This window comes from Phodopus roborovskii, unplaced genomic scaffold (assembly GCF_943737965.1).
Source record: "Phodopus roborovskii unplaced genomic scaffold, PHOROB, whole genome shotgun sequence".
In the NCBI taxonomy this organism is placed as follows: domain Eukaryota; kingdom Metazoa; phylum Chordata; class Mammalia; order Rodentia; family Cricetidae; genus Phodopus; species Phodopus roborovskii.
In genome coordinates, this window is record NW_026126558.1 from 16,508,247 (window position 1) to 16,652,425 (window position 144,179).

Here is a 144,179-nt window from a genome sequence, read left to right on the forward strand (position 1 = left end):
CTGTTCATTCTACTGTTTATCTAGCTAGAAGACATTTTCTTCCATTAACACTACATTATGGCTTGGTATTTATTAGCACATAATAATTGCACCAGATAATAGGATTCTTTATAAGAGTCTCATACACATATAAAATGTACTTTGAAGTTAGGTGTGGTGGTGCACACCTTTAAAGCCAGTACTATGGAGTCAGGGGCATAATCTCTGTGAACTCAAGGCCATCCTACTCAACATACTAAATTCCAGGACAGCCAAAACACATAATGACTGTGTCTCAAATAGAAAGAAAGAAAAGGACTTTGATCATATTTAATGTTCCCCACCCTTCTTTTTACCTCTTCCAACTGGCTCCCTTATAGAAGATAATTGTAACAATATTTATAATTAACATGTCTCTTTTTCTTTCTATATTTTCATGGACAGTATTCAAAAATGTGATCCAAATTAGAACAAAGTTCCATGGCTCAGAGGTTAATAGCACTTGCTATTCCAGAGTACAAAAGTTTGTCACTGCTCTAAAGGTGGTGGGACCGGGGAGAAGGAAGCAGACTAAAACCTCCTGCAATAAGCAACTTTATTCAGCACTCAGACAGTTTATATTGAGTGTTAAAAGAGGTCACATGAGTAAAGTTCTTATGAGTTGACACTGTATACAATCACAAGGACAAGCAAGCCACACGTGACAAAAACATGCTTTTCCTCAGTGGAATATAAAGAATAGTTTAAACATTTAACTGAAAGACCGACGGCAAGCAAAAATGAGAAATCCGAAGTAAACTCATTCCTGCCTGCTACACCTGTGAGGAGTGGAATGTGCATTTCAAGAACAACCTCGTGTTTGAAGAAACTGAGGTCACGAATTTGTTAACTCGGAGTTTCCTCACAAGCACTCTGAATTCTCCCTACATGACTCGATCCCGGGACTGTGTTCCAACACAAGTTCAATTCTCAGCACCTACACTGGGAAGCTCACAACTGTCCGTAACCCCAGCTCCAGGAGATCCAACACCCTCTCCTGGCCTCCATGAGCACATGCACACAGGTAGTACACACACTCTTTTTTTCTCTTTGAATGACATGGGCTCATATTAAGTTCCCTACCACCCTCCCTAGGGCATCGGAACATGAGGCTCCCTTTGTCTGGAAATGCTTCTCTCCCATCCTTCACTGAGATTGGCATTTTTTCTTTTTCTGAGTTCTCTATCTAAAGCCTTGATGAATTTATTCATAGCCTTTAAACTTCACAATCATTTTATGTTACATTTACTTTCTGTCTATGACCCAGAATTTAAGAGACATTCAACACGTCCCCCATTCATCTCAGTATCACTCAGAATAATGTATGTTCCTAAAATATGCTGCCTGGATGAGTGAATGAGTGAGTGGGTGGGTGGGTGGGTGAGTGGAGTGGTGATCCTAGGGAGACCTTTCAAGGCAAGCATTTTTCTTCTCCCCAGTGTGTAAACTTAGAGCATACATGTAAATGTCTGCGTTCAAATTAACATTCAGTTCATTTCTTCAGAAATCAGTGACCACATATTGATTTCCACAAAATAAAACTGCAAGCTTGTTCACTCCCCCTGTCGTCATCATTGCCCCCCACCCCCACCCCATCGCATGCCCTCCTCACAAGAATCCTGAACCTGGTTCAGAGAAATGACTTCCTGAGTTTACGGTTGGTGCATTTACATCCACACTTCTTTCCATAGATAAGCCTTTTCATAGACGATCCGTAATAACAGGCTTTGTCTAATGCCCACTATTTGAATCTTGACTCTGACAATGGACTAGATAAGAGTGGGAGGGGAGTTGAGCAAATCAGTCTTTAGTGTGAGCTCCACAAAGGACAGTGTCTCCTTATTGATTGGACAGAGAGCCAAGAATTATCCTACGGCTTGTCAGATCTGTAATTAGAAAATGTATGTAGAAATCAACCATCTGGTCTTTTAAACTTCAAGTGGCATTGTACTTCAGCAAGCCCCCTCATGAAGAGTTTCTATACCCTCAGACCCTCTGGTCTCCCCAGTTCTGGACTAGACACTTTGGGAACATTTACTGAAATAATAAATGCCTAATAAAACAGCTGATTTTAAATAAATTGCACAATATTTAAGTTAAGATGAATAATGATTTATGGAGGACCTTGAGTATATTTACCATAAAGAAATAAAAGTTTGAGGTGATAGAAATGCCAATTGCCCAAAATTAGTTATTACACTCTGATACATAAGCCAAAAGTTTATATTTTGCCTTATACATACATGCAAATGTTATTTGTTAATCAAGAAAACTCGAGTTTTAAACAGACATGAAATGAGGGGGTTTGTTGAGAAGAAGAAGGCATTCAGTGAGAAAGGAGGAAGGGTCAGAGAGTTTGGTGGGGTGTGACTATGGTCAAAGTAATTTATGCATATGTGAGTGTATGTAATTGTCAATGAACCATTTTTAAAGAAAATAAATCACTTCAGTTCTTTCTCATCAACCCTCACTCTCAGACTCAGACCCCTGCCTAGGGACCCACTGTTGTCTGTGATGTCCTTCCTGGACACCCTGCGGCATCTATAAATGAACACGGCAGTCTATGCTAATACTTTTTTTTTTATTTCAATGTGATACTCTATATTTCAGCTTGCTCTTGGCATATCATACTATGTCTTGCAAATTACTCTGTGACAGGGAATCATATCTGTAATTCTTCCAAAAATGACATAAAATTTTCCCTTATTTTCTTGCTCTCCACCACTGATCACAGAGTGACACCTCAAAGGACAGCAGGGTCATAAAGCACACATAACTAAAGCTTACCACATGCCACACTTTTCCTCTCCATAGTACCAGTGACTTAATACCCACCAGAAATCAAGTGTATGGCTATTACCCACACTTACTAACAGCAATTTCTGCAAATAACCATTCTGTTTAATAAAAAGAATTTAATGCAAAAGTTCTTAGGATGAAAATGCATGTGAAGGTTAATCTTCATCACTCTAGTGGGCTCACAGGGTGCCCAGTTAGCTGGTTAAACACCATAAGGGTGTTTTCTAGAAGAGATTAGGTTATAAATTGCTACATGGTGTGATGGCTAATCTTGGGTGTTTGTTTAGCTACATCAGGAATTGACTGAAACCCAAGCAGCTGTGAGGGATACTATTGATTGGATCATTAGAGTGGGGAAGAGCCACCCTAAATGTAGGCCACACCTTCTGATGACTACCCACATAAAAGGACATGGAAAAGGGAAGTTTTTGATTTTTGCCTTCTTGCCCTCATGCTCATTAGCAAGTTCATCTATCCTACTCCTTCACTGATATTGAAACCTACTTCTTCAAAATTTCAGCATAGATCGAAGACAAACAACTCTCTAGGCATCCTCTGGATATATTATATCCATTCTGTTCCTTCAGAGACCCCAGAAGTAAAGCAGATTGCCCTATCCCTCTGTTTTTCTCAATTGTGTGACTATCTTGGGCAGACACCAGGACTTAGACTACTTGTGGTTCTGGCTCAAGGCTTTAACTCAAACTAAAATTGGCATCACCAGCTTTCCTGAGTATAGCAGATTATCAATTCTCAGCCTCTAAACATATTAAATGTTTCCTTATAAGGAATCGTATGCATATACACAATTTATCACTATATATAGTATATATTATATAGCACATATATACATATATATATATATATATATATATATAGAGAGAGAGAGAGAGAGAGAGACAGAGATATAGAAACAGAGTGAGAAACAGAACCAATAGGAGGGGTGCGTGTGTGTGTTTCTGTGTGTGTGTGTGTGTGTGTGTGTGTGTGTGTGTGTGTGTGTGTATGTCCAATTGGTTCTGTTTCTCTGGAGAGCATTGGCTAATGGAATATGCAATTGATGTTAGAATATATGTTTATTGAAATTCAATGTTTCACTTTTGTGTAAATTGTTTTTTCTTCGCCTTTCTCCATTTTTATTGGGTTATTAATATTCTTAAATATTTCAAATGTTTGCTTTGAAAATCCTAGGTATTGCTTCTTTGCCTGGAACACATAGTAAGAAATATTTTTCCTGTGTTGTCACTTATATTTAACTCTGTTGGACTGCTTTCCACATATTGTTTATCTTAATGGAATCAAATTTACCAATGGCTCTTCTTCTGAAGAAACAGCGTGTTGGGGGCTATTTGAAATCCATTAGATTCTTTATTGGAACCACACCAAATTTATACATGAACTCAGAGATGGAATATATTTAAAATATTGAGCTTTCCATGCAGGCAAACAGTATATATTTTATTTTCTTGGTATGTTTTCATGTTCTCAAAATTTTTTAATCACAAAAATATTTTCATGTTTGTAAAATGCACAAAAAAAAGAAATCCATTACATCAATATAGCTAAGTGGGTTGGACACATTTGTTTTCTTGAGGAGGCTGTGATTCTCATTCGCATTAGAACTAGACAAGATCTTCACATACAGAAAAACAAGTTACTCACTAGATTCACATTGCCCCAAATGACCTGTTGTTGCACTTTTCTTTACTCTTACATAAAGTCCACAAGGCCTAAAGTGCTACCCTCCTGTTTCTGTCATGAAAAGCAAATACATGGAGAGACACCTATGACAAGCATCACTTCGAATACAAAGCAGTAGGGAGAACCTTCTGCTTTCTTGCAAGGTTACTACGTGTGGATTACATGTTTGTAGAAATTCAAAGTGATTAAAAAATACTGCTATAGAAAATTTCTAGGTGAATTTTATGCATATAATTTTTTCTTTTAATAAAGGAATAATTTTAGTCAATCAAAGTTTCAAAATAGAGGCAGTGGTTTCAGACAAAATAATGTAACTGTGTGTGCTACTTTAAGTGGGATATTTTAATGTCAATTATCCTATAGAATACAAGACTACATAAAAGTAAAAGTAAAAATGTACCTTGAATCAAAATCCCCAACAGATTCTGTTTTGTAAAAATTATATAAACAGTCAAACGCTAAAATATAAATATGAATGAAAATAAAGTATAATTATGAACAATCAAAGCTGTACTATAAAATAAGGTATTTGCTTAATTAAAAAAAATAAAAAGAAAGCAAAAATAGGAAAGATGTAGAGAGAATTCTTCACCACTTCATAACAATTACAAAATTAACATCACCTTAATTCCTCTAATAACAGTAAGAAAAGTAGTAATTATTCTTCTGGTCCTGCAATTACATCCATCATCATGGATACAATTGCTGCAAATTGGAGAAGCTGACCCTGATGCCCAGGATGGTATGATAGCATTTAACAGATGACAATGGTGGTTGATAATGGCCTTTCAAGATCTCTGGCCCACTACTTTATTATTTTCTTGTGTGGTGAATATTTCTGTTGCCACATACTCAATGCTAAACTTTCCCTTTCCTTCTCTCTCCTCAAAGTCACTTTATTATCCCCAAACTAGTGATGTTCCCTCCCTTACTCTGGTAAATATCCAAACTCTCCTCTATTCATGAGTGCTACTGGAGCTCGGCTCAGAGTCCTGAACTTACCCTCTCTTTTCACATACTGATTCCATTTCCATGCTTATCTCCCTTCTCCCCCGTGCTTCCCTCTTTCTGCTCTCCTTTGACAGAGATTTTAGCAATCCCTTCTGTGTTTTTTCCTCTCATTTCCATTTTATTTTACAGGTGCCAGCTCTCTTGCTAGTACTCTCTACTAATAACACCTTTCAAGTCCTACTTGCATGTGCTCATCAGCAGACATTACAATTATAAAATCACACCATGATTTTCAACCTCAGTGATGCTCTGAGAACACAGTCACTCTACAACAGCTGTTAAATTCATTATATCAACCACGTGTAGGAGGAACATGTCTTTAAAACTATGAGCTGAGGAGAACATGACTACCAGTTGTATGGAAGACCCTTGCACACGCCTCTCCTCCTGTTTTCAGTAGGCTCTTCTTGTTTGGTGCTTTCAGCATGTTGATTTGATAGACTCAGGAGTAGAGCTCTAGTCTTAACGAGATTTAGCCATTTTTTAAAATAAATTTTCTTTCATAGGTGAAGAGAGTGACAGCAAGAAGATGGAACAAAGGAATCCCCAGACTATGTCTATCACAGAAGCAATGACTTACCAACAACATGAATACAAAAAGCCTTTCGTAAGACTTCAGACACCAATCAAGGCATCACACTGACCCAGGCAACCTCGAAGCCAAGAAAGGCTGACCTGAAACAAATCATAAGGACAGTTTCATTTCACACACATGTGTCCTTGCTGGAATCACCTCAGCTCAGCCTAATCAAAAGCAAACAGCTAGCTTACAGCTTCACCTTGAGAAGACGAAGAGAGGTGCAGGGCATTCATCCAACATTACATCCTCTCAGAGAGATGCAGAAGAAACTGGTTCAAACTTGCATGACTCCAAACCCTAGCAGAACTTCTCTGAGTGTCTGAAGGGCACTAAGAATGTAAAGGGTCTGGGTGTCTATTATAATACTAGGGAACATGGAAACCTTTCTAAATGGGGAACTACATACACAAAAATGGAAACCTTTCTAAATGGGGAACTACATACACAAAACATACACACAGTACCAGAAAAGATACGCATTCAGAAGAGATTTGTGTGGTATCCAAAAGCCACAGCTGGCCTTATTGGTGAAGTTGGGACCTTATTGAAAGTAGTTACTTCAACAAACTAAGTCTCTAGAAAACAATAAAACAGAAATAAAGATGAATTGCCTGACAAATAATTTATAGCAATCATCATGAAGAGTCTCTATGAGTTTCAGGAGAACAAAGATAAAGTATGGAAATCAGGGCACCACGAACAAAATGAGAACATCAGCAAAGAGATAGAAACTGCTTTGGAAAACAAGCAGAGGTTCTGGAGATGAAGAATGTAGTAACTGGACTGGAAAATTCATTAGAGAATCTCAACAGCAGACGTCCCCAAGCAGAAGAAAGAACTGGCAAAGTTGAAGGCAGGTCTTCAAATTCATAGAGTGAGACTAATAAAAAAAGAAAAGAATAATGAAGAAAAGTAAAGATGGGCTAAAGTATTTATGAGAAAACATCAAGTAAGACAGAAGAAGAGAGTGGAAAGAAAGCAAAGAGCTCAAAAAATCATGGCTAAGTCAACATGATTCCTACCCCTGCCCAACTGCGGGGTTATTGACAATGTATGCCTTCTGGGGGTGGAGGGAGATTCAGTTTTCTTTATGGGTATAGCCCCTAGTAGGTCAACTATGTTCTGGTATATGACCCCACACCCATGAGTACATGGGCAGCACAAACTGAGCTTTAAAAAGGAGGATATGAAGTTGAGAAGGGGTGGGGGACCCAGGTTCAGTTCTCAGCCTCCACATGGAAGCTTCCAACTATCCAGTTCCAAGAGACCAGAAACTCTGGCCACTGCTGACACCAGGCACACAAGTAGTACACATATATACACATGGACAAAATACTCAAATATATAAAACAAGTAGAATTTTTTTAAAAAAATGGAAAAATCAGGCTGGAGAGATGGCTCAGCAGTTAAGAACACTGATTACTCTTCCAGAGGACCAGGGTTTATTCCCAGCACCCATATGGCAGTTCACAACTGTCTGTAACTCTACTTCAGGGGATCTAACACTCTTACACAGATGTAAATGCAGGCAAAACAACAATGCACATGAAATTTTAAGATTAAATATAAATTTTAAAGAAAAATTTAAGTATAATGATAATATATCTGAAAATAAAATGATGGGAAAAGATGTTACATGCAAAAGATAAACAGAGAGGAAAGGTAATATTTATATCAGACTAATAGACTTCAAGTCAAAAACTACCATAATAGGACAATAAAAGGGTAAATTTACCAGGAGAATATAAGTAGTATAAACTTTTATGTGTCTAACATCACAAGTTCCATATGCGTGGAGCACACGTTGATGGAACTGACAGAAGAGACATCAACATAGTAACAGTAGGACTCATACCCCACTCTCAATAATGGAAAGATCAAACAAAAGACAAGCGGAGCTTGGGAGAGGGTTCAATCAGTAAAGTGTCCACCTTGCAAACCAGGGGCTTACATTATGATCCCAAAACACACATAGAAAATCTGGGCATATCCATAAGTCTGTAACCCAGATCTTTGGAGCTTGCTGGTCAGTCTCGACAATCCGTGACTGAGAGTTCCGTGAGAGACCATGTCTCAAAAGACAGAATGTAGAGTAATTGAGAAAGACACTTATTTTATTTATATTTTATCTCTCTGTTTATTATACGGGTCCTTTACATAGATATTACAGCTTCCAGTTGAGTATTTTTATGGGATTCCTGAGTGTGCATATAAAGAGCTTTCTGGATCTCTGCTTCTTGCGTCTTCTCTTGGGCTCTTTTCCTCCAGTTTATTTGTTTTACACAATTCCACTGTACTAATTTTTGTTTATAGTATTTTATTTTATTATTTTATCTTAATATTAACCCTTAGAAACCAGTTTTTTCCCTAATGGAATGCCGAAAAGGGTGGGGAGTGGATCCAGATGGGAGGGGAGGTAGAGATGAACTGGGAGAAGTAGAGGGATGGGCAACTGTAACTAGGATATACAGGTGAGGGGAAAAATTATTTTAAATTTTTAAAAAGAAAAAGACACTCTGTAACTGGATATTTCTCACCCGCCAATTTCTGAATAATCTCTCAGAGGTTTATATTAATTATAAATATTTTACCAGTGGCTCAGGCTTTTACTAACTAGCTCTTACAACTTAAATAACCACTTCCATTGAGCTGTGTATCGTCACGGGGCTTGTGCCTTATTTCCTCACATTTTGCTTCTGTGGCAGCTGCTGCCATCTCCCAGACTCCGCCTTCTTTTTCCCTGTATCTTTGCTTGGATTTCCAGCCCAGCTCTCTTCTGCCTGGCTATTGGCCAAATCAGCTTCCTTATTAAGCAATGGTAATAAAACATATTCACAGCATACAAAGGGCATCCCACATCAACACTAAACATTACCTCTGGGCTCCACGTGTACCTGCATGTAAGTATGCACATATACATATATACTACACACGTGCACAAACAAACAGGGGGGGAGGGAAGTGAGTAATGAAAGAGCTGCCTGGAATACCACTGCTAGAAGTTGCTAAATTTATGTATAGTTTCTGGGGGATGAAAGTTCTAGAAACGGGATGCAAAACATTATGCTCATAGTTAACAGCACTAATCATATAAATTAGCACCAGGCAGCCACCAGCCAGCCAGCCATGGAAGAAGCAGGAAAGGTGGGACATGCAGAATCAAAGAAAAGTAAAAAGCCCAGAGACAACATGTAGATGAAGAGAAACAAATTAAATTAAGTTATAAGAGCTAATAGGACAAGCATAAGATAAGGCCTAGCATTCATAATTAATATTAAGTCTCCATGTCACGATTTGGGAGCTGGTTGGTGGCCCAAATCATGACATGAAGACTGTTTCTATATGTTTTGTTTTTCCTGTTTCTTCTGTGTCTGGTTGGCTGGCCCCAGGCATCTCCTTCTATTCTTCCCTCATTCTTTCCTCTCTCTCTCTCTCTCTCTCTCTCTCTCTCTCTCTCTCTCTCTCTCTCTCGCCTAGATTCCTCCTTCTACTTATTCTCTCTGTCTGCCAACCCTGCCTATTCTTCTATCCTAGCTATTGGACATGCAGCTTTTTATTAGACCAATCAAGTGCCTTAGGCAGGCAAAGCAACACATCTTTATATCATTAAACAAATGCAGCATAAACAAATGTAATACACCTTTATGTAGTTACCGTAATATTCTGCAACACTGTATGAACTAATACACGAGTCCCCCAAATATGTTCTACACAATGATGCTCTGGACTATAGAAATTCAGTATCTTATCTTTAATTGCCATTATTATAAAAACCTTGTATGGGGGCCTGGAGAGATGGCTCAGTGGTTAAGAGCACACAATGCAGAGAGAGTAATTGCAGTGGGCCTGGCAGCTGGGACCAGAAGAACAAGGCAGGCCAGGCCACCAGGGCTACAGGAACACCACACTGGCAGTCTGGACAACAGCAATGGCCTTTAGAAACTGTCTAATCATTGGAACCTAAGTCTCAGACTCACCTGCACATAGAGGAGCATTCACCAGTCTCTACCCTTCTTGCACCTGAAGGAGAGTTCAATGAAGCCACAGCCCCCAACTGCACCAGTTGGAGGAAGAGGGACCCCATGAAAATAGGCTCCACCTGTAACAATTGGAGGGATAGATGGGTAGACAACAGTGTGAGAACACAACAACACAAAGAGCAATACAGCACCATCAGAAACTAGTAGTTCTACAACAGCAAGACTTAAACATCCCAATGCAGATGAAGCAGAAGAAAATGACCTTAAAATAACTTTATGAAGATGATTAAGGCCCTTAAAAAGGAAGTAAAAAAATCCCCTTAAAGAAGTGAAAGAAAGATGAACAAAAACAAAATGGAAGAAATCAACAAATCCCTTAAAGAGAACGAAGAAAAAGCAATCAAATGGTCAAAGGACACAGTTCAAGACTTGAAAACTGAAATAGAGGCAATAAAGAAAATACAAAGCAAGGGAATTCTGGAACTAGAAATCTGGGTAAAAAATCAGGAACTACAAATGCAAGCATAAACAACAGAATGTAAGAGATGGAAGAGAGAGAATCTCAGACATTGCAGACACATAGAGGAAATAGACTCATTGGTCAAAAAAAATGTTAAATACAACAAATTCTTAACACAAAACATGCAGGAAATCTAGGACACCATGAAAAGACTGGATCTAAGTTTAATAGGGTTAGAAGGACAAAAGCTCCAGCTCAAAGGCACAGAAAATATATTCAACAAAATCATAAAAGAAAACTTTCCCAACCTAAAGAAGGACATGCCTATGAAAGTGCAAGAAGCCTACAGAACACCAAATAGAGTAGACAAAAAGAAATCTACTCACCACATAATAATCAAAACACTAAGTATACAGAATAAAGAAAAATATTAGGAGCTGTAAGAAAAAATATCAAGTAACCTATAAAGCCACACACCTATCAGATTTATACCTGACTTCTCAATGAAAACAATGAAAGCCAGAAGGTCCTGCTCAGGCATTTTTCAGACACTGAGAAACCACAGATGCCAACCCAGACTATATACTCAGCAAAGCTTTCAATCACCATAGATGGAGAAAACAAGATATTGCATAATAAAACCAGAATTAAACAATATCTATCCACAAACCTAACCCTATAGAAATTATTAGAAGGAAAACTCCAACCCAAGGAAGTTAGTTACACCCACAAGAACATAGGCAATAGATAATCCCACACCAGAAAACCCAAAAGAAGGGAAACACACACACAATAAAACCACCAACAACAAAAACAAAAATAACAGGAACTAACAACCACTGATCATTCATATCCCTTAGTAACAATGAACTCAATTCACCTATAAAAAGGCACAAGCTAACAAAATGGATAAAAAAAAACAGGATCCATTTTTCTGCCGCTTATAAGAAACACATCTCAACCTCAAAAATAGAAATTACCTCAGAGTAAAGAATTGGGAAAAGATATTCCAATCAAATGGACCTAAGAAACAAACTGGTGTAGCTATCATGATAACTGACAAATTAGACTTCAAACTAAAATTAGTCAAAAGGGATGAAGAAGGACATTTCATCTTCATCACAGGAAAAAAATACCTCAAGAAGTTCCAGTTCTGAACATCTATACTCCAAATACAAGGGCACCCTCATTTGTAAAAGAAAATCACTAAAGGTTAAATCACACATCAGACCCCCCACAATACTGGGAGACTTCAACACCCCACTCTCACCAATAAACAGATATGTCAGACCAAAAGTTAACAGAGAAATAAAGGAACTAGCAGATGTTATGACTCAAATGGGTTTAACAGACAACTATAGAACATTTCACCCAAACACAAAAGAATATACCTTCTCAGGACCTCATGGATCCTTCTCTAAAATTCGACCACATACTTGGTAACAAAGCAAACCTCAACAGATACCAAAAAAAAAAAAAAAAATGGAATAATTACCTGTATCTTACTGTATCTTACCAGATCATCATGGCTTAAAGTTAAAATTCAACAACACCACTAATTGCAGAAAGCCCATAAACTGGTGTAAATTGAACAATGGTCAACTAAATCACCCCGAGGTCAAGGAAGAAATAAAGAAAGAAAGAAATTCTTTAAATTAAAACAACATACTCAAACTTGTGGGACACAATAAAAACAATGCTAAGAGGAAAGTTCATAGCACTAAATGCCTACATAAAGAAATTGGAAAAAAATCTCACACAGCAAATTAACAGAAAACTAAACACTCTAGAACAAAAAGAAGCAAACTCACCCAGGAGGAGTAGACAGCAGAAAATAACCAACTGAGGGCTGAAATCAACAAAAGAGAAACAAAGAAAACAATGCAAAGAATCAATGAGACAAGGAGCTGGTTCTTCAAGAAAATCAACAAGATAGACAAACCTCTATCAAAACTAACCAAAAGGCAGAGAGAGAGAATATCCAAATTAACAAAATCAGAAATGAAAAAGCCAACACTGAGGAAATCCAGAGAATAATCAGGTCATACTTCAAAAACACAAAATTGAAAAACATAAAGGAAATGAACAATTTTATGGATAAGCACCACATACCAAAATTAAATCAAGATCAGATAAACAAATTAGATAGAGTTATAACACCCTTTGGAAAAAGAAACAGTCATTAAAAGTTTCCCAACCCAAAACAGCCCTGGGTACAATGGTTTCCATGCAGATTCTACCAGAATTTTAGAGACAAGCTATTACCAATACTCCTCAAATTATTTCACACAAAAGAAACAGAAGAACATTGCCAAACTCTCTATATGAGGCTACAATTGCCCTGATACCTAAACCACACAAAGACACAATTAAGATAGAGAATTATAGACCAGTCTCCCTCATGAACATTGATGCTAAAATACTGGCAAAGCAGATCCATGAACACATCAGAAAAAATCATTCACCATGACCAAATAGGCTTCATCCCAGTGATGGTTCAACATAGGAAAATCTGTCAATGTAATCCACCATATAAACAAACTAAAATAAAGAAAAAACACATGATCATCTCATTAGATGCTAATAAAGCCTTCAACGAAATTCAGCACCAACACCCTTTTATGATAAAGGTCTCGGAGAGAACAGGGATACAAGGAACGAACATACCTGAGGCCAGCCCTTGGTGGTGCATGCCTATAATCCCAGCACTCAAGAGGCACTGTGAGTTTGAGCCCAGCCTGGTCTACAGAAAGTTCTAGGACAGGCTCCAAAGAAATACAGAGAAACCCTGCCTCAAAAAAACAAAAAAGAAAAACAAAACAAACAAACAAACAAACAAAAACAAGACACATACCTAAACATAATAAAGGCAATATACAGCAAGTGGACAGCCAACATCAAACTAAATGGAGAGAAACTCAGAGCATTCCCACTGAAATCAGGAACAAGACAAGGCTATCAACTTTCTTCATATCTATTCAATATAGAACTCAAAGTTCCAGCTAGAGCAATAAGATAGCAAAAGAGGACCAAGGGAATACAAATTGGAAAATAAGTCAAACAATTTGCTGATGATATGATATATACATAAGTGACCCCAAAAATTCTACTAGGGAACTCCTACAACTGATAAACACCTTCAGTAATGTAGCACAAGATTAACTCAAAAAAAAAAAATCAGTAGTCCTCATATGTGTGTGTGTGTGTGTGTGTGTGTGTGTGTGTTAAACAGGATGAGAAAGAAATCAGAGAAACATCACCCTTAACAATACCCAAAAATAACATAAAATATCTTGGGGTAGCCCTAACCAAACAAGTGAAAGATTTGCATGGCAAGAGCTCTAAGACTCAAAGAAGGCACATTCACACTACAAGGACATTTACTCAACTATGTTGACAGCATTATTTGTAGTAGCCAGAAGCAGGAAACAAAATAGATGCCCCTCAGCCAAAGAATGCCATGAGGTTATCATATATAACAACCTGTGTCCTCTATTCCACTCAGTGCCACACCCAGTTTGCTATTGATACCAAGCAGAAATAGGCCAGTCAGCATCACCTTTATGATACACCATTAATTGGACCATGGCTCCAACTAATAACACAGAGCTCAGTTTTAAACCTTATCTATTTAGTTTAGAATCTGGTTTTTAGAACCCTGTTAAATAGTACTGAAAACAGGAACGGTGAAGGTGCAGGCTCTATCATGGTATGTGATCTTCCCCATAATCTGTGTGTTTTAATGCTAAATGTTGCTTTGAAGTGATGGAGAAAGTGCTAAGATTGCACACTGTGAGACTTCCAGAGTTATCAAGTACCTGGCATGTGAAAGTAAAGAAAATAGGCTTTCCTTTTTTATTTCTTTATGTGCATGTGTCTGTCTGCATGTGTGTCTGCGTACCACCTGAGTCAGTGTCCATGAAGGCAGAGGAGGGCACCAGAGCTGGTACTGGAATTACAGACAGTTGTGAGCTGTCCTAGGGGTTCTGGGAATTGAAATCACATCCTCTGGAAGAGCATTCAATGCTCTTAGACACTGAGCTATCTCTCTAGTATCCTGAAAATACGTCTTTCTATTCTCAACCAACATGGAGTTCTGTGTTATATGAGCCTTCTTTCCATTAGGTCATGAAAAAATAATATTCACCAACATGTCTTCCTAATGTTTGCTAAATTCAATCATGTTAATAAATACAGAGCAATTCCTATAACATAGGTTGCCTGGTGTCACTTTAATATACATTTAAGTCATTACCATTAGAAATGTTTTATTTTGTCAAAATAACATTTTAAAAAATAACACTCATTTTTTCTGACAACAGGTTCTTTCCCCAAGTTCATAGCAACTAAGGCAGTCAGGATGGTTTTGCTCCAGGAAGAGAATTTACAGACTCACATTGCCAGAACTTGATGGGAAGGGTAGAGAACAAAGCTGGCTTCCTTGATTGTGTTTCTCTGGAGTGCTCTTGGCTGCCTTCTCCATGTGCTGGCTCCTTTCCAACATTGATTTTCTTCATGGTATCCTTTGCAACCTGTGTACCAAGCCATTTAGAAAAATGCCCCTGGACAAGAAGTTCAAAATGAATTCTGAGAGTCACTGGGGTTAGACTGCTTTAGGATACATTTTTATTTCTTTATCAAGGTCTCTGTCCAAAGGATAAAACAGATAGTGAGTTCAGCTTCCCCCCAAAAAAGAGATAAAAGAGGTATTTGATACCCTTGGGGTGGGAGAGATGGCCTTGAGCCAGTCCTCGGGGTTACAGACATTGTGAGTTTTAGGGAAGGCACAATGAAACCACCAAACTGGACCACTCCATGAGTGGAGAGAAGAAAGGTTTGTTGTCAATATGAAAAAGAGGATAGCCAGAGGCATCTAGGGGACAGAGAGGGGAGCAGGCTGGATGGCTGGTGTGCAGAGAGAAGAGAGGTGGCATGGGTTGGGGTAGGAGCTGGGGGGTGGGTAGAGCCAGGTAGGTCTGGGGCAGTATGTGGAGAAGAATCGGGAAGCTGGAGCAAGGGAGGTGAGAAGAGGCAGCAGGCTAGCACGGAGGTGCTTTGGCTTATGTAAGAGGTATATGTTAACAGGGATGAAAAAACCTGGAGGTTTTTGTGGGCTTTGGATGTAACCATGAGTACATGCCAGTAGAGAACCAGATGCCTCATTGCCCAGAGGTAGAGAGAGATAAAGGAAGTAGCTCTTTCCGGCAGACAGAAATCTTACTGGGGAATATTATATGTAAGCTTTTGTCTGTCCTCCACCAATCCTTCTATGATGCAGCCTGAGCTGAGCCTAGACTGTCATTTTGGACAATCTCAATGACACTGCCATTGTGGGGGATTTGGCCTTTGAGACCTAACAATGAAGTAGAGGAGGGAAGGAAAAATATTAAATAATATGTAAAAGACATAGAGCATCAGAGAGACTGCTCAGCAAGTGAAGGTGCTTGCCATGTAAGCCCAAAAACCTGAGATTGATCTCCAGGACTCATTCAAGGAAAGGGGGAAGAAGAGAACTGACTCCACACTGTTGTCCTCTGACCCAGCACACATGTTTTACACACACACACACACACACACACACACACACATTAATAATAGCAATATAATGATAAAGTGAATACATTGTTTAATGGAGGTAGGATCTAGAGAGAAAGACTGAATTCTTGTAGAAAAGGAAGGTGTCCATATGAAACTATAAGCAGCCACACCCAACAGCTCTTGAATAAGCAATGAGAGCAGAGGTTAGGCTGATGCTTACACTGACTCTGAGCCCTGGACTTCGACATGATCGTCTCACTGGAGAGTTGAGTGCAGCAGCTCCAGGAGCTGTGTGCAGAAGGGTGGATGAGTGGGAAGGACAGTCACCTGTATTAAGCAATTCCTTCACATCTGGAGACTTGACGTACACTTTTTAAAACTTAATATTTCTAAAACTCTTTGTGATTTTTAAACTCCACTCAAATTATTACTGATTGAAAAAAAATAATGAGTACTAGCCTAAGGTCACATGATTTGTTGATGGCAACACTAAAATTTAAAATGTAGGCTGTTTGGTACCTGGAGGGTACTGAATTAAAAGATAAGCACAATCTAATGGGTCTTGGCTGCTTTTTATAAACAGAATCTGTGCTAAATATGTACAATTTTTTCTTATGCTATGGCTGAGCAGAAGGCTTGGTCAGTAAAGTGTTTGGTGCACACACATAAAGACTCAAGTTCAGATCCCCAGAACGCACAAAAATAATGTGGCATGGCAGCTCAAACCTGTAATGTTGGCAGTGGTGAGTTAGAGCCAGCAGAGCATCCGGGGCTCCCTGACCAGCTAGTCTTGTGCAATTGGTTAGCTTCACATTGAAGGAGAGACCCTGTCTCAAGAAATAGAGAACTTTGAGGAAAGTATCCAATACCAACCTAGCAACTCCATAGCACTGTGAGCTGTAAATAATCTAGATATTATTAAAGAAGATATTCATAGATTGGTTTGACACCTGCAGCTGGGGGAGGTCAGTCCTTAGCTGAAACTACTTCTCCATGGACAGTGAGGATTAGGCCAAGCCTTCCCGGGCACTATCATCTGTAGCTCTTTCTTTCTCTTTACCTCTTAATGTTGTTACTATTGTTATTCCTAACATAGTCCTGCAGCCCATGTGTCATTCTTTATAATGGAAGACTAGAAGATGAACCGATGAACTGACCAAGCTAGCACATGAGCTGGAACCACAAAGGCCATTCACTAAGAAAGTTTCATTCATTATCTCATTTTGCTCCCAACATCTATATAGCTACATGTCAGCTTTTCCCATTGATATGGGGCCACGGTGGGGGGGAGGGGTTAATAAATTGATGAGAAAATTGACTGTTGGGCTTTTCTCTCCTAGGTTAAGATGAGAGGTTCAAACTTGGTACCCCGGGCTTCCGTTGCAGGAAACACTCACCAGATGTTTACTGGGAGAGTAAAGTGATGATTGACAGGATGAAAAGGATGACCTTCTCCCACCTGTAGGTCTGAAGAGAGAGCTAAATGAGGGCATTCTCAGGCAGACAGTCACAGTCTGCTTCCTCCCTTTTGTGCCCTTCTCTCCCGTTTGTTTTCTCAGTCCTGTCCCTGGCTTCACCGGCTTCTCTGAAAATCACATTCCTTCAGCATCATTCAATTGAAAAAAAAGAAAAGAAAAATCTGCGGCTGGAAGCGCTGGACAGAGGCAGATCTCAGCCCTGAAGGCTCAAGCCTCTACCCTAAGGAGCCCACTTGAAGTCATGCCACACAAGGGAGACCCCTCCTATAATGAGCACTCATTCTAATTGGCAAGGACAGAAAGCTGCCTCCATCATGTTGTTCTAATTCTGTGATCTCTAAAGAGAACTGCACACCCCCCAAGAAAAAAACAACCTTAAAAATTTTTTTTGAATGGGAAAGATGTATACAGCAATTGCTAAAAACCAATCCACTCTCGTAGACCTTAATAAAGACATAAAAATAAAACTGAACATCTCAAACCCCGTATGAGAAGGAAACGCTAAACCTGCCACAAAGGGGCTGTTAAAGTGGGCTCATTATTTTGCCTAGGACAAGCTTTACTATCTGAGCATGTCAGTATTTCAGCTTTTTTCCCACTAGATTATGTCAAGCATCATTTATAGGGAAGTTATGAAGCACCCCAGCATGCGAGTGGGCCAACTCATCACAGCCAAGTTCAGTTCCACAGCGAGCAACCCCACACACTTGCTGAGGACTGCTCCCAAGCAGAGACAGAGGGGAGGGCACACTCACTTCCCAGGTTTAGTGCTTCGGTAGTGTTGGACACATGAGGTTATGAAACAATAATGTGTAAGTATTAAATAATAGGATCTTTCAAGTACAGAGTATTTCTGGGATTTTAGGTCACTCCATAAATACAGGGCAAATCTTTACACAGTAGATACATACTTCCTATAGACAAAAATGAAATTTGTCCAGAAATATGACCTAATTAGTGGAAAGTGTGTGTGGCTTGTATTCTTTTCAGCTGCAACCCGAACTAGCCTTCTGTTCATTCGCTCTCCCATTTTCTCTATGGTTTATTTCAACTTTGTTGTGGTTGGAATGTGAGATGTCCTTCATTGGCTCCTGCCTTTGATCACTTCCCCAGGCCAGCTGGTGCTGTCTGGTTCCCTGGAGGAAGTGAGTCCCTGAAAGTGGGCCTTGATAGTTAACAGCCTAACCCTGTTTCCTGTCCTCTCTCTGATTGCAGCTAAGATGGAAGCAAACACCTCACATGGTGCCCTTCCTTCCCCTCCATGATGGATTGTGCCTTCAACCACAAGTCCAAACAAACCTGCCCTACCTCGGGTTGCATCTTGTCAGTGTTTGGCTCAGCAATAAGAAAAGCAACCAAGACAAATTTCTTCTGGCAAGTATGTTTCGGTATATCACAAATATAACACCAAACTTTGCTTTCAATATTGTGGATACCCTCTGTTTTCAAGAAGATGTGAAGTCCAGTGAAAACCCCTTTTGTCCTGCCCCCCTGTCGTCCCATCACCCTCATCCCAAGCCAATCCATAGCCCTGTTTTGCAGCTTCCTGTAGTTTACAGAAACACTGAGTTGTTTTTCCAATTGCAGATTGTGACATGAGATCAACGCAGTGCATTATATCCAGAATTACATTTATAATGGAAATAACAAGAACAGCACAGAAAATGTCAGAGAACATCACATGTAAAGTTATAGTTTGTGAAGTTTTGTTGCAACTGCATACACAGCCTGACTCTGGGGACTGAGGATACAATAAAATACATTTCTTATGAAATAGTCAAACCAAAATGTTAAACACTGGTATATATACAATGATCTTTGTTTTTCCCTTTAAGGCTTCACTGGGGAAGCAGGGCTTTGTAGTCAATGGTAAGTGGTATCTGCCTTCTACACAGTTTTCATTCTGCATGAACCATGCATGACAGGCACTTTAAATGAGAGTGGGCATAGACAGGAGCTTTAAATTATTGCGGGCCTCCAAGCCTCCAAGTGAGAACCTCCAAGTCTCACTTCTATGGAGAAAAATGATGCTACAGACTGGTCATGTTCAAGTTTGGCTATAGATCTAAATGTGGGGTTTTCCCTAGAGAAATGAGAGGTCACGATTCACCCTCCAAACAAAGGGGACCTTTCTGCTGAAAGCACACAGGACACCACTCTACCGTCACTAAAATACTTGTATTAAAAGTTATCCACCATCATAGAGCCCTCATCTAGTAGCTGATGGAAACAGAAGCAGATACCCACAAGGAAACACTGAGCCAAACTGGAATCCAGATGCAGAGAGGGAGGACAAGACCAGGCTACAGAAACACATAGAGACAGCTGACCTGAATAAGAAGGAGCTAATGGGCCCCAGACTGATAGCTGGAAAACCAGAATTGGACCAACTCAGGCCCCTTGAACATGGATCTCAGTTAGAAGGCCTGGGCAGTCTAAGGGACCTCGGACAGTGAAACCAGGATGTATCCCTCGTACACAAAAGGACTTTGGAGCACATTCCCCATGGAGGGATACTCCCTTAACTTAGAGGCAGGAGAGAAGTCCTAGTCCCTACTCCAAATGACTTGATAGATTTTGTTGATCCGTCCTGGAAGGCATCACCCTACATGTGGAGTGGGGGGTCGTGGCAGGGGAGATGAGAGAGTGGGAAAGAGGGAAAGAGAGAAGGAGGGAGGGAGGAAGGGAGGGAAGGAAAGAGAACTGGGATTGATATGTAAAATAAAAAAAGTTATTTGATAAAGAGAAATCCACTTTCTTTAATGCTCATGACAATTTGGATGACATTTTTCTATTCTCTTGTTCTTGTTTGAATTACTACAAAACCAACTTACCTTAAGTCAATAATGACAATTCATTGGATTGCAATGATAAATATGATGTCTGTTTTTCCTGGCATACTAAGATTTTTATTGTCTTTTTTCCATTTCCATATGTGTGCTGCGCATGTGTCTGGGTATGCTTTCATGTATGTGGGTGCAAATCCAAGTGCAATTCCATGTTTTTGTGCAGGCCTAAGATTGGTGTCTGGAATCAGAGTCTGTCAGTCTCTCTCATACATCATGCACTGAGCCAGGTCTCTCACCAAGAGCTCATCAGCATGGCTAGTCTCACGAGCCAGCTCGCTCTAGAGGTCTCCAGTTTCAACCTTCCAAGGCTGTAATTAAAAGCCCACTGGGCATTCACATGAGTTCTAGGGACCCAAATTCTGTTCCCTGGGGCTTGTGCAGTGAGCACGTTAGTCATCACCCCAACTAAGTTTTTAAAAGAGATGTGAAATGAGAAAGTGTGGTCCCCGAGTCTCCATCTTCAGCGTATTTTCAGGAATAGTGCCAGAAGGAGAATGAGCAATGAAACTCTGAGGAGCTGAAGAGAGAGAAAGAGAGGAATCTGAGGGAGTTTAAAGTGGATGATGTGAAGACACTTTTGCCAACAAGAATAAAGGGAGGTGGAAGAAAAAAAAAACAAATGAGGCAGAAAAGAAAAGACATGAGAAAAGGAAGACGATCTTGGAGGCGTCACAGGAGATGCAGCCCAAGTAAGCAGCGAGACATCCCATGAATTTGTAAGTGTCCCTTCCTTAAGAATTCTAAATCAACCCACACCGAGGAGCTACTCGTGGGTCACACAGCTAATCAGTGGTGAAGAGATTCATAGGCAAGTTTGATTGCAGAGTTCAGATGCATAACCACTGTGGTGCAAGCAATGGGGGAAAGGACATCACTGTCTGACAATAATCTATTCATCCGTGTGTGAGACCTTCCTTTCAGACTTCATTTTAACACTCATCTCACTGTTGCGATTCATTTGTTTAATGTGTGTATTTTCCCTGAATGGCTGTGTGCTTCCTAAGGCAGGGAACACCAGATGGGGGTGTGTGTATCTATTATTTGGTGGAGGAAGAGAGAGAGTAGGAAGGAAGGAAATGAAGGCAATGAGCACACAGATGAATATCCATTCTTGATTCTGCCGTGGACTACATTGTAACCAGGAACATGATAACTACATTGAATGTTTTCTTCTAGATCAACATTTTTTTAAGTTACATTTTCCTTTGGAAACTTTATCTGACTAATATCTTACCAAGACTGCAATAAGCAAATAAATAACTTATATGTGCCATGGTTGGTGAGATATGAGTAGAATCTAGCCATTTCTGTCCTCAGAGTGACCGCAAGGAGCTGAGTGTACCCTCAAATTCCAACCTGAGAATGGAAAGCAGCATGGAGTGAGATGGCTCCCATCTTTGTCTGCTTTGTTCTTTTGAAACAGGGAGTCTCTATGTAGCTGTGGCTGTCCTGAAACTATCTTTGTAGACCAGGCTGTCCTTGAACTCAAAGAGATCTGCCTCCCTAGTTCTGGAGTTAAAGGCATGCCCTATCACTGCCCAGATTCCAGACTTTAAAGAATGATCAATGGCCAGATATGGACTTCACCAAAGCCAGAAACAGGAACAAGGCTGGGAGTCTGATCCTCTACACTCCTGGCTTCTCAGAAATCAACACCACAAACCCTTATCTGAATAACAAATTATGTAGAACTTTGATAAAAAAAAAAAAAGTGTTTGATGTGACTTGAATTTTTCTATTCCACATTAGTAAATACCAAAGATTTCTTTATAGTATCTACAAATTATTATTTCTATCTCTTATCTGACATACTCCCAAGGTATAGTTTGTACAATCATTGACACTGAAAGAATAAGCATGAATAAAACCATTTAAATTGCTTTTTAAAACCCCTGAGCCTAGCCCAGGTAAGTGGTGCACATTTGTAATCCCAGCGCTGTGGAGGTGGAGCCAGGAGTAGTCAAGGTCATCCTTGGTTACATAGGCAGTTCAAGGCCAATGTGGAATACATGAGACCATCTCAAAAAAAATAATAATAATAAAAGCCATAAGCTAAAAGATTAACCTTTTCAGGCCACATAAAACTATATTATGTTTGAATATTATAGTTATTTTTCTTTCCTGTTTATTTATTGTATAGACAGATAACAACAGTAGGAGTAAGTCAATCTTATCACTTTGCACTCTGTGAAATATGAGAAAATTAACGGTGACTGTTCATTATCTTTCCTCTCCTCCGTTATCGGTTTCTGCTCTATTAAGTGTTTTGAGGCTTACCTTCTGGTAAAACAGCAAATCAAGTTAATTACTCAGAGACAGTTTAAAGTTCAAGATGAACAGAACAATTCCAAAGATAAAGAGCAGAGTCACATCCTCTTGAGGAACGTCTGTTGATCAGCTTTGTGCGGGCTGTTAGCAGTAACAAAACAGGGTCTTGAAATAACAACAGGGAAGAGTGCAGATGAGAACACGTCATTCATGGAAGGGTCTCCTCAGAGACCCTGTAAATTTACTTCCAAAGCTCTAGGCAACAATAGCCCTCTCTGTCTCCCTGCCTTTGTTGTAGAGTTAACTCCACCACAATGGGATGGGGTTTGAACTCTAAACTGTTTTCATTAGAAAGCTCCCGTTTAAGGTAGAATGTGCTTGCTGTATATAAGCTTAGTTCTCAGTTCTTTCTTCTACAGAGTCCATTCCAGACTCCAAGAGCTTTTCCTGGATTTGTAGCTATATAGAGACATAATCAGAAAGTATCTCTCTTCATTCCCTCAAGATTTAGGTGGGGCTAGGTTGGTAAAGTGCTTGCCTTACAAATATGAGGACCTGAGTTCAATAACCAGCACTGATGTCAAAAGTTACACCTAGAGATATGCTCTTATAACCTCAGCACTAGAGAGTTAAGAGACAGGAATATTCTTGGGGTTCCTAGCAGCCTCCCTAGCTTGATTGGCAGCTCCCAGACAGTGAACAAATATCTCAAAAAGGGGCAAGGGAGTTTGTCTTGATGCATAAGCACACTCACACACACACACACACACACACACACACACACATACACATACACATACACACACCAACAAAAATACAATTTTAAGCTTAAAGCATGCTAATCAGTACTTCCAGAAGAATCATAAGACCATGGTGGATCCAAAATTGTGCTGAATGGCAAGCTTTGAGCCCAAGGAAATAGGGCATCCTCTCTCTCTCTCTTTTTATTTATTAATTTTATATAACCAAGTTCATTTACATGAAAACAAACATTTATAGACAATATTTGGGAATTTGGTCATCATTCTTCACAAACTACTTCCTGATGGTAAGGGGCGCTGTCATGGGGGATTCGAAGAAGATGCAGAAATCCTGGCTGTAGTCTGTAAGGCTGCTTTGTCCAGCTGTTTTGAATGTAGGTTCACCTTGTACTGTTTCAGGCTGTCTGGCTTGATCAAATCACATTAGTCTGGAAAGAATCCACAGCTTTTCATTTTCTGTGGAAACAAAAATAGAAATCCTTTTCCCCAGTAACTTGTCATTGAACTTAAATTTTGGAGTCAAAGCATTTTTTATTTAATTTATTATTTTACATGTCGATCCCAGTTCCCTCTCCCTCCCTCCCTCCCTTCCCCCAGCCCTCCCTCCTTCCTTCCCTCCCTTTTACCCTCTCTGCCCTCTCACATGCACTCTAAACACCCTCCCCTCCCATTCCCCCACCCCAATTCCATATGTAGGGGAATGCCATCCAGTTGGGGTCATGTAGATCTGACAGGTCATGTGAAGTAGGGACTAGGGCTTCTCACCTGTCTCTAGATTAAGGCAGTTATCCCTACTTGGGGGATGTGTTCGCAAGGTCCTTTTATGCAGCAGGGATACATCCTCGCTCCACTGTCTGAGGTCTCTTAGACTGCTCACTCCTTCTGGCTGAGACCCATATTCAGGGAGGCCTGAGTCAGTCCCATGCTGGCTTCCCAGCTATCAGTCTGGTGGCCTGTTAGCTCCTCCTTATTCAGGTAAGCTGTCTCTATGTGTTTCTGCCTTGGTCTTGTCCTCTCCATCTGCATCTGGGTTCTACTTCAACTCAGTGTTTATGTATGGGTGTTTGCTCTTGTTTCCCACAGGCATTAGTTGAGGGCTCTATGGATAAGTTAGTTGTTGATCTCACTCACTGGGAAGGGCATTTATGGTAGCCTTTCCACGGAAGCTCAAATTGTTAGTTGGCAGCAGTCTTATAGTTCTCTAGACCTTTCTTTGTGTTCAATTTTATCTTCAAACCAATATTGGCTCCCTCTTTTATGTTCTCTCTCTCTCTCTGTCTCTCTCTCTGTCTCTCTCTGTCTCTCTGTCTCTGTCTCTCTCTGTCTCTCTCTGTCTCTCTCTGTCTCTCTCTCTCTCTCTCTCTCTCTCTCTCTCTCTCTCTCTCTCTCTCTCTCTCTCGTCTTCTATTCCTAACCAGGCTAAATCTTCCTGGTCACACGTGTTTTCCTTTCCTCCCCCTCATTTTCTCCTACTTCTCTCTCCATTCGCTGCCCCCCCCCACTTCCCCTGTGCTCTGGGGGACTTGTCCCTTCCCGGTTCTGTGAGGGACTTTATATGAATCTCTTAGAATATACCTTGTATCCTAGTTCCTCTGGTGGTGTGAATTATAGGCTGGTGATCCTTTGATCTAAGCCTAAAATCCATATATGAGTGAGTACATACTATGTTCCTCTTTTTGTGACTGGGTTACCTCATTCAGGATGGTTTCTTCAAGTGCCATCCACTTGCCTGCGAATTTCAAGATACCATTATTTTTTTCTGCATAGTAGTATTCCATTGTGTAGATGTGCCACATCTTCATTAACCATTCTTCAATTGAGGGGTATCTAGGTTCTTGCTTCCAGGTTCTTGCTATTACAAATAGTGCTGCTATGAACATAGTTGAACAGATGTCTTTGTTGCATGGATGTGGATCCTTTGGGCATATGCCTAAGAGGGGGATTGCCGGGTCCTGTGGTAAACTAATTCCCATTTTCCTGAGGAACTGCCATATTGATCTCCAAAATGGCTGTACGAGTTTGCACTCCCACCAGCAGTGGAGGAGTGTTCCCATTTCTCCACATCCTCTCCAACATGAGTCATCATTGGTGTTTCTAATTTTAGCCATTCTGGCAGGAGTAAGATGGTATCTCAAAGTTGTTTTGATTTGCATTTCCCTGATAGCTAAGAATGTGGAGCACTTTCTTAAGTGTCTTTCAGCCTTTTTGATTTCCTCAATTGAGAATTCTTTCTTCAGTTCTGTACCCCATTTTTAAATAGAGTTATTTGGTGTTTTGTTTACTAGTTTCTTGAGTTCTTTGTATATTTTGGAGATCAGCCCTTTGTCTGATATAGTATTGGTGAAAATCTTTTCCCAGTATGTGGGCTGCCGTTTGGTCTTGTCCACTGTGTCCTTTGCCTTACAGAAGCTTCTAAGTTTGAAGAGGTCCCATTTATTAATTGTTTCTCTCAGTGTCTGTGCCCCTGGAGTTATGTTCAGGAAGCGGTCTCCTATACCAGTTTGTTCAAGATTACCTCCTACTTTCTCTTCTAAGAGGTTCTATGTGGCTGGATTGATGTTGAGGTCTTTGATCCATTTGGACTTGAGTTTTGTTAATGACGACAGACATGGGTCTATCTGTAGTCTTCTACACACCCTCATCCAATTGTGCCAGCACCACTTGTTGAAGATGCTGTCCTCGCCCCATTGTACAATTTTAGCTGTTTTGTCGAAAATCAGGTGTTCATAGGTGTGTGGGTTAATATCAGGATTTTCAATTTGATTCCATTGGTCTACCTATCTGTTTTTATGCCAATACCAGGCTGTTTTCAGAACTATAGCTCTGTAGTAGAGCTTAAAGTCAGGAATGGTGATGCCTCCTAAAGTTCTTTTATTGTATAGGGTTGTTTTGGCTATCCTGGGTCTTTTGTTTTTCCTTATAAAGTTGGTTATTATCCTTTCAAGGTCGGTGAAGAATTGTGGTGGGCTTTTAATGGGGATTGCATTGAATATGTAGATTGCTTTTGGCAAGATTGCCATTGTTACTATGTTTATCCTACCTATCCAAGAGCATGGGAGATCTTTCCATTTTCTGGTACCTTCTTTAATTTCTTTCTTTAGAGCCACAAAGTTCTTATTATATAGGTCTTTTACTTGTTTGGTAAGCATTACACCAAGATACTTTATGTTGCTTGTGGCTATTGTAAAGGGTCATGTTTCTCCTCTCTCTACCATCAGACTCCTAGCATAACATTTGAATGTTAAGAAGCCTTGCTTTGAAACCAGTTGAGATGCCTGGAAGAGGTTTAGACCAACTCTGGCACTTGAAAAGGACATTCTCTAACCTGTAGAGATGCCTGCAGGATGTACAGGGTGCTCCTGGTTCCCAGCCCACATTCCTGTGAGTAATCCCAATAAAGCTTACTGGGTCACCAAAAAAAAAAAAAAAAAAAATCCTTGCTTCAGTTGTGGAAGAGGAGGTTAAAAGAACATAGAAGCCATAAAATAGGGAGAAGGGCCATAAAATCTGATATTCACGGCATGACATGACCATTGCCATCATGATCTCACTCAGTTACCATTGCCTGCATGGACCCTGCACAAAATTGGGCCTGTCGCCAGTGAGGAGAAAGAGACTCACCCACCAGCCCACATCCCAACAAGCACCCTTTGCCTGCTGATGGAATCTGGAGGAGAAGTCACTGTTGTCTACACTCCTGTACCTGAAAGTGAGCCAACAGGATCCAGGGGACATTTCAGAACTCATAGGCACGCAGATGGCCCTGGTTAAGCTCAATGGGTCTCAAGACAAAAGTCAAAGCCATGATTGTGAGAAGGGACTGGTAAAGATGGTGGGGATGGACATGGGTATGAAATTGTCAAAGAAGAAGATTAATAAAAATATACTTTAAAAGTTATTGGTTTATTTGGAATATAATCACCAATAAGAGAGAACTGAAACAAACATTTTGAAGCAGCTCTGTATGTAGAGCATGTTGAGGAAATTAAAAAATTTTACACATATGTCTCAGGCTAGAAGCAAACATGCAAAAAATCATCTTCATATCTCACAGTGTTCTCCCAAATATGAGTTTTGATTTCAAAAGCATTCATGCTTCTAAACAGATATGAAATTGTAGACTTCTCTCAGATATATTTTCCCCCTCAGAAAGGCCTTCTCAATCTTATATTGTTAATAGATTCAAATTACTACACCATGGTTTTACTTAAATAACAAAAATTAAACCTTATTCAGTCTCTTTGTTTTTTTTCCTTTGTTTTATCCATGTGAGTCTTTGCCTGAATGTGTGTCTGTGTACCACTTGCTTGCCTATTGCCTGTGAAGGACAGAAGAGGAAGTCAGAGCCTCTGGAACTGGAATTAAAGATGACTGAGTGGCTAGATGGGTGCTGGGAATCAAAGCCAGATCTTCTTGAAGAGCCTCCAGGGATCTCAAGTGCTAAGCCATCTCTTCTGATCCAGATTCTTCTGCTTTAATGGCTATTTTCATGTTAAACATTAAGTGCTTCGTTCTATAATTTCCATTTTAAAGCAGACAGGTTGATTCATAATTCAGCTATGTCTGTGTGGGTATGTGTGTACTCAGGGACCATCCACTGAATCAGGATAACCAGGGCTCTGCACAGGTAGTCCAACAGAAGTTAATGAGTTGCTGCCAAGGTCAGGCAGGAAGAAAGAAGTGCCTAAGGGAAAGACACTACCCATGGGATGCTTGGAACCTGTCGCCAGAGAGACAAATTTTTTTTCTGAGTTTATATACTGAAAGTATAAATATGTAATATTGTGGGAGCTACTGAAAAACATACAAACTGAGGCAAAAGACCCTGTCTAGTTTGTGCATAGTGGCCAATTTCTGAATTGTAACTATAAACAAATCAAACAAAAACTCATGTTTAACTCAAGCTAGCTTTGAACTCACTATGTAACCAAAGCTAAACACATGATCCTCCTGCCTCCACTTCACAAATACTTGAATTACATGTAAGACTCTCTATGCCTATTGTTCAAATAACAGCTACTTACTTTTTTAATGTAATTTATTACATCTGATATAATATAGATAAAGAATATTTTGGAAAAAATATTCAAAACTTTATGTACCTATTTTACAAAATATTTATTCATTTACCCTGAATAAGTGTGACCTTTATCCTATAGATCTACAGTGCAAGACACTTTTTCTTTTTTTTTTCTATGAATTTTTGAACACTGTGTGTGTGTGTGTGTGTGTGTGTGTGTGTGTGTGTGTGTTTTGTTTAGTTTTGTTTTTGGTTATTTTTTATTTAAATTTGAAAAAAGCTTGTTTTACATTTTAATCCTGGTTCCCACACCCTCCCATCCTCCCCTATTCCCCACAACAACCCCCATCCCATCTCCTTTCTGTTCCCCAAGGAGGGTGAGGCCTTCCATGAGGAGTCTTCAAAGTCTGTCATATCATTTAGAGCAGGGCCTAGGCCCGCCCCTGTGTATCTAGGCTGAAGGAGTATCCATCCATGGGGAATGGGCTCCCAAAGTCCATTCATTTACTAGAGATAAATACTGATCCACTACCAGAGGCCCCATAGACTGCCTAGTCCTCCTAACTGACACCCACGTTCAGGGGATCTGGGTTGGTCCTATGCTGGTTTCCCAGCTATCAGACTGGAGTCCATGAACTCCCCTTTGTTCAGGTCAGCAGGTTCTGTGGGTTTTCCCAGCCTGGGCAAGATACTTTTCCTAATGAAACCATGTAGAAGTGCTGCTTACTGGCTTGTTCCCAGGCTAGCTTTCTTATATTGCACAGGCCCAGCTGCCTAGGGGTGGTGCCACCCACAGTGGCATGAGCTCTCCTACATCAACTAGTAATCAAGAAAACATGCCTGCAGACATTCCCACAGGCCAATAAAATAAATACAATTCTTCCATGCAGGATCCTTCTTCTGTGGTGTGTCAAGTTGGCAACCAAGATCAGCTATCAGTGGGTCAATCTGCACAGCCTGAGTTCTATCCCAGAATCCGTGGTCACAGGAGGCAACTGGCTCCTGACATTGTTCTCTGACCTCTAACAGGAGCTCTCTCTCTCCCTCCCTCTCTCTCTCAAACACACCCACACACACACATCATGTACACACAATAATAATAGTAATTAATTTACTTTAATTTTTATTGACATCAGTTCCTTTAAATGCCTCTCTCTGCTTTATGCACAGATCTGATCATTTTTTTCTTGCTTGGCATAGTATCAGTACTAATTTCCTTTCTCAGGTTACATTAGAAAGTTACAGGGGTGGTAAAGAGTAAAAATTAAATTGTAATGAACATACTTAATTTTAGCTTTAACTTGCTACCCTTACTCGGTGTTCAAGACACACAGTGCAAACACAAAATTGTATATGCCCATAGCTACTGACTAAATAAAATGCTAGGACGAAGGAGAAGCAGAAGCAGAGGAGGAGGAAGAGAAAAGAAAAGCCCTTTCACTTTTTAAAATTAAACCAGATTCTTTACTACTTTGTTCATTTGAAAAACAAAATAAAACAAAAATTCTAGTGCTTTGCTTCCTCAAAAGGAACCAAATTATGGTGTTAAATTAAAATTAATGCCAATTTAAGCGTGTTTATGGCACATATAGATACATAGACTCTCTTTAGGCATTGTCTTAGTTTGAGTTCTACAACAAGCAGCATAGATGAGTGTTGCCATAACCACCAGGGATTCATTCTTTCCAACATCTCCATCAGTTCTTATGAGGAACTTGTCCATATTGCAAAGTTCTGCCTCCCTGATACATCCTCACAGAGTAAAGAGAGAACTAGCCAGTTATCTGGCTTCCTTTTAGAAGAGCATTAATTCATCCATGAGGTCTCTGACCTCATATCTAAGGGAAATTTTCTTACATCAATCAAACTTAATAGTGTTTACACAGTCAAAGCAAAATCAAACCAAATGCAATTCACACATCAAGCAGCTTCCAGAACCACAGCAGGGTCTGAGAGCTCCAGCCAACTTGAGCAGTGTTTTCAGACACTTGGAAATAAACTATGGAGATAAGCTAAGCAACCAGTTGGTTAGAGCTTAACTGGATAATTGGTTAGAAGCTCTGTGACAACCAGTCAAAGCTCATCTACTACATTTCATTTCTACATTGGTTTTGTCTGTGGGAGTCAGGGTAGGTGTGCAGTCAAAATCTATGACCTCCTACAAATTGTATCTAATTCTCACACTTGATTGCCCCTGAACAGCTGGTCTCCTAACATCACCACACTGGAGGTCAAGGATTTCAATATATGAACTTGAGAGAGACACAGGCATTCACTATGCTGGTCGTGTTACTCTCTGTGGTATCGATCCTACATGTTGCCATGAATCCTTATGATGCATGCCTTCTGCCCCCATGCTGATAAAAAGTGTTCCAGACTGGAATTCCTTTCCAATTACAGAAACTGAAGCAATGTGCAAGGTTGGAGATAGCTTGTGCAAGTGCATATTTAAAGCCTCTCGGTGGATGTTTGTTCTCAGTACGCAATGGCAGTTCTAAGTGTGTTTTCTAGGAATGTGAGGAAATGGATTTTCTAATAGAATTATCAGAACACAGATTATTACTGAGCACACATTTAGCCCAACTTCCTACAAAGGAGCCAGGGTTCAGTATGGAAAACAGCACTTCTTTTTGCTTACCAAGCACCTAGCTGGACTCGGTGCTTTGCAGCTAAATGGGCAAAGATTGTAGAGAGAGAATGGAACATATTAACCTTGCCCCAATCTGATTCTTAGTTTAGCTTTTCTTGCCAGACTGCCCACATGACCTGCCCTCCCACTCCCTTTCACCCTCCCCTCCTTGCACTGTGATTTTTGAAATGTTTTCCTTGCCTTTTTTTTTTTTTTTTTTTTTTTCCTGAAACACATTCCCTTCTGGAACTTCTTTGCAGCATTCCCTACTGACAGCTGTTACCAAACTCAGCACACCTGTCCAGGGGATGCAGGCATCCTCATGGCTGTCTAAGCCTTTTCCACTCCACACTCCCATTTGCTCTGAGCCCCGGAACGCATTCTTTCTCAGGCTAAACACTCTATTCCCATAATGTCAACTCCATCTCTCTTCTTTGCTAACTCCCTATGAAATCTTCATTAATTAAACTCACAGAACATACCAGAAAGTATGTACCAGCTATCTGAGCACCCCTTAGCCCAGTCAAGTTAGTACATCCAATTAATCATCCCAGCCATAAATACAGTAAGTGGAGGAGGTTTCTGACCACAGGCTCTTCTCAATAGTCATGTTACTTACATAGCCAACTAGAGTTGAAAACAAAATGACAACTAAAGTCCTAAAGAAGTGAAGTTTCAGAGTCAACCCAACAAGCAACAAATGCATTACTGGGAAGCTTCTTGTACTTTAGTCGCCAAGTGAACCACCCATAGTGATCATCCAAAAAAATAACAATCTGATGGGGGATGTCCTTTTGTATGCTGCAAATTTATGTTTCTCTTATTGGTTGATGAATAAAACAGGAAGTATAGGTAGGGCTACTAGACTAGAAGAATCAGGGAAGAGAAATACAGAGAGTGAGTCCTCAAGATATGCCATGTAGCTACCGGGAAAGTAGGATGCCCAAGCATTCTCCAGTAAGTCAAGACCATGTGGAGATACATAGATTAATAAAAATGTGTTAATCATTAAGAGAGAGTTAGCCAATACAAGCCTGAGCCATCAGCCGAACAGTTTATAATCAATATAAACCTCTGTTTGTTTGTTTGTTTGGGACTAAATGGCTGTGGGACTGGGCAGGACAGAAATATTCATCAACAACAGTCTAAGGAAACAAATTAGTAGTTAACCCACAGCAGAGAGAAGACAGAAGGTGCTCTGATCCAGACAAGGTAGCAGGAATATGGAAGTTCAACATGACTGCCAATACAAGACCTGAGCCAAAGGCAGAAGTATATGATGAAGAAGAAACAGAGTGAATCAGAAACAAGCAGGTTTACAATAAGAAAACTAAGTCCAGGGATGGCAAGATGGCTCAGCATGTAAGGGTGCCTGCTGCCAAACCTGATAGCCTGAGGTCTGATGCCTGGGATACACATGGTAGAAAGTGAAATCTAACTCTTTCATGTTGTCCTTTGATCTCCACACGTCTACTATGGCATGCACACACCCACCCCGACACATAGACTAGTAAAAAGAAGCTCAGTCCATTGAGTCATTCTTCAGAATCCAGGGACATAATTAGACACAGACATGGAAGGTCGTTTGCTCTTGGTGACATATTTCTGTATTCACATGTATATACACACATATATATTTAACCTTTTGAAAAGATAAAATCTTTTAACTTGTCAATTCTTTTGTAATGATTACATAACAAGTATACATGTCATATGCTACTTTTATAGCAATGTTTATTTTTCAAGTGTACTCACAAATCAGGCTGTTGTAAATATAGCTGAAAAATTAACTTGGCTGCACCTGTGTGTATCTACATATAAATGGGATGTTTTAGGTAAATAAATACAGTTCTATATACTGCTTTTAAAAATGCAGCCTTCTCTACACTAGCACCATTCTGTTTCGTGTCAAGCCCATCTGTTTCAATTATTCCAATGACTATTTTTATTATTCAATTTCCCAATAGCACATGTCTGCCTCCCTGGTCTGTTACCTCTCTACTCTTTTGTATGCCTCCTATACAACACTCAGCTCTATTCATTACATCCCACCTCTAAAACACATTGTAGGGAAGCCCAGATAAAGGGCAGCCTGAGATAGCCGCTGTGCTTATCGTGGTGTGAGATAAACAACCGTGGTTCATCCTTTAAGTAAGAGTTCCCAGGCAGGATCATCTTTCTATAGCTCTGTAGGACAAGAGGGAGTAAGCTTATCAAAAGTTATCACACCACCAATGAGTTCCATCCCCAGAATCCACATGATGGAAGGAGAATTGATCCTGCAAGTTGTCCTCTGACCTCCACTCACATGCCATGGTGTGAGAACACACAGAGAGACAGAGACAGAGAGGCAGAGAAAGACAGACAGGAAAAGAGACAGAGACCGAAAGGCACAGAGAGAAATACCTGAATTTTAAAAAAGTAACTATGTGAGTTGATAATCTATTAACTAAATTAGTCATCCCACAATGTGCATTGCCTCAGATCAGCAAGATATGCACAACTAATACTGTACATTTTATCCATTAATTTGAAAAAACTAAAACTAAAGAAAAATATTCTTCCATGTTTTTTACTATATCAAGAATATTCATTTTTTTCTTTAATTTATATTAGCTCTAAGGTCAAAGAGTTTACACACAATAGTGTGATTTCACAGAAAGTTTTTTTAACTCATTGTTTTCAAAGTACATGGGAAAGATGCCATAATATCTCTCCTTGCGACCAGCTATCCTCAGGCTAAGATCAGGCCCCCCTTTTCTCCAGTAATGCAGAAACACTTGTACTTAAAATAAATAGTTTACCACCAGCTCAGGCTATGGGTAAGGAAATATTAATAAGCAGACAGAACTAAGATCATGTAGTTTCTCAGTCATCTCCTTCCAAGGCCTGTTCATAAGCCATCTGTTTTGGCTCATTTTCTTGGTTCCAACATCAAAGGTGATCTGATAACCTAAGGAAATAGTTATTCTGTGACACATCTTGGATCTCAGGCCATCTTCTTCTCTTTCATCCCACAATGGCACAGCTAAGAAAAGAAACATAAATGCTGGGTTATAAAGTAAATGTTTGCCTCCAGCCTATCAATGCCTCTCCCCAACCCAAAAAAATTGTATTTTGATGTCACTGCCTCAAGTATTTGCATAATAACTTGGGAATACCAAAATAATTGTCTTTACATTAGCAATCTTCAAAACAAAATAAAAATACCCTAGATTATGATGTTGCAGAGACAAAACAAATTGCACAGCTCCCATTGGGGAGGCAGAACTGATGGCATTTAGAGTAAGTATTTTCTAATACACAAACAAGAATTATTGTAAGGAAAAAATATAAATAAATAGGCAAAAACCTACTATTCATGGGAGGGCATGTAAACATCTGTTACATAGATCTCTCTTTTTCATTTATGTAGAATACTGCATGGGTTGAAAATACCACAACAAATTGTTCTGTCTGCTCCACAGGTAATGAATATGTGGATTGTATCGACTTCAAGTTACTTAAGCAGAATCTACCAGTGAGAGAGTATTAATGTCTGACACATACAGAAACATTTGGCTGGATGTCTATCTAACTACAGTGGAATGTTTAGGTAATTAATTGGCTGTGGTCAAATTTAACAGAAAAGGCTAAATGCTTTTACATAGGTATATGTCTGCCTCTGCCTCTGTGTGTTTGTATGCCTGTGTATCTATGTGCAGGCACTCTTGCCTGTGTATGTTGAAGCCAGATACTGACTTTGGGTATCTTCCTATTCCCTTCCCACCATAGTTTTTGAGTAAGAGCCTCTCACTGAATCTGGAGATTCACTGTTTTTTGCTCTACTAGTAGACCAACAAACCCCCCCTACACTCTACAACTTGACTTCCATTATTTTATAGCATCAATGGCTGCATTCCTTTCCTTTCTGCAACAAAATGCCTGAGAAAAACAACTTAAGGAGCAAAGAGCTTATTCGTTCATTTATTTATTTATTTTCTTATTTTTACATCCTAGCCAAAGCTTCCCCTACCTCCCCTCTTTTCAGTCCCCCTGCCCACCCCACCCCCAAAAAAGAGAGTTTATTTTGACTCATGTAGAAAAGAGGTTTTTGGCTCATGGGTTGACTTAAGAAGGGTTACAGCCCATTTTGGCAGAGATGTCATTGTGTGAAGAGCATGATGATGCTGGAGTCACATTTCATCTGCAGTCAGGAAACAGAGAAAAATGGACACTGGTGTTTGGCGCACTTCCCCATTTTATCTAGTCCAGCATCCCCAGCCCACAGAATGGTACCAACCCTATTGAGAGAGTATTCCCTCCTCATTTGAACCTCTCTGGGCACACTGCCAGAGACATGCCCAGAACTGTTTCCTGGGTGGTTCTAACTCCCTTCAAGTTCACAGTGAAGATTAACCATCACATTGTCTAAACTTCATTCTTTAATTTAGTGGTCAGCAAAATATCACTTGGGTCCTTGGTGGTTGGTGCCTTTGTGTTATCATAAAGAAAATGTTTCCTATAGGCATTCACAGGGACATTTTCTTGTAATCCACCATACAGTTTTTATTGTTTGTGTCTTTATATTAAGATCTGAGATCCACCCAAAAGTGATGAAGAAGGAGCATTATTTTTTTTTTCCACTGGGGCACACAATTGACCCAGCATTATGTCTGAGGAGATTTCCCTTCACCAATGTTAAGTATAAACTGGACTGTTATTTAATGTGCAGGTTCATTTGCAGTCTCTGTACTTGTGATTTAGTGGTCTATGTTAGTATCAGTGCCACACCACAGTAGTTAGAGTTTGTTCAGTATTGTTGCTATTGTATGAGAGTGATTCCTTCCACTTTTCCCTTCTTCAAACTCTCTTGACCATTTATGATAGTTTGTAGTTCTGGCTATCTTTTGAAATCGACCTTTCAAACCCTTCTACTAACTTTAAGAATGAGTTGGCTATATCTGTACATCAATTTTTAGTACCCCTTTAAACCATTGAATCTTTCCATCTCTTGGTGTGATTTGGGCATTCTGAAGTTCCTTTCAAAAACATTTTAAATCTTTTAGTTAGGTGTCAATGATACTTTTGGTTTTCTATTTATTATTACCAATACATTAAATGTATTTTAATTGACTTTTACTCAGGAACATTTCCAAGTTGGCTTTAAAAGTCTAGTAATCTCTATATCATTCCTGTTTCTGCTTTTGGTGAACTGTGTTGGGAATTGTTTATAATGTTTAAACATTCATTACATTCCTAATGAGAGAATTTATTTTTATAACCTTTATTGATTTTCTAATGTTTAGTGATTTCATTTTCTTTTTCTCAAACTGTATTGTCAGGGATTTATCAATTCTATTATTTTTCTGTATCTTTTTGAGGCAGGGCCTTGTTTGTAGCCCAAGCTAGCTGAAAATTTATAGCAATCCTCTTGCCTCAGCCTCTCACCTGCTCATATTACAGGCATGCACCAATGTGACTGGTTTGTTATTATTACTGCCATGTCAAATATTGCTATTGTTTGTTCTCTCCATATTTTGTTTGAATGGTTGTTGGGGAAGAAGTCATAATTTGGGTCACTAGCTTTTTTGGGAGCATTAATTTGTTGTTTTATATTGAATTTTGTGTGGTGTATAATAAAGACTCCCTGCCCAAGACTCCACCCCAGAATAAGTGATTGCCCAAAGATAAATAGCCACCTTCTTATCATCACTCAACTCTGAAGTACTTACCTTTCTCTAGGATTTAATATGTGTTTATACTTTTAACTTAATATTCAATAAAGGATTTTTAAGGGGGATGTGGAAATAGAGTTGGTTGCCAACTCACCTGGTTGTTTTCTTGATAATAAAAAAGGAGAAAAATGTTTCCCAATCCTCTAAATCCTCACCAAAAGTAGCCCTCTACAGTAACATTTTTAAATCTCCCTCCCTGTCTGCCTCCCTCCCTCCCTATCTTTCCATGTGTGTCTGTGAGAGAGAGACAGAAAGACAGAGACACAGAGAGAGAATGGGTTATGTGCACCTGAGTATAGAGCCAGAAGAGAACATCAGATCCCTTAGACCTGGAGTCACAAACAGCTGTGAGTCACCTAATGAGAGCAATGGGAACTGAACTCTGGTCCTCTGTAAGGGTAGAACATACTTTTAACTGCTGAACTATCTCTTCAGCCCCCATGGTAACATTTAATGTAAAACTGGCTTTCCACTGTTTGCTGAAAGTGCAAGTTTGCTTACGTCATTTTGATATTTACAGTTCTGTCCTTTATGTATTCAGGAAAGGGAGATGATAAGTGAGGATAATTAGTATCATTCTCTATGATTTGCTGAAGATAAATATGTCTCGGGGCACTGTACAACTGTCAAGTAATACACAAAAGTGAATAATTACCTCCAGTGATTGATAATATTTTTGCAATAAATGACACTCTGCTATGTTCACAGTCAATTCCAAATGGTTCTGCTAGGTAGTCTTGAGAAAGAATCTCCTGTTTTTGTCTGGCCACACTTTACAAAAAAAAAAAATCACTGGACTCTGAAAACCTTTGAGAGTTCATCCTGCCAGACATCTACCATCTATGATGTCTAAAACTCCAGGTTTTTTTCCTGTATCTCTAGGTATAGAACTTTTTCTATTGCCCCTAAATTTTTAACTTGGTAATAAAGTTTTCCTAATTATATTTTTTCCTGACAATTCTGAGGACTGAACCTAGAACCTTATGCATGGCAGACAGTAACTCTACCACTGAGCTACAGATACAACCTTTAATTACATATTTTTAATCTCTTGCTTCATATTTTATAATATAATTTCCACTTACAAGTCCATATTATACTTGGACAAATGCAGTTGCCTGTCTTAACCTCTTACACCCTAGAGGTTGTAAACAAATTAGCCATACTTCATGTTTAGGAATTATAGTCTATCTACATACATTTTTATTAAAATATATTTTAATTAATTTTAAGTTAGCATACAAAGCATATAAAGTGATGGGTTTCATGATGATATTTTCATACATGTATCATTATATTTTTCCTACTTTGTCCCCTTTACCACCCATCCCTTTCTCCTCTTTCCTGGCCAAAACAGTTCCCCTTCTGTCTCTATGTCACATAAATTAATCCAGTACCCTCCTGGCTTGAACTCTCTCTATTCAAAGTGGGACTGCATGCTGTGGCTGGAAAGATGGTTCAGTGGTTAAGCGTACTCCACCATGGGGGATGTGTTCGCAAGGTCCTTTTGTGCACCAGGGATATGAGTATCAAGCGATCCTACATTCAAAACATCTGGACAAAGCAGCCTTACAGACTACAGCCAGGATTTCTGCATCTTCTTAGAATCCCCCATGACAGCGCCCCTTACCAGCAGGAAGTAGTTTGGAAAGAATGACGCCCAAATTCCCAAATATTGTCTATAAATGTTTGTTTTCATTTAAATGGACTTGGTTATATAAAATAAATATATATATAAAAAAGAGTACTCCACCATAAAATTATTTCATTGCTACTTCATAACTGTAATTTTGCTACTATTATGAATTTTAATGTAAATAACTGATATGAGGGATATGTGATATACCTCAAAGGGGTTACAACCCACAGGTTGAGAACCAGTACTCTAGAGTCTCACTCCACAGTTTTCTGACTAGAACCCATAAACAACCAAGCTATGTGGCCAATGAACTAACCTTTCCCAGCACTAAAATTATGTTCACCCAGAGCAATAAGTTACAGCTGATTCTAAAATCCTTGACCACGATCTATAATTTTTGGAGCTCATTAGACATTTTCACTCTTCACTCTCCTTTTTGAATTGTATAGCAGTTGACCTTGTTACCCACAAAATGATCAGAAAAAAAAAAATCTGTGACACGAGACCGCTGTCAGAGAACCCTTAAGGACAGAAGCACTGCATGGCTTCTCACAGTAGCATCTGACATTCTATATGGCCATTCACCCCTCTTTAGAGCTCTTCTAATCTCACACCTGTATGCCACCCACATACTCTGTTAGACCCTTGATTAGATTTCCCTCCTACTTCACAGATGATCTGGCCTGTGTCAAGCCCTTTGGTGGTTTAGAATTTTTGCAGTTGAGTATGCTACTGATCTAGTTTGGGAATTCAGTAATACGGAACACATGCTCATCAATGCAAGTTCCAATAACAGTATCAATTTGTCAAAAATAAAGATGGAATCATACTGCTGCTTGCAGTCATTTTTCACTTACTTTTGAATCTATTCAGAAATTGAGTAGGAAATACAGTTCCTATTTAAGATCTCTTAACCCCTTCCCCCTCTCTGTCTCTGTCTCTGTATCTCTGTCTCTCTCTCATGAGTGTGGGGGGGGTGCATGTGTACCCATTTGCACTGTGGTAGTTATTTCCAGTATGTAGAGAGCAGAAGTCAACATCAGGTGGGTTCCTCACTGGCTCTAGAACTTACCAACTAAGCTGGACTGGCTGACCAATGAACTCCAGTGATCCATTTCTCACTGCACCTCCCACCCAGTATTGCTAAAGTCCTCACGCTCAGTTAGCTACTGAGCTGACTTCTCAGCCCCAAATTCCTTCTCTAGACCTTCTCTAGTCTGATGTCTACATTTTCAGGGATATCCCTCTACACTAAGAATACCAGTATAAGACTTTGGTTGGCTGCACAAGCTCATTTTCATTCTTATATTGGACATGTGAAGACTTCTGTTTTATCAAGAATTTGAAAGAAAAAAAAAGCTCACAAAAGTTGTAGCAAGGAAGTCATCTTAAAAGTAGCAACCGGTTTTTCCAGCCTGCATTCTGGTGGCCTGCTCGGAGCCTCCTGTGGACTGGGGACCACGTGCTGGAGAGCCCATCCCTGTAGACTGGACTATCCAGACTCTGCCTGGGTTCTAGTCCCAGTCCCACCTCCACTCATGGGAGGAGGTAAGCCTGGGCCTATTTTCTGAGGACTGGGGACTGCTTACATGGGAGCCTGTCCTGTCCAGACTGGCCTATCCAGAGTCTGCCAGCGTCCTGGTTCCACCTCCAACCACAGTAGGAGATAAGCTTGGACCTGTGTCCAGCCTACCTTCCAGGACCCTGTTTGGAGAATCCTGAAGCCTGGGGCCATGCACACTCGGGAAAGCCCACCCAGGTAGATCTGCCTGTCCAGAGTCTGCCAGCTTCTTGGTCCTGACTCCACCCACGGAAGGAGCCTGCCTTCTGGTGACCTGCTTGGAGCCCCCTGAGGACTGGGGAATGTGCACAGGGTAACTTGTCCCAGAGGACCAGCCCTGCCAGAGCCTGCCAGCGCCCGAGTCCCACCTCCACCCAACTGGAAGAAGAGAGCCATCAGAGTATTGGTCCTGCTTGCACCCACCAGAAGAGAACCTTCGTCCAGTACCCACCAGGAAGAGAGACCCCACAGGTACACACTGGAAGAAGGGGTGGATAGATGACAGTGTAAGAACACAGTCAACAACAGAAAGATCAATATGACACTCCCAGAGAATAGGGACTCCACATCAGCAAGACCTAAACATCCCAACACAAATGAAGCAGAAGAGTATGACCCTAAAAACAACTTCATGAATTTGATAGAGACCCTAAAAGAGGAAATGAGAAAATCATTTAAAGAAATGGAAGAAAATGAAAAACAAAAATTGCAAGAAAAAAGTTAAAACAGTAAAAGGTTTGAAAGCTGAAACAGAAACCAAAAAAAAAAAAAAACAAAAACAGTCTGATGGAATTCTGGAAATAAAAAAGTTAAGCAAATGATCAGGAACTATAAATGCAAGCATAACCAACAGAATACAAGAGATGGAAGAGAGAATCTCAGGCATTGGAGATACACTAGGAGAAATAGATTCATCAACCAAAGAAAATCTTAAGTGCAACAAATCCCTAACACAAAATATCCAGTAAATATGGGATACCATGAAAAGGCCAAACCTAAGAATAATAGGTATAGAAGAAGGTGAAGAAATCCAACTCAAGGGTGTAGAAAATACATTCAACAAAATCATAGAAGAAAACTTTCCCAACCTAAAGAAAGAAAGTATAAGAGGCTTACAGAACACCAAATAGACTGGACCACAAAAGAAAGTACCCTCACCACATGATAATCAAAACAACAAACATACAAAATAAAGGAAGAATATTAAGAGCAGCAAAGGGAAAATGCCAAGTAACATATAAAGGAAAATCTATCAGAATTAAACTTAACTTTTCCATGGAAACTCTGAAGGCCAGAAGGTACTGGATAGATATTCTACCAACACTAAGAGACCACACATGCCAACACAGACTACTATACCCAGCCAAGCTTTCAAACACTATAGGTGGAGAAACCAAGATATTCCATGACAAAATCAGATTTAAACAATATTTATCAACTTATCGTGCCCTACAGAAAGTTTTGAAGGGAAAAATTCAACCCAAGGAAGTCAACTACACCCACAAATACATAGGCAATAGATAATTCCACTTTAACAACAGTCAAAAGAAAAATGGGGGGAAATTCACACATAATACCACCACTAACAACAAATCCAAAACAAACAAGAGTTAACAATCAATGGTCACTAATATCCCTCAATATTAATGGTCTTAACAACTATAAAAAAAAAAGACACAGGCTAGCAGAATGGATATGAAGACAGAATCCATCCTTCTGGTGCATAAGAAACACACCTCAACTTCAAGGACAGACGTTACCTCAGAGTTAAGGGTTGGGAAAAGATTTTCCAATCAAATGGATCCTTTTTTCAGTCTTTTTTATTATTTTATTTTTTATTTTACATATCGATACCAGTTCCCTCTCCTTCCCTTCCTCCCTCCCTCCTTCTCTTTTTCTCTCTTTCCGCCCTCACATGCACCCTGACCACCCTCCCCTCCCATCTTCCCCCACTCCACATGTAGGGTGATGCCATCTAGGAGGGGTCATCTAAATCTGTCAAGTCATTTGAAGTAGGGACTAGGACTTCTCTCCTGTCTCTAGGTTAAGGGAGTATCCCTCCATGGGGGATGTGCCTGCAAGGTCCTTTTGTGCACCAGGAATACATCCAGGTTCCACTGTCTGAGGTCCCTTAGACTGCTCAAGCCTTCTAGCTGAGACCCATGTTCAGGGGGTCTGAGTCAGTCCCATGCTGAATTCCCAGCTATCAATCTGGAGCCCATTAGCTCCTCTCCTTGTTCAGGTCAGCTATCTCTATGTGTTTCTGCAGTCTGGTCTTGTCCTCCCTCTCTGCATCTGGATTTTAGTTCAGCTCAGTGTTTAGTTGTAGGTTCTGTTTCCAGCAGGTACTAGATGAGGGCTCCATGATGGTGGATAAGTTAGTCGTTGATCTCATTATCAGGGAAGGGCATTTATGGTAGCCTTTCCACTGTTGCTCAGATTGTTAGCTGGGGTCAGTCTTGTAGGCCTCTGAACATTTCTTTAGGTTCAGTTTTCTCTTCAATCCTATAATGGCTCCCTCTTTTATGCTCTCTCTCTCTCTCTCTCTCTCTCTCTCTCTCTCTCTCTCTCTCTTCTCTCTCTCCTGTCTTCTATTCTTCCCCTGACTCTTCCTAGTCCCATGTGCTTTCCTCTCCTCCCCTTCTCTTTCTCCTAGTTCCCTCTTCACTCACTGCACCACCACACTCCTCATGTGCTCTGGAGATCTTGTCTTTTCCCCCTTCTGTGAGGGACCTTATATAAATCTTTTAGAATCCACCTTGTAATCTAGTTCCTCTGGTGGTGTGAATTATAGGCTGGTGATCCTTTGCTCTAGTTCTAAAATCCATATATGAGTGAGTACATACCATGTTCCTCTTTTTGTGACTGGATTACCTCATTCAGGATGGTTTCTTCAAGTTCCATCCACTTGCCTGCGAATTTCACGATTCCATTGTCCCCCCAACCCCCGCAGAGTAGTATTCAATAAAGGAAATCAAAAAGGCTGAAAGACACTTAAGAAAATGCTCAACATCCTTAGCTATCAGGGAAATGCAAACCAAAATAACTTTAAGATACCATCTTACTCCTGCCAGAATGGCTAAAATTAGAAACACCAATGACAACTTATGCTAGAGAGGATGTGGAGAAAGAGAACACTCCTCCACTGCTGGTGGGGTGCAAACTTGAACAGCCATTTTGGAGATCAGTATGGTGGTTCCTCGGGAAAATGGGAATTAGTTTACCACAGGACCCGGCAATCCCCCTCTTAGGCATATACCCCAATGATCCACATCCATGCAACAAAGACATGTGCTCAACTATGCTCATAGCAGCATTACTTGTAATAGCAAGAACCTGGAAGCAACCTAGATGACCCTCAGCTGAAAAATGGATGAAGAAGATGTGGCACATCTATAACATACCAAACTTATGGGACATTTGAAAGCAGTACTAAGAGTAAAGTTCATAGCACTAAGTGCCCACATGAAGAAACTGGAGAATAGTCACATTAGAGAATTAACAGCAAAACTGAAAGTTCTAGAAAAAAAAAAGAAGCAAACTCACCATGGAGAAGTAGACACCAGGAAATAATTTGAGGACTGAAATCAATAAAGTAGATACTAGGAAAACAATATAAAGAACCAATGTAACAAAGAGTTGGTTCTTCAAGAAAGTCAACAAGATAAAAAAAAAAAAAAACTTTATCCAAACTAACCAAAAGGCAGAGAGAGAACATGCAAATTAACAAAATCAGACATGAAAGGGGGGACATAACAATGGTCTCTGGAGAAATCCAGAGAACCTTCAGGTCATATTTTGAAAACCTGTACTCTACGAAATTCAAAATTTTAACAGAAATGGACAATTTTCTGGATAGATATCACTTACCAAAATCAAATCAAGAACAGATAAGCAATTTAAATAGACTTATAACCCCTAATGAAATGGAAACTGTAACCAAAAGTCTTCCAACCACATAAAGCCCAGAGCCAGATGGTTTCAGTGCAGAATTGTTTCAGAAATTCAAAGAACACCTAATACCAATACTCTTCAAAGTGTTCTACACAATAGAAGTAGAAGGGTCATTGCCAAACTCTTTTTACTAGGCTACAATTACCTTGGACCCAAGTTACAGAAAGACACAACTAAGAAAGAGAACTATAGACCAATATCCCTCATCAACATTGATGCAAATTTGTTAAAAAAAAGTTATCAAGAAAATAAAAATAAACTAGCAACTGTTTCTTCAGCAAGACTTCTCTGACCATCCTTCCTAAACTGGCTCTCCTCCTCCAGGAACTGTCCATCACAGAACCAGATCTCATTTTTTCAACTGTATTTTTATTGGCTTTCATCTCCTTTCCCATGAAGATAGCAAGGTAACAGGCATTTCTCCAGTCCCAGGATGTTCTGTGTGTTTACTGTTCAGAAAAGTGATGCATACTCCACACCCAATAGATAGTGTTGATTCACAAAGAGTAGCAATTCTCAACCTTTAGGACTTGACCCTTTGAGCATCAAATGACCCTTTCACAGCGGTTGCTCAAGACCACTGGAAAACACAGATATTTGCATTATGATTCATAACAACAGCAAAATTACAGTTATGAATCAGCAATAAAAATAATTTAATGCCAGGCTGTGGTGGCACACTCTTTTAACCCCAGCACTTGAAAGGCAGGCAGATCTCTATTAGTTTGAGACCAGCCTGGTCTACAAGAGCTAGTTCCAGAACAGGCTCCAAAGCGATACAGGGAAACTCTGTCTTGAAAAACAAAAAATTAATAATTTTATGGTTGGGGTCACCACAACATAAGGAACTGTATCTAACAGCATTAGGAGGGTTGAGAACCACTGACACAGTGCAACAAAATGAAATATGAGTTGCATATTTATTGAACAACTATTATATCAAAAATACTTTGATAGATGTTTGTGGTCTTTTTAAGAGTTTTATTGAAGTACAATTTATATACCACAAAGTTCACCTTTTAAAACATATAATACCATTTTTCTATTGTGTAACAGTGACTATAACCTAAGTTTAGAATTGTTCCAAAGATTTTTTATTTCTATTTTTGGGTGTTTAGGGGGAAAGAGAGAGTGTGTGCAAATGCCCATAGAAACAACAAAAGGGTATCAGATCTCCTGAGGCAGGAGATGTAGGTGCTAGTGAGTCATCTAACATGAATGCTGGGAACCAAGCTCCAGTCCTCTGCAAGAGCAGCAAGTGCTCTTAACAAGGGAGCCATCTCTCCAGCCCCACCTGAGAATATCTTTATCCTTCCTAAAATGAGCTTTTGTGTCCAATAGCATCCATGTCTTATCTACTCTATTTCCTCCAGCTCTAGGCAACCACTGATACATTTTTTTTATCTCTACAGATTTGTCTTTCATAGACATTTTGTATGTGAGATTGTATAGTATGGGATCTTTTGTGACAAGTTCCTTTAACTTTTTATAATGCTTTTGTAGTTTTGTTGAGCTGTGATGTGTATCTGTGCTTTATTTATTTTAATGCTGAAAATTCTCACTCCCTGTTTATGCCCAATTTTGCTTCAGTGAATAGGTTGTTTTCATTTTAGGAGAGAACTTGGTGATAGATTTTGTGTGGACAAGCATCTTTATTTCTCTCGAATAGCCAGATACATGGGAATTAACATACTAGATCATATGGCAACTTTATTTTAAAAAATTGTTAAACTAGTTTCTTGACCAGGTGCATTATTCTCCAGTCATGCCAAAAATGTATGCTGGTCCATGTTCTTGCCAGCACCTCTTATAATATCTGATGTTTACCCTTTGGGTTGATGCTATGAAGTATTATGTCATTGACTTTCTCCATGTTTCTCTAGCAGTGACATTGAGCATCTTTTCCTGGGGTTTTCAGCCCCTTGTTCTTTCTTTACAGAAATGCTTAATTACCAATTTCACATTTGGAATTTTACATTTTAATTTAAAGGTATTTATGTATTCAGAATAATCATTTATTAGGTTATGATTCTCAAATATTTTCTACATCATTCAGCTCTCTTTCTTAATTGTGCCCTTGAAACAGGAAGATATATAATTTTGAAGAAGCTCAACTTCTCTTGCTTGTATTTTTAGTATCATTATTTAGGTTATTGCTTCATCCAAAGTCACAGAGACTTCTTAGTGTTTTTTTTTAAGTATGTTATAGTTTCAGCTCCCACATTTAGGTTTAGGGTGTGGTAGAGGATAAGGATTTGAATTAACTCTTCTGCAGATGAATATCCAACTGTCTAAAAATTTATTGAATATATTATCCTTCCTCCATTGAGTTTTCTTGACTTCATAAAAGGGGTGGGGGCTAGGAAGATGTCTCCATGGGTAGAAAGTGCTTACTGTGCAAGCTTGACTACTGGATTTAGATCCCCAGGCACACATAAGAATCTAGATGGGTGTGGCCACCTGCCTGTAATCTCAGCACAAGGAAGCGAGAGACAGGTACTCCCCAGAGCAAACTGGCCAGCCAGATTAGATGAAATTGCTAGGTATGGATTCAGCAAGAGCCCTGCCTCAATGTGTAAAGTGGGAAGCAATTGAAAAAGATAAAGACATCAACCTCAGGCCTCCATTCACATGTGTGTGTGCTCATACATATACATACTCACATGCATCCACACTCTTGGGAATACACATATATTCATGCACACATACATATGCTAAAATAAAAGTCATAAAAGATTAAAACACAATTTTAGAAAATTTAAAAGAGTAGAATGTGGACACGGATGTTTATTTCAGGTCTCTTTATTTTCTTCACTGTTCTATATGTCTGTGTCAAAACTGTCACTTCTTAGCCTCTGACTAAGCCCACGTATGGTACCCTGATGCTAGGACCCCTGGTTACTCACTGGTATGCTTTCACATACGTACATGATTCATCCACCTTTGCTTTTGTTTCTCCAAAGATGTTTAGGTTCTCTGGGTTCCACTACATTTCCATATGAATTTTATGATTAAACAAAAGAAATCAGCTGGTATTTTGGTGGCCATTCTTCAGATATATACATCAGATAGGACTGGCTCATCATCTTAATAATAGTAAATCTTCTAAGCAATAAAAATGGATAAGCTTTTTATTTATTTGGATCCTCTTTAGTTTCCTTTAGCAATGCCTTATACATTTTATTTGATTTTTTTTTATTGTTTTGGTTCTTGGGAAGGAGTTGCTCTTTGGTGGGGGATGGTGTGTGTGTGAGTGTGTGTGTGTGTATGTGTGTGTGTGTGTGTGTGTGTGTGTGTACTCCAAATACTAGTATTCAGATCCAGAGTGTTACATGTGCTAGCCAAGCACTCTATCACTGAACTATATCCCCAGCCCTGTAGTTCATAGCATAAATGTTTCACGCTTCATTTTTTAGTTTATTCTGAAGTATTTATCCTTTTGACATTATTTTTATTATATTATATTTTTCAATATCTAGTTCACAATATTCCTCTCAATTCCTTTTCAATATCTAGTTCACAATATGTGCCTTTCTCATTGATCTTACATTCTGCAACCTTGATGATCTTGTTTGTACATACCGCTATGTACTTTGTAATTTTACCACTAGCCTTCAAAAGAATGGGACACAGACAACACTGCTACAGTGTTCTTATATATGATGCCAAAATTAAGAAAGAGGAATTATTACACTTGCAGAAAGTGAGAAAAAAATCATAGGCAGACAAGTTGTACAGTAGAAATAGATAACTCAGGTTCTGGCCTTCTTCTCCTTATGCTTAGCAAATTATTCCTAGAATTACCAATCAGCAGCTAATAGTTTTAGCTATTTCTGCATCACATGTCACGTCTATTTAACTGTATCAATATGCAAAATTCCTATCATTCAAATAGACCTAAGATTACTTCATAATGCCCTATGCAATTCACTTTCCAAAAGCAAAATACTACAGGGTACAAACATGTTTCCATGAGTAAAGGGCTTGCTGCATAAACATGAACCCCTGAATTCAGATCCCCTGTATGAAAAACAAAAAACATAAAACAAAACAAAAAGGCATGATAGCCCATGCCTGTGTGTGCTTGCAATCCCAAGATGACAAGGCTCCCTGTTAAATCAGTCTAGCCAATCGCCGATGTCTGGGCTCAACAACTGACTTTGTTTCCAAAAATAAACAATAGAGCAGTAGAGGAAGACACTGGACATAGGTCTCTGGCCTCCACAGACATGTGCATGGATGTGTATACCTACATGTGTACACACAAAAGTAAAAACTGTTATGCTTATCATAATAAAAAATAGTTTTTCTTTTAACTGTCTTTGAAAGGTCAACTAAAGGTGGTGCCTGAGTGAAGTGAAAAGGGAAGGAATTATTAAACATTTACATAGCTCTAATATACTTTTTTTTTTTACTTATATGTCTGTGCGTGGGTGTGTGCACATGTGTGCAGGTGCCCTCAGAGGCCAGAAGAGAGAGTCAGGTCCCCTGGAGCTGGAGTTACAGGCAGTTAAGAGCTGCCTACAGTCTATATCCTGAAGCACACTCAGTGTCTCTCCAGCCCTTTGTTTACACTTGCTTCAGATTAAATGGAATTTGGCATATTAGAGCAGCTGATAGAACTGTGGGGCGAAGCATAACAAAAATGTTGATGATTAATGAAAGGTCAAAGAGGCTCCAGAATGAGAATCAAATAAAACTTTCATTCTCTGGAGTTTTATTTCAGAAGTCTAGTTAGTCCCCCAGTTCAAAACTCTAGACAGTAAAGGGCTGTGTGAGGCAGTGACATCAAATCCAGGTGATGCTGTGCTGCATTTCAACAGCTCTTTCAAACAGGTTTGAGCTAGAGTGCACTGGAAAGGATGGTGTGCCTCCACTGCATATGGCAACCCCCTTGACTGCATCCACTTCCATGCTGTGCAGTGACTGGAGTCTCTTGGAAAAGGGAAACGAGCTACATTACAATTTCAAACATAGTCAGAGATTGAAAATTAATGCATCAAAGAGCACGTTGTTTGAGCCTTTTGTCTAAAGGGCAAGTGCAGATAAATAGGAATTTGGAACTGCTGTGCCATATATAGGGATTTGTTTCCTGCACAAAACTCGAAAGAAAACAGTGCATTCAGATGGTAATGAAGAGAGGGCCTGGGTGTAGATAATAGTGTGTTAAACTTGGATGGGCTAATTGTGCGTTTTCATGTGAATCAGCCTCCTGCTAAGACTCATTAGGAATGCACATTAAAGATATAGACAAGTGTGCCGCCTTTTAATCAAGTGTCTTATTTCTCACAACTATTAGTATTGTGAGCATTCTGGTAAGTGCAATTTTTGGCTGAAACTTAATGGTGAAGCCTGAAAGCCTGATTCTGCTTCAAAGCTGTAGGAATATCTCCACGTGAGGGTAAGTGGGAGGAAACTGGGGGCTGAGGGAGTGGACTAGAATAGGAATCGATCAATTTCTTTCTTTTCTCTTAACTAAATAAGCTGAATTCTTACTTGGAATCTATACAAATCCCTCCACAAAATATCAGTCTGCAGATGGAGCCAGGGAAATGACAGCAGTGAGCACAGTGGCAATGCTTAGAAGGCGTGCAAGAGGATGACGGAAATCATGAGGAGCCCAGAGCTCCAGGCATCACCTCTGCTAGAGTGAAGCTATACACAGGACCATGGGGACGTAGAACAGCAAAAAAGTCCTTATGTGACTTACATTAGAGACATAGCAGGAGAGCCACACAAAATTAAGATCATTAAGAAATTAAAATCAGGCTGGAGAGATGGCCCCATGGTTAAGAGCACTTGATGCTCTTGCAGAGGGTCTGAGTGCTGTTCCCATCACCTACATCAAGTGACTCCCAATCACCTATAACTCCAGCTCCAGGGGATCCAGCGCCCTCTTCTGGCCTCCAAGGTCACCCACACTCACATGAATACACAAAAACACACATACAAAAATACAGAGAAATCCTGTCTCAAAAAGAAAAGACCTTGAAACAAAAGAAATTAAAATCTAAATGGGTAGATTTTTTTTAAATCCTAAACTGTCTTGCAAAAGAATATTCCCTTTCTTTTCTAATTTATATTTTACACACTTCTAAGAGGCAAACACTTAAATTTGGCAGCATTTGTTTCTATAACATATTCAAAGGTAAATTCTTGTTAAAACTACCACAAATAATTTGTCTTAGTATTTACATCTAAATACTTAAATCATATCCATACGACTGTATGATAGTGGCACAGTTACCACATTTCCCTATACAATCTCATTCCCAGTATCCTGTCTGGAGTAGATGATGGACCACAAGGAGAATGCTACTGGTGAAGTGATAAAGAGATATGGAGACTGAAATCCTGTTGGGATTTAAAGGAAAGAAATCAAGGCAGACTCCCTTCTTGAGGAAACTAGAGTAAAAGATAAGTTTTGTCTCTCTGCCTTCTGGAGCAATGTTCATGAAGACAGCAAAGTGAATGAAGCATCAAGGTCTTCCAAGGATGGACAGCCCATATCTCCCTATGTATTGTGGCCTTTAGAGCAGCTTGTCTTCCCAAGACTCTGGAACTAGGCCTTGCTCTCTGCTAGCCACTAGTGAGGAAGCCGACTATATAAAGAATGATGTATGAGCAAATGAGAAATAAGACAATTGTCTCAACTCATGAGGCTTCAGCCCAAGAGAAAAGACCAACAAATCCAAACACGTAAATGCAGGTAGTTACTGCCCAATATACTGAAGAATACAGATTGAAGATGTTTGAATCCAATTCAATTCCATAGTCCCATGTGAGTTATAGTTTTGTAGATTTTAATTTAGACTTCCTAAAACTTTTTTTCATTTTTCAATGAAATGTATTAAAAAGAAGTTTAGCTATTTTTCTAAGTCACATGGGAACCCATCTTACAATAATCAGAACTATAAAAGTGAGGCTGGAGAAAATAATTCAGCAACTAAGGGCACTTATACTCTTCCAAAGAACCCAAGTACATCTTCTAGCATCCACTTAGGACAGTTCACAATCACCTGTAACTTCAGCTCCATGGGATCTGATGCCCTCTTCTGTACTCTGTGGGGCACATGCACTCATGTACACACACACACACACACACACACACACACACACACACACACACACAAATTTTTTTATTTATTTTATATAACAAAGTCCATTTAAACGAAAACAAACATTTATAGACAATATTTGGGAATTTGGGCATTTTCTTTCCAAATGACTTCCTGCTGGTAAGGGGCACTGTCATCGGGGATTCGAAGAAGATTCAGAAATCCTGGCTGTAGTCTGTAAGGCTGCTTTGTCCAGCTGTTTTGAATGTAGGATCACCTGGGACTCTGTTTCAGGTGGTCTGGCTTGATCAAACCACATTAGTCTGGAAGGAATCCACACCTTTTCATTTTCTGTGGAAACAAAAATAGAAATCCTTTTCCCCAGTAACTTGTCCTTGAACTTAAATTTTGGAGTAAAAGCATTTTTTTTTATTTAATTTATTATTTTACATGACGATCCCAGTTCCCTTCCCCTCCCTCCCTCCCTCCCTCTCTCCCTCCTTCCCTCCCTCCCTTTCTCCCTCCTCCCCTCCCTTTTACCCTCTCTGGCCTCTCACATACACTCTAACCACCCTCCCCTCCTACCCCTGCACCCCAATTCCATATGTAGGGCAATGCCATCCAGTTGGGGTCATGTAGATCTGACAGGTTATGTGAAGTAGGGACTAGGGCTTCTCTCCTGTCCCTAGATTAAGGCCCTCCATGGGGGATGTATTCACAAAGTCTTTTTGTGCACCAGGGATACATCCTGGCTCCACTGTCTGAGGTCCCTTAGACTGCTCACTCCTTCTGGCTGAGACCCATATTCAGGGAGGCCTGAGTCACTCCCATGCTGGCTTCCCAGCTATCAGTCTAGTTAGCTCCTCCTTGTTCAGGTAAGCTGTCTCTACGTGTTTCTGCAGCCTGGTCTTGTCCTCTCCATCTGCATCTGGGTTCTAGTTCGACTCAGTGTTTATGTATGGGTGTTTGATCCTGTTTCCAACAGGCATTAGTTGAGGGCTCCATGGATAAGTTAGTTGTTGATCTCACTCTCTGGGAAGGGCATTTATGGTAGCCTTTCCATGGAAGCTCAAATTGTTAGTTGGGAGCAGTCTTGTAGTACTCTAGACTTTTCTTTGTGTTCAATTTTATCTTCAAACCAATATTGGCTCCCTCTTTTATGTTCTCTCTCTCTCTCTGTATCTCTCTCTCTGTCTCTCTCTCTCTCTTTCCTGTCTTCTATTCCTAACCAGGCTCAATCTTCCTGGTCACACATGTTTTCCTTTCCTCCCCCTCATTTTCTCCTACTTCTCTCTCCATTCGCTGCCCCCCCCCATGTCCCCTGAGCTCTGGGGGACTTGTCCCTTCCCAGTTCTGTGAGGGACTTTATATGAATCTCTTAGAATACACCTTGTATCCTAGTTCTTCTGGTGGTATGAATTATAGGCTGGTGATCTTTTGATCTAAGCCTAAAATCCATATATGAATGAGTACATACTGTGTTCCTCTTTTTGTGACTGGGTTACCTCATTCAAGATGGTTTCTTCAAGTGCCATCCACTTGCCTGCGAATTTCAAGATACCATTATTATTTCTGCATAGTAGTATTCCATTGTGTAGATGTGCCACATCTTCATTAACCATTCTTCAATTGAGGGGCATCTAGGTTCTTGCTTCCAGGTTCTTGCTATTACAAATAGTGCTGCTATGAACATAGTTGAACAGATGTCTTTGTTGCATGGATGTGGATCATTTGGGTATATGCCTAAGAGGGGGATTGCCGGGTCCTGTGGTAAACTAATTCCCATTTTCCTGAGGAACCGCCATACTGATCTCCAAAATGGCTGTATGAGTTTGCACTCCCACCAGCAGTGGAGGAGTGTTCCCATTTCTCTACATCCTCTCCAACATGAGTCATCATTGGTGTTTCTAATTTAAGCCATTCTGGCAGGAGTAAGATGGTATCTCAAAGTTGTTTTGATTTGCATTTCCCTGATAGCTAAAGATGTGGAGCATTTTCTTAAGTGTCTTTCAGCCTTTTTGATTTCCTCAATTGAGAATTCTTTCTTCAGTTCTGTACCCCATTTTTAAATAGGGTTATTTGGTGTTTTGTTGACTAGTTTCTTGAGTTCTTTGTATATTTTGGAGATCAGCCCTTTGTCTGATATAGGATTGGTGAAAATCTTTTCCCAGTCTGTGGGCTGCCGTTTGGTCTTGTCCACTGTGTCCTTTGCCTTACAGAAGCTTCTAAGTTTGAAGAGGTCCCATTTATTAATTGTTTCTCTCAGTGTCTGTGCCCCTGGAGTTATGTTCAGGAAGCGGTCTCCTATACCAGTTTGTTCAAGGGTACCTCCTACTTTCTCTTCTAAGAGGTTCTATGTGGCTGGATTGATGTTGAGGTCTTTGATCCATTTGGAGTTGAGTTTTGTGCATGACGACAGACATGGGTCTATCTGCAGTCTCCTACACACCCTCATCCAATTGTGCCAGCACCATTTGTTGAAGATGCTGTCCTCACCCCATTGTATAATTTTAGCTGTTTTGTCGAAAATCAGGTGTTCATAGGTGTGTGGGTTAATATCAGGATTTTCAATTCGATTCCATTGGTCTACCTGTCTATTTTTATGCCAATACCAGGCTGTTTTCAGAACTATAGCTCTGTAGTAGAGCTTAAAGTCAAGAATGGTGATGCCTCTTAAAGTTTTTTTATTGTATAGGGTTATTTTGGCTATCCTGGGTCTTTGTTTTTCCATATAAACTTGATTATTATCCTTTCAAGGTCGGTGAAGAATTGTGGTGGGCTTTTAATGGGGATTGCATTGAATATGTAGATTGCTTTTGGCAAGATTGCCATTGTTACTATGTTTATCCTACCTATCCAAGAGCATGGGAGATTTTTCCATTTTCTGGTATCTTCTTTAATTTCTTTCTTCAGAGCCACAAAGTTCTTATTATATAGGTCTTTTACTTGTTTGGTAAGCGTTACACCAAGATACTTTATGTTGCTTGTAGCTATTGTAAAGGGTGATGTTTCTCTGGTTTCTTTCTCTGTCTCTTTGTGATCAGAAAAAAGTAGGGCTACTGATTTTTTTTTGAGTTTATCTTGTATCCTGCTAGTTTGCTGAAGGTGTTTATCAGCTGTAGGAGTTCCCTGGTAGAGTTTATTGGGTCGCTTATGTAAACTATCATATCATCTGCAAATAGAGACAGTTTGACTTCTTCCTTTCCAATTTGGATCCCCTTGATCTCCTTTTGTTGTCTTATAGCATTAGCTAGAACTTCTAGTACGATATTGAAGAGATATGGAGAGAGATGGCAGCCTTGTTTTGTTCCTGATTTTAGAGGAATTGGCTTAAGTTTCTCTCCATTCAGTTTGATGTTGGCAGTTGGTTTGCTGTATATTGCTCTTATTATGTTTAGGTATGTTCCTGTTATCCCTGACCTCTCCAATACCTTTATCATGAAAGGGTGTTGAATTTTGTCGAAGGCTTTTTCCGCATCTAGGGAGATAATCATATGGTTTTTCTTTTTCAGTTTGTTTATATGGTGGATCATGTTGATAGATTTTCGTATGTTAAATCATCCCTGCATTCCAGGGATGAAGCCTACTTGGTCATGGTGCATGATTTCTAGGTTTGCCAGTATTTTATTGAGTATTTTTGCATCGAAGTTCATCAGGGATATTGGTCAGTAGTTTTCTTTCTTAGTTGTGTCTTTGTGAGGCTTGGGTACCAAGGTTATTGTGGCCTCATAAAAAGAGTTTGGCAATGAACCTTCTGTTTCTATCTTGTGGAGCAGTTTGAGGAGTAGTGGTATTAGTTCTTCCTTGAATGTCTGGTAGAATTCTGCATTGAATCCATCTGGCCCTGGTTGGAAGGCTTTTGATGACTGCTTCTATTTCATTGCGGGTTATAGGTCTATTTAAGTTGTTTGTCTGTTCTTGATTTAATTTTGGTCACACAAAATAATTTTTAAAAATTTAAGAACTATAAGAGAGAAAGTAACAACCTAGTTTCCAGGTCCAGGTCTACCTATACACATGTCCATCTTTGATTTAATGTCACCTTCCACAGTTTCAGAACCTTCACAATTGTTTTTCTTGATTCTCACAAAAGTCACACACACACTTTAATAGAAAATCTGAAGAACAGGAATGCTTGGCACTCATAGTCCCCAGAAAACCCCTTTTCCATGAAACTTGTTCACAATGAGTTCTGCTCTATAAAGGCAAGTAACCTTTGGTTATTCCATAACATCATCTAGTGTCATGTGATGACTCACATAATGAGATACTAAGAAATAAGAGATTTTATTAATCTCAATGATTTATTGACTTAAAACTTCTATTTTTGTTTTGACTCCTCATTGTGTATATTTGCTTTTTTGTTCATTTGTTTATAGAGTCTTACTATGAAGCCATGACTAGTCTGAAATGTATGTAGAAAAGGATACCCTCATACTCACAGCCATCCTCCTGCTTCAGACTCTTTGTGCTGAGATCATAAGTGTGCACCATCATGCATGGCTTAGAGTTCTCTATGTGAAGTAGCAAACAGAATAGAGCCCTGAGAACAGTCTGGTCAATAAAACAGAAGAAATCTGGCCCTCCAATCCAAGAAATACAACTAATTATGCTTTATCATCAAAATTGTTCCCAAACTTCTTTGAAGTCACAATAGAAGTTTCCATTTTAAAACAGATGCCTCAGAAGCTCCTTAATGAGATTTTTATCTTGTTAACAAAATTTTAGTGAAAGTGCCCACATAAGAGCTAAACAGATTAAAAGATGAATAACATTCCCACCATTATCTTCTAGAGCAGATTCATAATAACTATTTCAACTTTTTAACAAATCAGATCCCTTTCTTCTTGGCTTCTATTCACTTATTTGTGTTTAATTTGACTTCCAGCTGTAGTATTCCTCTTCCTCCAGTGAAGAAAATTCACACAGGCCTGCCCAAAGAGAATCTTTTCTACACTGAACAAAAGGATGTAGGCAGAGTACATGAAACATAGCAATTATGCTCACCAGACCTACCAGGAGGGAAAATCCTGTTTGTATTTGGCTTCCTTACAAGTTTTACAAAAACATTCTTCAGTATGAAATGGAATAGAAGAACAAAGCAGAGGTTTTAATAACTGCTGTACTTTGGCTGCAGGATTATAATTTGTAGTCAATAACCACCATCTCTTAAATAAGACCGGGTGGTGATTGAGAACAAGGGGAGATTGTAAGTGTAGTCTTAGCTCATCATTTAAAACAGCTGCTAGTCTTCCACTAAACAATAAGCAAAATTCCCATCTTGCCATATACAAATACAACCATCACCAACTGTTCTAAGGAGAGAAAACTTTGCTAGAAAACAATTTGTTTCCATTACATCCTTTGAGAAACTTACATAGCATTTATCATTTGAGTAATATACATGGACTTGTGTTTATTTGTTTAATGTCTGGTTGCTCGTTAGAAAGTTAATGGCTCATCAAAATAGCCACCATAATGTACACCCAGTAGATAGCCAGTGCACACAGTGTTTACCTTAACTGAACGAATGAGTGGAAGAACAAATAAATGAATGGCATGTAATCATTGCCTTCTGTTACCATGTTCCTTCCTTCACTGCCTTATATACTCTTTACAACATCTTAAAAAATGTTAATGTTACACTCCTTAAGCTACCTGTGAGGTCTTCCAAAAACACAAATGTTTCAGTGTCACAGTATGAAGGGTAATGTAGGGGGCTGGAGTCCAAAAATTAAAGATTGACACATTGAAGAAGCCAGATGGCAAAAGCCTGGAAACTCTCCTCCACTTGGGCTTCATCTGAGAAACAGAGCAGGCGCAAGAGAAGCCAAACTCTACAGTCGTGAAAATGGTGGGTGCTAGGTCAAGGCCCCACAAAGGGCTATTCACCCCATAGCCTGGTGCTTCAGGGCCCATCCTCTGCTCACTACCCTCCCTCCCATTTTGGGGGGGGGTGCTTTTCCTTTCTGTAATTTTTATACATGTATTTGTGGTTGGTAAGGCTGGCTTGTGCAAATGGAGGTCCAAGGACTACCTGTAAGAGCCCTGGCACTATCTTCAATAGCAAATTCAAATAAGTTATTTACACTTAACAAAACACGCTTCTTTCCTATTTGCTTCTTTATGTTTACTTTGACTTCAGCTGTAGTGAGTCTTCTTCCTCGAATGAGGAAAGCTCACAAAGGTGTGCCCAACAAGAATCTTTCCTACAGTAAATCGGAGGATCTCGATTCTAGGTGGTGTAGATCAAATGTGGTAGTTACACAGGTATGGCCTAGCCCTACATGGATCCCAGGGACTGAATTCAGGGTCTCAAGCTCAGGGACAGCAAACACTGAGCCATCTCACTAGCACGCTTCTCTTTCTTCCCAAGCTGTCTCTATTTCTGTTTCTAACCATGTGTCCCTAGTATAATCCTTTGTCCTAGAACACAAGATCCTAGAATGGGATGCCCTCTGAACTCATATCCATGGCATGGCACTAAACATGGTTTCCCTTTTCCTTCTCTTTCATCTTTTTCTACATACTAGCCAGAAGTCTGTGTGTACTTTCTCTGACACCGTGAACTGTTTCTCTGACCTCCACACCTGCCTTTAAAGACATGACTTTTTCTCTACCTCTATCCTCCTGGAAGCTACTGGAATTTTCGGCTTTCCTGTCCTTTTGATTTTGTTTGTTTGGTTTGGTTTGGTTGTTTGTTTCTCAAGCTATAAATAAAATTGTTCCCAGGCTTCCTTTTGAGTCTAATTTTAAATTATTTTATTAATGAGACTAAAAGGATTGGTGTGAGCACAAAATACCCCAAGACCAAGTTCTCTGCACAAAGAAGATTTATTTGCCCCAGAAGGACAAAGGGCAGGGACTAAGAGACAAATACAGGAGACAGAGGACAAAGGAGAAAGAAGGAACAAGGTAAAGGGGAGTGGATATTTGCTCCAGAGCAAAGGACTGCCTGTGAATAGAGAAGAGACAGACAAGGCCCGTAAGAAAATGGTGGTTTACAAAGGGAAAGGAGGAAAACCTGTGTTAGGATGAGTTGGTTTATTTTGGTTGGGCATGTTAGTTAGGACAGCCAATAGGACATTTTTGATTGTTTGCCTTTAATATTTTGATAGCTGGACCTTGGTAGTCAGCCTCAGTCGGAGTAAGTGGCCAAATAAGGGAATAGACCTTGGTGACTAGCTTTAGGGATGTAATTTAACCATTTTTAGCAAGGAAGAGGGGATGCAGGAGAAGGGCAAGACCTGTCAGAACCATCTTCACCTACTAGAGTCCTTCAGAGACTAAGACAAAAAGAGATCTCTACTTTCTGAAAACCATGCTTCAACTCACACCTTTTCTCCTTGTCCTCTTCTTCTTGGGTATTGCCCATCCTTTCTCAGTCCGAGTTCTCAGAAGAGATTGGAGACAATCCTAGTCAATTCCTATATGGTGAACTCACTCCTCTCTTGTGCATCTAGACTGAGGATAGCTACATACCAACTTCCTGGAGTTAGGAAAGCAATTACCGCATTTGCTCCATGTAATGGTAAATTCTCGTGAGGAAGCTCAGGTAAGTAACATGGAACTGCCTGTTCCATTCTCTCAAAACAACTCTTCACATTCTTGGTAATTATCCAAACTGGGCTCTCGGAAGCTACCCCATTAGTTCCCACGTTTCTTGGCACAACTTTTGTCCATCTCTTTGCAGAAAATCTTTGTTCATTCCTTGAGATAAATACAAAATACTCTGTGAAGATTTCTTTGGCTGAGCCAGGAAAAATCATTTCTTCTTTGGGCTTCCTAGATATGGTTATGCTTGATTACCCTTAGCTTGCTGTTGCAGATATTTTTGTATGTTTTTTAACTTCACCTATGAATCTCTTGAAGGCTGAACTTTTGTCTACAGGAAAAAAAAAAAGCATTGTTTCTCTTGCAGAGTAGATGCTGGGTGCAAAGAGAAGACCATCATGTTACCGAGGGAAAGGTGCACACAGCACAGCAGAGCCAAGCAAAGATACAAGAGGAGTGGCACTTGTCCTCTGATGCAGGTGGGCATCTCCCTACCACTGCCTGGCTTATGTGACTCATGTCATAGCAGTCAGTGTTGTGGCAAGAAGTTAAGTGGGAGAGAATGTCAAAGGATCATTATTTACTTTTTCTTTACAGATAAAAACACAGGGATACAGGAGAGATAGCTAGGCAGTTAAGAGTGCTTAGAGCTCTTCTGGAGGACCCAAGTTTGGTTCCCAGCAGCTGTACTGGGTGGCTCACAACTACCTATAACTCCAGCTCCAGGGGATCCAATGACCCAATGCCCTCTTCTGGCTTCCATGGGCACCCACACACATACACACAAATAAATAAACAAATGATAAACCTTTAAATATAAGGGTGCACACATATGCATGCACACAAATTAATTAATGAATTAACTGAAATACAAGGATACACACATGCATACACACACACACACACACACACACACACACACACACACACACACACACTTTCCATATCATAGATTACATTCCTCGCTTATCCTTTCTATTCCAAGAAAGGTGACTGGCCTAATTTAAGAAAGAATGGGATACTTCCTTGAAAGATTTGATTATAACATTGTCCCTTCAAAATATAGAATGTTCCCTCTGACCCTGGTTGAGATTCATATTGTTGAGTATCTGCCCATTTGTTATGGGACTCTACTGGTTTTTTGACAACTGTTCATTATCATATGACCAAATGATACCCATATGCTCTGTCTCTTCACACAAATATATGTAAACACATGTATAAATACATACTCATGCACACATATCAGTGTACATTTGAATGCATAATTAGATTTTTTATTTGTGTGTGTGTGTTTGTGCCTACATGAGTATGTATGTAACACGTGTGTGCAGGAGCATGGAGAAGCTAAAAGAGGGCACTGGATCCCCTAGAACTGGAGTTACCAAGTGTTTTTGAGCTATCATGTAGATGCTGGGAACTGAAGATTCCTCAAGATCATGTCCTCTACAAGATCAGTAAATGCTTCTAACCACTGAACCATCTCCCAATTTCCATTTTATAAGCAGTGTGAATTTTCATGGCATTCACGTTAACATACTTCTCATGCCTACAAAGCTGCTTGTGGTGTTATCTTATTATAAAATGCCTTCCTGGAACACCCCATACCCAATATTTAGTAAGCCATTGCTGTGATGTGTTAAATGTCCCCCGATGGCTATAAAGAAAGGGGAGCGTGCATTTTTAAGTACTTAAAGAATCAGAATGTAAATCAATCACTGTAAGCATACAACAGCCCATGGCTTTATGCTAAATTTTGCTGTTGGCTGGAGGTTGTTGCTAACCACATTTAGAAAGGTGTTTACTGCTTTTGAAATTATTCTTTACTCTTGAAAATTCACGCATTTATGTAACTAAATATAATAATATTCCCCAGTTCTCCCATAAATGTCAACACACCCCAATTCCATGTCATATTTATATATGTACATATATTATATATGAACTCATATATATTTTTTCCACAAGGTCCAGTTAATGCTGCTCATATGTGCATGGGTGCGAAGCTATCTACTGGATCACGGAAAACTTAACAGTGGCCACATCCTCAAATAATAGTGATTCTCCCTCCCCCATCAGCCATCCACTCAACAATAGTTCCTCAACAAAGGTTGGAACCTGAAGATCATCTATCCTGGGATTGGGCTAACTTAACCTTATGAAGGTACCACAGCTGCTGTGGGTATAAGTTACACAGTAATGTCTAAAAGGCTGCATTTCATACCCCTCTACTTATCCCCCAGATGCTGAATTCTTTCTGACCTTTCTTCTTTGATGATCCCTGAGCCTTGATGTCAGGGTAAATGTAGATGTCCCATTTAGGGTGGAGTACCCAGTTCCTCATCCTCGGCACTCTGAGCAGGTCTAACAAACACTAAGATACCACTTTTTAAAGGCATTCATTGTTTCAAACTCAGTGTAACTGAAAATAGTTTAATAGAAATCAATTTATTTGGAAAACTCTTAAGGATGTGTATTGAAAAGGTCATGAAAGTATATTCCAAACTGGGATAGTAGCCTGTCTTCTCTGTTATTGTGGTAAGCACTATGACCAAAACCAACTTGATGGAGAAAAAGGTTATTTCAATTTACAGGCTACAGTCTGTCATCAAGGAAAGCTAAGACAGCCCTGGGGAGGGGAGGCAGAGGCGGGCAGATTCAAGGCAAATGGACAGTACAGCCACGGCTACCAAAATAAGGGGGGGAGGAAAAGGAAATGCCTCCCAGGCCAATCTGATCTAGACAGTTTATTAGTTGAGGTTCCATCTTCCCAGGTGACTCTAAGCCAGTGCTGTAACATGTACATTTGGAGGACAGAGGCAGGAAAATCTTAAGTTTAAGGCTATCCGGGGCTACATAGTAAGGGGGTAGGACAGAGAAAGACAGGGACAAACAGAAAGATTACTCATTTTGCTGGTACATGTTATCCAATAATGAATTGACTAGCACACCAAAGCATGTTTGCCTATAAAACTGATGAACTGGAAATTTTCATGTGATGTCTGCCAATAATTTCTTTTCATTTAAAATTAAATCAATAATCAGTGAATAAATATACAGATAATAGCCTTCTTAGTGTACATGGTCATAATATAACAGTTAACACTAAAATAAAATATTTATTAAAATTTTTCTGAATGAAGGGACAAAGGAAACAAAACAACACAGGATAAGATATCAAACAAAGAAAACAGTGAAATTAAAATTATATGGAGTGTGCACCATATACAAACGTATGCTCATACACATGCAGAGCAGCACACATATGTACCTGCACACACATGAATATGCATACACACACAGAAAATGGGAACAAACAGTGCAGAACTTAAGAGTTGCTATACATAAAAACATAAAGGACATGATTCTGTGCCTTGAACACTTAGTAAAATATCTTAATAAATGCTTTCCACTGTTAATCATGGCTATTGGTTCCTAATGTCATGACAGCCATGTGAAACACTGAGGACAGGGCCTGTTCCAGGCAAAGGAACAATGGAATGCCGTCACTTGTGTATGTGACTGATGAAAATTCAAGTGTAGTAATTTGAAAGGGACAAAGAGCAAAAATTATCCACTCTCCACTCCTGCCAGTGAATACAAGTCATGACACAGGCAACAGAATCCACTGTTTCTTCAGCCCATCTTTCTGCCTCCAAGCCAGGTGTGTGATTCTGGGGTTAAATATACACATTATAAATCCAAACCTGAACACAGGGCAAACAAGGCCTGCATCAGGGCAGCAGTGAGCTGATGCCTTTGTCGGTCTTGTTAAGTTACCCACATCGATACCCAGTGCATGAGTGATGTGTGGGAGAACTCTGGAGGAGCGTTTGGCTGTTCCCAGTTCCACCTCTCAGGCCAACTTTCAAAGCCTTCCTTGACTATGACAGATCTTTTCTGTAAAAACATAAAAGACAAATGCACTCTCCAGAAAACAAAAAACAAAACAAAAAAAAAAAAAGAAGAAGAAGTACCTGAAGGTGCCACCAAATGGAGGGATGGCAGAGAAACTCAAATCCATCCCAGAAGCATAAACACAGAAGATAGCTTGATTGCAGGGAGACTGATGAAAGCTTACACTCATTGTTTTCAGAATAAAGAGCAAAGATAAATCAAAGGCAAACTTGATCATTACTAGGCAGAATGCAGTTCAAGATCTTGGGGAGCTGGAGACTCTGTACTGAGAAATGCAAATGGTGTTCATGGGCTATAGATGCAATCATGGGATCAGAGAGAAGAGATGGCCTTTTTGCAGAAAAAAAACCTCTTTTGGGGGGGGGGTGCCTTTATGTACGTCTTGTGCACAAGAATAAGAGAAAAGGGCAGGCAAAGGTGAGGAGGGCTGTGGGGAGATGAGGAAAATGCTAGAACCTGCTGCCAAATGATGCTGCGCTGAACATGTGTTCCTTACTTGGGGGTGACAGGCTGGTCTACATGGCCCACTGGTGTTGCAAACAAGTCTAAACCCCCCCCTTTGGTGGGGTTCTTGCTGGTATTGGTTGGGGATCACTTACTGATTCTCCCAAACATTTCAGATCCACCAGTCTGTCAGAAATTGAAAAGTTGGAAACTGAATAAAACAAAACCTCCTTCTCCAATCATCTCATTGAAAAGCGTGCCTCGCTTTCGGTCACAGGCATGATGACTTCCAGAGCAATCTTTCTAGCCAGCTGGCCATGAGAAGGAATGACTGCACAGCCCGAATGTCAGACGTGTTACTTTACAGAAATCCATAAGGCCTTCCAACCCTGAGCCTGACCATTCTGTCAAATATCCCTTTTCAAAATATTTACCTGTCTGACAGTCCCGTGGCTGCAGTATGGTGGGTAGCAGGGATAGAAGGCGCCATTCTGAATCACTGCTATCTCTTTAGTCTCCACTGCGTAGAGGAGGAACTGGGCACAGAGACAGATTTTGATAAACATCCGTTTGGATCCTTCAGACTTAGAGATGAAGGGAAACGGTAGCAAAAGTCCATCGAATGAAACTGGCTATAACTCTACCAAAAGGAAAAGGGGAAACAGTTCTCTGTATTGTGGGTGGGAAGTTCCATTGTCCTCGGATCTTTAAAACACATGGGTAACCAATGCTGCCAGGAGCCCTGATGTTCCCAGAAAGGGACAGTGATTATGTCAACACAAAAATGCATCCTCTATTCTCAAGATTGTCTGCTTGCTATCCATTTCTGAGAAGAAAAAAAAAAGCATCAACTGCTCAGTAGGACAGAATTGCTAGGCAGCTGGCTAATCGTGGACTCTGCAATTATTGTATTTTCATTCTGGCTCTAAAAAAGGAAACACTTAAAATGAATGAAATATGCAACAACGCCTCTAGCAATGAAATTAAGCAACCTTATTAACTGTGCAATTTTTATAAAAGTTTCGAGAAATACTCGTTAGGCCTTTTGTTTGAATGCAACTTCATCTCCAGCCCCATCTTAATTCCTAGAATGTAAAGCAATGCCCACTTAAACACCTTGGCCATTACTGAGAAAATACTTGGATATCTTGCAGCTAGGAACCCATTTTTTAGAAGGTCAATATTAGCTGTTTCATATTATATTTTGTTTGTGCCTTATAATGTTTACCTTATTGTTACTATTATTACTATTATGGTAAGCAAATTATGTACTGTATTATTGCTATTTTAAATAATCAGACAAGAACTAGGACTGTTGTGTCCTTGATAAGGAAGAGTTATCTGAGAAAAATTAACCTGCTGAACCTCCACCTGATGATAAGTCCCCCCAGCTCCATTAAATGCCTCGTAGAATGTTTCCAAAGTCTACAAACATCCCATCAATCATATTTCTATATAAAAACTTGTCAAGGATCAATGAGAAAATGCATAATTTATATCTTCTACTATATGGGTCAATCTAATAAAACTAATGTAATTTGAGTCATTTTCATTAAGCATTAACTCTCCTGCCCATACATGTTTTATAAATATTAATCTCAAGTTATTAAAGTCTCTAAATACTTAATGCCAAAAGCCCACACATCATCGCCTCTTCATCTTCAGGAGACTGTCCACAGAAATGGTCATAAAGTGAGAAATGCTACTGGGCAAATGTTATCACCTGGATTTTAATCACTTTGAAATGATATTTAGTGTCTCAGCCAGGAGATCGGGGCTCTGTATTCATTGGACAGATTATGACTAAGAGGATTAATGGTGGATTTGAGGAAAAGCAAGTTGCTACCTGGAAATAGTGTTTGATCTTGGGAAGTTTTTCACCTCCTTTCCACATCCTACAACCTCCTCAGTAAAACTAAAAGGAAGAATGAAATAGGTATAAAACAGCTACAGCTAAATAAGAGCCACAACCCCTACACTTAAAAAATAAAAGTTAATTCATTTGCTTCACATTGTACACACACCTTCACAATGATCTTCTAACCCTCCCAGGATCCTTTTTGCCTCCAAACAAAAAAACCTACATGTGAAATGATGATTAACCAACATGTAGAATCATTCTTCCACTAAGTGACTGAGTCCCATTAAGTAAAAAAGTGACAACATGAACATTTGATGCACATCATCACCTGTTCAACTATCCCTTTGGATTAAAGTTACAAACCAACACAATCTGGTAAAGTTACTTATAAGACTCACAACGTATAGCAATTTTAAGCGCTCTCTGCTCTGATAACTCTGAAGTTACTATACTGTGCTGAGCAGTAGGTAGCTCACAATTATTTGGGATCAGGTTTGTCTTTCAGATAGTTTCAAAATGGGAAGAGGCCTTTCCAAAATGTCTCCTTCTCACATTTTAAAGTAAAGACACTTCATCCTACTTCAGACACACTTGCTCAAGCATGTTCATTGCTGTTCTATCCATAATAGCCAGAAATAGGAAACAGCATAATTGTTCCTCAACAGATGAATGAATAAAGAAAATGTATACATTTACACATTTGAAACTTATCTGTTGAAAGTAAATTGGTAGAACTAGAAAATATCATCCTGAGTGAGATAACCCAGACCCAGAAGACAAATGTGGTATGTATTTGCTTATATGTGGCTATTAGATGAAAAGTCAATGAAAGCTATGATCCATAGAACCACAGAGGTTAGGTGTAGAGTAAGAGATGGGCAGGCAACAGGTAAATCTCCCTAGGAAGGGAAAATAAAATAGTAATGAATGGTTGGATGGAAAGGAAACTGAAATGGGAGGATCAAGTGGGCAAGGGAAGAGAAGGGAGAGACAAGAGTGGGGGGAACAGGGAGAGACAGCTAAAATTAAGGGCCATTTAAGGTTAGTGTGAAAACCTAACACAGTAGAAGCTTCCTGAAATATATATGCACGTGAAGGTGACCTAAATGAAATTGCCAAATAATGGGGGAAGCAGAACCCCAGCTAGGCATCTCTTGCCACAAAATGAAGGTTCCAGTACTGGGATTGGGTTATATCTAATTGAGTTGTTCCCCAAAGGGGTCACAGAGGAACCTCCAAACAACCCAGGCTATTGCCAAACTAAAATTTTCTCTCCATAAACTGATGAAGACAATACCTTCACAACTCAATGAACCTGGATTAGTCAAACTGGTGCCTCCATAGAGCCTTCACCTGTGCATGCTAGCATCTTTAGTACAGGAAGGTACGCTATAGGCTACCAAAGGAGAGATGAGAACACCAACCCAGTTATAAAACCTTTGATCTATAATGGTATCCTGCCTGCAAATTATGCTAGCCCAGTGGTGGAAAGAAGCTTATAGGAATAACCAACCAATGTCTGATCTGACTTAAGGCCAACTTCATAAAAATGGAACCCATGCATGACACTGCTTGGGTGACCAAGAACATGAGACTAGATAGCCCAGAGACCTAGGGGAAATCCAGTGACTCTCAGTGACATTCTGCTATACTCATAGATCAGTGCTTTGTTCGTCCATCATCAGAGAAGCTTCCTCCTGCAGTAATGGGAACAAATACAGAGACCCACAGCTAGACATTATGCAAAAAGTAAGAGACTTTGAACATTCAGCCCTAAATGGGATGTCTCTATCAAATCCCTCCCCTCAAGAAACCCTGTAGAGGAGGAGACAGAAAGGGGATGGAGGACACGCACACAAGAAAAAATGAGTAGCTCTAAATCAACATGATTAATTCACATATGAACTCACAGACACTGAGACACCATGCACAGGGTCTGCACAGGTTTGCACCAGATGGGGACCTAAAGCTGAAAAGAAAAAGTGGATATGCACACCCATCCCTAACCCAGAAGCTATCTCCAATTGATAACCACTTGCAAATGAGAATTTAGTTTTCTCCAAGGGAGTCTCACTGGGGAAACAAACTACTCTTAAGTGTAGGCTGCGTGTCCAGCAGCAGGTGGCCAACAGAAAACAAACTCAATGACATCTTTGGAGATACTGGTCTCATAATGTCATGTCAGGGCTTTTTTATCTTATTTTTTAATTCTACTTCATTTTTTCTGTCTTTTTACCCTACTGGCTTTTGCATATATGCTATGGCTTCCAGTTTAGAGTCTTCATGAGGTCCCTGTGTGCAAGCCGGTGGGTCCCTGCTTCTGTATCTGCTTCTTGTGCCTCCTCGTGGCCTCGGTCTCATCTGTTTCCTTGTCTGTTTGTTTTGTCCTATTTCAATGTGCTATTCTTTGTTTTATTTTATCATTATCCTACAGGGGTCTGTTTGTTTTCTAATGAGAAACAGGATGGGAGTGGTGAGGTAAGGAATAGAGGGAGGTAAAGCCAAAATCAGGATATATTATGTGGGGGAGAGGGGAAGTACTTTCAAAAAAAAAAAAGGAAAAAAATAAATAGAGGTAATAGACAACCTTCCAGGTCTACTTCTAATGAAAGCATATCACCAATAATTAAAAAAAATTGAAATCTAGTTTTGATTCCTTAAGCCTAGAGCATTTACAAATCACTCACCATCAGATGCAGGCCAGTATTCATGAGACTAGGACTTAGAGGAGAAGAGCAGATTCTGCAGCTGCACGTGGCGGTTCCATTCCATCTGGGTATACTTAATGTACAATCTATACGGAATAAAAGAGGTAGTCTCGCGTGTGTCCCTAAGGCAAGAAGTGGATAAAACTCTCCCTAGGATAAGGAAGGCATTTCTACTCTGAAATTAGGGACAAGAGTATCATAGTTTTGGCTTGACACAAACTATTTGTGCATGTAATCATAGGTGAGCTGTTGTCCTTCCTTGGGCTTCCTTCATTTCAGTTCTAAGAGATATTTGGAGAAAATGAAGAGCAATACATCAGATCTAAGGATCTTTGAAATTCAGCCTATAAAATCCACAGGTAACTGTTCCACATAAAAGGGTGTGTAGGGGTGGTGTGTGTGTGTGTGTGTGTGTGTGTGTGTGTGTGTGTGTGTGTGTGTTTATGTGTGTGTTCTCTCCACAGCCAAAGATGCACTGAACACTGCCCCCTTCATGGTTTATTGATCCTATATAGTCTATTCCTTACTAACAAAACAGTCAGGTGAAGTTGATATTTGTGTATGTTCCTTCACATATGTGGGCTGATCTTCTCAAAATGAAGATAGGAAAGAGAGGGTTATAAACACATGGGCACCCCTCAGCCACCTAACTAAAACTTGCCCAGCCATATCCAGCCGGCCTTGGATGACCAGAATTGGATACTTGGCTCTATATGTATATGTGGCATGAATTTTCATAAAATAAAAACCCATGACATAATAAAAAGCAGTAGACGGACTCAAAGGCATGAGAAAACAGGTACCATGTCCAGAGGAGGCTTTAGCTGAACTCCAATTGAGAGATGCATACCTCTGGTGAGTATTCCCTGTTTTAAAAAGTTAATGTTTGACTACATCTTTAAAGGAGGGATTAAAGTCATCACTTCACATGTACACTTACTTCCTTAAACACTTTTCAGAATAATCAAATACCTAATAAGAAAGTTAAAGGCTGAAACTTAATAGAGGCATTTAGTACATTTCAAAAGGAAACACACAAGTGGGCAGTTTATCCATATCCAAGTGGAGAAGCAGCCAGGGAGCAGGAGGTCTTCCCCTCCCTCAGTGTTAACAAAAATGCAATGCTTTAAACATACTGTCCATATCCCAATCAAATCACACAGAATAGTTTAAGTAGCTGTTTTTACCTGCATATGTATGTGACAGTATGTGAACACCAAGCTTGAACATATAACTATAAATGTGCAAATATGAATTATAAAGGCGAGTGTGAATGTGTGTGGATAGTGAGAGTATAGAAAGATAAAGGTAGTTTACATAAGGTTATATGTATAGGCATGTGGGTGTGAACATGTATGCAAAGGGTATTTCCTAATGTGTTTTTTTTAATGATGTGGAAAATCACCAAAAGATCATAATCACAAACACAAAAGCCCTCAACTTCATAGGACTTTTTCACACTGAACATGAATTACACCTGTATACAAAGTAAGAATTGATCCTTGGCAATATATGAAAAAAACTAAATGACACATAGAGAATTTGGTGGCATCTAGCCATGTATATGAAGATAATCACTTCTTAAAACTTTTGACATGGACTAAGAAGTAAAGTAAATAAACACTAACCATAAAGGAAAAACATACTGAAAACAAGATGACTATAATCTACATATTGCACACATTATTATCAGCCATATTACTTCATTCTAGATGGAGATGTGATTCTCACATGAATCCTACCAGCCTAAGTCCAAAGTCAGGATGACACAAAAGGAAATTGACTTGAGTAATTTTGCAAAGATTAAATGCTTTTAGAAATTACAAAATTATTATGGAAGTGCCGGGGTAGGAACGATGCAGTTCCAATTTTTCAGTGGTTATTGGGAAATTAGGCAGTTAGGTGTTAATGGTCATACTAAATCTATAATGAGGAAGAGAATGAGCGCATTAACACACACCATATGTTTACAAGCATTTTGCTATGGTTACTGTGCCATCCTAAAGAAGAAGGAGGAGAAATCAAATGCATTCAAAGCCGAAGCCGGAATCACTATCAATTCCACCGTCTCCTTCTCAGCAGAACTCGATGAGCTCCTAATGAGCTGTCGTCAGATTTTCTTGGTTTCTTTAACTCATCTCCTCATTCCACATCTGATCAGCACTCATCCTTCTCCCTTCTTACTCCTCTCCCGGCCTTATCCTCAATTCACCTATTCTATATCTGGCTCTTCCCCTTCCATAGTTTATCTTAAAATCCCTGAGCCCCACCATCCATCTGCTTTATGCTAAATGTATGGATTCATTTTGATGCTACCCCAAGTTGTCCTACCTTCTTCATCCACCCTACACTTAAACACATATAAAATATGTCCTTTCCCATTTGATTGCTAACCCATCAACATGAGTTCCCAGAAATCTCCACAATTTACACACACACTGAGAGACAAAATTTACAACAGCCAGCTCCTGTGTTTTAACCTAGTTTTATAAAATGTGCTACCTAAGGCACAGCAGTACAAACAATAGAGCCTTCCTGTGTTTGATGGCTGCCTTGAACTAAATCTCAGTCATTTGACACTCTGGTTTACACTGTAGCTAATCCTCAGAGCAATGCTGGAGGTCCATGGTTGTATTTGAGATTGGGACTCAAAAGAGGAAGTAGAGGAATTAACTTTCCCCGCGATGTTTCAGACATGGAATTTCCTAACCAGGATGCATTTTTTTTTTTTTTTTTTTTTGACACTGTTTTCTCATCCACTGTGGAATCAAAAGAGCAATTTCATTTTGCAAGATAATAATCCTTTTGATGAATATAGGTGTGGGTTCCCCTTTGTGAGGGTGTGGATTCACATGGGCACACATGTGGATGGGAGGGGGTTACCCAGTGTAAGGGTGTGATTTCACATGAGTACCTGTATATATGTGGACAACCCTGAGAATTCTTCATCAGGAGTCACCTACTTTGTTTTCTGGGGCAGGGTCTCTCACTGACCTCGAATTCCCCAATTAGGCAAGCCTGACAGGCCAGCAGCACCAGAAGTCTGTCTGTCTCCACCCCCCACCCTCCCAGTGCTGGGATTACAAGCCACTGTGCCTGACTCCTTTAGCTGAGTTCTGGGGACTGAGCTCATATCCTCGAGCACTTTCCAGATCGAGCTAGCTCCTTGGCCTAGGAGTCTCAATATTAACTCTCTCTGCATGTTGTTGTTGCTTCTTTGTGGATGAGTCCTAGAACCAACATTAGCAAGGTCTAAAGCTATCATAGCACTTTATCATGTCATCATAGTTTGGTGCAGTAACTGTGACCTGGACACTTACTAGGGAACACAAGATGAGTGATGTGTGGGTGCCCATAAAGATGGCTGCACTCCATCTTGGCACAAAGGACAGAGAGTTCAAAGCTGTCAACAAGTCTCACAAGACCTAAAGGTCAAAGGTGTAGCTATAGAAGGATGTTTAGGCCATCTTAGACTAAATAACAACAGACCTGAATCTGAGGTGTGACTACTCCTGACTGTCAAGGCTAAGGAAGGAGAAGTTGAATCTGAGGTGTGGCTACTCCTGACCTCAAGGCTAGGGAACAAGAAGTTTAGAGCTAATGTGTAGTTACTGAACCCTTGGAATGAGTGAGAAAGAAAAGTCTGTTCCATATGCATGATACTGTGTTCCACTTTTTGGTTATGGTATATAAGAGTGGCGAAAAATAAACTCATGGCATTTCAGTATTGACTGATCTGCCCTCCTGACCTTTATTCTGTCTCCCTGTCTTTATTGTCTATAGCTAGCCTTTCCCTCATCCACACTCCCCCACTCAGGTACAGACTTGGGGCCGCTCGGCTGGCTCAGATTGCAGCCCCGCAAAGACCGCTGCCGACAGTGATGCCCCTCTTATTAGCTTCTACCTAATAGTTTTAATAATCCCATCATGAAATGAAAATTTCCACAATCCTCTACTCCATTAAAAAAATAAAAGATGAGAAAAATGGTTTTAAAATATTGTCAGGACGGGGTATGGTAGTGTACATACATTATTTTTATTTATTTATTTATTTATTTATTTATTTATTTATTTATTGTACGGCCTGGCTGCAGTTTTCCCTCCCTCCTCTCCTCCCAGTCCCTCTCCACCTCCACCCATTTGTTCCCACCCTCCCCAACCCACTCCCCCCCCCACCAGTCGTTTCTGTTCAGGAAAGAGCCAGTCTTCCATGGATATCAAAAAGGCATGGCATACCAAGCTGCAGTAAGACTAAGCATCCCCCCTTGTATTAAGGCTGGACAAAGTAACCCAGTATGAGGTAGGGTCCCAAAACCCAGGTAAAGAGTCAGAGACAGTCCCTGATCCCACTGTTAGGAGTCTCACTACACAATTGTAACATATATGCATAGTGCCTATGTCCCATGAAGGCTCCCTGGTTGTCTGTTCAGTCCCCGTGAGCTGCTATGTACCCAGGTTAGTTGGTTATGTGAGTTTTCTTGAGATGTCCTTGACCCATCTGGCTCCTACAATCCTTCTTCCCCTTCTTCTGCAGGATTCCCTGAACTCTGCGCAATGTTTGGCTGTGGGTCTGCATCTGGTTTTACCAGGTGCTGGATAAAGCCCCTCTGATGACAACTGGGTTAGGCACCAGTCTGGTCACAGGAGATGATCAGTTCAGGCATACATATCTGCTACTTAATTCTAGCACTCAGGAGTTGGAAGTGAGAAGATCTCTATAAGTTCGAGTTCGAGGCCAGTATTTAGCACTACATAGTAAGGTTCCGTCTTAAAAAACAAAAAAAAAAAAAAAAAAAATCACATTCCCAGGTCTGGGATTGATCAAATCAAGAGTGTTTTCAAGAAAAGGAAGTAATTCTAGGGCAGAACCAGGAGCTTAGTTATGTTTGCCTGGTTTTCCCTGCTCCTACTTCCCTGTGCCAATCATGAGACCAGACTCACATTTGGTGCAACTCAATAGCATGGCAGCCACCAAAGACTGTTGCCTGATGGGTCTTGTAGCTTCCCTGGATGATTCTGCTCACAAAGCTGCCTTTAAGTTTGCCACTAAGAAGGCTTTCCCAAGGAGACAGAGAAAGGGACACGTGTGTGTGGACAACTGCAAGCAGTTGCTCGACATCATGGTTGACCAAGGTAGAAAACAACAGTTGAGAAAAGCAACTGCTTAAAAGTAAAATTTCAAAGGAAATGCTAGGGTGTTGAAGGTCCATAAGGTTAGAGCACGCATTGCTCTTACAGATCCCACCTCCCACTTTGGGTGAGCCACAACCACCTGTAACTCCAGCTCCAGAGGATCTGATGCCTCTGCCTTCCCTGGGTACTTGCATTCACATGAACATACCCACATACAGAACACACAAATTAAAAATAATAACAATAAATGCCTTAAAGATAAAAAGCAAGCAAGCGAGGGACTGCCATTTCCAAACAGTACTGAAAAGACCTAATGTACTCCTGTACATCTAGAAGGCCATATATAGAGACCTCTGCAATATCCAGAAAGACCCAAAAATATTCTAAATCTTCAACTCTGAATAAAGCAGAGGCTCTACAGACATGGGCCAAGCAAGCTAGCAAGAATTGCAAAATGGCAGCTAAGTGTGGAAAACCTTAAGACATTTCCCGATCAACAGGAAGTAAGATTCTTCCTAGCAGATCCACCTGCCATGAAACACTCTATAATAGAGTTGTCCTCCTGGTGGAAATGGGAGTCCTGGAGAATGGAACAAATCCTCATGAAAAAATAAAGAAGCCTGATAAAGCCATTAACTAGCAATGCTCTAAATCCATCTCTGAATCTGTCACTGGACTGCTACACCTCACAGTTGAGACAAAGTTATTTTTAAAAGAAATTCAATGGACATTACCTTTCACTTTTCTTACAAGTTCATTTACAATGCTTGACATAGTCACATAACATATTTTTGTTTAAAAAAACAAAACCTTAAAAACCTTAAAACAAGTTATAGAGATATCACAGTCAAGACTAGCCTTGAACTCACTATAAAGTCAAGGCTAGCACTGAACTCACATACAGTCAAGGCCAGCCTTAAACTCACTATACAGTCAAAGCTAGTATTGAACTCACATTCTGTTAAGGCTACCCTTGCACTCTCTATACAGTCAAGGCAAGTCTTGAACTCCTAATCCTCCTGGTTCTACCTCCCAAATGTCAGGATTATACGATTATGCCACTGTGCTCAGAAATGCCCATAGCTTTTGTGTATATTGCATAATGTGTTTAGCAAAGTCATACATATATGCACATGTATCTATATTTAAGTGGATACAAGTTTGTGTATATGTTTTTAAATATCAAATAAAATTGATGAGATGATTTTAAATCGTTGATTTTCTTTCTAATTTCCATCTGATGGCAATCAATGAATTTCCATTTTACAAAAATACACTGTAGTAATGAAACATCTGGTACTTGAGAGAATTCCCTTGGGAGGTGATATTCGAGGACGTAGTCTGTACGGCTATTTTGTCATTTGGCAATTTAGAGATAGGAAGACATGTCCTATATTAAGCAATTATAGAGCCTTGTGTAATATGTAATTTATATTTTGCACCTCTTCCCCATATTTTACAAGTATCCCTGAGGTTTTGTTCTTTTCTCATTAGAAGGATATGCTGCCTGCCTATGTCACTGGTTCAGAACACACAAGTGGTCAGATACCTTGCTAAAGCTTTAGCTCCATGAAATACATCATCTTCCTTTCAGATACACTGGCTGTGAGGTGGTAGAATTATTATCCTGAATTTTTTATATTTGAGCTGTGGGTGAAGCCAAACAAATTATTTAAGCCAGGCATAGTGCTACATGCCTTTAATCTAGCACTCAGGAGGTAGAGGAAGGTTGATCTCCTGACTTAGAGACCAACCTGATCTATAGAGTAAGCTCTAGGCCAGCCAGGGCTACATAGTAAAACTTTACTTCAAAAAGAAATGACTTAGATGTCACTGAGAAGCAAGACACTTTCTGTGGGAGAAAAAAGAGAGAACGAGAGATTACATTGTTTACATTGGAATGATCTGTCCTACTTGATTGTATATTTTGTCTTTCATAATACATTTCTGAGTTCTTTTACTGAAAATTGGATTTAAAAAAACCAATTTTGCATCACTCAAGTCTGCACACACTGCCAAGTCCAGCAATAGTTATGACTTTTAAAAATATAATGCATAATAGGCAAAAACCATGTATATGTGGATCTATATTTAAATAAGAATTTGTATAGTATATATATATATGTGTGTGTGAGTACATTTTAAATATCATAAATTGAAGATACTAAGGTTATTGGATTGGATGTTTCCTAAAAAAAAAAAAAAAAAAAAAGTCTTCATAGAGAATTGATTCATTTTAGGGACCAGTGAGATGGCTCAGAAGATGAAGGTGTTTGCTGCCCCAAGCCCCAAGCCTGATGACATGGTTTCAATCTACAGCATCCACATGGTGGAAGGAGAATTTCAAGTTGTTCTTTGACTGCCCTGTGTGCACTATCACACACACACACACACACACACACACACACACACACACACACACTAAAAAAATAAATGGATAAATAAATAAATAAGCAATCAGTTTAAAGTTGGGAGGGGGTCTCATATCCAAACTGCAATTCCAACTTAGAGCATAGAGCAACTTAAGATTTAAAGAGCATTCTCATATAGTTAGAATCAAGTAACAAAATGTGAAACTAAATAGAGGTACAAGATCATGCCTGAATACCCTGTAAGCCATTGTGAAAATGTGAACTTCCCCTTTGCATGCAACAGCTAGAATGGTTTAAACAAATTAGTTTATAATTATATTTGGATCTTAGATTATTCATCCTATAGTCTGCACAGAGGGGGGCCAAGTCCAAGTCCAAAGACAGGCTGAATGAAAACGCAGCTCCAATTAGCATTATGCCTGATCTGGGAACTCAAGAAAACAAAAAGGATCAAATGTCAAGGCAGGTTCTATGCTGAAATACATTTTTCCCATTGTCAATGGAGAAAAGAAGAGAGAGAAGTGGCTACACTTTTAAGATACTTAGGAGTTAGAAAATAAAACCAAAGTTAATTTATGATTCAATTCCAGGACTGAAGTATAAAAGAAAAGCAGCTAGATCATGGTATCTAGTTTTCTGTCTTGAAAAGCTTGGTGGATGATATTTGCATAACGTAGATGGAAGATTTGTGAGGAAGCCAAGACTCAGCAGGCAAAGAGCACGATTCCTATTTTAGACACTATTCAGACTCTCTGTGGAATGTCACACTGAGGTGACAAGTAAATTTTGCCTGAAACTCAAGGGCTCAATGCTAAGACAGTGATTTAGGAATCGTGAACATGTAGATGTTTGATACACCCCTGAAAATAATCAAACTGCCTAAAAAGATACCATCAAAATGAAACAGGAAAAATTCAGAACAGAGATCAAAAAGACACGTGTGAAAACTATACAAAGACAACTGCATCTTTAAAGAGTTTGCCAAGGCAGTTAGAAAACACTTAAGTTAAAACTACACAGTAAAGAAAAATCTAAAACTACTGAAATGAGAAAGCTGTGGTCCTGTGACCAGTGCTACCACTCAAGCTAGAAGATAACAGAACACCACTTAATGGGGTTCAGCACTGAAGAATTTACTGATGATGAAGCAAAGTAAGTAAGAGTGGGTTCAGAAAGAATGGAAGGGAGATAGCTATCAAGGAGACATCATAGAATAAAAATGTAGGACCAGTGGCCTTCTGATAAAAGGTCAGGTAGATAGAAGAAGAAGAGTAAAGTGAAGCAAGTTCAAGAAGATAGGAGAGAGGGAGAATTTCAAGGAGAGAAGACTGATAACAAAATCATGAGATTAATATAAAATTCCCCTCATTGTCGTAACAAAAAAAAAATTACCATACAAAAGCAACATAAGGAAGAAAGAGTTTAAAATGCCACAGAGTTGGTCCTGGTGAGGAAGACCAGACTCAGGACCATGACAGCTGGAAACACTGTCTGCAGTCAGAATGTAAACAGTAACAAGCAGTGCTGGGCAATAAAAACTTAAATGCCCACTTCCTCCAGCAAAGTCCTAATTCCTATAGGTTCCACAACCTTCCACCAGTTGGGTACCACACGTTCAAAATCAAGTCTACTGGGGGTATTTCATATTCACATCATAACAGGGAACTAGAAGACATGGTTTCTGAGCATGGGTATAGGATTTAACTGTGGGATGAAAGAATGATAGCTTGTATGGTGACACGTATCTCTAATCTCAGCTGCTCAGTGGACTGAGGCATGAGCATCACAAGTTCAAGGCTGACTCAATCAATTTAGAATGACCCCACCTCAAAATAATCTGTTTTTCAAAAGGGCTAAGGATGTAGTTCAGTACACAGCATTTTCCCAGCATGCATGAGACCCTGAGTTTAATCTCTGGTACAGAAGGAGGAGAGGGAGGGAGGGAGGAAGAGAGGAGAAAGGAAGAAAGAGAGAGGTGGGGGGACTGGTTTTGCTCTTGCCTGAGGCAGGAAAGACCAAGACAAAATAATGTGACTAGTTAAACTATGTGAATAGTAAAACAGCCTGGATGACTGTTAACAGATGTATGGATAAAGAAATTGTAATATAGATTAATGATGGATGAATATACAGACAGACAGACAGACAGATAGAACAATGCAGCTTTATTCACCTGTGAAGAATGAAATTTTGTCATTTGCTGGAAAATGAGAGAAAACAACTGGAGTTCAACATACTAAGCCAAACTCAGAAAGAAAAATACCATGTTTAGCTTTGTTCATAGATTTGTGGTGTGTGTGTGTGTGTGTGTGTGATCAGAAAGGGAAACTGGAGGGTAGAAGGGTACTAAGTGGTGGAAAGAAGGGGAAGGGAAAGGAAGAAAAGGGGTTGATGGATGAATGTGATCAAAGTGCATGATGAACCTGCGAGGAATTATCTTACATGTAGTGAGCAAACAATCAAAGTTTTTAGTAAGAGAGATAAGAGACTAAGCACATGATCTCAGTACTATGAGTGCAAAAGGTTACAGGGGATGAACTACTTTCCCTTTGCCATCAGAGGTGGATCACTGCTGAGTATGGGTTGGTGGTGGTGGAGAAGAGTGTTTGAGGAGTGGGGCATTAGTAGCTGCTGTAGTGAGCAAAGTAGATGCAGTATTGTCATGTGGTTCTTCGCCTCTGATAAGAATGAAGACTATTAACTGATGTCTATTAACACTTGTCACTTTTTAACATTTACTTTAAATTAAGTGTATGTGTTGAGGGGGCGATATGTGCATGTGAGTTCAGGTGCCTTCAGGGCCAGGAGAAGGTGTCAGAGCCCACCTGAAACTGTCATTACAGATGGTTTGGGGCCACCCAGTGTGTGTGCTGGGGACTGAACCCAGGTCCTTTGCTAAGAGCAGGAAGCTCTCTTTAACTGCACAGCCACCTCTCCAGCATCCATTACTCTTGAAGTATAGGACAATCCAGGTATAGGCTTGAATAAGATGGAAAACTAGATTGAGACAACTGGAATTTTCCCAGGAAAATGTGATAGAAGGCAATTGAATTGGGAAGTCACTGTTGGCTTAGAACTGAAGTTGAGCTAAGATGAGCACCATGTAGCTGAGTGTGGGAGAAAAGAAAGGAGAGAAGTAGGGTCATGGTAGAAATGAAAACATTCCCCCAGTGCATAGAATCCTCTGAGATAGATTCCACTATCCATGAATATGAAGTTATATACACTTAGAATGCTAACTCCTTGAGCAGCTCCCTGGAGCTTCCAACTCTGTCATCCAGTCAGGTCTTAAATCAGCACCATGAGCCTCAAGATAGCTGTGAATGCAGCTCAGTGGCAAAGCATGTGTCTGGCACACATGAGGCCCTCGGTTCTATCTCCACTACTTTAGTAAGCAGCCCTCTGGATTATACATCCAGGAATGCATCCACAAATCTCATTAAGACCCCTCTGCTGGAAGAACAGAGAAATGCATGGTTTTGCAAAGATGCTAAGCAACCAAATTTCCTTTCCCAAGGCAGGATCAGGATAAGAGATGAAAATAACTTAAAAATTTTTAAAGCCTTCCACAGAATTTAAGACTGATCTACATGGATGTTGGTGGTATAAAGCAGGAATAACAACATCTACAGCTTGTCATAGCCTCATTATAAATTGCTTCTTGTACTACCAAACACTTCAGCTTAGTATTTATTTCTCATTTAATCGCCTAAAAATATATGTGTTGGCTTATATACTTTCCTTGCCTCTTACATCTCCTAAATAATAAATAACACTTTGAATGGTCTCCATCGTACTGCAGAGAGAAACGAGGCTTTGTGATTAAAAAGCAGTGTAACAATTCAGATATCTGTCATAATTCAAGGTTTAAGTTACACAGTCATGGGTTCAATGGAACAAAGCTTTTCTGTCTATAAGCATGGAAGAATAAAAATCACAAATACAATGCAAAATTCAAGCACATAATTTAACTTAGACTGCAGTAACAAGTGATCTAAAGTTGTACAGCCTGTGTGTATATATGTGTGGGGTGGTGGGCATGTAGCTAGGCATGTTCTTGAGTGCATGTGTGTGCAGAGGTCAGAAGTCAACACTTGAAGGTCTTCCTCACACTGCTCTCCACCTTATTTCTTGACACAGAGGTTGTCACTAAGCCTGGGACTCACTGATTGGATAGGCTGGCCAGCAGGCCCCAGGGATCCTCTTATCCCTGCCTCTCCAGTGCCAGAATGACGGGAGTAGAGTCATCATACCTGGCTTTGTACATGGATGCTTAGGATCCAAACCTGGGTCCTTGCACTTACACGGCAAGCACATTGCCAGCTGAGTCATTTCCCCAGTCCCAGTTTCTCCTTTTTACCTAGGCTGCGCATTTTTTAAGAAGAATTTTTTGAAGTTATATCATTTCCTCCCTTCCCTTTTCTCCATCCTCTCATGCATTCCCCCCTTGCTCTCTCTCAAAATCCTGGTCTCTTTTCCTTTCACTGTTGTTACATACATTATTCCTAAAAATGTAAATTCAATCTGCTCAGTCCATATAATATTGACAGTATGTATGTAATCTCAATGTTGACCACCCTATTGGCTAACCAACTGGAGGGCTCTTCCCCAGGGAAGACCAGTTTTCCAGCTCTCAGCATTCCCCAGCTAGGGTTGAGGCCCCTTGCATGTTAGCATGTCCATTGGTGCCCAGGCCCAGATGATACATCTACAACACAATTTCCACAACTAAGGCTCAGGGATCATTGCTGGAGGAGGAGCAGAAAGACTAGAAGAGCCAGAGAAACAGGAACTCTGCTATAAGATTGTGTCTCCTAGAAACGTCAAAGAGGCTATACCCATGAGGTCTCACCAGCATGCATGCCTAAATAAGATCTGAACAATGACTTAGGCTGTTTTAATCTCTTGCTTCAGAGAAAGCAAACACCAAAAGTACAAATTACTATCTATTGGACCTATGCCTTGCCATTTTAAAATTATAAGTGAACTTTTTCCTCTGTTTAAGGAAAATTGGGTTCTAACTTGTGATGCCACGCATTTTCATATACTGTTCTTTTTAATATATTCATAGTATTATGACCATCACCTAAGAAATGACAACATATTACTCAGGCTCTAGGAAGCAGTAAAAGTGAACCACATTTAGTCACAAAGTGTGGATGCTCCTAGACAATCTGTTTCAAAGGTGTCAACCTTCACCACAAAGCTGATTAAAGCTTGCTTTGGGGATGTATGAGCCCAGGGGAAATAATTATATATATATATGTTTAGGCCTTGAAACCTTGTTCTAGTGTGAGAAGACTTGATGGCAGATACATGTGAAAATGTAGGCAAGAAACAGAAAAACATTTCAAAATAACAGTTTTTAAGTGATAATATTCAATGTTGGCTGTTTCTGTCCAAAATTGTTGGGCCCAAATCCCTGGGCTTTTAATCTGGAGACTTCCTAAGTCCATTTCAAAACCAGGAGCTACCAGCTCAAATCATTTCCCAGGAGCCTCCATATTGAGATGCTGGCTTTCATAGTCAAGAGGCAGTGCATTCATATGCAGTTGTTAAGGTTTCCATGGCAAAATTGAAGATCCAATAATGCATTTTCATGCCTAATCTAGTTACAAAATGAATTTTCTCCTAGCATTATGAAATAGATCTACCAGGTCAGCAAAACTGTCTGCAATGGCAACAGCCAGAACATTTGAACTGAGCCTGATGCTTAGGGTGATAGCAAAGGTCTGAACATTTAACCTGCCCATAATGCTTAGGGAAAGCTGTCTTTAAAGATTGTTCTCATTTTGTTTCTATCTGGACTAATAGTCTTCTGTGCCCCCCCAACACACACACACACACACACACACACACACACATACACACTGCACATATGCCTATGTTTCTTCCTGGGTGTGTCATTAGACATTGTCTTCCAGAACCATATCACAAAAACCCTCCTGCATTGTTATAGATGGAACTGTACCTGGCAAAATGGCTAAGCAGGCACTTGCAGCACAAGCCTGACAACTTGAGTTCTATCACTAGACCCTCATGAAAATGAGAGAAAAGATTGTTCCAGGTGTTCCTCTGACTACCACATTCATGATATGGAACATGAACCCACACACAGACATACACAAAATACGCACACATCACACATACACATCAGAACATCAGATCTCACACACACAGAGACACATATTGTCACACACACACATCAGAACATCATACACACGTACATCACATACACACATTACACACACATCACACGTACACATATTGTACACACACCACACATATATCACTCACACTATACACCACATATCATATACACAACACACACTCATCCCACACATATATCACATACACATCACACACAGGCACACACACACACATATCACACACACACACCCACATCACACACACACAAATTTTTTGTTGTTACTGCTGGTTGTTGGGGTTTGTTTGCTTGTTTGTTTGTTTGTTTGTTTGAGGAAGAAGTGAATGTGGTGACTCACACCTGTAATCCCACTACCAGGGCCAAGACAGAAAGATGCCAACTTTGAGGCCATTCTAGGTTGTCTAGTGAGTTCCAGACCTGCCAGGACTGCAGAGTGAGGCCCTACAGCAAAGAAAGAGAGAGAAGATGGTGGAAAAATAAAAACACATTGTCAGACCTTAAGACTATAAAGGAAGGTGTCACATATAAGTTTGAGTGCTAACAGTGATGGAAGCATAATCCTCACAAAATAGATATTGGCAAAACAAATACGGTCATAAAAATGAAACAAGCAAGAAACTGGCTATCAATAAAACACCATCCTCAGAAAGACTGCACACGGTATTCTCTCACAAAGTGTTTATCTTTTCAGCATCTGTGCAATGATTAATTCTGATTGGCAACTTCATTTGAGCAGAACCCAGGAGATTAATAAAGCACAACTCTGGGTGCTGTGGAGGGCTTCTAGAGTTAGCTTAAAAGACCTACCTGGGAAGACTGACTCAGGGGAGGAACGGAGGAGAGCAAGAAAAGAGATACCATAATAGAAAGAGCTATTATAGGTTTAAAGAGAAAACTGGCACTAGGGAAATGTTCAGAGACCTACAAGGATGAACTCAACTAACAACCTGAGCAATAGTGGAGAGGCTACCTTTAATGCCCTTCCCTGATAATGAGATTGATGACTACCTTTTTATTATTATTATTTTCTTATTTTATATATCAATCCCAGTTCCCTCTCCCTCCCATCCTCTGATGACCCCCAACCCACACCTCCCATTCCATTCCCCACCCACCGACTCCCCAGGGAGGGTGAGACCTCCCAAGAGGGATCATCAAAATCTGTCAAGTCATTTGGGGTAGAACCCTCCTGTGTCTAGGCTAAGCACATGGGGAATGTGCTCCCAAAGTCCTTTTGTGCACCAGCGATACATCCTGGTACCACTGTCAGAGGTCCCTTACACTGCCCAGGCCTTCTAACTGAGACCCCTGTTCAGGGGATCTGAGTTGGTCCTATGGTGGTTTCCCAGCTATCAGTCTATGAGCTCCCCACCCTCCTCTGTTCAGGTCAGCTGTCTCTGTGGGTTTCTCCAGCATGGTCTTGACCCCTTTGCTCAGCACTCCTCCCTCTCTGCAACTGGATTCCAGGAGTTTGGCTCAGTGTTTAGCTGTGGCTGTCTACTTCTGCTTCCATCAGCTAATAGATGAGGGCTCTAGGATGACATATAACACAGTCATCATCTCATTATTGTTAGTTGGGGTCTTCCTTGTAGGTCCCTGGACATTTCCCTAGTGTCAGTTTTCTCTTCAAACCTACAATGGCTCCCTCTATCATGGTATCTCTTTTCTTTCTCTCATCTATTTGTCCCCCAACTCAATCGTCCTGGTCCCTCACTTTCTCCTCTCCCTCCTTTTCTCCCATTCTCTTTCTCCTAACTCCCTCTCCAATCACTGCCCCCCAACTCTCAATATGCTCAGGAGATCTTGTGCCTTTCCCCTACTGTGAGAGACCTGGTATGACTCTCTTAGGGTCCTCCTTGTATCCTAGCTTCTCTGGCAGTGCGAAGTGTAGGCTGGTGATCCTTTGCACTACATCTAAAATCCATATGTGAGTGAGTATATACCATGTTCATCTTTTTGTGACTGGGTTACCTCTCTCAGGATGGTTTCTTCTAGTTCCATTTCTTTGCCTGTAATTTCAAGATTCCATTGTTTTATGGTTTTTGTTTTGTTTTGTTTCCCCGCTGAGTAATACTCCATTGTGCAAATGTAGCACATCTTCTTTATCCATTCTTCATTTGTGGGGCATCTAGATTGTTTCCAGGTTCTAGCTATTACAAATAATGCTACTATGAACATAGTTGAACAGATGTCTTTGTTGCATAGATGTGCATCTTTTGGGTATATGTCTAAGAGTAGAATTACTAATCTTGAAGCAGATGGATTCCTGTTTTCCTGAGGAACTGCCATACTGATCTCCAAAATGGCTGTACAAGTTTGCACTCCCACCAGCAGTGAAGGAGTATTCCCCTCTCTCCACATCCTCTCAAGCATAAACTGTCATTGGTGTTTCTGATTTTAGTCATCCTGACAGGAGTAAGATGGTATCTCAGAATTGCTTTGATTTGCATGCCATTCTAGAGCCTTCATCCAGTAGCTGATGGAAACAAAAGCAGATAGCCACAACTAAACAGTGAGACAAACTCCTGGAATCCAGTTGCAGAGAGGGAGGAGTAATGAGCAAAGGGGTCAAGACCTGGCTGCAGAAACCCACAGACACAGCTGACCTGAACAGGGCGGGGTAGCTCATGGACCCCAAACTGATAGCTGGGAAACCAGCATATGACCAATCCAGACTCCCTGAACATGGGTCTCAGTTAGAAGGCCTGGGACCTTCTGACAGTGGCACCAGGATGTATCCCTGGTGCACAAAAGGACTTTGGGAGCCCATTCCCCATGGAGGGATACTCCCTTAGCCTAGAGACAGGAGGAGGGCCTAGGTCTTACCCCAAATCCCTCCTGGGAGGCCTCACCTTCCCTGGGGAGTGGATGGGGAATGGGATGGGGGGAGTGTCAGGGGCATGGGAGGATGGGAGGGAGAGGAAACTGGGATAGATTGATATGTAGAATATTTTTAATTTAAATAAAAAAGAAAAGAAAAAGAAAACCCAAAGCTATATTAGCAATTAAAAAAAAAAAAAAAAAGACCTGCCTGAACAGGTGGTACATCTAATGGGCTGCATTCTGTCTGTCTGTCTGCCTGTCTGTCTGTCTGCTTGCCTATCTATCAATCCATATGTCTCTGTCCCTCTGTATCTGTCTCTCTCTCCTTCCCTCTTTACCTCCTTCCCTGTCTATTTCTCTGTCTGTCTGTCTGTCTCTCCTTTCCTTTCTCTAAGAGCCTATAGTTTGAGAGTATATTTATCCTTTTCACAACATGGTCTTTTTATTTCTTTATTCATTTATTTTTATTATACTTTTATTCTCTCAGTATATTATCCCGAGCTTTTCATTAAATTGAATAGTTGCTATCTTTACTTGGGGGGGGAATTCTTTTAATTGCAATAATTTTCTCTGAATTAAACAATAACTGTCATATAAGCTTTTCTGTAAGCTAATCTATTGGCATGTTCCTACCTAGATAATTTGTGATATTTTAAATTTCTACTTTAATTGAAGTTGTTTTTAAATTACAAGTAGCTAAGATTTTAAAATAATTATATTGATTTCTATTTTTATTGGCTACAATTAGAAATGTGATCTGCAGTCTCTAAATGCATTATGATCTTACTCAGTTTTTTATAATTACACATGCCTATAAAGCAAAAAATATTGCTTGCTCATTGCGCATAGACTGGAATGTTTTTAAGTACATATTGCTCTGAGCTTTTAGTTGCCTAATTTAAATGTAAAGTAGCCTGGGTCTTATTGAATTTATTATTAATAGTTTCTTAATAAGTTGCATTAAGATCTACTAAGGGGAGCTATTTGGGAAGAGGGAGGAGTGAACCAGAGTGGAAGGGGTACACTGAGAGGTAAATAGGGAGTCATTATGACCAAAATATATTGTACATATTATAAAAAAAAATGCCAGAAGTAACCCACTGTTTTGTATAATTAGTATATGCTGGCTCAGGGGTTGGGAGTGCTTGCTGCTGTAACCCAATAAATAATAGACCCAGGGACAGATATTGAGGTTCAAACTTCAAGCTGTAGAACAGAAAAGCAAAGCAGCTGACCACTAATTCTTCCTCTACCTCAGGCTGAAAGGGCTGACCCACGAACTCCCCTCAGCGTGGCTGGAGACTGAATGCTCCTATCTTCAGTGTGGCTGGAGAATGAGTGCCTCCTACTGACTCCTTGTTCCTGCCTTTTATACCCCTCTAGGGCTGAGATTAAAGGTGTGAGCCACAATTTTCTTTTAGACTGATTCAATCTTGTATAGATCCTGGTGGCCTTGGACTCACAGAGATCCACCTACCTCTTAATCCTCAGTGCTGTGTGCCACCCACCCCTAGCTTCTGACTTCTGGGTTAAAGGTGTGTGCCTGGCTTCTATGGCATATGGCTGACTTTGCTTTCTGAATCCTCAGGCAAGCTTTAACAAATCACAAATAATATATCACTGTACGCTGCACTTCCAGAAGCCCCAAGTTTAATTTCTTTCTCTCATGCTATACAGCTCACAGCCTCTCAGGGGATCTGACACCCTCTTCTGACTTCTGAGAGCTCCTGTACACATATACACATAGAGACACATGCCGTTGCTCGTTTTTTACTCTTTGCTCTTTAGAGGCCTGGCGCCCATCTCCCAAATAAATACACAGAGACTTATTCTTACTTATGAATGCTGGCCTTAGCTTGGCTTGTTTCTAACCAGCTTTTCTTAAATTGTCCCATCTACTTTTTGCCTCTGAGCTTTTATCTTTCTCTATTCGATATACCTATCTTTCCTTCTTACTCTGTGTCTGGCCCCTGGTATCCTCTTCTCCTCCTTTTCTCGTTCCCCATTCCTCATTCTTCTCTTTTTCTCCTTCTATTTATTCTCTCTGCCTGGCAGCCCTACCTGTCCCTCCTGCCTAGCTATTGACCACTAAGCTCTTTATTAGACCAGTCCAGTGTTTTAGACAGGCAAAATAACACAGCTTTACAGTTAAACAAATGTAGCATAAAAGAATGCAACACATCTTTGAATAATTAAACAAATATTCCATAGCATAAACAAATATAGCACAACTAATACTCCAAAATAGACATAGATATATATATACTAATTAAAACTTTTTTTTTTTTAAAGAACCTACTACTATCATTTTACTTGATCGAAAGCGGTTTTTTTTTTTTTTTTTTTTTTTTTTTTGGTTTTGTCATGTGCTTAGTACATTTAAATCCTACTGATTTTGTTTGTTTGGGTTTCTTTGTTTTGTTTTTTATTTTAGACAACATCTCACCTTGTAGTCCTGACTGGCCTTGAAATCCTGATAATCTTCCTGCCTCAGTTCAGCTCCCATTGGTTGAGGTAATTGACTTGGGCCTCGACTCCCAAATTAAACCTAGTGCTTTGAATATTCTAGTAATTATTCTTACTTGTTAAGAATAACATCTTAACCCAAAGATGTAGGTAGACTTTTCTGTCCTGCCAGCCACTCCCCAAATAACCAAGCAGAGACTTAATAGTAATTATAAATGTTCAGCCAATAGTTTAGGTTTGTTTTTAGCTAGCTCTTCTAACTTAAATTAACCCATTTCTATTAATCCATGTGCTGCCCCAAGACCTGTTTGCCTCATCTATGAACCTTCTCTATTGTTTCTTCCATTTCTAGCTGGGGATTCACAGACTCTGCCCTTCTTCTTCCCAGCAACTTCCTAGTCTGGCTCTCCTGCTCAGTCTCTTCCCTGCCCAGCTACAGGCCAGTCAGCTCATTATTAACCAACGAGAGTGATACATATTTATAGTGTGCAAAGATTGTTCCACAGCCCAAAGAATCTCTGATCTGTTATGGAAACTCATTCTACATGTTTATGTATTATGATAATTAATATTTTTGGTTTTTATTCTTTTATATTTTTTATTTTATTTTATATATTTTTATATTTTATTGTTTTTAATTATATTATATCCTATATTATATTATGATCCTTTAATATAGTTCCTCAAGTTGTGGTGACCCCTAACCATGAAATTGTTGTTGCTTCTTCATAACTGCAATTTTGCTATTGTTATGAATCATAATGTAAATATCTGATATGCAGGATATCTGATATGTGACCCCCCCACCCCCACCCCGTGAAAGAGGTCTCGACCAGCAGGTTGAAAACCATTGCTCTAGGCTATTTCTCTCAAGCCTCACATTCACTTCTTTTGGGGTTCCTCTGAGATGGTTTAAAAACCTTAGTTCCAGTCTCTTAGTTTTGTCTACAAGTATATACCTTCTTATTTCAAATAACCTTAAGGTATATTTTTCGATTGTTTGTTTGTGATGGTAGCAGTGGTATGGTATACAATGTGTGGTGTATGATACACTGAGCCTGCTCTATCACTCTCCCCTTTATTCCTTTTAGATAGGGTCTCTCACTGAATACGGAACTATGCTGACAGCCAGCAAGCCCCAGTGATCTTCCTGTGTACCCACAGGAGTTATGGGTATGTATATATACAACCACTCCTGGTTTTCCCATAGGAATTGACATCCAAATTCCAGTCTTCATGCTTGTACACCCATAGGTCCATCTCCCCAGACTGAAATATTCATTCTTTTTAATTATTTTTATTTTATATGTATGTGTGAATGCCTGCATATATGTGTGTTTATACACACACGCACACATGTGAGCACACATACACACACATACATATATACATATACATATACATATATATGTCTTTGTTGTCTACAGAGACAAGAAAGGGTGCCAGATGCCCTGGAATGAAAGTTATACACAGATGTAATTTGTCATATGTTTGCTGGAATCTGAACCTTCTGCAAGAGCAGTAATTGTTCTCATTGGCTGAACCATCTTTCTAGTCCCATAATATATACTCTTGTTTTATATATATATACATATATATATACATATATATATATAAAACAAATGCCTATGTTCCTCAATCTGTCATTGTATTCTATCCTGATAGACCTATTGTAAATTGAAGTATTATAAGTCAGCCAGATATGGTGGCATAGACTGTAATCCTAGCACCTAGAGGGTAGGGACAAGAAGATCACAAGTTAAAGGCCATCTTGGGCCACAGAGTCAAACTATGTCTCAAAACTCCAAAAGAGAAAAAAAAAGATTATAAGTCAAAAATGCATGGAATACACCTGCTTTCTGAACACCACCCAATATCAACGCAGTCAGATGTAGTGGCTCTTTTGTTACCCTTTCTGAGCAATAGCTGACTCCATCTTCAGTTCACTGCCCAGTATAGAGACAGAGTATGGTCCTGTGTATCACAAGCCAGGGAAATGTCAAACTTTAAAGCATGGTTTCTGCTGAATACTTACCACTTTTGCACATTATAAGGTGGATAATCCTAAATCAAACTATTGTAAATCAGGGACCTTCTGTCTAGATATAGATAACATAGATATAAATATCAATAATATAAATAGGAGAGGTAATATAGGTAGAGCTGATACTAGCTACAGATACACAACTCTCTCCAATCTGTATTATGTTTGCTCATTAAATGATCCCTCTTTTCATTATATCTAGATAACTAATGTAGAACACATTGGTGTACCAACTCTTTAGCAACTAAAAGTTGCATTCTCCAAAGTCTTGGGGGTTTTTTTGTTTGTTTTGTTTTGTTTTGTTGTTGTTTTCCCCCTTAGAAAATAGTGGTGCATTCACTGTGTGCAGGATCCTTAGAGTTCTGTCCTTATCTTAAATAGCACATGATATACTGCTCTTATATCTTCCACTTTAATTTCTGTGCTGTTCAGGCACCATGGAGCCTCTTTAAGTCTTAGATTTAAGTCTCTCTCTCTTCCCCTCAAGGAAAGGCCCAGGATTTATTTTCTTATTATCTCTCTTCTCTATTGTTCTGTTCCTTTTTCTTTAGTCATCCTGATGGAGGACCTTTGTTTACGATTTCTATTTCATATGTTTGTGTTTTAAGCTATTTTCTGTTTCATTTTCAAAAACAGTAATTGGGGTTGGAGAGATGGCTCAGCCATTAAGAGTTGCTCTCACAGAAAACTGAAGTTCAGATCCCAGGGCTCACATTGGGCAGCTCACATCCTCCAGTTCCAAGGAATCTTGCACCCTCCTCTGGCTTCTGTGGGTACCTGCACACAGGTGTGTATACTCACACATATGCACATAAATAAAAATAAAAGTAAAATCTGTTTTTTTCTAAAGGAAAAAGTTAATAAAATTCTCAATTTTTTTTTTTCATTCTTTAGTGAGTTAACTTCCAAATTTTTTTCTCAGGAGTAGTTGTTTTTCTGTGGTTCTGTTTCATTTTACTGAAAGGGTTTTGTTCTGAGTTAGTGCTATGTTATCTCTTTATTGGTTTTTCCTCAAAATTAATCACCTCTTTCAGTGACTCGTGTGGGTAGTCTGGGGCATATTAAATGAGTAATTTGCAACTCCGGACTTACATTAGAGTCACATGTGCAGACTTTAAGATATACTGATGCTTGTGCCACATCCCCAGCTATTCTGATTTAATTGGCCTGTGCAGCATCCAGGCAGAGGTATTTTTAGAAGTTCTAATATTCATCTGATGACTGAGGTCTGCAGTCTTACAAGAATGACAGTGACCCCTGCATGCTTGTGGCTCTATTTTTCATACCTCAGCCACAGGGGCTGTAAGTAGCTCTGAGCTGCTGTCATAAACCAGGCAGCTCCTACTATCGCATCTGCAGTGAGCAAGCTGCCAAACTGCAGCCAGCCTTGTGCTGTGGGAACTAGAAAGACTGGGTGGGGTGGGTGGGGGGAGGGTTGGCTCTCTCCAGACAATGGCAAATGTAGCAACTAACACAGGCAATTGCCATCTGGCTCTGGGAAGATTTAAACAAGGAAGCTTATTCCAAGGACCAGAACCACTGCCTCAAAGGAGAAAGTGGAAGCAATTGAAAAAGGCACTCAACGTCAACATCAGGCCTTCACACACATGTGTGCACCCACATACACACACACACACACACACACACACACACAGACACACACACACACACACACATAAAATTTCCCAGTATACACCATCCCCTAGTGACACTGAAGGATTACATAATAGATAAACTGCAGCCCTCTTCTGAGATGTGGTCTCAGCAGAGAGGCCTAAGTCATCGTACCAGGTGACTGGGTCCCATGCAGCTGCCCTTTCAAAGCTGAGGCATTTTTAACCAGAGGCCCCATCTCCAGGCCCCATCTGTATGCAAAATGAGACTCTTGAGTAGAGAAGAACCTCACAAAGGGCTCATATGTGCTTTCAGCACATTCCTTCCAGAATCCCAGACTCTGGGTGTGACTGTACATGTCACACGACATGCATAACTTCTTTCCCAAATGTGAAGAGCATGCCATTATCAGCTGAACAGTGAGTTTAAGGCCAGCTTAGCCTACATGAGATCCCCTCTCAAAGCAAAGCCTAAAATACAGTGTTTTTTGTTTCTTTGTTTGTTTGTTTGTTTGTTTTATTGACAAGTAAAATACTATAGTATAGTTTGTAATGTGATCTTTTAAAATGTGTGTCTAAACATCATAGAATGGCTAAACAAAGCCATTTAGCATATGTATTAGTTCATATAAAATTTTGTTGGTGCTGTGAGAGCCCTTAAATCTCTTTTTATCAATTACCAATAAATCTTTTACTGTGAATGCGCTATGAGTCACTCCTGCCCTAAATACCAGAATCCTAGAACATCTTCTAATTTCAAAGTGATATAGCCACTCTTCAGAATTCCTAATTGCAAATCATTTATGATAAGAAATCAATACTGACACTTGTTTATTCAGATTCTCCTTGATTAATGCAAACTTTTCTTTTCCATTTTTATGTTGGTAGTGTCCAGTCTGTGATATTATGCAGAGAAACCTTGTCACAGCCATGGTTGAATTCAACAGTCATTGTTTCCTGAAGTATAAGTGGTCAGTAAACTTTTGTTGATTTTTTTAAATATTTGTATTTTCTTGAAGCTTGTAAGTTGCCTTAGTAAACAAAGAACTTGCCACATGGGCCTAAGAACTGGGGTTCAAATCTCTAAAACCCACACAAAAGTCAGGCAGGCATGGTGGCTACCTCTGCTGGAAGTCAGGAAACAGGGATCCCTTGAGCAAGCTGTCTAGCTAAAGTAACAGGAATTGGCAAGTTGCAGGTTCAGCCAGGGACACTGACCCAATAAATAAAGTAGAGAGTTGTCAAGAGAGATGTCCAATGTCAACTTCAGCTTACACACACAGGAACACACACATGCACCAGCAAACACACATGTATCCCACATAAAGAAGCACTCACAGGCACACACCACATATACACACATACACATGCAAATAATATTTTATTTTCTATTATTCCCCTTCCATTAGTGGAACTGAAAGTTGATCAATATAGCTTTCAGTCTAAGCCAAAATAAATAAATAAATAAATTTAACTCTTTTTCGCATGAATCAAATTTCTTTTTAAAACAGACCTAAGCATCTCATGTCTTCTCTTTATCAACCCCTCTTCCCTCTCACTGACAATAATAAAGGACAATTAACAGTAAATGTATGAAGCCATTTTATTACTTGAGAGTATTTCCCTATACACTTTTCTCAGCTTCTTCTTATAGTGTTGTTATTTAAGAAAAGAATTACATTTCGAATTCCCATGCCAATTATATTTACAGCAGTTTCCAAATTACCCAGCCGTTAGGAAAGAGTGAATGTCAGATTAAACCCCAGCGCACACGTACCACATGTGAACTACTCTGTAGCGATTTTACAGAATGTCAACGGCACCGAGCTTGAGTATAATTAGGTAATTCGAAAAGCTGACTCTTGGTCTAAAAGCTAATAAAATACTCTTAACTTGTCCTTGTACTCACATCCTCCTGAGCTAAGCAATATGAGATTTAAAAATATTAAAACAAAAATTATTTCATGGAATATTTTTACTGGCTTTCTGTCTGTTAATATCTCAGTTGAAATCTTAAATGGAACAAAACAGCTGACTTGATTTGTTGACATTTAAAACGTCTCTGGCTCTTTGTGATAATTATGGGAAGTGCTAATGGTATTAAATTTTATTTAGTTAGTGGGCTGCTTTAGAGCTAGGTCCAGGATCCAGAGTGCTTTATGAAGAGTTTGATAGGGCCCATTATTAGAAAGCAAGAATCAAAAGAATTCATTTAGCTGTGCACAACTTTGTAGTGATGCCTTTGCCTACACTTAGGAGGAAGAGGTCAGAATTCCATTAAGTTTAATTTCTCCTTAAAGTTACCTCCTTAAAGACCCTGTCTCCAAATACAGTCATGTTAAGGGATCAGCATTTCAGCCTGTGAATGGATCAGCATTTCAGCCTGTGAATTTAGCAGGAACATAATCTCATCCACTCAAAACACAATTACTGCATAGAGAGGAGAGTGGATCGATATAAGATGGACTCCTCCAGGTCCATCTATGAATGGGTAACTTTCAGGCATTCTCAGGCCAGATCTCTTTGAGTAATTAATCTTCTTTAAAAAATTTGCCAGGCAGTGGTAGTACACACCTTTAGTCCCAGCACTGGGGAGGTAGAAGCAGGCTGATCTCTGTGAGTTTAAGGTCAGCCTGGTCTACAAAGTGAGTTCCAGGACAGCTAGGGATACACAAGGAAACCATGTCTCAAAAAAAAATCTTATTTTGAAGAAGTGACATTGTACTATGCAGCAGTTCTCAACCTTTGGGTTTTGACCCCCACTGGAAAACCTCTGTCTCCAAAATCATTTACATTACAATTCATACAGTAGCAAAATTACAGTTATGAAGTAGCAACAAAAATAATTTTATGGTTCGGGGTCACCACAACATGATAAACTATATTAAAAGGCTGCAGTATTAGGAAGATTGAGAATCACTGGACTGCAGTGTAAACTCCTAATGCAACCAGTCAAGAGTCCCCTGGGTTCCTTTGTTGCATCTCTGGAGGCATCCTAGAGCACTGAGGGTGTTGGACACTCAGGAAGACCCTGCACACATCTAATACAAGGAAGGAATGGCTTGGGAGCCAAAAGAACAGTGATGAGAAGAGCTGATGAACTATCACCAGATGCACTTAAAGGTCCACAGGAATTTCAATTATCAATGGAGGAAAAAGCAGAGCTGATACCAACTTGACCTAATTGCCAGGAGCATCACTCTTCTGAGACACATGATTGATTGCTTCAACAAGTTCTGGTGATTACAATGGATGTATTTACATATGACATTTACGAGAAAGGAAAGGACTAGTTCACTAACAAAATACCTCAACAAAAGACTGTATCCCATACATCCTAAGCCTGTCTAAAAATGAAGTTAGATTCTTCTGTGATAATAAATACAACTCTGACCCCTCTTTAAATGCGCCCTTTCATTCAACATTTAAACTAGCCTGGCCACTGCCTGTATTGACAGCCATGTGTATTTGAAGGTACAGCACTGCCTTATCCCATATGCCATCACGTTCCAAGACCAGAAATAGACCCAACCTAAACGTGATTTATTTTTTCACATTCATTCCACAACCATTGTTCTAACTGATTATCGGAAATTCAGAGATCTAAAGTATCAGAGGTCAGAAGTGTGACATAGGCGTCTCCAACCTACAGTGAAGGCAGGAAGGGTCTATGCTCCTTCCCAGAAGCCATTCAGAAGGACCCTTTCCCAGCTCGTATGGGTTACTAGTGGAATTTTGTCCCTTGAACTGAGGCCCTGAGCTCTCTTGTCTCCAGCTCTGGAGAGCACCAATATTCCTTGGCTGGTCACCTCCTCCCATCTTTAGAGCTACAATGATAGGTCTCTCTCTTCTAATTTGTTTGGCATCTATGTGATCAAGATAGGACATGGTTTCCTGATGTACATCCACATGCGTGTGCACACGTGTGTGTGTGTGTGTGTTTACACATATGTGCATGGGCGTGTGTGTATGCAAGTGTGCATGCACCCCATGTGTGTGTGGAGGACAGAGGATAATCTGGGTGTCATTCCCTGGGAGCCATTCACTTGTTAGAGTCTCTGGGCCTGGCTTGTGGATCAGAGCAGACTGGCTGACTAGCAACACCAGAAGCCCCTCTGAGTCCATTTCTCCAGCCCTGGGATGATAAACGTGCACCACCATACATGGCTTTTTAAAAATGAATTCTACAAATCAAGCTTGGGTCCTCATGTGCTTTCCCAGGAAGCACTTCACAATCTGAGTTATCTCCTAAACTAGGTTATTCATTTCTAAGGATAGATGTGATCAAAATGTCAAAGCTTCTTTTGACATGAAAGGTCCTGGGGTCTAGCCTGGGTCTGTAAGGTCATGACTTTGCCTGCCATGCCATTACAAGGCCTCTGCATCTATGGATTAGGCATTTTCTGGCTCTTGCCTTTCCTTCCCCACAAGTGTGCACAGAAAATTAGTGTGAAATACATAAGGGCATTGCTTCCCCTGAACTGACTTTTTTGCCTCTCAGATTCAGGGTTATTTGTATGGTACAACTGACACTGTTCCTCAAAGCCCAACTACACCACACCCACTGCAGATCCTCCAGAGAGATCAATTCTGCTCTCTTTTCCACACCTATACTTCACACCTAGAATTCAGCTTCTCCTGGACCATGAGTCTTATCAGAAAAATCAAAATTAAAAAAAAACAGTAATAACTCTTGGTGTTGATTACTTCTAGGAAAGAACTTCAAAACAGCTTTGATTAAAACATCTATATATATATATGCATAAAATATATGCATAATACATGCATACTAGGGCTGGTAAAGGTGCTTGCTGCTAGGCATGGGGATCAGAGTTTGGTCCCCAAGAACGGATGCCTGCAAGTTGTCCTCTGACCTCTGCACTCACACAGTAACATGTATATGTGCACACATGAGCACACACACACACACACACACACAGGCAATTTAAATTTTAAAAATTTTAAACCTGCTTTAATGGGTAGAATGAATATATGAATATAGGAGTCCCTCTTTAAAGTTAGATAGACATTATTTAACCAATTTGATCATTAGTCTTCTACCACCTGAACTACTATAAAATCATAGGCCATGCTTTGACTTCCACATTCAGGGGAAAAGCTAATGGATATCCTTTCTTACATCTGAATTCTTAGTAGGTACAAATGCAAATGAGCACGACCATTCACTTAAAGAAAATGGGTCCAGCATGTAACTGCTTACTGTAGAGCAATCTGCATATGGCGAAGGGCATGTAAAGGGGGCAAGTGCCTCATCTCCATGATTGCAACCTCATTTTCCTAGTGCTTGAGTCTTTGCCCGCATCTGCTCCATATGGAGCTATTTAACCTGCCACCTTGGAAACTGTTTAAAATAAGATGTTCCCACGGCTGACTGAGGGTGCCCTCCTGTCACCACCATTACTGTTCCTTCCCTTCTGGATTTTGTTTCCTCCCTGGTGCTTTTTATTTAGCATATTATGTTTAAGGTCATTTATTTGTTTATAAATAAAAATATTCCCATGGGACCTGTTCCTAGATTTGATGCCTGTTCTGACAAAGGGAGGGAGTTCCCCACCCCACCCCCAACACCCTCACCCCATCCTCTTTGACCCTGCACCAGCATCATGTTCCCGAAGTCAGGAATAGAACAGGGATGACACACTGCAGTCAAAATAGGAGCAATGACATTTATTTTGAAGGAATCATTATTTTTTTAAGGTTTTTTTTTTTTTAATAATTTTCTTTCTTTTACCTTTAGGGATTTTTTTTGATCTACATTTCTTTCATTGCTTGGTTCAATTTTCTATCCCCTTGGGTGAATTGAACTTAACAAAAGCCAACAACAGAAGAGTCACAAGAAAGTGACTCGAGCCATCTCACGTCTGCAATACTGAGACATGGGAGGTCAAGAAAGAAGGATTGTTGTGAGTTCTAGGCCTGCCTGAGTTACAATGTGAGACACTGTGTAAATAATAATAATTACTATTATTATTAATATAATCCAGGGACATGGAGATGGCTCACATGTAAAATGCTTGCTGTGCAGGCATGAAGACCCAAGTCTGGATCTCTAGAACCCATGGAAAGCCAGCCATGTTGCCATACAGCTTTAATCCCAGCACTAGAGAGACAGAGGCAGGATGATCCTGAACTTGCTGATCAGCCAGTCTAGCCACATACGCAAGCTCCAGGAGGTTCAGGAGAAGACTCCAGACACAAAAGTAAGGTGGAGGTGTACTTCCTTACAGAGAGCTTGGGTGAGGGACTATCTGCAGGAGCATGGATGACCCCAAAGCTGCCATTCTGGAAAGTCTTCACCTAGCATGGATGATGGTATTGCCATAGACATGTAGATGCTGCCCCTCTATGATTAACCTTCCCCTGCCTATATACTCTAGCATCCCCCAAGACTCCACAGTATACAACTAGATTAGATTTGCATGTAAATAGATGCAATGAACAACTGGGATCTCAGGTGAGAATCCATTCACACACACACACACACACACACACACACACTCATACACACCTTCAATGAAGAAATGTCAATAGTCAAAAGGCCTGATTCTAATAGACTGTTGCATGCAGGTACAGCCAATGTGACAAAGATAGTGGCTGTTTTGCTTGAAGGGTTGAATTCTACAACAAGCCATGATATTGAGCTCTGGCCTATACACCATGTTCTAGAACCAGCATGTACATATCACACATACACACACACACTCACACTCACACACACACACACACACACACACACACACACACACACCAATAATAATATTCAATGTGTTCTTTTCTCAGCCATACAGAGCCATATCCCTACTGGAATAACTTGTGGGAATATGAAATCACCTCTGATAAAGAATTAAGTTCATTTGCAATATATGACTGCAAATAGAAGCCCCCCACTACCACCCCCAAAAAAAACTCCAAACCAACTTCTAAAACTGTGTTTGAGCCCAGAAGCCATGATCTTGCTTCCCAGAGGCACCAGAGGCTCTGGCCTAAGCAAGTCCTAAAGCCTTTCACACCATCACCCCATTTATCCAATAATAAGCTTTCATAGTAGAAGGAAATGATAAGCTTCCTTCCAGCTAGAATGTTCTACAATTTCAGAATTTTAATGTAAAAAAATTTTTAAATTGCACCTACAATTTAGGATATAAATTTTTAAATTATAATTAAAAAACATAATGACCAACCTTCCAGTGATCTAACACCTGCTTGGAATTTGGAAGCATACTGAGTGGATCATATAACCTCATCCAGGAACAGGTTGGTTTTTTCTTTTTTCCAGGTGGTATCTGGAAGTCTACTCCACACCTGCATTTCAAGAACAAAGAGCATTGCTGATGAGGCAGGTCTTATTTCACCCTATCACTCAGCACACAGATAAAAAGCAAGACCTGTGAGCCCCTTCCCAGATAGCTTCTGGAATGAATATTTAACTTGCTTCTACCATCATTTACTGAACACCCAGCCATGTAGCCAGGATGTGCTGGCTGGTATCACCACAATGAAAAATTAGACAGCGGTCCTAAGAGTAAGCATAACCTGACCGTGATCATTAGAACACATTATTAAAAGACTACTTGCAATAAAAGTCTCTAAGTATTGTACTAGCACAAGAAACGTAAGGCTCAAGCAAACTATTTTGCCACAATGGCCGCATTTCCAAGGAAATCGTTCCTGTGAGCTGATATCATGCATGGAGAGCAGATAAAAATTAACAGCCTCCGCAAAGCTGACATGGAAACAGGACCAAGGCTTTTGTGCTAGATAAAGACATCAATTTGTCCACTCTCCATACGTATGGTAAAGAATCATGGTGGAATGTAAAAGGAAATAAAAGTTAATGATTTTAGAATGAAACTGCATGATGCAAGTGCCCTACTGGGGATAAACAGAACAGGAGCCCGTGAGAGGGCTCGGTGAGATGAAGGTCAGTTTCCAGTCCATTCTGCAGAATCAATACAGTGCCTTGGACTTGCAATAGGTCTCATAAGTCATAGATTGACCAGGCCATGTATCAACTTCCACCCTGAATTGCCTTTAATGCCTCTCATCAACAAGCTTTGCTGAAAAAAAAAAAAATCTGTGATCAGAATCTGCAATCGAATGGGACACTGCCCACCCATAGATTTTCAGGGAAGGGGTGTGGGCAGCTTGCAGAGTGGAGGTGTCATCACTTTCAGAAGACCATATGTCAATCCCAGAATTGGCTTCCAAAACCAGAATTGGAACTGCCATCAGAGGCTTTCTATGAACATCCATTTCAATGATGAGGATTGTCTCGATAAATATGAACGTCACACACATCAGAAAGACCCAGAGATTGCTTCTGGCTGGGTTCTGCTCATGGAAAACTACTCAAAGGAACAGAGGGGGTGGGGAACAATAGGTACTAAGAAATGTCATCCTAAGTCTCACGTGCATGCCGAAGCAGGTGGTCTTCCAGACACCTTAAGCAACATAGTCAAAATGCCCTGCCTTTCTGGAGCTGTCTACCCAGGGCAGACAGACAATGCAGAAGTAAGTTAGTATGCCTGGTGCTGCTTGTGGAGGAAATGAGTCCCATGAAGCAAGACTAGCAGATGCACTAGGGTTGCACTTGGAAGAAAGATAGGCCTTCAGGCTTCCTGCACCAGAAAGAGTTCAGTGTGGTCAAAAGAAAACACACAGAGTACACAAGCTTGACAAAACATTTCAGACTCCTGCTTCCATTGGACAACTGACAGAATTGACCAAAAAATTTAAGCTTGAACTCTAATTGTAAGATAACCCCTTGTAGTATATGTTATGTTGGTAAATTATCGTGTGTTATTTGCGAAGATAGTTATGAAAACATCTATTTCAGACCCAAGCATGTTTGTCTCAAAGTGTCCTCCAAGGGCCTTGTCTGAAGATGAGCTGCCTTTAGTCTTCAATTCTATAGAAAGAGATGAGCAAAACAGCCCCAGAAAAAAAAAATTATATCCTTGAGAACAGCTGGAGGTGAACCATTTCCGATCTGTGTAGCTATTATTTATTCCATGATATGAGTGCCTACAATGGAAAAAAGAAGCCAGAAGTTCAGCCATGGGGAGCTCATCCATGAAGAGAGAACTCAGTGTAAACTCTGTCTGGTGGCCTCCCGTTCCCCAGCTGGTTTCCGCTGGATGCTGTGAGTGTCTGGTTTCCAGGGGTTACTGTTCTGATATCCCTTGCTAGTTTACTTGGAAGTTTCACCCAAGGGGATGCTGTGCTCTGCCCGGGACACTCTCTACTGTGAACTTCGGCCAGCTGCCTCAACTTCTCCACTTGGTTGTAAAGTCCTGATATAATGATGTTTTACAATATGTCCACATATGCAGCACTTAGTATTTTTTATTTTACTCTGGCTTGCCATGTACTTAATAAATTGCTCATTCAATACTGAAAACAAAGCTGTCACAGATCATTTCCCAGACCAGGGGAATGACCAGGGACCTCACTCTGTTCTCTAATGGCCTTCAACTGAGTAGATGAGGCACACGTACATTAAAGAGGCCATTCTGCTTTAGTCCAACTCTGTTGACTTAACATGAGTCATATCTGACTCATATTCTCTCATTATTTCCCAGAGAATAACTGTCACAACATTCTTCACCTGCTTTGTGATTCTGCCACCTTAGGCACACTAACTAGTTCCATTCTCATGTCTCTCATGAGATATGATTAACAATGCCTGTGCCTTTCACAGGAGAATACCGAAACAGTAAAGTTCCTACTGTGAAGAATGAAGTTAGAATTTGAATCTAGATATCCTAGCTCTGTGCTCTTAACTACCAATGCACAGCCCCTCCCAACAAGTTCCACAGGCTCTGGTCACCCACTGGATGCTGGTGGCCAACCATGGCCCTGCCTTAATATCTCCATTTACATGGCAGATGGGCCAAATGAATTTAATGCATTAAGAATTAATTGTAAAACACATCTTTCGACTAACCCTGCCTTCCTCCTGTTTTCCACCTCAGCACACCTGCACTTCACACAGGCTTCCAGAATCATCTTTATAAATAGCTCACGGTTCACAAAGCCTCTCAAGTTCCCACGCTGAAGCCTTGATCTATCTATCTGTCTGCTACACATCAGTGATGGTTCCTCTTCCTGCTGCTGTCATAAAATACCCTGACAAAAACAACTCAAGGAAGAAAAGTTTGATTCTTAAACCTGTGGTTCAAGATCACGGTCCCCGGTGTCAGAAAAGTCACAGTGGCAGAAAAGTCACAGTGGCAGAGGCTGAAAGCAGCTGGTCACAGTACAAGAAAAAGGTCTCGGTCAAGAAAAAGAGAATGGCAAACATCAGCACCAGTTCACTTCCTCCATTTGATGCCCAGGAAATGGTTCCACCCACAGTGGGAGTCTGTTCTCCTCAAATAACCTAATCAAGCAAATCTCTCACAGGGATGCCCAAGCTGACAACTGAGAATAACGTCACAACATCCTTTGCCTGACCATCCTCCACAGAATTTCAACTGCTCCACAGTAATGTCCAGATCTAGCACCTTCTGTAGCATTCATATCCCAGTGACCAATGGGTCCATGTCAAGACCTGGACCTTCTAGCTCATCCCCACTCTTTTCTCTTTCCATCAGTTCTCCCTGTAGCCACTCAGACTGATCTTTTTAAAACTGTAAAGCAAATCATCAATAGAATGGCTTTGGTATTTATTAGTCAAGGGTCTTCGACAAACAGAAGCAGTAGATTGGAGAGACAAAGTTTTACTTTGAGAAACTGGTTCATAGCATTATGGAGGCAGGCACATTCAAAATCTATAGGACAGACCAAAGGCTGGTGATGCTGGCAACTGTTACTATAGTCTTGATTCCAAATACTGGAAACAAAGGCAGGATTTCTGAACTACAGTCTTAAAGCTGAATGTCTTCCCATTTCAGGGACCTCACTCTGTTCTCTAATGGCCTTCTACTGAGTGGATGAAACACATGTACATTAAAGAAGATAGTCTGCTTTACTCCAAGTCTGTTGACTTCAACAAGAGTCATATATGAAAAAATGCATCCACAGCACTAAGACTGTATCTGACCCAAGGCCAGCATCAGACACTCACCAAATTTACTCATGATTAAGCCTAGTAACTTCCCCTTGCTTTGAGAACAAAGCCTGTGGCCATTAGGCTTCTATCTTATCCTCTGTGCTCACTCCTGTGTTCTCTGGGAAACCCTGCTGACAGGCTCCTCCAATTGGTGACCAGAAACAAGGCTTGTTTTGTTTTCCTTTTACCAGAAAAGCCCCAGACCTCCACATGGCTATCTTCCTTGTTTTATTTAGATCTTAGTTCCAATGTCTCCTGCTCAAAGAAGGCTTGCCTCATTGGCTTATTTTAAACAGATCAGCATCCCATGCCATTCTGTCCTCCTGTCTCACTTCATATGGTTCATGCAAGGGTGTTGCTTTCTGTGTATTGTACACACATATGCTCTCACTGTCTGCAGGCACACCACACACACACACACACACACACACACACACAGGTGTTGCAGGAGGTTAGAGCTAGCTTTTCTGGTTTGAGATTTGAGAGAGTCTCATGTACCGGAAGGCTGGCCTTGATCTTGCTATATAGCTCAGGAGTCCTTGAACTCCTGACCCTCCTGCCTCCACCTCCCAAGTCTTGGGATTAAAGTCATCCACCACCTTCTGGATCTCCAGCTCTAGATTTATTTTTTTAGCTCACAGAACTAGGCCACTTTGTAGGTGCTGAGTGAAGGCCTTAGGAAGGACCTGAGGAGAGCTCATTTTTTAGTCCTCTGGTATTAAAGAACTGTAGAAATAGTAAGAAACATTAGAGTCAATTTCAAATAGTAGCAACATGAATAAAACTATTACCTGTTGGCTGCAATTTATAATGTATGTAACATAGATGTTTGGTTTCTGTTTTGTTTTGTCTACAGCTCTCTCTAATCTTTTCTGTTGTGGTTTTTATTTAATTTGAGACTACAACCATGAATGTTCTTAGCCTCCTAGGACATTGTATTCAAGCTAACCCATCTAATAAACACACACTATGCTCATTAACCCTTGAGAAAACCTCATAAGCTCCTCTCCACAGGACCTTAATTTCTGGCTAACTGTACTACAGATCTGCTGGGCTGCAACATTCACCCTGCCCTTTGTCTGGATAGTGCGAAGTGCTGTAGCCTCTTACAAACCAGCAGATGTTTGACACCAGGGCTAATATTTACCTAAAAGGGTAGGGAAATTGGTGAAGCCAAAAATTAAAACTGTATACAGTGACTAATAGTGTTGTTTTCAAAGAAATTGTTACTCATCCAGGTTTTTTGCTTGTTTTTTGTTTGGTTTTGGTTTTTCAAGACAGGATTTCTCTATATAACAGTTCTGGCTGTTCTGAAACTCACTTTGTAGACCAGACTAGTCTCGAACTCAGAGAGATCTGCCTGCCTCTGCCTCTGAGTGATGGGATTAAAGGCAGGCACCACCACCTCTCATCAATCATTCATTTTATAAGAGTAATCTACAAGCATCTTGAATGTTCTTCAGTCCCAGTTTTCAGAGTAAGTAACTAAGAAAAATAATTAATGATGACAGATTCTGCACCACATCAAAGAAATATCTCAATGAATTCAAGGAAAACTAATTCAGATTTATAGTTTGATATTTCTGTGTTTGTCTGGGAGGACAACTGCTAGTTATACAGCATATGCCTTTTTTTTCCAGAAAAGAGTTTCTGAACTCTCTGCATCTGCTGATGGTCATGCTAGGCCTTTGCAGAGGCAAAAATCCAACCTAGAATCATCTGGCTCCAAACCAGCTGTTCATGTGACCTGGTCTCACATGGGTAGCATCCCCCCCCCAAGGCACCAGAAATTCAACATAGTTCTACAGGTGGATTCTGAACATTGTGTGCCATATAGTTCACAACAGCTGGCTGTCGGGGCCACGTTGTCAAGGGCTCTGCTGCCAATCTACACTGGAAGACTCTCCAGCACCCAGTGATGCTCTTAGATGGTCTCTGACTCTACAACGAGTGAGATGCTGCAATCTCTGGGCACAAAGCAGTCCTACCTCTCAGACATCAGCCAGCACAGATGCCCTACTGCCCCTGTGAGTAAGGCTTGGAGGCTCAATGTTGACTAGAGAGCCCCTGATGCTCACGCAGAGGAGCACCAGGACCTCTGTCTGGCCTTTCACCCTCCTGAAATCATCTGAACATAGTTCTTTCACTCTGGTCATGAAAATTTCAAAAATAAATCAGGGAAGTGGGTATGTCACTCACAAAATGGCCATTTCATTGATAAAAGACATGATGTCTAGAAAAAGAACTATACCCCAAAATGTTCCAGCGGCTTGCACCCACCATGGGCTAATTCCTCCCCAAGCTTTAATTTGCTTTGGTCAGGCTGTGATAGGACAGGGCTTCTAAACAGTCCCTTCCCACTCAAGTAGCTAAACTCCATCAAAACCTTGTTTTGCTCTGGGATATCACCCTGCCTTATTCATTGGTTTTCTAATTAGATGTATAATATTCTATTTAAATCAACTTCCTTCTGCACTTAAGAAACCATTAAATCATCATTCCCTTTGGAGACCCCTTTTTGTGTCTCCTAAAAGTCTCTCTCTTCAGATGCAGCCGAGTGTTGTGCTGACTTTACTTCAGCTTTTCCTTTTCCTTTTTTTTTTCTTTTGAACAGCAGGTACCAAAATAACAAGGCAATGTGAAATTTACAGAAACAATGTGTTTATATAGTTGGCTGCCTTATCTAGAATATAATGCTCTTCGACTGAAAATCAGATGTCTTGGCATCTGCTGCAAGGTGCAAGGCTAATGCAATATCAATCTACTTTTGTACATAGGTATAAGACTCTAAAATTATGTCAGTTAGATCCAAACTTTTTTATACAAATGCATTTTGTCTCATGTATGTCTTGGTTAGGGTTACCATTGCTGTGGTAATGGTAACCAAAAGCAACCCAAAAGCAACTTAGGAAGGAAAGGGTTTATTTGGCTTACACATTCCAAGTCATAATCCACTGAGAAAACTAAATGGAACATCTGCCAAGATAGGAACTCAAATCGGGCAGCAATCTATAGTCAGGAGCTAATGCAGAGGCCATGGACAAGTGGCTTGCTCCCAATGACTTCTTTCCTATAGAAACAAAGACTACCAGGCCAGAGTTAGGCCCTCCCCCATCAATCATTAATTAAGAAAATGCCCTACATACTTTCCTACAATCTTATTGAGACATTTCTCAACTGAGATGTCCTCTTCTCCATTTTATGATAACTTGTATCAAGTTAGTGTAAAACTAGCTGACACAATCTATATTGAATCTAAGAGTCTTCAACTAAAATTACTATATGTTTATATTATATTTATTTAAAATACAAAAAAATAAAAAACCTAGTCAGGCTGGAGAGATGACTCAGAGGTTAAGAGCACTGAGTGTTCTTCCAGAGGTCCTGAGTTCGTCCCAGCAACCACATGGTGGCTCACAACCATCTATAATGGTGCCCTCTGCTGGCCTGCAGGAATACATGCAGGCAGAATGTTGCATACATAATAAATAAATAAATCTTTTAAAAATAAATAAAAACCTAGTTAACAAAATTAAGAATTCTTTCCAAAATTACTCAAACTAACAAGAGGATAGAGAATGGAAGGACTGTGGCCTAACCACCCCTTGGATGACATACCTCCAACCCAGCATGATGATCACCCAATTGCAATGTCTAGTATGCTTATTCTGAGGACTGAAACTACATGGGGGTCTTTGGTGGACACACATGCAAACATCTGCTGCTGCCACTGAGGAACTAAAGGCTGGTAAAACAAAGCTGATTACACAAAGTGGTAAGACAAAGAAATCCCAAACAACAATAACAGGCCCTTTAGAAATGGAGACTTAAAGCCTGCTGCAGACAAACATAAGCTCATCATGTCTGCACCTGCCTTACACTAATAATACAAAAGAGCTCTGCTGGTTGAACTGAAATTATATTGATCAAGATGAAAACATCTGAGGACATAAAATCCACTGATAACAGTAAGTATGTAGTCAAATGTGGAGTACTGGAGTAATGCTGTAATGGTGATAAATAAGTCCCCTTTATATTAAAGCTGAAAATGTGAATGATAAAAAAATAAAAAATAATAAATAAATAAATAAATTCTTTTATAGTCGGTCAGTGATGGCACATGCCTTTAGTCCCAGTACTCATGAGGCAGAAGCAGGCGGATCTCTGTGAGCTCCAGGCCAGCCTGGTCTGCAGAGCAAGTTCCAGGACATCCAGAAAAACAGAGAAACCCTATCTCAAAAAAAAAAAAAAGTAAATAAATTATTTCATATAACAGCCTGGTATGGATAATCTCAACACTCAGAAACAGAAGGCTCCTGTATACAAAGCCAGCTGGGGTCACATATCAAGATCTAGAGAGATGGCTCAGAGGTTACGAACACTGGATGCTCTTCCAGAGGACCAGGGTTCAACTCCCAGTTCACAACCATCAGTAACTCCAATTTCAGAGAATCTGACACATTCTTCTGTCCTCCATGGGTACCAGGCACATGTGGTGCAGGAAAAACACATATGCATAAAAATTATTTGTTTATCATTTACTTATTTTAAAAGATCTGTCTTTAAAAACCCAAAGATTTAAGCACATTAAAACACTTGAGTCTTTGGTACACTATAAAATATAATTCTTCTTTGAACAAATAAAAAGCATTTCAAACTCAGGACCTTTGCTTGTGATATTTGCTTTGTGATTGTTTTATGAGAGCCTTCTCTCAGATTTATTCTATTTTAATTAAAGTTAGAAAAGCAGAGAAGGTTTTGTTTAAAGTCATGTGTCTGGCCTGGAAAAAATCTCTCATTTGATCATACTGAAAAATGTGTTTGAGCTTCTCCTGAATTTGAGATATTGGTCATTTCCTGCTATCCACCCAGGGTCAATGGTAGGAAAATAGATAAAATTAAATTGACTTACTGAGCCTATAGCTCTTGTATGGTGGATTCAACCAACCATGGATGGAAAAATACCTTGAAAGCCTACAATGATCACACCTGTAATGAACATGCACAGGCTTTTTTTGCTATTATTCACTAAACAATACAGTTTAACAACTTTGTGCATAGCCTAGACATTGGTTTAGGGTTAAATATAGTCTAGAGATAATTTAATGTATACAGAAGTGTGTGTGTGTGTGTGTGTGTGTGTGTGTGTGTGTGTGTGTGTGTGTGTTCCATGTCAAGATGCAGCAGGTGTGTGTACATATACGCGTGCAAAGAAGAGAAAACCTCAAATAGTATTCCTCAGGCACTGTCTACCTTTCTTAGTTTTTGAGACAGGGCACTCACTGGCCAAAATGACTGGGCTGACTAGCCATCTAGTCCCTGAGCTCTGCCTCCCCAGCACTGGCATTATGAGCACATGCCACCACACCCGACATTTTATCTTTTTATGTGAACTCTAGAGATGTAGCTCAGGTCCTCATGTTTGCAAAGCAAATAGTTTATCAACTGAGCTCTCTCCCCAGACACTCAAAGTTTATTTCTGATGTGCCTGAAAAGATGTTTCAGAAGCCAAAAGCAAAAGCACCCAGTACTCAAACAGAGGACGCAAATTGGGTCCCTAGTACACATCTCACATCCATGCTAAGGAATCCTACTTCCTCTTCTGGCCCCTGTTCTCTCATGCACATAGCCATACAAAAACAAACCATACACATATATACACACAATTAAAAATATAGTAACAATTAGGGGCTGGAGAAGTGGCTCCGAGGTTAAGAACACTTACTGTTCTTGCAGAGGACCCAGGTTCAGTTCCCAGCTCCTACATGGTAGTTTACAGTAGCCTGTAACTCCAGTTCCAGGAATTCCAATGACCTTTTCAAATCTTCACAGGTGCCAGGCACACACAAAGGGCACATATGTACATAAATCAAAATACTCATCCGAGTTATTTTTAATTAATCTTTTAAAAGTAATAAAATAAATCTTTTTGTAAGATAATTTCTGTAGTGGCCTATAACTTTAATCACAGCACTGTGGAGGCAGGCAGGTGGATCTCCCTGATCTATATAGTTAAACATAAAAAGGTTGTAGGCGTATTTCTGCATTGTGAGCATCTCGTTATCTATGACAACCTCTAACAAAATATTTGTGTCGATTTGGCCTTGAGCAGCAACCACAATAGAGAGCAGAAACATAAGAACAACATATGCAGCAAATTCAATATGTTCATTCTCCCCATGAGTCACGTGCGCCATAGGGAGCATGGGAAGAAAAGAAAAAACACATTTCTCATCCTTGGTGAGTTTATTATTGTTTGCGGAGCCAAGGAACCCCTCTCAGTATCACAGAGCCTGAGACTCCCTCCCATCGCCTTGGAGTGAGACATCAAACACAATCAGAAGAAGCCAGCAGTATCTCTAAGGCTTGATGGAGCCCATTAGATTTGGACCAGGTGGGCTAGCTCTGGACAGTCTCTAGTCCTTTAACTGTGCTGATATTTCAAATCGCCTGATGGAGCTTCTATCAAGGCTGGGGAATCAATATTTTTCCGAATAGAAATTCGAACAGGAAACTAAAACCCGAATCTGTTCTCTCCTACATCCCTTCTCCCGTGCCTCTCCCCGCTTTCTTCTTGCTCAGTTTCCTCGTGCTTCTCTGCTGCCTCCTCCTCTTTCTCTCCTTCAGATAAACAGAGAAATAAAGTGTGGTTGAAATGCCAACTGCCTAATTATCTTACAGGTGAAGGTTCTGAGTGTGATGGCCAGAAACACTCTGCACCTGGATATTTTTACATTCTTCATTAGGCATTATCTGAATAACATGCAAAAAAAAAAAAAAAAAAAAAAAAAAAAAAAAAGGCTTGGGGTGGACAGGTGACTCATTGCTGGATCCCAGCACTCACATAGCAGCTCAGTTGCCTATAATGCCAGCTCCTGGAGATCCGACGCCCTCTCCTGGCCACCAAGATCACCTACTTACACAAAGCATACATTCACACAAATACAAAAAAAAAAAAAAATTCTTTTCTTTTTCTTTTTCTCCCCCCCCCAATGTGGTTTTGTTTATTTAGTTTCCAAAGTCTTAAAAAGTCATATTATATGTTCCTTATAGAAACACAATGTTCTTTAGTTGGGTAATTATCTTTTCAATGCATTTCTTTAAATTTAACTTTATTGAGGGTAGGGATCTGATTCAGATATTAAAAGCACTTCTTCTTGCAGAGAACTTGGGTTCAGTTGGCAGCACACAGATGGCAGCTCACAAGAATTCTGTAACTCTGGTCTGGGTGATCCGACACATTCTTCTTCTGGGGATACCAGGCACACATACACACACACACACACACACACACACACACACACACACACACATGCATATGTATAGAGAGAGACAAAACTCGCATATACATAAAAATAGAGTAATTTGTAAATTAGTCTAAAAGCTTCAACATGACTTTGTTAGTTTCACTTTAAAATATAATTTTAACATTATCTTCAGTTAAAATCATTTCAAGAAATAGGAAGTAAAATTCAAGTATATCGCTTCCTCTTTCCAATTCTTCTCAACGAATTTCTTAACGTCTGCTGACTCTGTTTATGCTGATGCCAGATGTCGGCCTCATTTATTGATTCTTTAGCATGGATGCTTGGCTGCCCTACACTAGGAAGTTTGAGATAGGAGTAAGGGAACCCTCGTGTTGTCACACGTGTGGCCCTTTAATCACTTTCTCTCTTATTTCAAACATACTCAGCTTGCAAGGGCGTATTTCTAGAGGGCTCTCTCATCTTTAATTCCTGCATAATTCTTCCATCGATTGTTTAGTTTTAAAGAATATTTCTTCAACCACATTTTATACAGGTTTATGACCTTATACCTGGATTTTAAGGTTTTCAGACCTGAATTTACAAACAGGGTGGTGTCTGGGGCTTTCTTTTGCTTTGCTTTGTCTCTACAGAAAGCAACATATGCAGGTTATTATTTGGGGGGGAATGTTCTACTGTCATTTATTTTATCACTTGCTTATTTTGGCTCTGTCATATTTCTCCCACATCATTGAGTCTAATTGCTAATTATCCTTCCCTCAAATTTCTTAGGATTAATTTGAAACAAAGTTAATATCTCATTCACTTTGACTTGGTGCACTCCATTTTCTATAGCAAATATTTATTCCATTGGTAAGTATTACATGCAATATAAATCAAACTGTCATTACAAACTGGGACAATGCACAAGTCTATTGTCTTAACAAGATTGCTTGGAATTATTTGTTGTTCTGTCTTTTGTGAAAGGGTGTTATTCATCTCTCTCAAACTCATCAACAGTGTGACTTTAACATAGTCTTAAATACACTGGATTTTTTTGTAAACTTTACTACTTTTTGTCTTAACATATCTTGCTTCCAATCTAGAAATAATCTTAATCAATTCCTCCAATTAAAAGGTCATTTCACCAAATTGCTTTGTCTTGTACCCTCTAATTTATTTCACTTTTTTTTCATCTGTTATTAAAAGTAATTTAATGCAAGCACAAGGAAATGTAAGCTAGTTTACCCAATTATTTTGTGATCAATAGCACCAGCAGGGTAGACACAGCATAAGAGTTGTTCACTTTAATAACTGAAATGCCTCTATTAAACTAAAATATGCAAAAGTCAACAAATGAAATATATATTGAAAACAGATAAAAGTAGGAAAAGCAAGAAAAATACAAAAATAAAAACAAAAGAATAAAGATGTTATCTGATGAGTTTCTGCTAGTGAGCATACCCATGTAAATACCATACATACCAGCCCTCCCCTCTCCCAGGTAGGTGCTGCCCACTCCTACCTACCCTGACTCCAATAAGAATTTTCTTGACTCCTGAAATTATATATTGGCTTGCCTGTTGCTTATTTTGCTTAATGTATGGTTTACCTGGCAAGGTGATTAATCTCCCGTCAATTTGACTGGATTTAGAATCACTTAGGTGACTGGTGTGACACCTCGAGCTATGTCTATAAGGATAGTTCCAGGGTGGGTGAATTCACAGGGAATCATGTACTCTGAATGCAGGTACTATGACACTGCAAGCTTGGACCTCATACAATATAAAAAAATGAAATTCAGCTAGATAACCACTGTTGCCCTTTTCTCTGCTTCCTGCCTGTAGAATTGCCTGCAGGACAGCTCACTCCACCATATACTCCCACAACCACAGCAGGCTGTCCAAGTGCAGGGGCTGAACCCTCAGAGCCCTTTCTCCATTTTTTCCATCAGGAATGTTGGCCATGGTGATCAAACAGTGACTAAATCCCCTTATATTGTATTGTTGTTTTGTTTCATCTGGTGATCAAACCCAGTACCTTGAGCATGTTAGGTAAATGCTCTAACACTGGACTATATCCTCAGCCCCTTCCTCTGGCTTCTTTTACTCAATATTGTTTTTGGTACATCAGTCCTATTGTTGCCTACAACAATAGTTTGCTCATCCTCATTATTTTAGGGCAGTCCATTTCATAACTATACTTTTAATTTCTAACATTTATTAATTCTGTATATGTGGGTATGATATGTGGGTATGTATGCAGGTATATGTACCACAGCATATATGTGGAAGGCAGAATATAACTTGCAGGAATTGGTTCTCTTCTGCAGCCATATGAATCCCAGAGATCAAACTCAGGTCAAAGAGCTTTGTGTCAAGAATTATTACCTGCTGAAACACCATGAGAGATATTAGGTGATTTCTTTTGGAGAATATTAAAATTTCCACTGCTTTGAGCAGTCAGTTCAAGCCACTACTACACCACAGTACCTAAATTTCCTGGCCACAATTAAATTGGTTAGTAGTTTGTATTTTAAATATTCTATGTATACACCAAGATTTAATCTTATTTCTTTCTTTAAAACGTTCACAGGAAAGGTCAACTGGTGTGGCTAAGAAATGAAATGTTTGAAATGATAACACAAAGTACATTTAGTAAATCGCTAACGAAGAGCGGTTCAAGTGTTGAAATATCTATGACTATATACTCCAGGACATCTTAGCAAATAAAATATCATGGACAAGGAGCCTAGTACACATAGATTCAATCCCCAGCATTGCAAGACCAGTCGGGAGTGTACACCTGTAAATCCAGCACTTGGGAGGTGGAGAAAGGAGGATCCTAACTTCAAGGTCATCCTAGGCTATATCAAAAAGTTAGAGACTAGTCTAGGCTACATGAGAACCTGGATTTGGGGCGGGCATGCAGCTCGTGTCATTGCACTGTCAACCTAAGTCCCCACACATACACATTTCTAATTGGCCTTTTCATTGAATAAAGCATTTAAGAGAGAAAACAGACCTTAGGAGGTGGTTAGTTTTATGTGCCAACTTGAACTAAAAGATATGGGTTAAACATTAACCAGAATGCTGGCTAAATGTTACTTCTGTGTATACTATAACAGTGTTTCTGAAAGAAATCCACATTGGAACCATAAACTAAAGAAGAGTGCTCTCACCACCGTGGTTGGGCATCATTCAGTATATTGCTATGCTGTGCTGTCCTCTGAAGCTGAGCCATCATCTCATCAGCATCATTGGTACTCAGACCTTCAGAACTTTAGATTAGGACTGGAGCATTTTTACAGTCACCCTGAGTACTCAGCCTCCTCAATAATCTCTCTCTCTCTCTCTCTCTCTCTCTCTCTCTCTCTCTCTCTCTCTCTGTGTGTGTGTGTGTGTGTGTGTGTGTGTGTGTGTGTGTGTGTGTATGTGTGTGTAGGAGTGAAAATTCCCGCAGAGCTTAGAAGACGGTACTGAATCACAAGTAAGTGGTTGTGTACTGCCTGGCATGGGTACTGGAAACCAAACCTGGGTCCACTAAGCCATCTTTGCAGCCCAAGGGTACTAGTTTGCTTCGTATTGCTGTGATAAAACCCGTGACCAAAAGCATCTTAGGAAGGTAGGGGTTTATTTCAGCTTACATTTATAGTCTCTCATCAAAGGAAGCCAGGGCAAGAGCTCACTAGAGAAATGACCAAGAAGGAATGCTGCTTACTGACTTTCCATGAAAACACAGGAAATAAATAATTATACATCAGCAAAACCAAAAGAAGGGACACACATGCACACACACACACACACACACACACACACACACACACACACACACACACGGCCACTAACCACAGCAGCAACAACATGATAACAGGAATCAACAGTCATTGACCATTGATATCTCTCAATGCCAATGGACTCAGTCTCCTACCCTAACAGAAAGACAAACAGAATGAATGAGAAAATAGCACCCATCCTTCTGCTACATCCAAGAAACACACCTCAAAATCAAGGATAGACATTACCTCAGGGTAATGGGTTGGAAAAAGATATTCTAAGAAAATGGACTTGATAAGCAAGCTGATGTAGCCATTTTAACATCTAACAAAATAAACTTCAAACCAAAACTAATTAAAAAAGGAAAACACTACATCCACCAAGATGACATTCCAATTCTTAATATCTATGCTCCAAACATAAGGGCACCCAAGTTTATAAAAGAAACACTACTACAGCTTAAATTGCCCCTCACACACTGATAGTGACATACTTCAATACTCCACTATCACCAGCTGACAAGTCATCCAGACAAAAACTAAACAGAGAAACACTGGAGCTAACAGATGTTATAAATCAAATAGACCAAAAAGATATTCGCATTACAGTTCACCCAAACACAAAAGAATGTACTTCTTCTCAGCACTTCATGGAACTTTCTCCAAAAATGACCAAATATTCAGACTCAAAGCAAGTCTCAGCAGATACAAGAAAATTGAAATAATTGCCTGCATTCTATCAGACCACCATGGATGAAAACTGGATATCAACAACAGAAACAACAGAAAGCTTACAAACTCATGGAAACGGAACAACTCTCTACTGAATGAAAAATGGGTCAAAACAGAAATAGGGAAAAAAATTAAAGACTTCCTAGAATTCAATGAAAATGAATACACAACATACCCATAATTATGGAACACAATGAAAGCAGCTAAGAGGAAAGTTCATAGCACTAAGTGCCTATATAAAGAAAATTGGAGAAATCTCATACTAGCAACTTAATAGCACACCTGAAAGTTCTAAAACAGTGGTTTTCAACCTTCCTAATTCTACAATCCTTTAATGCAGTTCCTCATGTTGGAGTGACCCCCACGACCATAAAATTATTTTTATTGCTACTTGATAACTGCAATTTGTTACTGTTATGAATCATAATGTAAGTATCTGTATTTTCTATTAGTCTTAGGTGACCCCTATGAAAGGGTCATTTGACCCCCAAGGGTTTCGAAGTTCGAGAACCATTGCTTTAAAACATAGAGAAATAAGCATACCGAACAGGAGCAAAAGGTAAGAAATAATCAAATTGAGGGATGAAATCAATAAAATAGGAACAAAGAGAACAATTCAAATAATTGAACAAAGAGCTGTTTCTTTGAGAAAAACAACAAGATAGACAAACCCTCATCCAAACTAACTAAAAGACAGAGACAGGATATCCAAATTAATAAAATTAGAAAGGGGGACATAACAACAGACACCAAGGAAATCAGAGAATCGTAAGGACATAGTTTGAAAAACTGTACTCTACCAAATTGGAAAATCTAAAAAAAAAAAAAAAAAAAAAAAAATGGTTAATTTTTGATAGGTACTACATACCAAAGTTAAGTCAAGATCAGACAAACAATTTAAATAGACCTAAACAGACCTAAATCCCTTAGTGAAATAGAACCAGTTTCGAAAAAAAAGCCCAGGGACAGACAGTTTTAGCACAGAATTCTACCAGACTTTCAAAGAAAAGTTAATACCAATAATCCTCAAATTATTACATAAAATAGAAACAGAATGAACATTGCCAAATTCATTTTACAAGTCCACAGTTACCTTGATAACCAAACCACATAAAGACTCAACAAAAAGAGAATTACAAACCAATTTCCCTTATTAACATATATGGTAAAATACTCAACAAAATACTGGCAAACAAAATCTAAGAACACATCAAAAAGATCATTCATCTTGATCAAGTAGGCTTCGTGCCAGAGATGCAGGGAAGATTCAATATATGAAAATGGGTCACAAATAAACTGAAAGGAAATTTTTAAAAAGCCCATATGATCATCTCATTTACTGTTTTTAAAAAAAAAAAAGCCTTTGACCAAATCCAATAATTTATCCCTTCATGATAATAGTATCAGAGGGACTAGGGATACAAGGGACATACCTAAACGTAATAAAGGCAATTTACAGCAAGCCTACAGCAACATCAAATTAAATGGAAAGCAATTCCTCTAAAGTCAAGAACATGACAAGGCTGTCCACTCTCTCCATATCTACTCAATGTAGTACTTGAAGTTTTGAAGTTTTAGCAAAAGCAGTAAGACTACTGAAGGAGACCATTGAGATACAATATGAAAGGAAGAAGTCAAAGTATCTTTATTTGCAGATGATATGATACTATGTCTATCCAATATAGTATTTGAAGTTTTAGCTAGAGCAATAAAACAACTGAAGGAGATTAAGGGGATACAATATGAAAGGAAGGAGTCAAAGTATCTTTATTTGCAGATAGCTCACTGAATCAACTAAGCCAGACACATGGGTTCTCAGACAATAAAGTGGCAAACACAAGCCCTGCATGTGAAGGCTTGTGCCTTGTCTTGTTGTATTTTGTTTTGTCATGTTTGCTTGCTGTCTCTTGGAAGCCTGCTCTTTTCTGATGGGAGACAGAGGGAAGTAGATCCAAAGGCAAAGAGGAAGTGTGTGTGATTGGGGGGTGGGGGAATAACTAACTAAGAGGAGTGGAGGGAAAGGGAACTGCAGTCAGGATGAGAGAAGAATATATTTTCAATAATTATTATTATTAAACTAAATAAAAGAACAGGAGTCTTCAATATAGTACCTCTCCAGTGCTCAGATTGATCTTTCAAATCACACTGTTCAGGAATAGGTTAATCCCAACATAAAATAAATATTTATATGCCTTATAGTTTCCAACTAGGAAGGCAAAGAAGCTCAGATATCAACACCCAGCATGAGCAGTGATGTGGGTGAATGCAGAATTGCAGGAACCAAATTTCCCTGGCTTTCAACTCATCTCTGTTTTTCTAAAGGACTAAATATGTCCTAGATACTTGGGGACCTGTTGTTAGACAATGCAACTGAATTATTAATACTCACAAGAGAAAGCCATGGGAAGAAAGAGAGAGGCTAGCATACTCTTGACTGTGGGGAAGATACTTGCAAACTGCTAAGCTCCACAAAAGCAAAGGAATAGAACTTGAACCATAAATCCTTAAATGTATGGCTCTCATCCACTACCTTCAAGGCAAGAATTATGTTTTACATAACAAATGATTTCTCCATCCATTTTACTATAGCAGTTTGCGTGGCAAAGACTGCAAAGAGAATGATAGATGCCTTCTGCTCCCCTAATCCTCATCCCTACTGGTACACACCCACATCCAAAATAAGCCTCACATTTATGTTTCTCAAATACCATGAAATTTGCATGAATCATCTAAAATTGCATGAATATTATTTTTAATTATATGTAGGTGTGTTTACATGTATCTACATGTGAGTATGTGCACAGAGTATATGTATCTACATAAGACTATGTGCACATGAGTGTATATTTCTTTTTTTATTTAAATTAGAAACAATCTTGTTTTACATGTCAATTCTAGTTCCCTTCCTCTCGCCTCTTCCCCTGTCCCCCACTAACCCCCTATCTCATCCCCTTTCTGCTCCCCAGGGAGGGTAAATGAGTGTATATTTCTACATGTGGATATGTGCACATGAGTGCAATTGCTTGCAGATGCAGAAGCTAGAGGCATCAGATTCCCTGGATCTATGAGCTGCCTGACATGGGTTCTGGAAATAGAACTTGGGTCCTCTACAGGAGCAGCATGTGCTCTTAAACAGAGTCATCTCTCCAGAACTGAATGTGCTTTTTACTGATCTGTTCTGAACATCTTTGGTCCAAGGAAAGTTTCTTACTTCCTTCATCCTTGCTCACTACACAGAAAAAAAGTAAATGAATAAAAACCTGAGCTCAGAAATTTCTAAGCCAGAAATATTCTTCCCTAGACTATTTATCTTAAATACCAGGAGTGTATAGCATCAAGCCATTACCCAATATGGCTGATCCCATGACTCTGCCTACTTTTTCTCTAACCCTTCCACTAAGTGGAAGTTATGCTTCCACTTAGGAGAGCCACACAGGGACACTGGAAAGGGGAGTTTCTTCCTGAGCTAGACACCAAGGGTGTGGTTTGCCCAAAAATGAAAGCATCCTTTTGTACATCTCCTGGCTATGAATAAACAAGAACTGTTAGGGCTGGAGTGCAGGTCTTTAATCTTCTGTAAGAGTCACACCTGAGATTCAGTTGAGCTCAATAGAAGAGGTACTGGAGTATCTAGACAAGACTAGACTAAACATTTGAAATACAGTTCTCTCCACAGCCTTTTTGATTTAGCAGGAATCCATGATTCACAGAGAGACACTTGATATGGGAGACAGTTGTCCTCAGTAAACAGACAATGAGGAACATCCCAGCATCTTCTGGGAGAGGAACAAAGAAAGATTTGCTAAGAGTCTTAGATCTGGCAGGGGATCTATAATGATGTCTGTCACACCAGCAATACTCCTCCCAGGCTTACAGAATCACTATCTTGCTTGTAGAATACAATATATACCCTGATTACCAAATCCAAATCCATCAGGTGACAACTGAGCACCCTAACTAATATTCAGCGTGGTCCTCTTGAGAATCTCTTCAAACAACACTGGATTGCAATCCTCTTGCTGCCACATAAAACACACTCCTTTCTAACTCCTTTCTACACGCCACTTATTCAGTGTGTTTTTCTGTGGCCCAGCTGAAGCTTTATCTCATCTAGGAAGCAACTGTCTACATAACAAATATTTGCTTTTCTATAATTCCTTCCCCTTCTGTACTGGCACAAATTTGTTCAGATGTTATCGCAAAATGACCTCTGCTATCTAAGAGCACCTTATCTCCCTACAGGGATAAAAATCTCCAAGTGTACTAAATGCAGTATTCTAACAGGTAGTTCAAAAAGCAGAAGGATGCTGGATCCAGTGATCCCTGACCCCAAACTCTTGGGATGAGCTATTCTCTGGCCAGCACTGTAGCTAAACACCTGACTTCAATGATAATACATCTCTCATTGTCCCAGAAATCTGTGCTGAGAAGCAGCCCTCTAAGGTGGTGGCAGTAAGGAAGCATTTGAAGGGGAGTTCCTGGAGCCTGTGGCTGAACTTCCCCTCCCAGATTCCCCACAAACTGATTGGTGGTCTCTATAAAGTCTTTTCTAAGACATATTTGCTTTCCTATAAATGCTGCAACAAATCACCTCCAAACTTGGCAACGTAATAGAAGTTTCTTCTCCAAGATTCTACGGGTCAAAAACACAAAACCAAGGTATCACAGGGTGACACTGCATTCAGTCTACAGAAGAGTCCACTCCTTACCTTCTCCAAGTTTCAAATGGCTGATGGTAGACTTTGGTTTATGGCTGTATCACACTAATCTCCGTCTCCGTGGTAACCTGTCTGTTCTACCTTTCTCTGTCAAATCTCTCTCGGGTATCTTTTGTAAGGAAAGTAGTCATTGGATTTAAAGCCAACCCACACAGTCCAGGCTGGTCATTATCTAATAGCCCTTAATTCAGTTACATCTACAAACATCCTCTTTCCAAATAGTCACATTCACAAGATTCCACAGTTAAGATCTGAACCTTTTTGCAGGCCAGCATTCAACCAGCTAAACAGGGCTTTTCTTGAGCTAAGATTCGTTCACTTCCCATAAATGCTTCAACAAATCAGCCCCAAACTTGGCAACTTAGTATAATTTTATTCTCCAATGGTTCTACAGTTCAAACACTCAACATCATGGTATCATAATTCCCTGAACTTTTTCTCTAAAATGGTGGTTACAAGGCAAGCTCATCACTGAGCTGAAGAATGGCAAACTATAAAGCCACCTGCTGTTCCTATGTTATTGTTTGAAGTGTCCTGCAGGAGTACAGATAAGTGGTTTGGGGAGGAAAATGGGAACTAAGTCTGCCCTCCAAGATATTTAATACAATAGGAAAAGTCTACATGTGCACAGTATAGGAGAGCTGAGTAGCAACAAGAGAAGTGTTTTGCAGGCAAGAATAGAACTAGAGTAAAGATCATTTATTCCCTTCCCTTCTGTTTCTTCCTCCCACACTCTTACTAGCCTGTATTCAGACATCTGATATGTGCCACAACTGATGTATTAACTCATGTTTTAATTCACTTCTTCAATGGACACTAAAGAGGACTGGATACCCTTTGCTAACTGTGACCATGAATCCCAAATCTGAAACTGTCCCATTAAAAATATAGATTGTATAAAGTATTTGGTGAATAGTAAAAAGACTCTCAAAAGAAATCAAAAGGTATATGGGTTGATATTTAGTAATGCTGTATCAAGTTAATTTTCTTTAATAATGTGAGTCTATGTAAAGAAGATTACATTGGTTAGGTGTGATGGTATACATCTGTAATCCCAGCATTCAAGAAGCTGAAGAGGGAGGATGGTGAGTTCAAGGCCAGCCTCAACTACATAGAAAGACACTCTCTTAACAAAACAAAAGGGGATCTGGGAAGCAGCTCAATAGTACAGGTGCCTTCCTAACATGCATGAGGGCCTGCAGTTGATTCCCAGAAGTGACATAAAAAAGAGAACACACAAACACATACATACATACATACATATATAACACATCATAAATAAGTACAAAATATTTTATAGAGTGTATAACATGTACCCTTTATAGATCTCCGATGCCTTTGTAACATGTGAGATTAGATATAATCTACCACAAACAATTGTAATGGTTTTATTTCTGCTTCATGGGAGCCTTCACATCTCCATTTCTTTGTCTCTCTGTGAGTCTTTGCCTTTTCTCAGTCAAAAATAACATTAAATCACTTTTCCATAAAGGCTTAACTTCTGCGGCCAGCTCAGGATCAGCAGTCAGGGCTAAGATGGGAAAGAGTGCTGACTAATAGGGCTTTAAAGACTGGCTCAGGGGCTGGAGAGATGGCTCAGTAGTTAAGAGCACTTGTTGCTCTTGAAGAAGACCTGGGCTCAGGTCCCAGGATCCTTACGTTAGCTCATACATATCTCTTAATTCCAGCTTCAGGGCATCCAAAGCCCTCTTCTGAACCAAGCGTGCATGTGGGACACATACATGCAAGCAAGCAAAACACATCAATCAATCAATCAAAAATCATCAGGTTTAGGTGTCTTAAAAGAAAGGCAAATATCTAAAATGCTTCCATGTCTCCCAAGTCTCGCTTCCAATCATTGCTTCTCATCAAATTATACTGCTCAGCTGCTTCCCAATGGCAAAGGTCTGTTTTCTTTAACTTCAGAGTAGTTTTGGCTTGTGTTCAATTTGTTGTTTGGCTGGAGCTCTTTGGACATTTCAAAGACAATGCAAAAACATTACAAATGTGTAGTTGCAGAAAGGAAACAAGGAAATGAGGAAAGAGAAAATCTACTTGAGGGATCAAAGTGAACACGTGGAGCATACATTCTGTGTGAGTGAGTAGATGGCAGGAAGAACACAGGAGAAAGCCTTTGTAAACACCCAGGGCTACTTCAGTAAGAAAGCCTTCATCTAACATTAGTGCAGAATTCTCCATAAAGGATGTCTATCCTTCAAGAATTCATCTTTCTCATCCTCAAGGCTTAAAGTTATAAGTTATAGAAGAAAATCTCATTTAGCAAAATGGGAAGTATAATGTCTGTTAATGCAATAATTGCCTACCTTGTTCCCCACACACAGAGAGTACATCCTACGTGAAAAACATCCTAAGATGGTAGAGATTTATGGGTTGTTTTCACTCTCTTAAAAGTTAAGCAACACCACATTGCCAGCATATCAAATTATTGATTAGCATGGGGTCACATGCAGTGTGAACAGACCTGATAGATTTAGGTTGAGGGCTATAAACTAGTCATCTAATAATTTTCCAGTCAAATGAATGCCCAGCTGTATAGGTCCAAAATATGTGTCCTCCAAAGAGGTCAGCAACTTGGCATCACACACTGTCTCCATGACACCCCTACTCAGAAAGAATGTTGGGGGGAAATTTTTACCATCAATGGCAAAGCAGTCATTTGAATCCATGTAACTGAAAATATATGTGTATTGACTTGTACCTTTAAATTTCCATCCCTGCTTTTTTTCCTACTTTCCCTTTGAACTCCCTCCCTCCTCTTTCTATACCTCCTTCTGCTTCTCCTTACTTAGATAAGGCCTAGTATGTAGCCCTGGGTGACCTAGAACTCTTTACATAGACCAGGCTGAACGCAAACTTGAAACAATCCTCCTGCCTCTCCCTTCCCTAGGATTGCTGAGATTACAGCTGTGCACCACCACATGGAGTCCTTCTGAAGGCAGAGGCTCAAGTATGCCAAAGAAAACTGTTGTCTTCAGCAAAACTACCCTCACTACAACGGACTCAAGTCTACAAAGTTATTTCCAAACATTTACTAATTCACATGCAAAATATCTCCAAAGAACACTCATCAGTTTCTTTGACCTGATGAAGAGTTCCAAGAAGATCTGAAAGTTGGGGGGGGGGGGGGAGAGGAGCCAATGGTGGTAACAAAGCAGTGGTGGGTGGAGGAAGGATTTCAACAAATGACAGATGTTGACAAGTGGCCACGCCTTTCAGAGTGCCCTCCTACAAACCACCGGCTTCAGGTGTAAAGGCAACTGGATTGTCTGGCAGAGACGCCCTGGTTTATGAACTTAAACCAGAGACCTTTTCTCCTCTGGCCCCTTCATTCACTGTGAAAGCCTCCAATCCCTGTATTAATTCCCTCACAGCTCAGACTAGATAGAGTGATCTCCATTCTCCTGACCAAATCCTGACTAATCCAATAAAGAACAGCAAAAAAAAAAAAAAAAAAAAAAAAATCAGATTTGTTGCTTTCACACTTATAATGTGAAAAAGTATCTTTTATTCAATCCAAACAACTAGGGTTATAATTAACATTTTTATTGAATCAGATAATAATGGTCATTTCCAACTAGTCTTCACACTCTGAAACAATCTAGAATCAGGGTTATATGACTTGTTGATTAACCAGCATGCATTTGACCATGGAGGAACTTTGTACTTCACACAAACTGTGTTACCGAATGTTAACAATGATCCCCCAGATAATCTAATATCATCTCCAATTCGAGGACGCCTCCAAATTGAGGACGCCACAGCTGAGGTACATAGGATGATTTGCCCTGGGTAATGAAGCCAGGAATGAGAAAGATTTGAAATCAAAGCCAAACCCAATCAAACCTTTTCTGCTTCCCTAATTGACTTTTCACCATAGTTAGTAAGCCTCAATCGCTTTCGGTGATCGATACATGGTAATCAACATTGTGCATTGTTCTGTGGCTATAGGCATTCATAAATCTTTCAGTTCTCCCAGGTGTCATGGCAACCCTCCCAGCCAGCTCCTGGTAAGCATGCATGTGGCATATAAGATGCACTGTCTCTCAGGAAGGGGCTCATAAAAGTCACAAAGTCTCTAATAAGGGTACTACTGACTAAGGGGAGTGGATTTACAACCACCACCCCAAAACATTGTTCTGCAGATAGCATGTCACCAACAGACATGCGTCCTGGATTCTCCTGCATCTTCTAGGACACACAAGTATCGACATCCTTCTTCCAAGGTCCACCACTTCACTTCCTTCACCCCATCTGGAAATGCTGAGGCTTTTACAAAGAACACGTACACCCTTTTTCCGTGGGGACAATGCAACAGCACAGCTCTCTCTTTGGCAGGCAGTCTACTAAAAATATGCCCACTGGACTTCACAGCGAGAGGTTTGGCATCACCTAGAGGCAGGAGATTGTACCACTAGCAATCATCCCTGCCAGTTCTTCTGCTTGACAAAGCACATGCGCATGCAAATGAGCTGATCCTTCTCTGGCAGAGTAAGCCGCACCTGGAAGTCAGTTTGCATGAGTGCCAGACAGAGAAGATGTGACTGTGAGGTACCTGGGAGGCTGCCACAAAGCAGGCTGGGAAAATCCCCACCTGGGATGCCTGAGATAACATTTAGTCATCTCCTGAGATAATTGGCCTCTGAAAGGGATCTAGGCTAATAATAGAATCAAGTCAGAAGGTTATCAACCTGTTGAAAGGTTAGGAGTATTTGCCTATTGATTCAAGTATTCCTCAGTATGGAAAGCCATCAAAGTTCAAATAAATTAATGAAATGCAAGTCTACAAGCAGGCAGTGTGTATCCTGTTAAGTAGGTTTAGAAAATCTTTAGAGTAAGGTCATCTCTTCAAATAACAGAACATGCAGAATTCTTATGAAGAGCCAGAAAAATCTCAGTAAAAATGAAGAAACATATCTTCATCACTGAGCCACCAAAATAATGATGCCATTATAGAATCAATTTGAACCAAGAACATATTTCTTCCAAGAGTTAATTAGTCTGTGATCCAACCCATTTTTTCAAGCACACCCCTCCTCTGTAACTACTATGAATTTTCTAATGACAATGTTGGCTTTTAAACGTGTCTGCAAGTTAACTGGGAGTGGGTTATTAGTGGAGATATTAGTCACTTGCTGTGACTCCAGTTTCAAGGGATCTGACACCCTCTTTTGATCTACTCAAGCACAAGAAACACATTTGGTGCACATACAAACATTCAGGCAAAATACTCATACACATAAAATGAAATAAATTTTTAAAATACAAAAAAAAGGATGATGGAGAGTGATTGAGAAAGATACGAAAAGTCGAGCTCTGGCCTCTAACTGCTCACACACATGAACACATGTACACACACACACACACACACACACACACACACACACACACACAGTGGGAGGACGTGAGCTAGAGAAAAAAACAAATAAAATACAAGGTTGTAATTTTGAGTGGCATCCAAAGCTAGCACACAAGACAATGCAATGTCCATCCTGTTCTCTTGGGATGCTCACTTTAGGGAATTCAACCTTTATATCATAATGACTTGCCTGAAACTGTCATACTAAAGAAGGTGGTAAAGAGATTCTACCCTGCAGCCTTGTTAGCCACCATCTGCAATTCTTAGCCATGTTTGCAAGCTCTCTCAGACACTCTCCCCACTAGGATTTAGATAACCACAACCACAACCAACATCTGATTGCAACTGAGAGACTTCAAAAAAGATCTACCCAGTTGGGCCCTCTTCAAATTTCTGAAGCATAAAAGCACAGACAAGTCAAATGGTGGTTGCTTTATACTAATTTCTGGAGTGATTTAGTATGCAGCAAAAAGCTCCGGAACAATCTATGAAAAGCAATTTTGATCATTCCCCAAATTTCCAAGTAATAATTGCTAATGCTTTTCACTTTACAATTTATAATTTTCAAAGTACAATCATATAAACGTTCTCATTTTATTTTTTACAGATATCACGTGTAAAGGTATAATTACAACCAAAAAAAAAAAAAAAAAAACCTGAGATGGAGACAAATGTTTAATATCTCAAACAGAACAAGGATTGCTGTCATCTTACAACACAATAGATGTTGACTCTGTTGCCTCTTAGATGTGGCAAAATGTTTTAAGTGACTAAAATTTTATCTGTTCAAAAGCACTAGATTATAATGGAAAAACTGCAGCACTCATCTTTTGTTTGCTGCTTCTGAATTGGCTACCTCCTCATACATTTATATGTTCTTATACATTTTTTTTAAAAAAATAATAAAGCAATTGGTAGAGAGACTATATGGCAATCAATTCTTATTTTCCTTTGTATTTGTAACTAGGAATATGATTTTCCTGTAATTTTGCCTTCAATATTGCAAGAAATAGGCCAGAAACTGAAATAAAGCTGAGTGTTAACCAAGTATAGAAAAAGCTATTTCATAACCACTCTCTGGATTTTTCACATCTTAAAACACACACATTGGGAACTGATTGATTGGGAACCTCAAAATTTTAAATTTGCTTAATCCTAAAAGTGCCTATCAAATCTGGTGTGCTGTCTGGGTGATTCTGCGTTCCCTATATTAAGTTTCTACAATGGGTAAATCAACAAAAACACATTGACTTTCTCCAGCTAAGAGCACTGATGTGGTACAGAGAAGCATAAAATGTGATTCCAGCCTTGGAGAGGCCTACAATCTGAATGGGGCTATGCAGAGAGAGATTTGCATATGTAGAAGCAGCACAATGGTAGGAATAAATTTCCGGGTGTACCTGAGTGTTAGCTGAAGAGGGAAATGCTATGTAAGTTACAAAACACTGAGCAAGTTTAATATAAATGGATGTATAAATTAAAGCAGAATGCTTTCATCCTTTGGTGCTTAGGAGGGGTAAAGACATGACTCAGAGGTTAAGAGAACATATTGCTTTTGCAAAAGGCTGGAATTTGGTTTCCAGCACCAGCATGGGGCAGCTCAAAACTTCCTACAAACCCCAGATCTGGAAGATACAACCCTCCCTTCTAGCTTCTGAGGGCACTTCAATTGCGTGTGTGTGTGTGTGTGTGTGTGTGTGTGTGTGTGTGTGTGTGTGTGTGTGTATGACAGATATACACATAACTCAAATTTTACATTTTCAAAATGATGGTTAATAAGTTCCATATAGCTTCTGTGTCATTTGTAGAAAATGTTAAATTGTGTCTTACTGGTTGACTTTCACCATGAAGGTGTTCAAACTGTTCCTTACAGGCTCACCAAAAAGAAAAAGCTTGTCACTGGCTACCAGTCTCTTCTAATTATGTACATCAAAGAGAAGAAACAAATGTTTTCTAAGAGTTTTAATCAAATAGATATTAGTGACAATTAGAAAGAATTCACCGTGAAGTATAAGTCACCAAAATTGAATATCAAACAGGTTCATTTGCACAGATCATCCATAATTAAAACAAAAAAAGCAATCCAGTTTTGATAGTGTACATTTAAATAATCTCACAATTTGAGAGACTGAGATTCCAGACCAATTTGGGCTACAGAGCAAACCCTGCTTCAAATAAAAGGAAAGAAGGGAAGAAAGATTGTAAGGAAGAAAAAAGAGTGGGAAAGACAGAGGGAAGAAAAATGATGATATTTATAAACCACTTTTAAAAGTATCTTTTAAAAAGTCTAGATTTTATAAGAATATACATTTACATACTATTAATCTTTCTGGTTCTTTTTTTCTATCATCAGGGTATATGCTATCTTCCAAATAAATAAACTGATGGACCAAGTCAAGTTCTGATTGTACCAGGTACTAGATTGAGTGTTAAAGATATTGCTAAGAAATATGAGACATGAAAAACACAAAAAAAAAAAAAAAAAACACTTAGCTCATTTGGATATGTAAAAAGGAAACCAGTACAAAATTGTGTTCTTTTTAAAGCAATTCAAAAACCACCCAGATGCAATAGAAACACCCTGTTTCAAAAAACTAGGACAACCACAGCAAAACCAATGTGGATAATACTTTAAAAATGACTCCTGAGGTTGTCCTCTAGTCTCTTACACACAGAGACAAGCACATACCTTTGCACACACACATGCACTTACATTAAAACATACCCACACATGCATCTCCCAGAGAGAGAGGCAGAGAGGAAGTGAAGAATGGGTGGGTAGAGGAAAGGAATAGAGATAAGATGATTGTGTGTGTGTGTGTGTGTGTGTGTGTGTGTGTGTGTGTGTGTTTAGCACATGTGTAAATATCAGAGGACAACATTTAGAAGTTCAAAAGCCAATTCTCTCCCCCTACCTCTCTCCTATGTGTATGTGTGTCCCAGAGTTTGAACTCAAGTCATCAGGTTAAGCCACAAAGCACCCTTACCCACCAAGCTAGACAACATGAATCTTTAGACTGCATAATGCTGTGTTGTGTTGTGCACAGTAGACATCCATTAGTATGTATTTCCAATTGTAACATACAACAATATTCCAATACATTGTCAAGTATCCCTGGAGACATTCACTGTTACACAGGAGAGAAGGGGTGACCCTTGGTTGAGAACCACTCTGCTCAGAGTCACCATATGACAGCTTCCTGCTCCAAGTTCCTATCAGGGTATTAAGAGTGCAAGAGAGATTCCCTTCCTCCTCCCTTCCCACCCAACCTTTGTAATTACACATGTCACTTTCTTCTCTGTATCCCATTGTAAAACTTGACCAGCTGTTCACCTCAATAACATTCCAAATCTATCCCCCAAAACACCATCAAAGACTGTAAAACAGATGACAAGATGTCCTGAACTACTGACATAGTTAAGAAACCTGATGACTAGGGCTTCTCTGCTGTTACCCAGGGGTTGACAGGAATGGTCTGGAGTCTCCCCACATAAAAGCATTCATCAGTGGTTATAAAAGATAACCTCTTACTGAGGCAGGAAATCAAAACTGCAATACATTTCAAAAGAGAAGAATGAGGAGGGAGAGGCATAAAGGGGTGATGGAAAATCTCAAGTGAGAACAGACTGGGTGCAGAGAAAGGAAAGGAGCTGCGGCGGCCTTGACGGCTTCAGAGGGGGTGACCTTGGCCTGACAGGACCCTTCAAAGCTGGTGCAAACGTATCTAGAGGCCCCAGTATTTAAAAGCCTCCCCTCCTCCATCAAAATGGTTTCCAAGACAAGTTGAAACCATGACAAAGAAAATCTTTGTCTTTAATTCTGGCTACAGAGAAAGTTCATTTAGAATCTGCTAAATAGCTCATGAAATTAAAATTCACACCTGAACTAAAAGTCTTCATCTCCTTTTATTTGTATTAAAATTCTACTGGGTAGGAAGTGGAGAGATGGTTCCGCAGTTCAGAGCGAGAACTACTCATACAGAAGAGTTGAGCAAGCCCCAGCACTCACATCCATGAGGTAGGCCACTACTGCCTCTGTCCTTCATGGAGACCTGTGCCATGTGCACATACCCACACTCAGACACAACAAAAACATAATTAAAAAACAATAGAGAATCTACAAAGACCCTTGGCTGTTCTCCCAGAATACCTAGGTTTGATTTGCAGAACCTAGATGGTCCCCTCACAACCATCTGAAACCCCAGTTCCAGAAGGATCCATGTTCCCTTCTGCCTCCATGAGCACCTGGCATACATGTGATGCATAGACTTACATACAGGCAAACACACACACACACACACACACACACACACACACACACACACACATATATATATATACATATATATATATATGAAAAGCATGAATTTTTCCATTTTTAAAAAAAATGCACAAATAATCTTTTTGAACTAGGATATAGTCTATGGGAGATTTTGGAGAAAGGAATTCAGAAGGTCTTAAAGAAGCAAGGCTAACATCAAATTCACTCTAGCTATTGATAACTTTGAACTTCTGTCTCCTGCTTTCCCCCTTCAAAGTGCCAGCCAGGGTTACAGATAAGCACCATAACACCAGGCTTCCAAAGGGAGTGTTTGAACAAGAAATTTCATAAACTTCAGGAGGTATTTTCTCTGGACACAGGAAGAAATAATCATGAGGCTAAGGAGATAGTTCAGTGAGTAAAGTGTTGCTATACATACTCCAAGACCTGAGTTCAATCCCCAGAAGCCACATAAAAGGTCAGGCTTGTCAGTACATTCTTACACTCTTTGGTCAACATTAGGTAGAATATAGTAAAATTTATGCATAGTTAATTTGGCTCTGTACAAGCTAGACTCTTGTCAACTTGACACAGGTTAGAGTTTTTTGAGATAAAGTATTCTCAACTGAGAAAATGCTGCTCTTAGTTTTACCTGTAGTCAAGCCTTTTCTTGGTTGATGATTGATGTGGAAGATTCTAGCACATTGTAGATGACACCAACTCTGGGCTGATGGTCCAGTTCTTAAAAAAAAAAAAAAAAAAAAAAGCAAGCTGAGCAAGGCAGTAAGCAGCATTCCTTCATGGACTCTGCATCAGCTCCTGTCCTGTAGGTTTCTGCCCTGTTTGAGTTCCTGCCTTGACTTCCTTCAGTGGTACACTGTGATGTAGAAGTGTACGCAAAGAAACCCTTTCCTCTCCAATTTGCTTTTGGTCATGGTCTTTTATCACAGCAGTAGAAACCCTAACTAAAACAGAAATTGGTGCAAGAAGAGGGGTTTTTACTAAAAGGTGCAGAAAGAACATATGTGGCACAAAAGCAAAACAAATAGAGGAATTTTTTATGTCTTGAGGGGGAAAAAAAGGCTAGAGAATATGAATCTCCTACAACAGTTTAGCCATTTCTGGTCACTTAAAGTCTTGAATAAACCAAAACCTGACTTTCTGGATAGTCTTGTTAACTTGATACAAGTTATGGTCATAACTCATATCATATAATTGAGGAGGAAACCTCAATTAAGACAATGCCTCCATAAGATTAGGTTGTAGACAGGTCTGTAAGGCATTGCCTTAATTAATGGTTGATGGAGGAGGGCCCAGCCCGTTGTGGATGGTACCTCCCTGGGCTGGTGGTCCTGGGTTCTATAAGAAATAGGCTGAGCAAATATGAGGAACAAGCCAGTAAGCTCCCCTAGATGGCCTCTGTATCATCTCCTGCCTCCAAGTTCCTGCTCTATTTGAGTTTCTGTCCTGACATCCTTCAATGATGGACTGCAATGTGGAAGTATAAGCCAAATAAACCCTTTCGTCCTCAACTTGTTTTTGGTCATGCTATTTCATTGCAGTAACAGAAACCCTAATTAAGACACTGACCAAGTCTAACTTATTTCCCTCATCTCATTGCATTTTCCCAGTGTTATTTTATGAAGGAAAAACTAACACTTAAATCTAAGAACTAGTTAGACATATTTAAATGACCCCATAATGCTGCAACAATATGGCTGCCTGAACAAGGACATTACCAATAGACATGGCAACGTGGAAGAGGGAAATCTCACAGGCTCCATTCCTAAACAAAGAAGTGTAGCAACTAAGGAATGTAGGGAATGGGAGAAATAGTTTTCCCCAGGGAAAAGCTCCCTAATTTGTTATCTAATTCTAATTGATCAGCCTTGAAATCATAGATGTAAAAAGTTACATTAGACTAAACAAGTTATATTTATCTATTTGTGGGTATGTCTATGTAACAACAATTATAGAAAAAGAGAGCATGGATTTGAAAGAGAGCTAGCAAAGGGGATATGGGATAATTTGGAGAGAGGAAATGGAGGGGGAAATTGAATATGATTATATTTTAATTTCAAAAATAAGAAAAATGATAAAACAAAAAGAGAGAGATTGGAGGTTGAAGAGATGTCTCAGTCAACAAGGTGCATGCTACACAAGCATGAGAGTAATTTGGAGACCTAGCACCTGTATAAAATCTTGTGAGGCAACACAAAACTCTAACCCAGCACTAAGAAATGGAGACAATTGGATTCTTAGAGATCACCAGATCCTTGGAGCTCACCACCAGCTTGTTGGTCTAGCCAAATCGGTGAACTCCATTTTTAGCAAGAAACCCTGTTTCAAAATGTTAGGTGAGGAGTGACAGAGGAAGACACCTGACATCAACCAACCTCTGCCTCTACATACACACACTCATGCGCGTGTGTGCGTGCACACACACACACACACACACACACACGTACTCATGCATACACACACTCGAATTAATTTCAAATACTGAGTATAAAATTTTTTCACCTGTGGCATCAGAGTAGAACTGGAGATCACTATGCTAAGTGAAAAAGACCAGACACAGAGAGGCAAGAACTGCATGGCATCACATACATGTGGCACATGAAAAGCTGATCGAGAGCCTGGTTGTGATTCAGTGATAGAAAACTTGTCTAGCATTCACAAAGTCCTGGATTTAACCCATAGTAACACACACACACACACACACACACACACACACACACACACGCATATGTGCACAGTTGATATTATAGAAGGTGTGTTAGGGTACTCTAGAGAAACAGAACCTAGAGAATGAATGGAGGGTGGGGATTTATTAGAATGGCTAACAGACTGTGTTCCAGCTAGTCCAAAGACTGCTGTCCACAAACAGACGTTCCAAGAATCCAGTAGTTGTTCACCTCATGAGGCTGGATGTCTCAGCTGGTCTTAAGTATATGTTAGAATCTCAAATAAGTAGGGCTCTAATGCCAGTGAGAACAAGAGCAAGCAGGCAAAAGCAGCAGCTTCCTTCTTCCATGTACTTTACCTAGGCTAACAGCAGAAGGTGTGACCCAGATTAAAGATGGATCTTTCCACCTCAAAAGATCTGGATTAACGGTGGATCTTTTCACCTCAAAAGATACAGATTAAAATTGGGTCTTCCCACTTCAAATGATTTAATTTAGGAAAAAACCCTCACAGGTGTGCCAGCCACCTGGTTTTAGTTAATTCCAGATGTAGTCACATTGACAGCCAAGAGTAGTCATCACAAGTTTACCCCTTGTCAATGTGACACACAGCCATATCTCCTTATGTCATGTTAATTTTCAAATGAAAACAATAACCAGATCACAATTATGCCTAAGATTATGTAAGTATCCTATATACAATCACAAATGCTTTCTGTATTTAACCAGGTCAAAATTACACTTCACATGATATAATTAGCCCTCATGGTGCTTTGAATATCTGATATTTTGACAAAAAAAATGGCTGCTTTATGCCCTTGTCCAAAAAAAAATTACCTATTATTGATCTTTCTTTTGTCCAGTATTTGCTTATTCTGCCCCTTTTCCTCCCTTTTGAATGGTAATGTATATGCTGTGCCATTGTATGTTAAAAGTATGTGATCTGCTTTTTTATTTTGATTTTACAGGGGGTTACAATTATGAGATTGCTTTGAATCTCCAAAGACTATTTGGACTTTGTATCTTTAAGCAATCTTGAGCTTGAAAGACTATGAAAACTTTTGAAGTTGGACTAAATGTATTTTTGCATTATATTATAGCTATAAGCCTATTGTGGTTTGAATAAAATGGGCCCCATAGGCCATATATTTGAGTGCTTTGTCATCAGGGAGTAGAACTGTTTGAAAGGATTATAAGGATTAGAAGGTGTGGCCTTGCTGGAGAAAGTATGTCCCTGGAGGTGGGCTTTGAGCTCTCTCTCTCTCTCTCTCTCTCTCTCTCTCTCTCTCTCTCTCTCTATGTATCTATCTATCTATCTATCTGTCTGTCTATCTATCTATCTCCTCCTTGTGGATCAGAATGCAACTCTCAACTACTCTCTCAAGCACCATGTCTGCCTTCCCCTTCCCTAATGGACTAATAATGGATAATAATGGACTAACCTCTGAAATTGGAAGCCAGCCTCCAAATAAATGCTTTCTTAAATAACAATTGCCTTGGTCATGGTGTCTCTTTACAGCAATAAAACAGTGACTAAGACAGAAAGAGAGGCATCAAAAATAACATGGGCCTGGAGAGATGCCTCGATGGCTAAGAACGCCCAGATGTCAGCTCACAACCTTGTGTAACTCTAATTCCAGGATGATCTGACTCCCTCTTCTGGCTTCCACAGGCACTGCCTAAGTATGGTATACAGACATACATGTAGATAAAACACCCATATGTTTAAAATAAAATTTAAATTTAAAAAAATCTTAATCATATTCTACCCCATTAATTTGTATACTTTTTATGTTTTTATAAATCAGCTAATAGGTAAATTTAACCTAAGCAATAAAATAACACCCAAGAACCTCAAATAGGCACACCTATTACAATACCTGAAAGTTGCTAGAAAATGATTACAGATGACTAATCTCTGTACCCCACTTGAATCCAACAGTCCTATGAAGTTCCCTTATATCTCAAAACGATTGTATATTATTAATGTCAGCTTATTAGTGAGAAACTTGACATAGAATTTGTTTTATAGCTTACTTCAGGTATAATTGATATCAAATGAGGTATTTAATAGCTATAATTATGGACTGAGTTTAAATGTTTTACATGTGTGCTCAGACAGTTCTTTAAAAGGCCTTCAAGCCATTTCAGATCCCGGTATTGATGGACACAGACTTTGATGTGTTACTCATCGATGTATGTTCTTAGAAAGGTGCTAGGATGAAAGTGCACCCAACACAGTAAAGGATAGATATGGCACACCCGGGCCAACTGGCAGAGTCCATTCAAGTTCTGAGCTGTCTGCTGCAAAGCACACAGCACACAAAGAATGCCAGGTGCCTGTGTGTGCAGTCATGGGGGAATGAGAACATCAGACTGCGCTTCATGAAAAATGTGCCTGAAAACATCCTCTCCAGACCCAGGTCCCATGCACACCAGCTGCCGCGGATAGAAAAATGCCATTGTGGGCACTGAAGGACATGGCACCTGCCCCTTCAAAAAGAATAATGCTGGGGAGTCTGCAGCTGGGTATAACCACTGCCACAAAGTTAAATCCTTCACCCGCTTACTTAGCGGGATCTGTGTCCTTTGAGTGCCTGTACTGAGAGCTCACTGTCCATCACTTTTGTAAAACTCGCAAGGGGGTGGCTTGGTGATTCAGAAATGCCAGTTGCACATCCAATATCCTTCTGCTCCCTGCTTAATATTTAAAGGAATTTTATAATCCAAACTTTATAAATCATCCAACTGGTCCCTGCCAACATTCCTAATTGGAAAATAATAGATGCTTTCAAATTATTAAGGGAGTTCTCTGCTTCTAGTAAGGATGGAGGGTGGTGCAAAAGGCAGTTGTTTCTCACTGTAGCAAGAACAAGTCACTTTCCTACAAAGCTATAAATCAGTAGCAGATGCAAAGACACTTAAATGTGCTAAATCCAAGACATAGATGAGCAAGGAGCCACAGACACTTCCACACCTTAGACCAGATACCAAAGCTGATTGCAGCTGGACAGAAGAGGATGCTTGTCATCTGTGGAAGAAGGGGACATGAGGAAAGATTAGTCAGGCTCTGACAACAACATAGGCCAGCAAAAGAAAGCAGAATCAGCCAGTAAAGGCACCTGTATTGTGGCTTAATAAGGATCAGGAGAAACAAATAGGCCGAGTTGATGTTTATTCAGGGAGAAATAACTTACAATATAGACAGATGAACACCAGCAGGTTCCTGGTCCCAGGGATGCCTCTGGATGTTCTCCTGTCCCCATGCTGCAAGCAAGAGAGCTCCCTGGGGGCCCCCTCCTCAGACCTAGTTCTCCCAGGCAACATCCACCCCTGTCCCCACCCACAATGGGCACTGTCCGTGCCACAGGTGTGGACAAGGTGAATATCTCACTACACACCTGTCTCCAAGACTAATGACCTAAGTTCAAACCCCATGACCCACCCGGTAGAGAGAACCAACTCCCATAAGTTGTCCTCTGATTTCCACAAGTGCACTGTGGCATGCACATGCCATACCCATAAACACAAACACACACACACACACACACACACACACCAAATAAATAAAATGCTATGAAATAACAAGTAAATTACAGTTATCTCAGCCAAAGTATTGCCACTTCTGGATTTTTTTTTTCTTCTGAAATACAGTTGGGCACAGGGCTGGAAGGCAGAAGCAGTTTCAGCTATTTCATAGGGTCAGATCTCAGGGTTCCACTAGAGTTGAATTTATAAGTGAGCCATAACAACTATGCTACAAATCAAATCCCTCCAAGTAGGAATCTTGAGAGGAGGTTGACTTGTCCTTCGGTCACAGCGGCAGCAATGAGAAGATCTGAGAGTTAAGATGCAGGACAAACGGAGAACTCCTAAATCAAGTCAGACATACAGCATCCAAGAAAGCAGAGCTACAGCCCAGCCCTGACCCAACCTGACAAGGAATCAAAAAGAATGTACCCTGTGCCACTCCACCCCCACTGGCCATCTGACTGAAGAGCATTCTCTCCGTCTCCGAGAAAAATGGTAAGAAGAAAAATACCCACCTTTTTATTCTCCGTTGCTCTTTGAAACTCCATGAGTGGCACGCAACAAAAATGTGTAAGATGCATAAAGGAGTAAGCTTATTCATCTACGACCCAAAGGCAATCCTACTATTGGCATGTGTATTGAAATTTGTTGACAAAATCTTCAAAATAGCTACTATAACCCCATGGACATTTTAGGAGAAAAAAAAATGTGGTTTTAATGGACAAGGAGATGGTGGTGGGTTTCATGAGAAATTTAAGGACTGGCAAAAGGGCTCAGCAGGTAAAGGTGCTTGCCACCAAACCTGATGACCTGAGTTCAATCCCCAGTACCCACACAGTGGAAACAAGGAACTGACTCCTTCAAGTTGTCCTCTGAACTCCACACAGGCACCGAGACATGTGCGCACCTACATACATACACACATAATGAAATAAATGTAATATTAATTTTTATTTAAATAATTCACTTAATTGATCAAATACTGCAGAAGGCCATAGTTTCTTTTCACTAGGACCTCTTCATACCGGCCTCCCTGTGGTGCAGTGCGGGCTCCCTCACGATGTGTTGGCTGTGTTCTAAAACAAATGTTCCATGGGAGAGAAAGTATAAGGGTCCAGCTTCTATTGCTAAGAATCTTAACTTGAATTTAAACATGAAGACACAGACATTTACCAATGAGAGGAAGGTCAACGAATTTAGAGGCCATTACTGAAATCACCCCAATACGAGAACGAGTGAACAAGGGCCGCCAAAATGATTCTGAGGTAAATGCTTGCTGTACACACCTGAGTTCAATCTCTAGAACACACATGACATTAGGAGGGACTGGCTCCTGCAAGCTGCCATCAGACTGCCACACGTGTGCACACACATGCTGTCGTAGTCACAGTTCTATTGCTGTGGCAAGACACCATGACCAAGGCAACTCTTATAAAAGAGAGCCTTTAACTGAGGCTTGCTCACAGTTTCAGAGTTTTCATTATGAGCACAGTGGGGACATGGCAGCATGCCTGGTGCTGAAGCTACAGTCTGCTCAGCACACAGAAGCAAGTCCCCACACCTGCATGGGCTTCTGAAACCTCCAAGCCCAACCCCAGTGACACACTTCCTCTGGCCACACTTACTTCAGGAAAACCACACCTCTTAAACCTTCTCAAACAGGTGCCACTCCCTAGTGACTAAGCATTCAAATACATGCACCTATAGGGGACATCTTATTCAAACCAACACACACACACACACACACACACACATAAATAAATGTTAAAAAGAATTCAGTTGAGTGAGTGGATGAACAAACCTTGCTATATTAATACAATGTACTTAAATGTATTGATCTTTAAAAAGTGGACTGCGTATACATATACGATGTGTTTTTTAAAGCACTATTTTCAGTACAAGACGAAGAAGAGTAAATACTGAATAAATCCATTTGCATGCAGCTCAAGATCAGTCTGAACTAATTTACAGCAACAGAAAAGGAGAGGTTGCCTCTGGGGTGTTACAGATTGGAAAGGCGAACCCATAAACTGTGCAGATGAAACTTTCTTTCTCTTCATGTTGGTTTTCTAGACTTATTTGTGTGTTCAAATTCACTCAGCTGTACACTTATGATCTTTGAGTTTTCTGTACATGAATTAGGCCAAAATTGAGTCAATCACAACACCAACAAAATTACCCAGGTGCAGGCTCCTTTGTGGCACTGTACTGACATTGGTTTGTACAAACCAGCAGTAAAAATAATATAATTAGGACGTTTGGGAAATCTCCATTGTGTTCAGGTAGGAGGTAAAAACATATTGATCTATAAACACCAAAGATAGTCAAGTAGGAAATATGCACCACATAAAATGGTATGTATAGTGTGAACTTGAATCATTAAAAGTAGTACTATGCACACTAATAGAAAAAGTGTAAATGAATATATTGTGGTATTAGGGTGGTTAGGTATTCTCCATACCATGAGAACGTCATGCTTTGATTTTATATTTTTTCTTATATTTATTTTCTTATCCCATACCATAAACCTATCCTATTTTAAAAAAGAAAAAGAAAAAGAAAAGTTTATGTGAGTAACTCGAATATTGTTTGGGAAAACAGCATTGAATTGTTTTTTCTAAAATCTATTTTAGTTACTTTTCTTACTTCTACAACTAAATGTATTATTAAGAAGCATCTTAGGGGAGAAAGGATTTATTTTAGCCTATAGCTCAAGAAAATACCATCTACTGTGGCAAGAGAGGCCTGGTGGAAGAAACGTGAGACGGCTGGTCACATGGTATCCGTAGTTAGGAAGTACAGCGAAAACAGAAAGTGGCGACCAAGCTTATAAAACTGGCAGCTTCCCAGCGGCTGGCCCACCCGTTCCAGCAACACCCCACTTCCTAAAGTCTCCACAATTTCAAAACAGCACTAGCCAGGCATTAAGTATTCAGACACTCAAGCCTACAGTGGACATTTCACAGTCACACTACAGGGTGGCACCTCTTCGAACGATAGTACAACCCTTTCCAAGTTCAAATTGAACTTACATGGATTTTGCACAGCATTTAACAGCACACTAAGGCAGTCTTTAGTAACCCCTTAGTAAGGCCAGTGTCGTGGCCCAGCAGGTAAAGGCGCTGACCATACAAGCCTGGCCACCTGAGCTCCAACCCGAGGGCCCATGAAAAGATGGCATGCGCGTTCATGCACACACATGCACACTAGTAATAACAAGAATAGATGCTAAATTAGAAAAGAAAAAGAAACTCTTAATAAATATTGATCACTGAGCTTACATTTCATTCTGGAAAGCATTTTTATAGGAAAGGCGCCACGGTGAGATGGGGTGGTCTGGGAAGAGCTGAAGGGGTAGACATTGATCAAAATACAGTGTATGAAAAGTAAGAAAGAATAAATTCAAACTACTAGACTGAAAAAGAAAAAGAAATACATTGCAACCATACTCACGTGCAGACGAGGAAACTGGGGCTCTCTATAGTCACCAAGCCAGCCAAAGGTACAGTCCCACTCCATGGACATTCTGACTGCACAATCACACCAGTGTTTATGGCAGCATTCTCCAAAATGCTCGGGTGGAGCAACAAGTGTGCAAGGTTGTAAAATCCTCCCCAAGTCAGCAACTCACCTGCCGTCCATTTGTGTGACTGTGATGGGAAAGCTGGTGAGTCTACTACTGCCCAACAGAGCAGTGCCTCACACAGCTTTATCAATGGGCTACAGTCTCTTCATACAAAGGCTCTGAAGAAACTGTAACTTCATGCTTCCACTGCACAGCTTATAAATGCTCAGATAAGAGAACTGATATTTATGAAGGGGTTATTTGAAGGAAATGAGCCCATCTATTTCTTTATAATCTAGACCTAAAGCCCCAATCATCAGAACATTGCAAGTTCAGAACGTATTATCTTGGCTTCCTGCAAAATTGCTTTCCCTGAGTTCAGCATTCTGTCCTCCCTGCTTATTGAGGGATAAGTCAAGGAGACATTGCACAAATGTGTTTGCAACTGAGAAGTCAGAGAACATTTTCATTTTGTCTCTCATTGTCCTATAGGTTAGTCAATGCTCCGATGAGAAGTGGGGTTTTTGTTGTTGTTGTTGTTATTGTTGTTATTATTATTATTATTTTGTTTTCTCATTTTTCATCAATTATTTGAGAATTATATATAATGTATTTTAGTCATATTCACCCCAACTCCTCTCGGGTCCATGCCCATCTCCTTACCCACCCAAATTTGTGCCTGTTTTTAAATCCTTTAACCCAGTGGTTCTCAGCCTTCCTAGTGCTGTGACCCTTTAATACAGTCCTTCATGTAATTGGTGGTGACCTCCAACCATGAAATTATTTTTTGTCGATACTTCATAACTGTAATTTTGCTGTTGTGGATCTTAATGCAAATATCTGTGTTTTCCAATGCTCTTGAGCAACCCCTGTGAAAAGGTCATTCAATCCCCAAAGGGTTGAGACCCAGAGGTTGAGAACTACTGCTCTTTATGAATCAACAATATTTACTGAGTACAGAGTGTGCATCAATTTTTTCCTGAACCATGGGCACACTGAAGAGCCTGGGACCGGAGAAATGACTGTCCCCTTATATCTTCATGGGAGAGGAGATGAAAGTCAACAAAAACAGCTGAAAAAAAATGAGATCTGGTTCTGTGATGGATAGTTTCTGGAGGAGGAGGAGGGTTAGTTCAGGAAGGGTGGTCAGAGAAGTCTTGCTAAAGAAACGGTTGCTACTTTAAGAAGACTTCCTTGCTACTGTTTGGGGGAGGGTTTGTTGTTGTATATTTGTGGGTTGTTTTGTTTTCTTTTTGCAAATTCTTGACAGTACAGATGTCTTTACATGTGCAATACGAGAATGAAAACAAGCTTGTGTAGGGTGGCAACCATAATAAGTCCTAGTGGAGACCCACAGGTTGAGAACCACTGCTTTAATCCATTAAGCACAGTTAATGCTGTTCTTACCTGCCTGCGTCTGTGATTTTCCACTGGAGTTTGGCCACACACTCTTGAAGACAACAGGCTCTCCCTCTCCCAGCAGCTATCAACTGGCCAAAGCTCCTCAGCTAGGGGTGGGACTCCATGCCTGCCTCCTCTCTCCATGCTGCAGTTTTGTATGGCTTGAACTTGCAGGTCTTGCTCATGCTGTCATGACTGCCATGAGCTCCTGTGTGTAACTGCCCTACTATGTCTAGAAAACACAGTTCCCTTAGTCACCTGCCACCTGTGGGTCTTGCAATATTTCCAAGCCCTCTTGCTCTCAGGAAGAGGACCTGTGATACAGATGTCTCACTTAAGGCTGAGCACTCTCCAGTCAATCCCGTTCTCTCTACCTTAGTTGTTGACCACCTTCTACTACAACAGGAAGCTTAACCCATGAGGGTTGACTTTCTTTTATAATTAGGTTCTAGCTAAAATTGTGTATCTTAAGGGATTTCCTTCTCTTACTTTGCTACTTTGAAAACATTTAAGCAATGTTTACCTCACTCCAAGCACAGCTCTCAGCAGTTGTCAATAATGGCGAATTTGTATTTAATCTTCGTAAGACAGTTCTGAGGGAACTGATTTCCATCATTCCAGTTTGACAAGTGAGGAAACCAAGACTGGACAATTACCCTAACTCGCCCAAGATCATATAGGTTTTTTTCCCCTTTCCTTTACAATATTCTCTTTGCAGACAAATGTGTTTTCTTTCTCACTGTGCCTGCCAGGTGGTTCGCAGGCAGAATTCTTACCCATCCTAACAGCTCTGCGGGACACCTTCACCTGTAAACACGCACGCTGTTTCCCTTTGTAGTTCTGATTCCGCATAACATTCTGAAATATCTTTTTTGTTCCAAAATGGATAGAGATTGGTGAAAAATAAAATAACAATGCAGCCGAAATTTGAGATCTAGATAAAATTACCAGTATATGTTCAATTCCCACATTCTTTGTAATGTGAAACCAAGAATCAAAAAAAAAAAAAAAAAAAAAAAAAAAAACTCTGTATTTCATTAAAAGTTTGACAGGTGTTCAAAAACATGCACCAGGTTTTTGAAACAAAGATATGAATGAAACTGATTTAAACAAGAGATTGTTCAGGCAAAGGGATAAGAGTGATAATATTTTATTTAATCTGATGAACAAATCCAATGGGTTTAGAGTGGAAGAAAGGAAATAAAAGCGTGCATGTTCAGAAGCTTGTCATTGTACTGCCCAAAGCTTATCTTTCTGAAGTGATTTTTCTCCTATAGACACCAGAAAAGCAATAAACTTAACAAAGCACATGAAGGCATTCAGAAAGCTGACCACAAAACCACTTGCTAGAACACGCTAACACTGAGCAATGCCTGCCCTTCCTTGTCTTTGTTGCAGGGCACGATGCTTCAGCAACAACAAACTTTTATTTGTAATCATTCACAGCCAATTCCAATTTACTACTGAGGTGAGAGTTTAGGTTGACAACTAAACCAAAGCTACTTCACGCTGCAAAATATTTTTAAACTTTGACTCTCTCACATTCCTGTGTCAGAAAAGGGACAAGATCTGTCTCCAAGGGTGACAGACGGTCTCTGTAGAAATAAACACCATTGCACTTTGATACAGTTTCTTCCTTCCTTTTCTTTTCTTACTTATTTATTTTCTGAGATAAGGTTTCACTATATAGTCCTAGCCGTCCAACAACACTCTATGTAGACAAGACAGACCTCACACTCAGTGATCTGCCCTTCTCTGCCTCCCGAATAAAGGCGTGTGCCACCGTGCCCAGCTGTGATTTCCTTATCAAGGTGCTTATTGCTTATCATTTGTCTAAAAGTCACATTAAAGATACAATCATGACATGAGAGTTGAAAAGCTATTTAACCCTTCCCTGGGCAAAAGTATTACAGAGACAAGACAACTTCTCACCTGTGTCTAAAAGTGTGAGGCTCTCGGGCATGGTGGGGCTCCCTGTACATTTCAGTTTGTTAGACACAGACCAAGTGTTTGAATCTACATAATGGTATGCTCTCACAGTCCCGAGTGTCAGAAGCTCAAGCCTGGATGCAGATAGCTAGTTTTCCTAAGAGCCTCCAGGTGGCTATGATTGTCTCCTAGGATTCTCAGTCTTCCCTTTGAGAATCTGCATTTATTAGAGGATTAGGGACTTCTAATGATCCCATACTAACCTCATTACATGTATGAATGTTCTGCATGTATCCCTGCATGCCAGAAGAGGGCATTAGATCCTATTATAGATCATCTTGGGCCACCATGTGATTGCTGGGAATTGAACTCAGGACCTCTGGAAGAGCAGTCAGTGTTCTAAACCAATAAACCATCTCTCCATTTATGTATTGTATGTGTATGCTGGGCCTAAAGAGACCTGGGCACGAGGCCTAGTGGAACTTTCTGAGCCTGGTTAAAGTTTGTCAACCTGTCTTTGGGCTGTAACATCCATGTGGGAGTGACTTAGCAAGGCCTGATGTAAGACTGCCCCTGCCTAGCTAACAGCTAGCTTGGTGGAATATTATTGGCCCTTTGGCTTCATGTCACCTTACCCCCCATCTTAAGATTCCCACCTCCTACCCCAACCCTATATAAGTCCCTGCTTGATGCAATAAACTGAGTTCCTGCCCTGACTAGGCTCCCTGTCATGTCTGATTGTCCCTGCAGTGGGTAGGGACTGGGGAACAGCTGGGGAAGAGCATGCTCACCTTTCCTTGGTCCTCTCTAAGGGAGGAATTGTGGAGCAGCAATGATCCTCCTCCCTCCCCCATAATACATGTGTATTATGGAGGAGGGGCATGAGCCACAGAACACATGTGGAGGTCAGAGGACAATTTACAGGAGTCAGTTGTCTCTTTCCAGTATGTGGGTCCTAGGGATCAGTCTCAAGTCCCCAGGTTTGCCAGCAACTGCTTTTACCCAATAGGCCACCTTGCCAGCTATAACTTAGTTCTTTAGGAATCCTTTAAGGATACTGTCACAGTTGGAGAGATGGATCTGTAGGTACAGTGCTTGCAGGGACCTGAGTTCAAATCATCAGAACCTGTGTAAAAGCTGGACACAGCTAATCCATGGAGCTCATTGACAACCAGTCTAGCTAGCCAACAATCTTCAGGTTCAGTGAGAGACCCGATCTCAAAAAAAATCAAAGGTGGAGAGTGATGGAAGAAGACATCCCAATGTCAACCTCTGGCCAATATGCACACATATATCTGCATGAACATTCCCATACACAACAAACAGAATGGCTAAAATCAAAAACACCAAAGACAGTTTATGCTGGAGAGGATGTGGAGAGAGAGGTACACTCCTCCATTGCTGGTGGGAGTGCAGACTTGTACAGCCACTTTGGAAATCAGTATGGCGATTCCTCAGGAAAATGGGAATTAGTCTACCTCAAGATCCAGTAATTCCACTCTTAGGCATATACCTAAAAGATGCACATTCATACAACAAGGACATCTGTTCAACTATGTTCATAGTAATATTATTTGTAATAGCTAGAACCGGGAAGGAAACTAAATGACTCTCAACTGAAGAATGGATGGAGAAAATGTAGTACAATTATTCAATGGAGTACTACTCAGTGGGGGAAAAAAATGGAATCTTGAAATTCGCTGGCAAATGGATGGAACTAGAAGAAACCATCCTAGGTGAGGTACCCTAGTCACAAAAGATAAACATGGTATGTACTCACTCATATATGTATTTTAGACATAGAGCAAAGATTACCAGCATACTATCCATACCACCAGAAAAGCTATAAAACAAGGAGGACCCTCAGGGAGACATACATGGTCTCTTGGACAAGGAGAAAGGGACAAGATCTTCCAAGCAAATTGGAAGCATGGTGGAGGGAGTTAGGGAGAAAAGGAGGGCAGAGGTTGGCATGATGGAACAGGAAGATTAAGTCAGGGAAAGATTAGAGAAGAGCAAGAAAAGAGATATCATAATAGAGGGAGCTATTATAGGTTTTAAGAGAAAACTGACACTAGGGAAATGCCCGGAGATCTACAAGGATAACCCCAACTAACAATCTAAGCAATAGTGGAGAGTCTACCTTAAATGCCCTTCCCCAATAATGAGATTGATGCCTACCTTATATGCCATCCTTGAATGGAAGCAGAAGCAGACACCCACAGATAAACACTGAGCTGAACTCTTGGAATCCAGTTGCAGAGAGGGAGGAGTGATGAGCAAAGGAGTCAAGACCAGGCTGAAGAAACCCATAGAAACTGCTGACCTGAACAAGGGGGAGCTCATGGGCTCCAGTCTGATAGCTGGGAAACCAGCATAGGACAGACCCAAATTCCCTGAATGTGATGTTAGTTGGGAGGACTGGGCAGACTATGGGGCCTCTGGTAGTGGATCAGTATTTATCCCTAGTATACAAATGGACTTTGGGAGCCCATCCCACATAGAGGGATACTCTCTCAGCTTAGACTCCCTGCTCCAAATGATATGCCAGACTTTGAAGACTCCCCATGGAAGGCCTCACCCTCCATGAATCTTTCACTAAAGAATATAAGGAAGAAAGACATGGTCACATATGGCTGTAATCCCAGCACTAGGGAGGCTGAGATAGGACTACTAGTTCAAAACCAGCCTGGGACACATAGAAAAAATCCTCCTGTTCCAAAAGAAGAGGCCAAGAAGATAGCTCAGTGTGTAAGAGCACTTGCTGTATACAATATGAAGACCTGAGTTCAGATCCTCAGTGGCCACATAAAACCAAGTATAAACACAGACACATATACCACAAACACGCATATGTGCCATGCACAATTTTTTTAAAGGAGAAGGGAATGGTCTTTGGTGTGAGCTATGCCCATGAAACAAATGGCTTCATTTCAATGGTATGTTTTTACATTTGTTGATTCTTTTTATTATTTTATTTTGGGAAGAGTACAGTATATATGTGCCACACAGTTTACATATGGAAGTCAGGACAGCCATTTTCAGAGCTCAGTTCTCTCCTTTCTGTGGATCCCAAGGCTTGAAGTCAAGTTGTCATGTTGGTTGTAAGTACCTTTATCCACTGAGCCATTTCACCCGTCCCATTTCATTGGTATTTGATCTAAGTGTCACAAGGGGATCTCTTGGCCTTTGTGACATCATAGGGTAGGGCACGATGCCATAGGGTCAGGCATGATGCCACATCTCAGCCTTTTGTTCTTACTTTAACCATAACTGTATCTCAGTCTCTTTTTCTGTATGAATTCCCTTTTGCTTTTTGATTATATATATATATATATATATATATGTGTGTGTGTGTGTGTGTGTGTGTGTGTGTGTGTGTGTGAATGGGTATTTGCCTGCATGTATGTCTGTGCACCATTTGTGTGCCCACATGGTGCCCACCAGGGCTAGAAGAGCATCAGGTTTTCTGGGACTGAAGTTACAGATGGTTGTGAGCCGCTATGCAGGTGCTGAGAATCAAGCCCAGGGCCTCTGGAAAAGCAGCCTGTGCTCTTAAATGCTAAACCATGGCTCCACTTCACCTTGACTTCTAATCCTGTCCTAAAGAGAATGATGGGCCATGCCATTTGTTCTCATATCAAATAATGCATTTCAAGCATGTTAGTCAGAGTGTTGGGAACTATGATTTCTGGGGGCTTTTTAATATATAGCTGTCATATGTTTTTCTCTTTGTCCTTCAGCTTAGGATGGATGGCC